Below are 144,179 nucleotides of genomic sequence, written 5' to 3' on the forward strand. Positions count from 1 at the left end.
AACCTTTGCTGGTAGGTCCACTCGGTGCTTCGAGATGCAGTTCGACCCGGTAGCGGAGCCCACATCAGTAAGAGTTAGATTACAGTCAGCCTGGGAGAAGTTAAAAAGGGTTTTTTTCATTTAAAGTAAAGAAGAAGTTATTGAAGACAGTTGCCTGTCCTTCGTGGGCAAGATTAGGAAGTCACCAGTTGCATAAAGGCTGGAAGCATTTGTTTAGCTTTATTGAGGACAAGAGAAGTTTCTGTTTGATTGTTCATTAAAAAAAGACTTTGTTATACTTTACAAGCCATCTAAAGGTCATTTGTGGTGGAAAACCTCTGAAAACTTCTCCTTGGGCCCCCTGGCTTCCCGCTGGACAAAGGTTGCACATCCTGTTCTAAAGGAAATTCTTTACAGGCCCAGTGCACGACAGAACAGATACAGTGAGGTGAAATCTTCTGAATAATGGCAGAGATGGCAAAACAAACACCATAGGGGCGTTAACACTTCCTATGCTACCCTCCCTCCCCCCCTCTCTCTCTCTATATATATACACACACACACGCACACATGCACACACACACACACACACATACATACACACACATCTGAGTGGAGTTACACTTTTAAAATGTACCTGTTCCAACTTACATACAAATTCAACTTAAGAACAAACCGACAGAACCTATCTTGTTCTGCAAATAAATAAATAAATAAATAAAGACATTATTATTGTTGTTCATAACTTGGGGACTGCCTCTGTTAAAGCACTTCCCCTGTGGCTTCATGCCTCATTTCAGCAGTGGCCAAAATATTCAAGTAGAAGGAGAAGAACATTCTTCTTTGGAAGAAGTGCTGAACAGAACAATCTCCCATGTTTTTCACTGATGTGCAGTAATTATGGTTCATGGTTGCTAGGACGCATCTAAAAAAAACCCTTTAGGAGTACCAATTAATCATAATTAACAGAACGTCGGATACATTTCAAGCTTTTGGCCCTCAACTCTTTATTTATGAGCCTTTCAGAACTTGTTCCAGTGCATTAATTTTTCAATTTTTAAGCAAATTACAAACAGAGCCTACCAATTGGAGGGAAAACCAACAATCCATAGTTCATGAATACTCGATGAGGTAGTGGATGCTGCCACAGCTTTCATAGAATCCTAGAGTTGGAAGAGACCTCATGGGCTATCCAGTCCAACCCCCTGCCAAGAAGCAGGAAAATTGCATTCAAAGCACCCCTGACAGATGGCCATCCAGCTTCTGTTTAAAAGCCTCCAAAGAAGGAGCCTCCACCACAGACAGTTCCACTGCTGAACAGCTATCACTGTCAGGAAGTTCTTCCTAATGTTCAGATGGAATCTCGTTTTCTGTAGCTTGAAGCCATTGTTCCACGTCCTAGTCTCCAGGGCAGCAGAAAGCAAGCTTGCTCCCTCCTCTCTATGACTTCCTCTCACATACTTACACATGGCTATCATGTCTCCTCTTAGCCTTCTCTTCTTCAGGCTAAACATGTCCACCTCTTTAAGCCACTCCTCATAGGGCTTACTCTCCAAATCCTTTATCATTTTAGTCGCCTTCCTCTGGACATATTACAGCTTGTCAACATCTCCCTTCAATTGTAGTGCCCAGAACTGGACACCGTATTCCAGATGTGGTCTAAACAAGGCAGAATAGAGGGGTAGCATGACTTCCCTGGATCTAGACACTATACTTCTATTGATGCAGGCCAAAATCCCATTGGCTTTTTTTTTGTTGCCGCATCACATTGTTGGCTCATGTTTAACTTGTTGTCCATGCAGACTCCAAGATCTTTTTCACACATACTGCTTTGTACATGTTTTGTTATAAATGCCTATAAGCTTTGTTCTGGCAAGACTACTGGGTCATACTTTGACTAATCGAAATATAACATATCTTTTTTTTTACATTTTGTTATGTTATTGTTCTGTTTCCTGTCATGCCTAGAACTTCACATACAAGCATAGTGCAGCTACTATTACCAATGTGTTTTTCCCATAAACACAGTTCATCCCAAAACTTCTGTTTCCCAATGGTCTATGCAGCAAGATTGAATGGAGCAATAAGTAAAACAGTTCTACTTATTAGGTATATTTCTATTTCTATTACTATTATTATTATTATTATTATTATTATTATTATTATTATTATTAGAAACACCACAAGATGAGTCCACAGCAGACACTCTGCTGGCCATTGTATTGGATCACACGTTGAACACTTCCCAAGTGTCTAGGACTGTGTGATGTATTGGCGAATAATGCGTGCAGATCCCAGTAAGGTGGCCTTTTGCAGCTGGCAGATGGTAATCTTGTTAGCGCCGATTGTATTTAAGTGCAGGCCAAGGTCTTTAGGCACTGCACCCAGTGTGCCAATCACCACTGGGACCACCTTTTGTGCCACAGTCTTTGCGGTTCGATCTTTAAATCCTCGTATCATGTCACCTTTTCCAATTGTTTCTCTTCAATCCTGCTGTCACCTGGGATTGCAACATTGACAATCCATATTTTGTTTTTTAACACGATCGTTAGGTCAGGAGTGTTGTGCTCCAAAACTTTGTCTGTCTGAATCCAGAAGTCCCAGAGTAGCTTAATGTGTTCATTTTTGTGTAACTTTTTCTGGCTTGTGATCCCACCAGTTCTTCTTCTTCTTCTTATACTGACACAAAACCACAGTATGTCACAGCAAACGAGATCTATATACTGGATTTTGTATCACTAAATCACAAGTGAAACACTTCCCAAGTGTCTAGGACTGTGTGATGTATTTTTGAATGATGCGCACAGATCCAAGTAAGGTGGCCTTTTGCAGTTGACAGATGGTGATTTTGTCAATGTTTGTTGTTTCCAAATGCTGGCTGAGATCTTTTGGCACAGCACCCAGTGTGCCGATGACCACTGGGACCACCTGTACTGGTTATGCCAGAACCTTTGCAGTTCAATTTAGAGGTCCTGATAACGCCTGAGATTTTCCTGTTGTTTTTCCTCAAAGTGACTGTCACTTGGTATGTCGACATCAATAATCCAAACATTTTTCTTTTCCACAATCATGATGTCTGCCGTATTGTGTTCCAAAACTTTGTCAGTCTGGATTTGAAAGTCCCACAGTATTTTTGCATGTTCATTTTCCACTACCTTTGCAGGTTTATGATCCCACCAGTTCTTTACTATTATTATTGTTGTTGTTGTTGTTGTTACTATTATTATTCTGAATAGAGAAGTTTCCAGTTACAAGGGACAGACTATCTTCTAACCTAGTACATGAAGTGAAAAAACTGAAGGCTATCAGAAGACTACCTGGGTTAGAAACACTGGTCAAATATACCAGTAGGTCCTGTTCAATAATTTATTGGCTGATAAATTCATTTACCATCTCTTAATTGGAACTAAAACACAAAAATAGATGGAATTTTTCTGAAACCATTCAGGGTGGGGGTATATTTCCCTTCCAGTTAAAGATAAGATAACTTAAGGATGCCACCGATTCACCTCTCTTTCTCTTTCTCTCTCTTTCACACATACACACTGTGCCAGGTATAAAGAAAGGGATACAATTACTTGATCATTATTGTTACTCATTACCCATTTTTCTCACTCCTTGTTATTCCCCACATTTTACTCTGTGTTTCGGTTTAAAAAACCATGATGGCTGAGCTCTTACCATTACTACCATTACAGCAGTCTGAACAAACTGAAGAAGCTGAAGGCAAACAGCCAAAACGAATCCGTGCACAAATCTAATTCCTAAGGTAGATAGGTAAATAGATGTATGTATGTATGTTTGTTTGTTTGTTTGTTTGTTTGTTTAGAGAAATCATGTGTTTCTTTCTGTTCCAGGTGATTCTAACCTATTATCTCACCTAAATGGATGTATATTTTTGCCAAAGTACATTTTTAGTATTTCACTTATGTGCAAGTCATCTGCTGAAACAGGCAACAGGCCAGCATCCTAAAGAGGAGGTGACTTTCATGCCATTATATGAATAGAAAAATAACGCATGAGCCAGACCACAATTAAAAACAGAAAAGATGTGACAGATAACTGGGTATCTTAAGGCTTCATATATCTGATTCAAAAATCTCACTGCAATCAATATGAAAAAATAGAAAAAGTAAATGACTAAAGTGGACCAATTTACTAAAGATACAAAAGAGGATGAATGTGTTTGAATCCCACATTCAGTGAAGTTAAAAACCAATTATGGCAATAAAAATTGTAACTCTACCCCCACCCCCCCCCACCCCCATGTCCTTTTAAACACTGCCATTTAACATTTGGCAATTGCCCAAGTAACAAATAAGTAGAAAAGGGGAGATACTGAAGTCAATACACAATACTGATAAGAGAATCGCCAGTGTTTTAAAAAGGCAAAATCCAATGTCAGTTGCAGATGTGTGTGTGTGTAATTCTATAAGTTGATGAATTCTGGAACACCGGTACAATTTGTGATACCATTTAACCTCTTGCCCTCAATTTAGAACCTATAAGACATTAAACGAATACCAATAAGTCAATAAACTGGTGTAATCAAACAGGCAAATTTAATGGCGAACCCTTTCTTCCAGTGATACTGCTGATTTGTGTCTTGGAAGCACATGTGATAAAATGGAAACTCTTTCCTTTGCAGGTTGGTGTGGCTCGGAAAGAGTTAATTCAGCCAGACCACTGCAGCACCTGCGGCAGCCTGGCTCATCTGCTCCCTCTTTATATTGGCCCCGAGGTCACTGCTCTTTAAAATTGGTCTGCAAGCACAAGCCAATATCTGTCATCGCTGCAGCTGTATCATACACTGGTCGGTATAAATTACACAATCCCCTGTTAAGAGAGGATTTACCAGATATGCAGAGCTTTAACTAAATATTTGCATCCATTGGTTTTTAAGGGCCCTTCCTTTATTTAACATTTACAAGAAGGTGCAGTTCCTCTGCCTACACTGATTTTTAATCAAAAACTGCGAGTTCTTACAGCCTGCATTAGCTTGTTTCTCCTCCCACTCCACTCCCACTTCAGTCAAACAAGAGCAGGTGGAGAAAAATAATTAAAAGATAAGATTCAAAGCAAGAACTCTAACCGATCACCTTTACTTGTTTCATTTTCCAACTAAAGGTCTTGACCAGTAGAAGTTCACAGTACTGTATTCATCACAGGATTATGTCAGTTGTTTGGGTCATTGCTTGTGTTACGTTTTGTACATTGGCCTAAATACTGAAGATGAAAATACAAAGGCACCCCATTGGTGAATGATAGAAGGATATTTTTTAATCACCACATTTAGATATACCTTGTTTTTAATTGTTGCAAAATGCCTTACGTCCTATACAAGGAGAAATATAAGGACAGAAATTAAATAAATAAAGAATACTTCTAATATTAAATTTAAAAAAAAACATTAAAATTGCTGGAAGAAACCTTAACAGCCTTAGATGTGCAGATGATACCACTTTGATGGCCGAAAACTGAGGAGCCTTCCAATCAAGGTGAAAGAAAAAAGTGCAAAAGCTAGGTTGCAGTTAAACATAAAAAACCAAGATTCTGGCAACTGGACTGATTGATAACTGGCAAATAGAGGGAGAAAACGTGGATGCTGTAACAGACTTTGTATTTCTAGGTACAAAGATTACTGCAGATGCAGACTGCAGCCAGGAAATCAGGAAACACTTACTTCTTGGGAGGAGAGCAATGACCAATCTCGATAAAATATTGAAGAGAAGAGACATCATACTGGCAACGAAGATCTGCATAGTTAAAGCAATGACATTCCCCGTAGTAACTTATGGATGTGAGAGCTGGACCATAAGGAAGACTGTGCAAAGGAAGATAGATGCTTTTGAACTGTGGTGTTGGGAGGAAAATTCTGAGAGTGGCTTGGACCACAAGAAGTTCCAACCAGTACATACTTCAGGAAATAAAGCCTGACTGCTCATTGGAGGGAAGGATACTAGAGGCCAACATGAAGTACTTTGGCCACATCATGGGAAGACAGGAAAGCTTAGAGAAGACCATGAAAATGGAAGGAAAAAGGAAGAGGGGCCAACCAAGGGCAAGATGGATGGATGATATCCTTGAAGTGACTGGCTTGACTCTGAAGGAACTGGGGGTGGTGACAGCCGACAGGGAGCTTTGACATGGGCTCGTCCATGAGGTCATGAAGAGTCGGAAGTGACTGAATGAATAAACAACAGCAGCAAAATGATGTCTCTTCTTTAAAATGGCAAAATCAAGATTTGTTTTTTAGATTTCTACAAAATGTTTTCCAGTTGTGGATTGTTGAATTGGTGGTGTGGAATCACTGGATATGGAGGGCCAACTGTATCCTTACTGCTAGCATATTTGTCATTAAAATTTACTTTATGGAGCGAAAAGGTGAAGTATAAATAAATCAATATTTTTAAATAGAACACTGGAAGTAGGGATAAATGGGAAATGTATGACACACACCCCCAATTTTCCTGTCCTCTCAAATACTCACCAATAATCCAAAGCTTACTGAACCCTTTTTAAAAAGTAACAAGGCTATATTCAGGTGAAGAGTTTCTGAAAATTGTGCTCAGAGCCCCCCAATGTAAAGGGGAAAGAAGATTTTCCCCAATGTAAAGGGGAAAATCTTCTCTAGTGCCAAATTCTGGGGGTCAATTCTGGGGATTTCATCTTTTAAAGAATATAGATAAGTTGGAGCAAATTCAGATAAGGGAATTAAGGATGATAAGAGGCACTGAGAACAAACAACGTGAGGAAAGGTTGAGGGAGCTGGGTATGTTCAGCTTGATGAAGAGAGGTTGAAGAGTTACATGATCATATCCTTTAAATACATGCCACAAGAGAAGCATATAGACAGAACTAAGTCTAAAGATTTTAAGTTACAAGAAGGTAAATTTCATTTGAATGTTAGAAGAAACCTTTTAAAAGTGAGATTGTTTTGGCAATGGAACCAATTCTCTTTATAGTTGGTGAGGTCTCCTTCTGTGGATGGAAGCTGGACAGCCACCTGCTGGGGATTATCTACCTCAGTCCTACACAACATATGGCCTGCAAGCTGAATGCAGCTGCAAAGGGCTTCCCTATGGCCTGCAGAAGGGGCTGGACTTCCCCTTTGCTGGTGGGTCCTTCCCCTGACTGCCTTCCTGGTCAGGAAGGCAGGGAGGGAAAGATTAGGAGTGGCATGCAGAAGGTTTATTAAAATATTGGCCCTTTACAACTGCCAAGTTGTGTAGGTTTGCTGTAGTTGGAGATCCTGTATATATGAGCTGATGATCAATCAATCAATCAATCAATTGACAGTGAAACAATCTAAAGCAGAGTTTATCAAACTGTGCTCCTCCAAGTGTTTTGGACTCCATCTCTCTGGAATCCCAGCCAGCTTACCAGCTGTTAGGAATTGTGGGAGCTGAAGTCACAAACATCTGGAGGATGTTTTGAGAAACTCTGATCTAAAGAATTAACCAATTTTCATTAAAATATAATAAAAAAATCAACAAACTAGCATAGCTTTCACAATACTTCTTGCACAACAACTGCGGCTATCAGCTACATTGGAGTTCTTGGTCAGGTGGACCCAGAGGGTGAGGTAGGGGTCAGGATATTTTCTGTGCAAAGAAAGCCTGTTTCAATCAACTATTTTAACAATATATTACTCCCAACTATTTCTCTCTTACCTGTCAGATCTATACAGGATGAATGGGCCTTAGCATTAATGTGAAAGCAAAATGAATAGGGCATGGAAAATAGTGTGTTTTCATTGTTAGTCTTACCTACAGTGGACCCAACAAAGTCAATGAGACTTAAATTAGTTGTGACTGACACATCCTATATAGTTTAAGAGGATTTGTTGTAGGACCAACACTGAATCATTGAAAGCATATTTTATGCTACAATTATTTCCAAACCCAAAATTGTTACATTCATGTTTATGACAGGATTGAATCCTTCTTCTTTGTTTCAACAGAATTTTCAAAGAAAATTATTCGCAATGGACTTTTTCTTAAATTAACTCTGGACATTAAAAATCCAACTTCCCTCCCCCAATTTTCATTTAAATGTTTCCTTGCTAATTGCTGGAAGGCCTGACTGAGCACGCAGCAGGGGTGGCGGATGCTTGGGAGAAGACATATTTCAGTGCGCACCTGAGGTAGCCCTCAATCAGCATGGCATCCATGTCGCTTCGTTTAATTAGTGGAAACAATTTACTTCTTGGTGCTCCTAGAGTTGTGTTTTATGCTGCCTTGCCCAGCAATTTCAGGGGCTAAGTTTTATTTTCAGCTCAAATTAGAGACTGCTGAAATCTGTCACTCTTTCGTGCCTGCCTGCACAAGGAGGCATTTCTCTCAATGGGAGAGTACTGAAAATAGACTCTGTTGCCTAGAAACCTGATTATCATCTTGTAAAGAGGGAACTTTGGACCCGTTGGTTCGGTAACCCTCAACCACAACTAGAATACTAGCATGTTGCCAAATGCTCTCCTTCAGCCATTTGAAAGATGTGTGTGCTCATCCCAAGGAGTATCAAAGCAAAAAGCACCATTTATAGCCAAAAATACTTCAGGCTCTACAATACAGAACATCACCTAATTGTTCCTGAGAGACTGGAACACACCATTTCCAACCAAAAGCATTTTATTATATACATAGGGAGTCTTAAGAGAAGCATTTCCTTGCCACTGAAAGGATAAGACTGAATGGACAAGATGCAGAGACAGAAAGTTTATGAAGCATACAAACATGGCCTCATGATCTGGCTACTTATTAGGTTGTGTACAAAAAGAAAAACATCATAATGCTAAGGATATGTAAGAAGAGTTAGATCAGATCAAATATATTGTCTAGTCCGATATTCCCATTCACGCCAGTCAGTTTAATCAGAAGAGTGGATTTTAATGAGGACCTCATCCCAAGAGAGCATGGATCCACTTTAAATCTAGTTTCAGCATCCTGTAGAATTCTGGGGCTTGTGGTTTAGGGAGCAGCCATAACACTTTTCGGCCAGACAGGTACTGGGCCTCACTAAACTACAAACCCCAGAATTCTGCAGGAGGCAAAAACCAGATTAAAAGTGGATCTATGGTCTGGTGTGATGAGGCTGCTTAAGGGCAAACTTTGGCACTCTCTAGCTTTCTGGTGGCTCTGTTTTATGCCACATTGCACATTAGGTCTGCTCTGCAGAAATCCCACTGAATTAAAATATATTTTGAAAACAAAAATAAATATTTTTAGCATTATATTTACTTTAAAGTGTGGGTGACAGACTAGAAATGTTGCACTTCAGGCCAGGAAAGCCCTCTGACTTTAAACACCACACAGCTGAGTAAAAATGCAAGCAGTTTATTGAAATTAATTAAAAAGCAGTAGCCGTAAAAACACTCAATAGAAATAGGTAAATCCAATTAGGTAGAAAAGATAAACAGGAACAAATAGTCCAGGAAATAAGTCCATCAGAGTTCATGAAAAACAAATATAGAAACTTCCAAGGTAAAACTCCAAAACTTGAATCATAAAATCAAACAAGGCATTTAACACATGAATCTATCCAAGGCAAGGCTTCCAAGGGCCAGGAAAGACATCTTTCCAACATTGCTTCATCTGACTTTAGATTCTGTACTTGGCATTTTTATCCCCTAATCTACTCTATGTCTCATGTGGCCAGAAATGGATTTTGCTTCAACCATGACTCTGTTATCAATCTCTCTCTCAGTCTGGCAGAGTGCTGGAGAGATTGGTTTGTTTGCCTATGCTGACTGAAAATATGCCTTCTATCTACTGGCTCATTAATTTCTGCAGCTGGCCCAGGTGCTGAGCTTTTCTCAGGCTCAACATCCTGGGAATTCTCTGGTAGCAATTCAGGCCTTCTTCCAGGGACCATACCATCATCCCCAACCCTTCAGGAACATTTTCATCAGAAAAAAAACACTTTGAACAGGAATCCCATTGTCATTCTCTGCATCTAGGGCAACCCCATCATTAGAAACATCATGACCCTCAGAAAGATCATTGTCATTCCCAACATCCTGAGTACCCTGATCATTAGACACAATCACAGGCTGAACTCCAACAAGAAAGATCTCTGCATGTATGTCCCTTCAAATCTTTGGATGTTTGTTTATTTTGAGGTGCTGGTGAGACTGTGTGAATATTCTCAAAGTGTCCCTCTCAATGTATAACAAAATGTAATGAAATCACAATAAAACAGAAGCATCCAAAAAACATTTGTCCTTCCATGAATAGAAGGAGTGGAATAAAGCATGTGACATGAAGAAATATCTCTGTGCTTCTATGTGCCTTAAAGCCATCTGGGGACTTATGGTGACCCCATGGATTTCATAGGGTTATTTTTAGCCAAGGAAAACTCAAAGGTGGTTCTTCCCTCTGAAATATAGCACCTGATACTCACCGGCAGTCTCCCATCCAAGTAATAACCAGGGCTGGTGCTGCTTAGCTTCCAAAATCAGACAGGTGGTCATTTAATTAACATAAATCATGCAAAGAGAAGGATTCAAATATCACTAGCAACTCTTTTCTCTGTGTGTAAAAAAAAAAAAATAACATAGTAACTGATCCTGGCTATGATTTGGTTGATGCATCAGAAACAGAAATTGATGATTAATATTCTAGAATTCAGAAACTACACTAATTGTCCTGTTTTGAGAAGAAGTCCACAGGATCTCAGGTGGCATTGCCAAGGTGTAGTGTAGTGATGGGGGAAGCTCTGCCTTGTTCTATCATGTGTATGCACACACCCACACACTAAACTTCTTGAGGAACATCAAAATACTGAGGGTTGTGCTAGGGCTATTGGTGCCTGTAACTTACTGTCTCCTTCAGTCAATAAGGAAAATCAATGAGTCCAGTGAAGAGAGCAATCAACATACCCAACCTTGCTCTCCCCTAGGGATATGGAGAGAGACAGTACGCCAGCTATTCCAGCAAGAGAAGAGGTAAGCATTGGAAGGCTTTCTCCACAACTCAGAACTCACCGGGAACATTAGGAAGATTTACTGTCTAAAACATTTCTCATGTGAGCATCTCCCAATGCACTCTCTGCACCTATACATTATACCAGACACATGCTCTCTTTCCAGGCACAGCTGCACACAAAACGATTCCCCCCCAGCTTCCTGGCCCTCTGTCCCCGGAGACAGCATTATCAGCACATTACCAGGCAGGAAGGTGAAAACAAGGGAATGGAACGAGTCAGGGGAGGAAAAGAGGAGCACAGAAAGCAAATGAAAAATACACAGCAGCTGGTCAGTGAGACTTGATTTTCAACTCTAATCTCAGCTTGCACAGTCAATGGGGGAGAAATACCACAATTTGCATGACAAGAGCCAAGTGAATTGAATGGTAGCAAATCAATTCTGCAAGAAGAGATAAAGCCCGAATATAGCTAATGTATTAGCAGAAAGGTAGAAATTCAATTCCCATAATGTCAGATGATATTGATTAAAACTGACACTTTTTTTTATTCTCCTGCCACTTGGTCTCCAGGAACAAGTTGGTCTTATAAAGACATAGTTGTCCTACACATACGTAAATACACTGCACTAACAAAAAATTCACCCCTCAGTTCTTGGGTTTAAAAAGATTATGCTAACTAATCACTTTAAAAGAGAGAAGTTTAGACACCAGGGCATCTCTTAATAAGGGGCATATCCCCCAATACACAATGTAGCTGTGAAAGTATTTTGGAATACTTAAATCTGTAGGTTTCTAAAATCAATAAGCATTGTTGGGCATCAAATTCGAGTTCATATTCCCCAAAAATACAACAATCTTGTTTTGCTTCACCAGTTGCAGCAAAGGTTGACTAGCGATGCAAAGGTTTGCCCTATTATTAACTGTTAATACCTCCCTCTTAGTTCTTTTAACCTTCAGCCTATGACTATTTACAAAGCATTGTTAAGTAGTGATATGCATGTAAATAAAAAGTCCAATCCACTCTCTTCTGTCATCCTCCGATATTCCCTTGTGTTTGGCCTCTACTTCAATATTGCATCTGAATTTAATAAGCTTCCCCATCAACGAGCAACTTAATAAGCCAGAAGATATTCTAAAAATGTGCACCTGTTTTCTGTAATTAAAAGCAATCCTTTTCATCTTCCAAATCCAAGCTTCCTCCCATTTAATTATCTCATTAAACCACAAGTCAGGCTTTTCTTAATGGAAGATACATCTGTATCAGATTTGCTGATTCAACAAAGTAGGCCCATTCATGGGTGTAGGGGAACGATTCTATTGACAGGCTGATTAGAATCAGAAAAGTCTGAAGGAAGGAGGTAGACAGATCATGTGTGTACACCATATAGTGAAGTCCACTATACAGAGGCTCCTAAAGCCTTGTCATTCAAAATGAAATCAGCCTAAAAATGGAATTTATTTTTATATTGAACATGTAATATTAACATTATTATACTGTGATGTTATATTATAACATTGACATTGTTAACATGTTTATATTGTAACATTAAAGAAAGCCTGCCATTTTGACAAGCAGTATGTGTGTGTGCATTCAGGGAAGTCTTGCATAACAGTGGATGTAATGGCTGGGCTAAGCAACAATGGGCAGGTTTTGAGATGCATTCAATCCTATCTGTCTGCTAATGGAATGGAAGCTGCTTGTAGAAGCACAATCAATGAGAGACCTCCAAGGCACCCTGTTATTAATAGCCCTGCTAAAGTCTTGCAAACTTGGTCTCATGCATTTTACTTTTCTTCCACAAAAGTGGTCAGCAACCATTCCTTTATGATGGAGAAATCCAGGCACACATCAGAGGCACTAAAAATGTGGAGGCTCAGCTTTTCCTACCTGATCACTTTCTATAGTAAAACACAAGTCTTCCTATGCTTTAAAAATTAGCCTCAGACTCTAGCAAAATTATTTTCCTTCACAAATGTCAATGGGAGTTGTATTAACATAGCCCTACCCCAACATTTTCATATCTTCAGACTGTGGTGGGATTGAAAAAAGCACACACACCCCAAACCAGGTCTTTAATTTGTTGATAGGTGACCAACTATCTATCATGTGCCAACATGCAGAGAAATTTACATATACATCTAAAGTACTTCAATATATACACAGGGAAACAATTGACTCTCCAGTCTTTCCCAGCAACATATGGATAAATCATGGACCGAATATGTGACCTTTTTCACAGAGCTATGAATTTTTCCAGACTAATATTGACTTTCCATGCTTGAACAGGAACAATGGTTTCATGAAAAAAATATTTATCATTTATCTTGAGTTAATAATAGAAGTTGGATATTTTAGGAGTATTACAATGAGATTCCATCAACACAATAATCATTTTTCATTACATATATTTAGTGTGCAGAATTTTTATTTTTTTTAATGTATTGTATATACCCAGCGCATTCAAATTATTGGGGAATCTAAACCTGCAGTGAAAGAAAATAAATACTGCATGCATATTTACTTAGAAATCATCATGGGTGCTTCAGGAAGCCAAAGGCTGCTACTGACCCATGGGCCACCCTTTGTCAACCCCTGCAATAAATGAAACAGGTGGAAAGCACCATGTAGATAATATTCAATGTTCAGTGCAAAAAGTACATATTTACAACATCACTGAAAGATATCTGTTCACAGCTGTATCCAACAAACACTTAACCTGTTGACACATTGCTCATGAACAATTCTGGTCAGATGTTTCATGCTCGTATAATTTCACAGCTGCTCCAGTACTATCCTATTTCTTCCACCTCCTCAACTTTTATTGTATCTGTTGCTCTACTTGTGCTCTTGTTCTTGTCTTTGTTATATTATAATTTCCTCACTATTTTTACAAGGTATGTTTTATCTCGTCTTTAAGTCATCATTACTCTTATGAAAAGCAATGCAAATGTGTGTGTGTTGAAAAATAGAAGCTCTTTATAATGCTCCAAGGAACATATCTCATTTAACAACCCTATGTCTATTTTTTCATGTTCTGGGAGGAAGCCAAAATATTGATTCCTATTTCAAAAACCTTTTCTGTGTCTGTATTTACAAAAGAAACTTATGTCCTTGACACACCACTGGACCCGATCTTCCTCATGAAGAAAAAGTGTGGGATGTACTCTGGTGCATAAAATGTGTGAGGGTTCTATAATACTGAGGATCTCCTATATTCAGCTCAGTAAACTACACCAAGTGAATCAGACATGACATGACTGTTTTTGCAAAGTGCAACTTTATTCTATCAAAGATAAGTCCATGTAAGGTTTTCACACATGATGATTTAATTTTGTTGATATGATGAAGAAGTATGTTGACAAGGAGATGGAATCACTATGTACAACATAATACAGTTGACCCTCCATATCCATAGATTCTGCAACCATAGATTCAACCATTCATGGCTTGAAAATATTCAAAACATTCATTTCTCAAAAAGCAGACCTTGATTTTTGCTATTTTATATAAGGACACTATGGTATTATGCCATGTATAATGGGACTTGAGTGTCCACAGATGTTGATACCAATGGAGAAGAGGAGGGAGACCTGCAACCAAAGCCAGCAAAAACCAAGGGCCCACTGTATCTAAGGGTGCTTCCAGACAACACTAAATCGTGGGTTTTAATGAGGGGCAAAAATTCCCAGGACTTCAGAAGAGGCCCACATACAGACCTGTTGGTTTCAGGATTTCTGCCTCTGTTGTCCAGACTTCGTGTTTTGTTCTGAGATTTAGAGGCTCCCAAGATGGCTGCCGCATGACTTCTGCCAAAAACCAGCAGCTTTTTTTTAAAAAAAACTCAAGATCCGGAAATGTGGGTATGTGGAGAATAACTGCAGCAAATCACTGCAAAAGTTCCATTCTTTATCCTGGCCAGAGAAAATGTGCTCTCCAGACATTTCATGAAGTCTCTGGCACACAAACAGTTTTTGCTTTCTACTCAAGTGTCCTCTTCTTTTTAGGAACCAATCAGGAAAAACATCTAATAATAATAATAATAATAATAATAATAATAATAATAATAATAATAGCAACACTTTATTTGTACCCCCCTACCATCTCCCCAAGGGACTCGGTGCGGCTTACATGAGGCTGAGCCCAAACATAACAATACAAGCAATAAAACCCAAGAACAAACCCAGATAAAAAAGTCCCATGATTTCTGATTGCAGAGACATACAGACACGTGAAGATCCGCATATTCGGCTCAAAACCACGACATTCCTACGTTTTTGCCTTTTGTAGCAATTTTTTCCACGTTTACAGGGAACGGCACCTGGCCACCCTCCTGTTTGCTGCAGAAGCTCCTGGGATAAAGGTACTGTTTGGATGGGCCCTAAGTGTGGACACCTTCAGTGTAGTGGGGACATAATGGTTTCCCTAAATACATTAGAGGCTGAGTTTCTGGATATATCCCCAAAACTTGGTGTTGCTTGTGAGAAAGGGAAGAATCCCCAATTCATCTTTAAAACTAGAAATGTAAGAAGAATTTTCCAAATGAACTGAGCTTCTGAACTCGGTTTCAGAACTGCATTTAAATTTAGCAAAAGTACTATATTGTCCAGGCAGTGTTCCAACTGATCCTACTAAAGTGAGGGGCTGAAATTCCAAGTTATATTTCATTTTTGTACAAACTAGAGAATAGTCAAAAAAGGCTTGGTACTCTTAAATGATTATGATTACCTGTTCCAACTGCTGTGGGTCTTCTCTCACAACTGCTTTCCCCTTAGCATGGATGGGGAAAATCTTTGGGGTTGAACCAAAGGGAGCTAAGAAATCCAAGAGCATATACAAAGCTTGTTTTGGTTTAACTAGGCACTGGGAAATTAATATATCAAGAAGTAAATGCATTGCATAGCTGGGAGAAAAGCAGGTTTTGCTTTACTGATTTCCTCAGATAGTTCCCCAGGGAAATAAACCTTTTCAAAAAGGCACTACAAACAATAGAGTTTCTTGGTAAATATTGCATGGTTTGAGCTAATGTGATTTTTGAGAGGACTATAATCCAATATATATATACCTCTGCAGTTATTATTATTGGTGACCAAAAGCTTTCTCGGCTATTTCCTCCAAAGTTTGGAGCTTTTGTATTTAGTTACAGACTATGACAATTTAACTCAGCAGCCTAGACTATAACAAGATTATAAGGTATCTTTAATAATTATATTTCACACTTTCAGAAGTCTTTCTGATGTGCCGATCTTTGAATTTAATGTCTTCCTCACCCACTCTTCCCTGCTCTATTTTCATTTTACCCTAAAATAATCCTTAATACAAGTCTGTGAATTGAAAGGTTAGGCATCTTAACCTAGAAAATGGAAACATCTTGTCACAATCATAAAGTACTTAGCAAATATTTCCTGCATACCAAATAATGTAATGTTACATTTTCTAGAAATATCACAGTGACATGGAAACAATGGCAGCACATCACATGGATGTTGAACATAGGCAGTTCTTGCTGTCCCTGTTGTGGCCATCTTTTGAGCTCTATGCAAAGACTCTGGAGGATGGCTGGAATTCAAAAATTGGGGAGTTGATGTTTCATACTGAAACATCTTAATTTGAAAAGGAATTAGGTATTGACTTTATCATTTCATTTCATTTGTCTTATAGGTACATGCAATATTGAAATTCAAACTGGATTAAATTTACCTTTAAGGTGCAAGTTATTACATTCCATTCATTTTGTATTAAAGAGTATCCTTCTTCAAATGATTGTGCTTTTCCTGCATGGCAGGAGATTGGATTAGATGGCACATGCGGTCTCTTTCAACTCTATCAATCTGTGATTCTATTGTTCCTATCATCATCATCATTATCATCATCATTATAATTATTGAAAGATTAATTTTTTGTTAGGAATCTGTAGTGAAGAGAAAAGTTTAATTTATTGTAAAAGAGTCTCTAGTTCGCAAAAGCCTACAACATGATAAACATGAATCGAAATACAGGAAGAAGACCTTTTTATAAACCCAGTTACCAGTCTGTCCCCACATTTAGCATCAGAGTAACTTTACAGAGCTTAATACTATTGTCCACAATACAAGGGATGTCTTCACATGTACGTAAATCAATATGCCATCATATATCAACAATGACCATTTGCATTTTATATTGGATAAATAGAACAATCTCTACACCAGAAGAAAAATGCTTTCTTGTCACAACATATGCTATATCTCACTGCATCACAGGACCTCATCACATTAGTAAAAATCCTACAACACTTCCTCCACATATCCAGAAGGGAGCCCACCAGATCCCATCCCATGACATACAACTACTTCTAGCAAGGCTCCATGCCAGCTGCAAAGAGGAAGTATGGTAGGAGGGAAAAACCTGAACACAGGAGACTACCTATGTTCAGATTAGGACTACAGTGAAATGTCAATTAAGAGCATTCCAACTTAAGAGCATTTTCAATTAAGAGCTGTTGCTCAGTCTGGGTTTGCTTTGACATACAAGTGAATTTTGAGTTAAGAGCTAGTGTCAGAGGGAGCACTAGTGCGAGAGTACAGGGCTTTAGGACTTCAAGGAAACTGCCTCTGTGCCTCATGTTCTTGTCTGCATTGGGAGATTGCTGTCTGCTTTGCTCTTGTCCTCTTTGAGAACCTTTGGATTAGTTGATTTTGTGTGGTTTTTATTCCTGGTATGCTTGGGAGAGAGAGCAAGAGAGAGAAGGAGGTTAGAATGAGTGCAATATGAAGAAATGATGCTTCTGCCTTTTCACTTAGTTCTTCTTTGCCACAACTTTATGTTTCTACCATTTTAAAGTTGATCTTTCTTTCTTTTGGTATTGTTCCAGGTGAATGTGCAGGTTTTGCCTTGTTGTTACACTGGCCAACACACACTTTGTCAACTCAAATGTGCTTCTGTTCCACAACCTTGTGCTTCTACCATTTTAAAGTTGATCTTTTTTATTGTTCCACGTGAATGTGCCTTTATATATTATTTCTTATTCTAAAACACATAAAAAATGGGGGAGGGTTTGGAGGACTGGAATGAATTTCAATGCATTTCAATGGAATAATTCACTTTGAGATAAGAGTGTTTTGAGTTAAGAACTCAATCACAGAATAAATTACACTCTTATGTCAAGGTATTATTGTAATATGGACAATGCAAGCACACACTTTCTGGCATGTGATAGTCAAGCGGGTGGTGTGGGTGATGTAGGGTGCTGGGTAACAGATTCACACCGCTGCACCACAATTTGCCCCACTGCCCTATGGGACCCCCAGCTGTCCTACACATCAAGGACCTCAATGTGACGAGGTCCATAGTTACCACCATGTAGTAGTCACACACCCCTTTTGGCCCCCAAATCAGTATTTTTGCTTTCCTCACATAATAGTTGCAGCCGTGATTCATCACCTCAAAGGTTTGACCACTCCCTTTCAGCTAAAGCACTTCACTCACATGAGTCCAAAAGCACTGTCAATCTCTTCACCCCACTGCTTTTTAACTCAGCTGGGTGAAAAAATCATGGCTGGAAGGAGATGGATGGGTGCACAGGCGAGCGAGTTACCATAGTGGACAGGAAGTATGATTATTTTCAATGTGTGATAGTCACACCTCCTTTTTTCAGCTAAAAAAGGGGGATAAAACGTGTGACCATTATACAGTGAAATACGATGTATTAAAATATTTGTTTTCAGCTCATCTGCACACACAAAATGATTCACCCCATCCCTACTCTACGACAATGCTTCAACAGTCCTTCAACCATGCTGATGCACTAGACCAGTGGTTCTCAACCTTTCTAATGCCGTGACCCCTAAATAAAGTTCCTCATGTTGTGGTGACCCCCAACCACATTTTCGTTGCTACTTCACAACAGTAATTTTGCTACTGTTATGAAATGTAATGTAAATGTCTGATATGAAGGGTGTATTTTCATTGTTACAAATTGAACATAATTAAAGCATAGTGATTAATCACAAAAACAATATGTTTGGGGGAGTGTGGGCAACGGATGATGGGATCTGAAGTACCTTCAACTGATGCAGCTCTGACTTCCAGAGACCACTGAGACACCCCTCCCCCCCCCCCCCGAAATACAGGCTTGGACCAAACTTGGCATACAGAACCCTAATGACCAACAGAAAATACTGGAGGGGGTTGGGGGGAACTGATAGTGAATTATGGGAGAGGTAGTTCACCTACATCCAGACAGCACTGTGAACCCAAATTGGATCTGGACAGAACTTGCCACAAATACTCAGTATGCTCAAATCTGAAGACTGGTGGACAGCACAAATACTCAGTATGCTCAAATCTGAAGACTGGTGGAGTCTGGGGAAAATAGACCTTGGCATTTGGGAGTTGTTGGGATGTATAGTTCCCCAGCCATCAAAGAGCATTCTGAAATTCAACCACAATTAAATTGGACCAAACTTGAGCTGTGTGGAAGGGGCCTGGGTTCTCTGAGGCCCCTTCCATACAGCTGCATAAAATACACACTGAAGTGGATTATCTGGCTGTGTGGACACAGATAATCCAGTTCAAAGCAGATAATGTGGGGTTTCATTCAGCTGTGTGGAAGAGGCCTGGGTTATTTGGGTCCCGTTCCATACAGCTGCATAAAATACACATTGAAGTGGATTATCTGGCTGTGTGGACACAGATAATCCAGTTCAAAGCAGATAATGTGGGATTTCATTCATCTGTGTGGAAGGGGCCTGGGTTATTTGGGTCCCCTTCCATACAGCTGCATAAAATACACACTGAAGTGGATTATCTGGTTGTGTGGACATAGATAATCCAGTTCAAAGCAGATAATGTGGGGTTTCATTCAGCTGTGTGGAAGGGGCCTGGGTTATTTGGGTCCCCTTCCATACAGCTGCATAAAATACACATTGAAGTGGATTATCTGGCTGTGTGGACACAGATAATTCAGTTCAAAGCAGATAATGTGGGGTTTCATTCAGCTGTGTGGAAGGGGACTGGGTTATTTGGGTCCCATTCCATACAGCTGCATAAAATACACACTGAAGTGGATTATCTGGCTGTGTGGACATAGATAATCCAGTTCAAAGCAGATAATGTGGGGTTTCATTCAGCTGTGTGGAAGAGGCCTGGGTTATTTGGGTCCCCTTCCATACAGCTGCATAAAATACACATTGAAGTGGATTATCTGGCTGTGTGGACATAGATAATCCAGTTCAAAGCAGATAATGTGGGGTTTCATTCAGCTGTGTGGAAGAGGCCTGGGTTATTTGGGTCCCCTTCCATACAGCTGCATAAAATACACATTGAAGTGGATTATCTGGCTGTGTGGACATAGATAATCCAGTTCAAAGCAGATAATGTGGGATTTCATTCATCTGTGTGGAAGAGGCCTGGGTTATTTGGGTCCCCTTCCATACAGCTGCATAAAATACACATTGAAGTGGATTATCTGGCTGTGTGGACATAGATAATCCAGTTCAAAGCAGATAATGTGGGGTTTCATTCAGCTGTGTGGAAGAGGCCTGGGTTATTTGGGTCCCCTTCCATACAGCTGCATAAAATACACATTGAAGTGGATTATCTGGCTGTGTGGACATAGATAATCCAGTTCAAAGCAGATAATGTGGGATTTCATTCATCTGTGTGGAAGAGGCCTGGGTTATTTGGGTCCCCTTCCATACAGCTGCATAAAATACACATTGAAGTGGATTATCTGGCTGTGTGGGCTCCCCCTTCCCCAACAGCTAAGACGTTTCTTACCCAGGGAGCAACCAGCTGGTCCACTCACTAACCTTGCAGCAACAACAGCAGGCAGAGCCTTCGAGCCAGGGAGGGGGGAGGCGGGGCAAGGCAGCAGGACCCTTTTCCTCTTTCTCCAGTTGCCCATCGAGGAGCAGGGACACTGCTGCAGTTTCTCCGCTTCTTCCTCTTCCATGGCCAGTTGGAGGAGAAGAAACAGCAGCAGAGCCCCTTCTCCTCTTTTTCCTTCTCTTTCTCCTTGATGGCCAGCTGGAGGAGGAGGAGCAAGAAGAGGAGAAACAGCCGCAGCAGCCCCTGTGCGGCCTCCGCGGTTTCTCCTCTTCTTCCTCCTCTTCTTCATGGGGGAACTGACCTTTGTTTTGGTGAGTTGTAGTTCACCCACACCAGAGAAACTGACCTCCCCCCATGATGGTCCTGGGTCAAACTTGGGCAGCAAGAGCCAGCCCATATGGGGAGCCTTCCACTCGACCCCCACCCCTTCTAAGCTCACGGGGAGGGGAGGGCCCAAGAAGGTCTCCAAAAATAGTGTATCTTCTCCCTTGCGCGCCTTTGCCTCTAAGCTCCTCTTCTTGACTCCATGCAGCCTTGTGGGAAGAGGAGGAGGAGCCGACCTCGAGTGCCTGCATGTTTGGCTGGCACAGGGGCCGGCAGCCATTTTGGAGGGGGCGGGGCTAACCGGGGTGCCTTCGCGACCCCCCAAAAATGACCCCCAGGTTGAGAACCGCTGCACTAGACCATTTTTTTCCTTTGCTATATGTTTATTTTCTTATCTGCACTTGTATGCAAAACTTGTCTTCCACCTTTGATGCTTTAACTATTCTTGACAACCCTCATTAAACTGCCACAAAGTACTCCAACGTACTTTCATTTTTATGGCTTTCACACATACACATTTTCTGCCTTTCGACAGAAGTATCTATCTGTGCATCTAATTTTTCGTAGATTGAGCCATGAACATTTATGCGAGAATTTTCTTCTTTCCACTTAGTCTTCAAAGGTGCATTTGCATTCCTTCATTCCTAAAACAGACTACACCTTTGGCATTAACAACAACAAGGGTGTATGTGTATATGTACAAGAATAAGGCTCCCTTTGCCTTGCCCTGCTGCCTTAAAGTTGCTCAAAGAACTTTACTCAGTGGCACAATATCTCTGAACAATTCTCATGCTGTCCTGAATGAGATTATACTAGCTCTGTGTTCATTGTTCTAAAGTTTGGTCCACATATGTAAGTGTTTGCATGTGTACTTTCCTCTGTCACAAAACAAGTCTCACAATTTTCTGATGCTGACTTTTTTTCCAGGCCAGTCTTTTATGCCCTCTACTATGTTTTTTGGTTAATGGCCCTTAAAAGTACAGGTTCTATATGGATTATCAATATAATCAGAATAATAGTAAACCCCAGGGTCTTATTACGTCCCGAATAGATTACTGCAATGCACTCTACGTGGGGTTGCCTTTGAAGACTGTTCGGAAACTTCAATTAGTCCAGCGGGCGGCAGCCAGATTACTCACTGGAGCGTCATACAGGGAGCATACCACCCCTCTGTTATGTCAGCTCCACTGGCTGCCGATCCAGTTCCGAGCACAATTCAAAGTGCTGGTTTTGACCTACAAAACCCTATATGGTTCAGGCCCAGTATATCTGTCCGAACGCATCTCCTTCTACGTCCCGCCTCGGAGTTTAAGATCTTCTGGGGAGGCCCTGCTCTCGGCTCCACCTCTATCACAAGTGAGGCTGCTGGGGATGAGGAGCAGGGCCTTCTCGGTGGTGGCCCCTCACCTGTGGAATTCACTCCCCGGGGAAATTATGTCATAGACATCCCTCATTTCTTTTAGAAGGAAATTAAAAACATGGATATGGGACCTGGCTTTTGGGGAATCTCGCAGAAAGACAAACGACAAGTGATGACTAGAATCGATGGATTTGACAATGTGGAATGAATTTACGGATTCTGAGCTGGCAAACGTTGAGCACTAGATTGGGTTTTTATTGACTATGATGTATAATTGATTGTTTTAATTGTTTTAATTACTGTTTATATATGTTTTATTTTTATCTTATTGTTGGTGTTGGCATTGAATTGTGCCTTTTGTAATCTGCCCTGAGTCCCCCCTTGGGGGTTGAGAAGGACGGGGTAGAAGTGCGAGAAATAAATAAATAAATAATTGGGAGCAGAAGCACTTTTTCCTAACCTAGCCCATACAGTTTCATTAGCAGTACTACACATCAGGCTTATGTCAGGATTCTTGCTCTTTTGGAAGACTAAAGCTGAACCCATCCACAAAAAACATCTCCCAGGGCCAAAAATGACTCTGAGTTATTTTGGGTTTATACTTCCAAGCAGCTGACAAGAAGAGCAGCTGACAAGAAGTGTTGTATCCAGGGCCCCATTAGCTTTACATCTAGAGCCATTTTACCCAAGCTGCTTGAAGGCAATTGCAATGTAGATAGCTCCTCTCAGATAGAGGCAAATAGAAAAAGTGAGATAAAGTCATAGTCAACAGAAAGCAAACAGAAAATGATCATGAGGTGTTTCCCCCCCTGAGCCTAAATTGACTGTTGTTCAACGTATATTCACAGGTCTAAAGTATTAAAATGATTTTACATCTACAAAAATATTACCATTTGTAAAACAATTCTTTTACCTGTTGTTTGATGCCATATGGCATTCAGAAATGTGTCCAAATTTCGCAAAGGGGGGACTCAAAAGTGATGGTGGCATCTTTGATTGCAGTTCAAAGTGTGATCTGTTTTTACTATGGGTTTCAAATGAGCTATGGGTGAATTTTAAAAACGTGAGTGACCTTGGGCACATCTCTTCAACCTCAGAAGAGGGAAATGGCAAACCATCTCCAAATAAATCTCAACAATAAAACCCCATGATAGAGGGTTATAACTGGAAATTACTTGAAGGCACAAAACAGAAATACTCACAACATAACCGATTGTCAATATCTCCTTCAGTAAATAACTCTTCCTCCAGAAAAGTGAAAGAAAATTGCTATATTCAGTCACTTAACTGTGGGCATTCAGAAATCTTTGGCTTTACCTGGAAATCAATTTTTTCACTGGCTACACCTTCGCTGAGTACTGAATATGTTATGCTACCCACAAAATTGCTTCTTTTCCTTGGTCTTCTTTTTCTCCCCCCATTTAGAGGCATTGCTATGGCTTTATTTTTTAAATACATTTTTAATGATTAATCTCTTCCTGCTGTGACTGAGCTTGTATCCTGTCTATCAAAGGTTTCTTGAGCAACATAAAACAGAGTTTTAAAAAGAAAAGAGAAAAAGAAAAACAAACAACCATAAATGAAAGAAAGGGAGAGAATAAAGCATTAAGGGAGTTAAAAGAGCAGTCATGGTGAATCTACAATTTTCTAGTGTATCATTCTGCATCAGCAAAATAATCCGTTTTATGGGACTCTCTCCAAGAAATGGGCCATCTGTTCCTGGCTTCAAACTGTCTGTGGCACCTGCACTGAACCTTTACCTTTATATCCATGTTATCAAAAGTGTCTTTTTGGAAGGCAGAGGGGGAAAATGACAACACATTGCTCTTGAAATGGATAACCCTGCAAACTGCTAAGCTTGAAATGATAGCTGTGATAAAGCATTTGCTCTTTCGGTGTATTTAACTGGCATTAGCTGCCTTCTGACAGTGCCGTTTGGCACAGAGGAAATAAAGGATTACTCACAGCAGAGAATGAATTTTTGGCAATGAGATCACACAGCATTAACTGCTACCTGTATATTTTCAAAGATATATATACACACACAAACAGAAAAGGGCTTTCCTTAGTTTAATTCCTGATAGACACTTTTGAAGTTTGATCCCTGAGGAAAACAACGCACAACCAAAATCCAGTACCATGCCGTCTGCATATTTTATAAGGATTGTCAGTGATCCACAGTGATAAAACTGCAATCTGGATAATTTTGCTATCTTATATGGCTAGTAAAATGAATACTTAATCTTACACTTCAAAAGGCCATATCTATGACAAAGAATTCAAGGCAAATGAATCTGACATCTAAATTTGACTATCCCAGTAGTTCTTCTTTTGTCTCTCTGTTATCAAGCCACAGCACATCCCCACCCCAGCCCCAAAGATTTATAGGTCTCCAGGAGACTCCAAGCAAAATATACATTTTTCTTTATTATTAAAACATTTTCCATGGCTCCAAAGTTGTTAAATGCTAAAGTGCTAGAGACTCTGGAATGGACCTAGCAGCAGCTGTATCCTACAAACTCTGTCAAATCTATCCCTTTAATAAAGTATATTAATGTGGTGATTTTTGTATAACTTGTATCCTAAATTCCTATGTCAATTCCTAAAAGTATAAACTGTATCAAATGAAATGTATCAAAACATATCTAGAAGGTAGCGACTTCTCCATGCCCTCCCTTTGCACACATAATCCCTTGGGAAAGGAAATCACAGCCAGGGTCTCTCTAGCTATTTCCCAAGCCAGATAATTATCGGTTTCATGTGTATATGCAGTTAAATGATCCTCTTTGTCACCAGAGTAAGCTCAGGATGTTTGTTCATTCAGTTTGAGGCTGAGAGTCTGCCATTCATGTGAAAGAGAGGCCTCAGCAAATATTAACTCTCTATAATTCAGATATGCAGATGACACCACTCTGATGGCCGAAAGCAAGGAGGAGCTGAGGAGCCTTCTAATCAAGGTGAAAGAAGAAAGCGCAAAAGCTGGGCTGCAGCTAAACATAAAAAAAAATCAAGATTATGGCAACAAGAATGATTAACAACTGGGAAATAGAGGGAGAAAATGTAGAGGCCGTGACAGACTTTGTATTTCTAGGTACAAAGATTACTGCAGATGCAGACTGTGGCCAGGAAATCAGAAGACGCTTACTTCTTGGGAGGAGAGCAATGTCCAATCTCGATAAAATAGTAAAGAGTAGAGACATCACACTGGCAACAAAGATCCGCATAGTCAAAGCAATGGTATTCCCTGTAGTAACCTACGGATGTGAGAGCTGGACCTTAGGGAAGGCTGAGCGAAGGAAGATCGATGCTTTTGAACTGTGGTGTTGGAGGAAAGTTCTGAGAGTGCCTTGGACTGTGAGAAGATCCAACCAGTCCATCCTCCAGGAAATAAAGCCCGGCTGCTCATTGGAGGGAAGGATACTAGAGACAAAGTTGAAGTACTTTGGCCACATCATGAGGAGACAGCAAAGCTTAGAGAAGACAATTATGCTGGGGAAAGTGAAAGGTAAAAGGAAGAGGGGCCAACCAAGGGCAAGATGGATGGATGGCATCCTTGAAGTGACTGGACTGACCTTGAAGGAGCTGGGGGTGGTGACGGCCAACAGGGAGCTCTGGCGTGGGCTGGTCCATGAGGTCACGAATAGTCGGAGACGACTGAACGAATGAACAACAATAATTCTATAATGCAGTGCTGCAGAATTTAAGAGGCATGAATGGAAGGTGAAAGAGAGAAACGTGCCAAGAGGAAGGCGCGTCAAACCAACCCCGACCGGGACTGCCTTCCACCTGGAAACCAATGCCCTCACTGCGGAAGAAGATGCAGATCAAGAATAGGGCTCCACAGCCACCTACATACTCACAAGAATTCTGATCCTGGAAGACTATCCTACTCGGCCAACGAAGGATCGCCTAAGTAAGTAAGTAAGTAACTCTCTATACAAGCAGCTAAGCTCTTGATTGTCTGGAATCATTACCTTTGTCTTTTGGGTCTTGCGCCCTTTGTGTCACATGGAACTAGACATTTGAATTAATCATCAGCATATCACCACTACCATTTCCGCCTGGGCTGCACCTTTCCAAAGGGCATCTCTGCAATGAATGAACTGGCCAACCACAAGCTGCCTTCCTTCCTGCCATGGGAATCTCCTCCTGCAGGCTGTGATGTCAGAGGAACCCCCAGCCAATCTGGGTGTGGATCCTCTTAGCCTGCCGCTTTCCCGGACAATTAGGGAAAAAATGGGAAGTCTGAATGGCTGTCAGAAATGTTATGTATTCCTCTGTGAGTTCATGCCTATATCTTTTGAAGCATATTCCTTGTACTTGCATCCTTTTTGGCCAAATCATAATAAACCTCTAAGGCTTGCCTTCAACTCGGAGATCCTGTTCTCTTTCCTGGCTGATCTGGTTTAGTGAAGGCTCACCAGGCACAGACCTCTCTAATCATGGTCCTAGCTTAATTCACTACATCTCACTTGTGAAAATTTAGAGTACAAGCTCTTTGAGAATGAGATCCGTCTTTTCAGTTAACCTATATACTCATGAATAAGTTGAAAATTTGAATCAAAAATCATCCCCCCCCCACACACACACACACACACACATTGGTCAATGTGAGTCTCTCCCCCCTCTTTTTTTTCTTATCAAAAAAGGAACATACTCCCCTTCTCTGAATAGAATGGTGAAAGGCAAGAGACTTAGTCCTTCCCAGAAAAACATTAAATAAGCACTGCTCCCTTCCCTATCTCTGCTGTGGCAGTACTTCTGGCTTTTAAAAAAAACTATTGATGATAGGGTGACTTGGAGGTCTCCCATTCATAGGATCACCATAAGTCAAAGTCAACAAATGGCAATTAACAAAAACAACAAAAAAACCAGAGCTACAGTAGTAACAAAAACAAATCATAAACAACTTTAAGAAATTGGAGAGCTAAAGAACCACATGCAAAATAGTATATTAGAAGCATTCCTCAAAAACATAACAAGGAATAGATATTGGAAATACAGACACACACAAAATACAGAGGAATATCTGAAAAAGGCACAACATTTTGACCAGATTTTTTTTTTACTCCAAATGTTTCTATCACACAGATTATGTAGGTGGTCCCAAGAAGATATAATGTGCATCTGGCTGCTCAGTGTGGGAAACAGGATGCTGTACAAGATAGATTGTCAGCCTATCTTCTTATGCTCTTTTGACATCTGTTGAATGAATAGTCCCCAATGACTTCTTTAGGAGAACCAGGCCTTATACACAGCAAAGGGATTAACTTCAAAATTGCTTTTCTCTCTGTTTGAGAAAACAATATGGTTAGAGCTGTCTCATTTTGTGCTTATATTTCTGCTCTACAATCTGGACACTGAACTTTGACATTAGATAGGTAACTGATTTATTTACAGCACAATGTTATGGATGACTACGCAAATGTATACCCCCACCATATTCTGTAGGATTTATTTCCAAACACATATTTCCCCTACAAATAAATCCATATATGATTGCCCTCCTTTCCTTTCAACTGGAATCATATTCTGAATCTACACTAAAATGAAGAAACAGAGATAATAGCAAAGGGGGTCAGTATTGCCTGTCATAAAGTTCAAGCAAGCATACGTCCTTGCCCTCAACTTTTAAACAGGATAAGAAAAGACTTTGATCCCGTTTCAATTATGTGTACAAGAACTAAAATTAACAATAGAAATCCTATTTGTTTGTTTAATCCATCCTTGCACTTTGTCCTGAGGGATCTGGATTACTGTCATGTAAAACAATAAAAAGCAAATAATGCCATCACATAATTCTCCATATTAGCTCTCTACTGACACAACAAATGCAATTTAGGAAGAGTGGGATTGCTAATGCCATGGTAATTCACTTATCAGTCTTTAGGGGTAATGTTGGCATTTTTCTCTCACGTGATATTTTGAAATTCAAATAATGGTTTTGTTCTGTATCCGAATAAAATATGTAGAACTTCTAATAGTAGAGACTGTGGAAGACTCACGGTTAACTGTTATACCTGAATTTAACCTAAAATGGAAATTTTAGATGAGCCCACTTATACCTTTCAACTAACTAGCCAACATTATTACCCCTTTATTTCTACCCTGTTTCCTTCCTCTAAAAAAATGAAATCCAGACTGATAAATATTGAAGAAAACAGAGAATACTGGTGGATCCAGATCAGTATTGTCCATTCTGGGATGATATTATGGAAAGACTGGCTTTCCATCCTTTTTAGGTAGACCTGTGAGAAATTCTGTATTTGAGAATGCACTTCATTTGTGGTCCTTTCCGGAGTTTAAAATATTCTCAAAGGACTTTGATGCTTTTCTATCTGCAATCAACATAAAATGCAAAGATATAAATCTAGTATTAGTCTGATTCACTACAGACCCACTGGCCAGACTCCTCTTGGTGATGTTTACTGGGACAGATTTGCACCTTTTGTAACAGAATTCCTATGCTGTCCATTCTGTTGCCAGAGTCTCTGCAGTCCTTGTGCCACAGCAGTGATCCCCCAGTATAGCACTGGATGAAACCCTTGTGCTGGCAGTACTGAAGACCAATAGGTCAGCAGTTCAAATCCAGGGAGAGCGGGTTGAGCTCCCGCTTCCCATGCAGGGACATGAGAGAAACCTCCCACAAGGATGGTAAAACATCAAACAACCAGGTGTCCCCTGGGCAACGTCCTTGCAGATGGCCAGTTGTCTCACACCAGAAGCGACTTGCAGTTTCTCAAGTTGCTTCTGACATGAAAAAAAGGACAGCAGCCATTTTTCTTTACCATCTATGCTGCTGCCTCCACCTATATTGGTTTAAGGTCACCAGCCAGAACCTGACCATCAAAACTCATTAATTTCCATATGTCTATACTAGTAGGACCAACAGTGAGTTTTGCCTCAGACTGTCTTGCCATTCAAGCTGTTTTGCATCTGACTATCATCAACAATGGATGCTGTGCTAGGAGCCCATGAAGAAACCACTTACACTACAAGCAAAGCTGATAAATACTACCACTGCGTATGTGGCTGAACTCTGCCTCAAGATAAACTTTGATGTTAATTCAGAGGCTTCCACACAGGAGAAACTCAGACAGGCTTGAGAAAATGATAAAACTGGGATGCTTTTTCATATGTCCCATCTCTCAATAATACAGTAAAAAAGAAAAAAAGAAAAATTCCCCTGAATTATTTAGTTGTTGCTGTTTTGCTGCTTTCGCAACTCTCTGTAAGAAATATCTTTAAAAATTGAAAGAAGCTTAACAGAGTTTTGGTAGGAGTGGTAAAATATATTAAGGGTATTACTCAAAGTACAATTACCTATTTTTGAGATGATGAATTGTTTGGCTGAAATAAATTTCTTGCTCTTGTTTTACTACTGTAATAGTTTAACCAAACAATGGTTACTTGTCAACATGTATATAGAATGTCTCAGAGTACATTGTTGTCCTTTCCTATTAGTTAATTCAAACAAAATGAAATTAAGACTAGATAATTTTTTGGCCAAATGTAAGAAGGTCCAGCATCCCCCATAGGGAGGGGAACATCATAAGCACGTTCATCCATTCTGTTGGTTTGCTTACGATAAACAAGTCTCAAGCAGCCGTTTGAAGTTCTCTAAGCAACTCCTTTATTTCAAGCATGCCAACAACTCAAGTCCAATGGAGTCTCCTGTTCTTCTTCCACACTGCTTCTTATATCCACTCCTCCATTCCCCCTCCCTCCCTCCAATTAGTCCACCTGTGTCTCCTTGTTTGCTTTGAATCGGCGTCCTTGCGTCTTGCAGGGGTTTTAAAGGAACAGCTTCTTTCCAACTCTAGGGCGGGACCCTCTGCTGTCTCCTCTTTACACCAAGTTATTAATATCAAGAGATCTAGAAGGTATGTTTAGAATCCAAGATTTTCAATGATAACTGCATTGTAAGAGAAGCAAGCCATGAAGTAAGGTTGGACATGGATTTGTAAGCAAGTATTATTGATCCTCAAAACAATATGTTTTGATTAAAAATATCAAAAGAAATTTTATACAGTCCTTAAGAGTCAAAGAGAAGGAAAATGAAAAAATATCTCACAATTACTTCAAACCTTACACAAAACTCCATACATAGATGCCAATTTATAATCATTATGAAGTGGGAGCATATGTCCCTCTTATTGTCCCTTTAATGGTTCCATGTATAAAGGCATTGTAATGGCATTTCAGAACAATTGACTCCTCTTTGATGTTTAACAACATACTGCATTACACAGTCATATTTAAAAACATGTAATATGCTACAGGTATGTCCAGATGAGGGAAGGAAAGATGGAGATATAGCAGAACAGCATCTGGGAAGAAGAAAGACATACATTATGTAGTTGGCAGCTTTCACTGAGAGCTGGGTTTAGTGGGCAAAATGAAATTGGTATAAAATAAATTTACATTTTTAGAAGGGGCTACAAACACAAGGCTATGCTATAAACACTAAGCAAAGTCATGCATTTTGTGACCCATTACTTTCAGCCCAAGATTTCAGAAAGGCCTTGGGTTTCTTTCAATTCAAAGTGTTGTCTCTTCAGTAATTATAACAACAACAACAACAACAACAACAGTAACAACAACAACAACAATGCTTTATTTATGTTCTGCCCTTCTTCCTGAGGGGACTCAGAGCAGATTACAGCATATAAACAGACACAGGCAAACATTCAATGCCTTGTTACAATGAAATACAATAAGACACAAATACACAGACAAAGGCTTCTCCTTTCATTTCCGGCTCTGGAGGCAGTGCTTATATCTGGCTCTGGGAAAGGTGCTCTTCTCCAATTCCAAGCCAAGGAGCTGCATTATCCGTAGACACCTCCTGGTTGTGTGGTCAACAAGACTGCTTGGAGCATCTTTTTGCTTCCTACCGAAGTGGTATATACTCATATTTGTTTTCTAATTGCTAGGTTGGCAATGATCAAGTATCATTGATCCCTGAGTCATTCTAGTTCATTCTGGCAGAGCTCAATGGGGGTTAGACTCCAGTAACACCTGGAGGGCATCACAAGTATTTGATGTTGCTCACTGTTTTGAGAGCTAGCCCAAGAAACTTAGTTGCCTGAAAGAGTACAACAAAGATACACAGTTTCGGAAAGCAGATGGGTTACTTCAGCAACCCAGGCAGTCTGAAACAGCATACTGTACTTTCACAATGAACTTAGATTGATCCTCTGATGGATAAGCAATTACTAGATGACATTTCTTTTTACCTGTATTGGTAAGGGTATAGAAACCTTGATGATCTTAAAGAAAAATAGGCTAATTCCCTTTTCTGCTATTACCCTTCTCCTTTGGCATCTATCATTAATTTAAGGACCTGGTGGAGGCAGCTTCGTCAGTACCAAAAATCCCTGAATACTGTCCTTAGCCTCCAGATTACTTGTAAAACATAAAAAGAATTCAGACTAATATTAAACATACAAAGAGAAAAGAAGATACAGCCAGTCCTAGAACCCAGGTCTTTTGACTACCAGGGGCATTCTGAGGCATATGCTCCTTATGTCAATATGTATGCAGGCATCCCAATACTTTGCCTTATCGATCCACATGCTCGTTTCTAAATAAGTCCATGCACTGCCACTAAAATGGACAAGAAAAAAAATCTGGCACAGACATTTGGCTCTGTTTTCCTCTTTTGCAACCAACTCCTTAGTCTACAAGGACAGAGATATAAATATAGCCTTCCCCACCTTGGGGCATTTTTCCCCTTTCTTCCACTTGAAGGCCATTACACCAGGATACATAAGGTGTTAGTGACATAAACTGCTCTCCATCTAGTCTCAATACAGTGTTCCAGTCTGTGCTTGTGACTGGTACATTGATCTTTGCCAGCAACACTGCTGTGACTCACATTGTTGGCACTCTTTTATTGGGCTAAAGGGAAAATGTGTTCCACTTCCATGTGTTCTCAAATAATGAAGCCCATCCTTGGACATCAGCCCTAGGCAGTGAGCCAGCCAGATGGATGGTTTGTGTTGCTCTTCTGCTCCATGAACCTGAATAATGAGATTCAGAAAAATAACAAACAATATCTTCTGAACATAGTAGAAAAACCACAATATCAAAACCACATTGGGGTGCAAAATAAACCACAGTGTTTCAAGTTGGGGTAGAACATTTTTGCATTGGGAAAGATTAGTCTGCACTTAAATAAACTAAAGCATTATTCATACTCAGACATACAAAATACCATTCAGGAGTCAAATAAATATTTATGGAAAGGAGCATGAATTTCTGGAATTATTGTGGGAAATACTGGTGTTTTTCCTCTTTCTATAATAGGATAATCAGGTCATCTGAGGAATATAATGGCCAGAGCTAGGAAAAGTTGCTTTTTAAATTGCAGTTCCTGGAATCCCCTTGTTAGTATGGCCACTGGCCAAGCTCTGATTATGCATGCCACCAATGTATACAGTTAGTGGTAATTGCTACAATGACTATTATTCAGTGGCTCTTGCTCTGTTCTCCTTTTGTAGGGTTACCATGCCAAATCTCATCAGGAAGGGATGCAAATTGTGGCCATGATTTTAGAGCTCATGCGTTATGATGCTCACTTAATGACTTTGACTGAGTCATTGTCCTTTACCCCACAGGGTTGTTTAAGACTAAAAAAATGTATACTGGTATATTGTATATTGCCTTGGAATAAGGCAGATGTAATATTAGAAGGATTAACTAGATGACCTTTAGTACTCCGTCTGACACTTGATTCAGTGTTTCTAAAACTGATCTGGAAAGAACATAATCTGAACAGCTTTGGTACAGCCAGGCAACCAGTATGCATGCTTCCTGGTAAAAAAAAGTACCCTACCTGTTGGGGTATTTAAGCCCAACTTTACCAATGCACAACCTATATATGCATAAATAAGCATACCATAAGCCGGTTGTATTGTGGTAGGAGAGTACACATAGTGCTAAGTCATTCTAGGATATTCAAATATATTTCACAAAGCTGGTGAGACTTTTATAGAAATGCAACATTTTTCTTGTACTCAAAAAACAATGTTTTAATTCTGGGAAATATGACTATTTCCATTCTTTCCCTTACTGGCAAATATCACTTGAATGCTGCAATAGTATATGGCATGTATTGGGGAATGGTATGTTGGCATCAATGTATGAACCTATGGTATCTATACAATGGCACTAGTCTTATAAGTTTTTTATTTGCTGCTTGATTGCTATGTCATGAGACCTGAAGACATTTGCATTATCCTAACACAGTAGCAGCTCATGGACCAAGCTTGAAGAGGAGCTCCCTACATTATTTTGGGATGAAGTGCCATCTCCTTATGGCCCATAAGCCAGCACTGCCCAGAAGAAGATATAAATCACGAAATATAAACTTAGCTACCCAAGGGAACTCCTCGTCACCTTGTTGAATGTACTCATCATCTTCAACTCTTCAAACTAAAGACTATTTCCATCCCATTTGTATGGTATGTTTCCTGAAGGAGACATGGGCCTATAAAATGGTAAAGTCAGTGTGGAAGGAAGCTGAGCTAAAAACAAAAGACCAACAGTAGAGCATAGTTGTCAGTTCTGTATGAAAATGTTTCCCCAGACTTTAACCAGTATGGCACACTGGGAGCTGTCCAAGGTACTGACTATCACTTGGAGAAATATGCTTTGACTGTATAATGCTTGATTTGTCTCACCTGCTTGGGCGAATCTGTGTATGAAACCTTCCCAACAGGACTACATGGTTGGCTGCAATTTTTGAGATGCTACAATTGTGCGAATTACAGTATCATATATATAGGCCTCCACATAGTAGCATTCGATCATTCAACAGGTATCACTAGATGATCTGCTAGATTGTAAGTCTGAAGTCGTACCATCATGCTCTCATAAACAGCTGTGTGGGAGGCCACATCTGCCTTTGAGCTTACTGTAGCAGTAAAATCTGGAAACTCCAGGCATAAATCAGGATGAAACATTAAAGTAAGATTAATTATACTTCAACATTAGAAACACAAGCAAAGGAAACACTAACCTTTTTGGATACACAATCTGTCATTAGCCGTACAGCTTGTTAGGCATCTGATATTATCTGTATGCAAATAATGATCGTCTGTGTACTTCTGGTGCATCAGTCAGAAATCTGGCATATGCTCCATTCTGAGTAATTAACAGAAATACTGTTTTTTCAAAAAATTACTTATTAGGTCCATTCATTCAAGATACAACAGATGGGTTGAAAAGTATGAACAATAGGGATTTGGTAGAAATTCGAATTTTACATGCCACAATGCTTGGCACTAACATGAACATGTTTAAATGTTAAAATCCATTTTTCCAATGTCAAATTATTTGGAAGTTTCCACTTTATTTACTGACACTAACTGTCAACATGGACATATGGAAATGATGGAAAGTGATCACACAGGTTCCCATTAAAAATAGAACTTATAGGGGGAGGGGCATTATATGTCATCTGAAGACTGAACATGGACAGCAATATCAGACAAAAAATAATAACACTAAAAGTGAATTACAATGTAGCTTTCAGGAAAGAGGGAGTTTCTCATCTACACTGACAGGTTAAAATTAATCATGTTGTAAAAATGTACCAACAGTGACTACTGGTCACTAAAATTTGATCTCTGAAATGTCAGATCCCCAGAAAAATTGGACAATGAATTAAAATATTATTATTCATTGCAAACAGATGCCTGATTTAAGAAAAAGACAGTGATGCCCAGTAAATATGCAAGACATCCTATGGAAAGCTTATGTTTTCACATGAGAAGTCTATGAATGTACAACCAACAGCAGCAAACTGATTTGGCTTGAAACAAATGTTGTATATCACAGCAATTCTAGTCCTGGGCCTTGGTCCAGCAAGCTCTAGCATTGTTTTCATTTCCTTTCAAGCTTCAATTTTACATAGAGGTCTCCAACCTTTGGAACTTTTGAATTCTTGTCCTGGACAAGAGTGAGCAGGGTTTATGTGATTCTAAATATTTTGTAATTTGTCCCTGTGGTTCTCCATTCCACCTCACTGCAAAAAGCACCCTTCATAGGAAAAAGTCTTTAAAATTATGTAAGAGTTGCAAAGCTAACCTTTTCTTAAAAGATTGGTTTGGGACAACTGGGTATGAATTAATTTGAAATTTTATAAGGGATATTAAAGATAATCAAGTCAGGCCTGTTTAGTACAGAGCATAACTTCTAATGTGGAGCAAGAGACCCACAACTAATCCTGATTTAATTGTTCTGAGTAACAGAGACTACATGACAGTCTCATCAATTGTGCCTTACATAGGTGAATTTCCCTCACCTTTGAAATGTGCTCTACTTCTACTTTCGACTCATCAAAGTGCAAACTTCCAGCCACTAGAGAATTGTCCACTAAGCTAAAGAGCTCTTTCGTATTAAATATCTTCTCCTGCAAGAGAAAGATAACAGACAAAAAAAATCTAAAGAAAGGGATGGGTTTCTGCTAGGAGGACTGAGAATGTGGGAGGTAGTGCTGCTGAACTGCTGACTAAGAGGCATTCTTGGGTTCTGATTGCAAAGGACTCTGATAAGCAAGCACACCACTTTGCTGCTTTAGAGATGTATTAGTTAGTGAAAACCCTCAAGCATTTCTTAGGCTTTTACATTTAAGTGTGTGTATTCACACACACACAAATCACACACATACTGTATACATTTTACGTTTGGGCTTGAACAGGTTTATCCTTTTTCAGTCTTGTTGTAAACTTTCTTTCAGGCAGACACTGAGCCATGTGACAATTGCTTTGTGACGTGCTGAGATCCTAGCTGGGAAGTGTCTATGAATACCAAACACTACAAAGGTGAGGCTGATGATATCAATCTTTCCCACCAAACTGGGATTTCTTTGCAACTGTGTCAGGTGTATGGAAAAGAACTGTCAGCAGGTTTGCAGTGTTCATACCATCCGGGATGTTACTGGAGGTATGGCAACTCCCATCAATCTTGGTATGATATAAATGGGATCTATACACAGCTGGAAGTATCTAGTATGATATAACTAGTTGATGTATTTAATTCTCTTTACTAATAATGAAGATATATTTATAACTGTCTTCAGTCAACCTCCTTTCCTCTGCTTCCATGAATGGTCTGCAAAGAAGCTGTAAACAAGAACTGAAGCTGTATACATGTTCAAGTTGAGGTGGTTACGGAGCCTCACAGAATGGGAAGCCCTGAGAGTTTCTAATTGCACAGAGCAGTATAAACCTTGTTTCGTTGCAGCTTATTTTTCTTCTTCAACAATACAGGGAAGCAAAACATGAAAGGAAAAGGGCTGAAATAAAAATCTTCACTCTCTTCTACTGAAATAGATATTAGAACACTCTAATAGGACTTAAATTACCATTTTTACCCAAGTCTAATGCTCACCTTTTTTGGCTAAATTACATTGCACCTTACATTTGATGCTGTGTTAGAATTACACACCCATGTGAAGGCCCAGGACCTCTCTGGCTGAGCATTTTAAAAGAAGCTCCCTAAACTACAAATCTCAGAATTTTGCATGAGGCAACAACAGGATTTAAAGTGGATTGATGCTCTAGTGTGATAACGTCCATAGTTGAAGTTCTGCTTAGAATCATAGAGATGGAAGAGCTCACAGTGGCCACCAAATCCAAGCACCTGCAATGCAGCAATACACAATTAACGAATTTCTGGCAGATGGCGATCCAACCGCAAGATGGAAAACTCCACCATTCTCAAGATAGGGTATTCCAACTGCTCTTACAATAAGGAATGTCTTCCTAAGTTTAGGTGGAATCCTTACTCCTGTAGTTTGAAGATCTTAATGCTCTTCCTCTAGATCTATGGTTCCCAAAAGTTGGTCCTCCATATGTTTTCAACTTCAGCTCCCACAATTCCTAAGAGCTGGAAAGCTGCCTGGGATTTCTGGGAGTTGAAGAGCAAAACAACTGGAGGACCAAAGGTTGGGAACCATTGCTTTATAGATATTGAGATAGTACTGAAGTGTAAGGGAAAATGTGTTTCATTCAAATGTCTGCAGCTTCTTTGTTCAGTCATTGATTCATTCCATGCATTTTTATCCTACCTTAGTTGGAGTACCCAGCAGCTTCTAACAGAATTTGAACAACTAGTATAAAACACACAATTAAGTACAAATTAAACAAAACATTAAGATACTTGAGAATAACTTATTTCATTACTTTTGAAAGATGTAAAATTAAATACTTACTCCTAAAATTAGATGTAACAAACTACTGAAGGGGATTTGAACTATAACTGTAACTATTTTTTTAAGCAATCCTACATGTGCCTTTCTCCTGTCTTCTGGAAAACACGGATCAGACTGGGTAGATTTATTGTGTGTCAGTCCATCACACAAAGTAGATACTATATTTCATTTTATGCTTTTATCTATTTACAGTTCTTCCCCTTCTACCAAGTTCCCAGAGGGAAGACAGAAATTATAACAACATGGATCAATTTACTATCATTAAATGCTTTGCTAAAGTGATATTTGTTACCAAGCCACTCCCATGCTGAGATATGTATTATCTCTATTACAAAATAAATTATTACTCACATTTCTGTAAAATATTAAGGATCCCATCTACTCGATTTTGAAAGGAAAATTCTATAGTAGCTGTCATCAACCCTAATAAATCTCAGATATACACAATTTTACCACTAAAACTATAGGATTCAAAAACCTTCACCTAGAAATGTATTGCAAAAGTACAGACAGAGTAAGAGACACTGCATGAGAAATGCAAATTCAAATATTCATTTAGCCAAGAAGGTGTAATAGTGTCCTTGGGCAAGTGTGTGTGAGATTAGATGAACATTATAAAGTACTGGATGCACTGAAATGTGTTATAGAAATAATTTTAATCGCTCTTCCATACAGAAAGTTTAATCTTCAGAATTCTCTTTCATGCAAGTAATCTCATTTAAAGTCACTAGATTAGGCAGAAAAAGTTAATAGGTAGGGCTAATTAAGATTTAAAAATGCTTGTGTGGGTCTCAAAATAATAATAAGACAAGGACATCAATAAAAATAAAAGCAGTGATAAAAGCTAATCATGATACACAACAGACCTAAAGGCAAAATACACGCACGCACACACATGCACACACATAGAATAGCAAGAACTAGTGTCATAAATTCTATTGCTAAATTCTATTCTATTTGATTTGTTGTCGATCGACTCTTTTAGGTTTCACACAAATCATTACTTTTGAAAGATGTAAAAGTAAAGTATATTTTGTTTGCCAAAATATACAATCCTGTTCTTTTCTTTTTCCATTTCTGGCTGAATAGCTTAACCACTGGTTCATCCCATCGAATGTGAAGTCTGCCTGTCAAGACCTAGAAGCCTTAAGTAGAGCCAAACACAAGATAAAAAGTTCAAACACAGCTTTATTATACAAAAATAGTCTTTCAAAGCACTTAACTTCAGTGCAGAGAGTCAGAGTAGTAATTTGGCATCAAAAACAAAGCGATACCAGCAACAAAAATATAACCCAGATTATAATGCTGTTTAATCCGGATTAAACACAAAGTTCAGCAATCTGCCTTAAAGTTCACACAGTTCAAAAACACAGTCAAAGAAGATGGAAAACGGAGTCCCAAAATGATGCAATGTTCAAACACAAAGTTAGCAATGTTTTAAAGTCCAAACGCCAAAAGCGATAGTCAAACCGGTCCATGGTCAAGCCGTTGAGTAATGTAAGCACTGCAACGCAGGAATCACAGGAACACAGGAACGCAGGAAGCTGTAGCCCAAGGACCCAAGCTCAAGAGTTGGCAGTAACAAAGATTTATGTCCCATAAAGATACTTTGCCTTCTGCAAAGAGCCATACATTCAGAACCCACTTTTATTCCACCCTTTCCTCATCGCTCTCAGCTGCCTCCAACCCCGCAGCTGAACCCGAGCGCCCATCTCTCCACCTCTGCCAGCGTCTGCCAAGACTTAGATCTTGCCAAGTGCTCCCCGGTTGCCAATCCCCTGTAAACCCCTCAAATTCATCACTGGAGGTGGGTTGGTTACAAATGTCCCTAATCTGTCGAACACGGGTCCAATCCAGCTCATCCTCCTCTCCCATATCACTCCCAGACCCATCACTCCTTTCAAACCCCATGAAATCCTCGTCCTCTATAGGAGTGCTAAGTATTTCCCGGATGCGCTTCCTCTGCAGCTCCTCGTCGGACTCTGGATTGCGAGTAGCCCTCTTTACTCCCCTGCTCTCCTCCCCATCCCCCATTTCACAATCAGAGAAGCCCTCAAATGTCTCAGAATCACTTGGGGCCATAATTATCTCCCTAATGCACTTTCGCTGCTGTTCCTCCTCTAACTCCTGCGCAGACCTCTTCTCCCTTCTACCAGGAGTAGTAGTACCATCACGCTGAACTACAACACTGCCCAAGGGCCACTTGCGGTCTCTTGGTATCCAGTTCATTAGTTGACATGTCCATCGGCTGTCTTTGTGAAATATTCCAAGCTAATATTATTTAATGCTCTAGTGCAGTGGTTCTCAGCCTGTGAGTCTCCAAATGTTTTGGCCTTCAACTTCCAGAAATCCTAACAGTTGGTAAACTGCCTGGGATTTCTGGGATTTGTAGGCCAAAACACCTGGGGACCCACAAGTTGAGAACCACTGCTCTAGTGGAAAGTCACGCTACTACTTATAGTAGAGCAGTATTGGTATTCAACATGGATACCAAAAAATCCATAGATGCTCAAGTTAAATAATGTACAATGCCATAGTAAAGTTATATCTTCTATATAAAATGGCAAAATTAAACTTTGTTTTGTGGATTTTTAAAAATTCAAGTCACACCTGGAGGAATTCATGGATATGGAGGGCCACACTTATAGTATATGTGTTTATGTCATCTGTCAGTTATGGTTATTCCATAAATTTTATAGGGTTTTCCTAGGCAAGAAGTGTTCAGAGGTGGTTGGCCATTGCCTTCTGCTGAAATACAGTGTACATCAACTGCAACTAGTAATTCCTGGCAGTTACCAAGTGTTAATCAAACTTTACCCTGCTTAGTTTCTGTGACCAGACTGATTTTGATGTCCTTACAGTACTTAAGCTCCATTGCCTTCAATTAGCTCTCAAACTGACACTCAAAAATTAATAATTCAAGCAATGGTAATTTTATCTTGCCCTCACAGCATACATTAATATAAACTATTATCAATTATTCTAAAATGAGAATTAATTAATAGTCATTAATATCAAAGGTCATAATGCAAAACAGAGAAGCTGATACAGACCAGCTCTTAAACAACAGTGTTGAAAGAGGGTATTTTCAGACTTTTTGTAAGGTAGTAAGTGTCAATGAAGGTTGTTATAACACAATCCAAGAGAATTGTTACTCAGCAGTCAACTCCAATGATTTCAGTAAGGTTTACTTATGTGGGCTGGGAATTGCAGTCTTAAAATATAGAGTCCATTATTATTCAGTGTGCTCACCCAAAGATGCCCCAAAGAGATATTCCGTTTATGCCATCATTAAATGGGAAGAAGGCAGAAGGGTTGAAAGTGTCCCTGGACTGTAATCACACTCCACTGAGAGTAGCTCCTCAGGAGGTAATTGAAGGTTTCATAATGTTAAAAAGCACTGGTTCTAAATATACATATTATGACAGGTTTTGGGAAATGTCCAGAGATAGGGCAGGAAAGCAGGCGTAAGAACAAGATGAGCGTATGTGTATGAAAACTGCCAGTGGAATCGGCCAACCAAAAGAGCCCTGTGGTAAGGCAAAACCATGGCGATATGCCCAGTCTGTCTTCAGTTAAATAATGCTGGTAATTTAAGTGGACATTGTCATAACTTCCTGATGGTCACTGGGGAGCAAAATAAACAGAGCAGATAGTATAGGCCTTTCGTCAAACCCAATATAGAATCATATGACACTTCTAGTGTTCAGCTGATATTGATAGCGTAGGATATACAATACTAAATTATTGGCTTAGTCCTCCCAATTGAAGACTTGAGACACTGTGAACTTAAATTGCTATCAATTGGGAGGTCTAAGAGTGGACACAGGGCAGATAGAAATCTATATTTGCTAGACGTTCCACATCCAAAAGCATTTATAACAGAATAATAGATCAGTAGAGAAATGATGATCTTGTTTTTTTAGACAGTTATAAGTATTTTTGAAAAATCTTCATACCATTCAAAATATGAGGAAAATCAAAAATATTTAGCAAACACTGTGAAGTCTTTCTGAAGCATTTGGCTTTACACAGACAAATATAATTAGTGTCTTAATGGAAGTTAGTTTTTTGTCGCTGATGAAGTTGAAATTGCTGCTGATGAAGTTGAAATTGTATTACATTTCTTTATTGCCCTTTGTCCCTAATCCTATGTGGCCTAAAAGGAGAACAATCTTCTAGATCCCTCTAGAACAACTCAATTACAACAGAAATAACTTCTAATACAAAATTTTAGCCATCACCACATTTCTTCTCCTATATAATTTTTAACATATTTTGTCTGATGAAGGAGTCAGTGGTGCTCCTTCATTAGGAAAAAGATGAAAATTTGCATGATATATTTTGTGCATTTCAATTGCCCAATATATGTATTGCTCTTTTGCAGAATTTGTTGTATCTTGCTAAAGGGCCAACACGGTTATTTCTGAATATGTTTAACTAGATTTTTTTTAATCTAGTGATAAATTTAAATTATGTGTTTATGTTTGTATGGGTCATTTAAGCTTTCATCTTTGGTATTTTTATCTGTTATTAAGTTTAAAGTTTGGTTGCTTTTATATTGCTTGATGTGGTCTGTTTTGATGTCATTTGTTTGGATGTTTATTTCTTTTTTGAATTGAATATTTGCCATATATGTTGGAAACCACCCTGAGTCCCTTTGGGGTGATAGAGCAGTCTACAAATAAATTATTATTATTTGAAACACAAGATGAGTCCACAGCAAACAAGATGGCTGTTGTATTGGATCACATGTTGGACACTTCCCAAGTGTCTAGGACTGGGTGATATATCGCCAAATAATGCGTGCAGATCCCAGTAAGGTGGCCTTTTGCAGCTGGCAGATGGTAATCTTGTCAGTGCCAATTGTGTTTAAGTGCAAGCCAAGGTCTTTAGGCACTGCACCAGTGTGCCAGTCACCACTGCGACCACCTTTACTGGCTTGTGCCAGAGTTTTTACATTATTATTATTATTATTATTATTATTATTATTATTATTATTATTATTATCCTCTCCCTCAGCAACCATTTGTGATCTCATTTTCACTTCCCCTGTAGCATCCATTAATATCAACTGGCATCAATGGTTCTAAACAAGAATGTTGATTCCATCAAATATTTCCTGTGTTCAGATTACATCCAAGAAGCACAGAGGAGTTTATTATCACTTGTATCAGAGCTATGGAACTTGTAATTATACCATACTTAAGACAGCCTACCAGGAACTCAATACACCTCCTGTTTGTTCAATCTGTCTGCAAAAAGAAGGGATTTAATATCTGGCAAGGCCACAAAGTATACCTGATATGTTTCTTTCAGTCGTGTCTGTACTGAATAAGAGTATTCTCCTCAAGAAGTAGCCATTCAAAGCCATCTCCCTTTACCTTTTAAATAATAGATTACCAAAAATGTGATATTTTTAGAAAGAATAAAGTCAGAATTTAGGGAAGTTACTTTTTTTTACTAAAACCCCAAAAATTCTCCAGCCAGCCTGATCAGGGCCCATATTATCAGGGGGATTCTTATAGCTGTAAAAGAAGTAAATTTTCCACGCTCTATCAAAGTTTATTGCAAAAATAGGATTCTGGCACTAAGGGTTTATCAAAATTGGTTATTTGGGGATAGTTATTCCCTTTTAAGTTCATGCTAAGTTTGTCGTGAAGAGAACATTTCAAATCATATGGGATAGAAATATTTGGAATGGTTAATCTAAGCAGAGTTTTATGTAAGTATCAGGACTCAAATACCAATTGATGGGCCAACTGTGTATGTTTTTCCGTAAATTCTTTTTAAAACCATGTAAGTCTCTCCCTCGCATGTGCACACACACACACACACACACATTACCTTGTGACAAAAAAAAAATCCATAAGTATCACCTATATATGGGGGCAAATGTTTTGAAGTAACTATTAATCTTTGAGACTGCTATCATTTCATCAAGTGGCACTGTGGCACTCTTGGTGAACAATCTCATTTCACAATCATCACTGTGCTCCAAGACAAATATACATCTTTCTCCTAAGCAATTTCTATAAAGATTTCTGATAAATATCACAGCACTGTGGAACCGCGGGAACATCAGCAGCGTATTGATTGTCCCTACATAACATTTGTGATGTAATTTATGCCATTTATCTTGTGTGCAATACCTAATACATTATTCTTGAAGCACTGAACAGCTTCCTATCAAGTACTGTTTTTAGAATAGTTTAAGCAATGATTTCTCCACTTCTCATCACCAGCTGATAATATTGTGCTACTTTGTGAATATCTTATTTTGGTAGCTTTAGATTTCAGAAAAGGAGAAGTTATTATACAGTGGAAGACTTATCATGAGTTTCTGGAAATGGTAAAGGTGGAGATAAATGGGTACTTTCCTAGCCATTCTGCTATTATACTACAGAGCTTGGATATAACTATTTAAAACTGCAAATGTAACATGTAATTAGTTATTTTCCCTAATTATGAAGGTATAGCTTAATGAAGTCTAACTCCTCTCCCTCAGTAATCTAACTAACCTCTGGATCATTTTTATTTTTATGGAACCTATTAAACAGTGGAGAAGTAATATTGCATATCAAAACTGCTAGTTCCTCCTATTGTTAACATTTATCTTTTACTATTTCAGTTTTCACAATCTGCTTAGAGCTCTTAAGTAATAGAAATGATGGGGGGAAATAACTAAATCATTTTAAATGTATTGCAATGAACAACAGTAACTTTTGGTAAAAGTCAATAACTAGATTTATAACTTTTAATAATTTTAATTGTTGCTTTAAAAGTAGCTTTCTAAGCTTTGCTATACTATACATCTGAAGGTATATGATATGTTATTATCCTCATACTGTACCAACAGACAGTTTCTAAGCCTGGTTAGAATAAACAAATAAGCCAATTAATTACTTTAGTCTGATGAAACAGTACATATGGAGAACATCTGTTGCAACATTGAGTTCAGAGCAATCTTCATCATGAAAGATATTTGAGCTAAAGCTCCTTTATTTCTAATTCCAAACTTCTTATTTTCTTTTTGACCCTTTAGAAGTGGAAATGGTTTACCATTTCCACTTCTAAAGGCCCAAATAGAAAATAATCTGCCAAAATAATTGTTTTTCTGGCTTGCCTAAAATTGATTCAAGATGTTAGTTCAAATCTAACTCACCTGTTTCATGTCTCTTTTTTAAAAAAAACAACTTACCACCATCTGTTTTCCAACCATAAACATTCATAATTTACTAAATTATTTATGTCTTTGCTTCAGAAATATCCAGAGATACTCTTGCAATGGTATAAACAAGGAAGCCCAATAATTATTAATCACATGTTCCATTTGCATCATGAAACTGTCACTGATTTGGTTTGTTCTAATATTTACCAAGCTAAAAAATTTATACACAAATATAACAATATCTCCTCCTATTATTTAATACCCTGAAGCTATAGCTGCGGGGGGTGGATACACTTATCATGCCATGACATCTTGAAGCCTATAAGTAAGAGCTGGAATATTTTCTCATGTATCAAGAGATGTCCACCCCTTGGAGATCTATCAGTTCATGTATATAAGAATTCAATCTTAATCAAATTAAAGTTGGATCTCATCTAAACAATCAAACACAGAGAACGTAGAAAATAAAACCAATCTAGTTAAATCTAGTAAGAAAAAAAGACAAAAAAATTACATTCATAAATTGGACAGAGCAAAATAGGGCAGAAAAGGAAGTGTGGATGAAATCTCATTTTTAATGACTTGTTGAGATTGACGAGTACGGTGACAAGTGTGTATAGTCGATAGTGCTTTTTCCTTTATCAGCTCTCTATTGCAGAATGTCTTCTCCATCTTTAGATCTGGATAGTTGCTCCCCAAAGCCAATTCTGAGGGATACTGGAGAAAGGAGAATTTCAAACCTGCTTTACACAAATTAATTGTAGGATGAATATATTGTATACATCCAGTATCACAGCACAAGACGTGCACCTTTCTTGTCGTCCCCCCCCCCCCGCCCCCAAAAGAGACATGTAAGTTGTCTGTGAAAGTCAACTTCTTTCTGGAGAAAATGACCCAAGCAGGTCCTGCGGTATCTTCCTTGGAACCACAAGACTGCTGCCAAAGTGTTTGCCATGTCCCTGGGCTGGAAGGAATCATCACACATATCAGACATGCAATTCTCGACTGCTGTATGTCTTCAGCAAGTACTCTATGTCCTTGAACCTTTAAAATAATTGACGTATCATTAAACAAGAAAAGGTCAGTAGCACTTTCATTTAGCCATAATTTGAGTTTCTGAGATACTACACACCATTATTTGATCCCCTTCCAGTACCTCTTTGCTACACTACAGGAAAAATAACAGTTGAATATTGTGTAGGAAAAAAAATCTGCAATCTTTTTGCATTATCACAAAATATATACAAATCTCGTCTTTATTTTAACAATACAATTTTCTGGTTAGTTCAGCTCTAGAGAAAAGCCTTCTTATACATTTGTGTTTGGATTTTTGAGACTACTAAAATCTAGATTTAAAGATGTGAAGGATCTCTTCCCAGATGACTTCTAAATGAGTACTACTCGAAGTGGTAGTCCCCTGACCAGTGCTGGTCTATAAGCCATCATCTGCTGATCTGTGGACAGTTTTCCAGGAAATAAATACATAGTTGTACTTAATGAACTTGAAGAAATTGTCAGGACCCACTTCAGGTAGCCTGAGTAGCCCAGTTCTAAACCAAACCCTCTTATCTTCCAATGCTCACTTGGACACAAAAGGTACACACAAACAAATATCTTCTTCTGTTCTTTCCATTCATTTAAACTTGCCTGACCTATCTGAAAAATCAGATCCTACCCCATAACAGCCACACATTATAAACTTACATATGCCAAACATTAGCACTCTATTTTTCCCCAAATATGAACACATTTACTACTCTTCTGTCTGTCTTATAGTAAATGACACTAAGTTCCAAATTATCAGAAATATCATAATGCACAAGAGTAAGAGATATTATTTCTCCAATGTATACTTCCCTGCTGAGGAAAGTTTTGTTCTGAAGTATGTTTGATGCAAAGAAACTTGGGCTCCAATCTTCTTCCTTGAAGAACAGCAGAACAAAGCCAAAAGGAGTAATTAAGTGAAATCTTTAGCGATCTTTTGGCTAAGTCAAAGCACCATGTCTACTTCTTTTAATCAACATGTTTAGTATGGTAGCTAAAGGCCATGAAAATGTCCTATAAAATGTACAGAAAGTTCAAGACAGAAGACAATAAATAAAGTTATTATTTTTCAAACAAAAACATTTTAAAAGGGCCATGACAATGCACAAGTTGGGAGGATTTTTCTATAAACTGGTGTGTTAAACTGAAAGCATGCTCAGTTTTTATATGCTTTCTTAATTCTTTCTTAAGCAGAATTTTCTGGAAAAAATTGATACCAAAAGAAAAAAAATTCTAGTCTGTGTTTGTGTTAATCACATTACAGAGAAGAAATATACATGGAGCGAGCAACATTATTTTGCACTGGAAAATTTAAAGTATTTAAATAGAAAAATCAAGCTCCGTCCTCTAAGTGATTTGAGAGTATTAAGATTATCATGACTTTTACCACCAAAAGAGCACACTAGCATAACTCAGAATGGAAGAAGGAATTAATTTGAAAGAACTAATTATTGTACTGCACAAGATGAGATAGAGGGGGGGGGGGGGGTTGGGGAGAGAAAGAAGTTCAGTAGTGTTTTTATTCTCACAGCAAATGAGAAAAAAAGGAAAGAAAGCCACATAGGAATTTTGTGTGTCCTGAATACTAAATTAAATAAATTTTACCAGCATGATTATATTCAGAAGCGTTTAGAAATCACAAATCTTCTAGTTTTAGCTATGTTTAAATTTAACAATAAGTGCTTTATCGTTATGAAATGAAAGGAAATATCTCTTACCCCTTAGTAGTCACACTGGAGCAAGTGTGGAGAAAAAAGAACACACAATGCCATCTAAGTATAACTATTGCCTCGGGCCACTACACATTCCTATGCAATAGCTATTGGTTTTAGCATTACACTACAGCATTTATCTGGAAGAACAGGAATTTTGTCACAATGAAAACCTACAAACAAATATCAAGACAAAAAAATCCAGTTTAACAATGTATTTAAAATTGCTGCTCTGTGATCTAATACTGAGTCAGATAAAATAATTAAGATGCTAAAAATGTGTCACTGAAATGTGTTATGGAAATTACTTTTCTAAATTACAGGTTAACATTTCAAAGAGTTGGTAAGGACCACTTTCTGAATATAGTACAATACACATTTTATTGCATTTTTATACCGCTTTTCCCACCCCTCGGGAGACTCAAAGTGGTTCACAACATAATGGCAAAATTCAATGGCTCACATATATAAAATAAACCACATATCAAATCAACAACATATGGCTGTAGATTAAAACTACAAAACTATAAAAATAACACAGACACAACATTAAACATTTAGACCTTGCATCAATCCCATATTTTATGTTCATGTTGTCTCATTGATACAGCTGTCAAAACCACCTTCTGTTTCTGAGCAGTGCTCTTCAACCAAGCAAAAAATAAATGTGTACTTTCTGTTCAAAGTCCTGGTCATGGTCTGGAGGCTTGAAAAACAATGCCTGGCATCTAGACATGAGAACAAATTGTGTGTTTATAAAAACACAGGCTGCTGAACCAAAGCTGAGTGAGCACAGCATACTACAAGGTCAAAAGAGGAAATGGCTTCAAAATCATTACAAATAGAACAAGCATGCTTTCTTTGTAACAGCAAAAGTGTCCTTTCCCCATTAGGACATAATTCCAAAAAACAAGAAAAACCAAACTAATAAATGCATGGCTAGAAAAGACATCTGGGCTGTTATCACTGAAAGACAAGAGAGATAAATTCACCTCTTTTTTCAAAAGCCACTTTTGTGATGACAAAATATACTAAACGTTCTGGTTTGGTAGTTCCAAATTGGGTTCTGCTGTAACTGCAGTCACACTATATTGGCTCCCATTTAAGGCAATAGAACCTCCATAGGTGACTCATGGGCAGTATAAATCAATGAACCTAATTTGTTTAAATTCCAAGTCTAGTGACTTTTTTTTTACAAATGAATACCCATGTGTAAGATGCAGAGGAATCAAACAGCTAACCACTCCCTCTATATAATAATGTTTGTTGGGTCTACACTCAAGATCCCAGCAGCTGTACATGTATAGAAATGTGAAGGGAGGGAGGCATGCCCCCTGCCCCATCAAAATAGCAGCCTTTTTAAACTCAGGTCCTAATTCATATGGGAATTATATATATTCACTTCAAAGATCTTTAAGAAGTGCCCCTGTGCTAAAACTTTCGATTAAGCTACATATGACAGACTGGGGAAGCAGACATGGCTTGCGTATTTGTTATATATGCTACAATAGTCCAATTGTAGTCCAGTTTTTGTATTCCTAGTTAAAATATATGCCAAAGGTCCCAGTAATTTCCCAGTAGAAACCCTTGTTGAAATTAAAGCATGGTAATTGCTTAGAGAGTCCAAGTAGGGGAAACTTTCCAGAAATGCTGATAACAAGAAAAGGGGAAGGTGATGGGGAGAAACTCTATGGATACACACATTCGCACTTTGTTAGCAGCTTCCAGATTTTATCTCTGGTATACGATTGTTAAAACAGTGTCTTAAATATATTACTGAGTACATAGATACCTCTTAAGTCAGGAATAGCCTTGAAACCCATTTATAGTTGGGTCTATAATCCCTCTTGCAATAGCAAAAAGCCCAGGGTTATTGCAAGTATGATCCAGGATGTATACAATCATTGCCTTGCTCATGACAGGCTATTATTAGCTGCAAAAGAACATTAAGAATGGGAAGCAGGAAGAGAAGCCAAAATATTTTCTCTTTCATTGCTAAGTATATATTTTAGATGATCAGCCTATTTAAATTTTTGACAGCTCATCTTCAGCAGCTTGGAAAACATATATATTATGTTGTATGATATCCATGGGGAAGATAAAATGATGCCAATGGTGTCTCTGGTTTAACAGCGTAAATGCACACTTGAAGAGCAGCAGAGCTGAAGAATAGGTTCCAATTATTTGTTTATAAATATTGTGAAGCTAAACTGATCATGGGATGGCAGGGGAGAGTACAAAATTATATGTTTTGTACAAAAGATTTGTTTTGCCAAGCTAGCTTTGTACCTTAGCAACATTAATCTGCTTCACTGGAATGATCCAACTGGAAGGATGTTAAAGGACGTCAGTTTCTACCCAGCTGCAAATTTAGTCTAGTGCACCTTCCTTTGACAATGATGAAAAACAAATTATTGCTCACGACAAATTTGACAAAAGGTGTTCTTTTAATTATTATAGTGTCCTTTGTACAAGTCCAAGATTGCCACTCTAGATATAATATAAAGTTAATCTGCTTGCACGGGAAGCATTTAAAAAGTCTTCCCTAAAGAAGCATTGTAGGATTGGATGGTTTTTGTGATGAAAGATCTCAGTTTGACTCTCACAGCCCAGCATGAACTTTTAGAACTGGGTAATTAGTTAAAATAAATAAAAATCATTTCGAATTCCGCATTTATTCTAGTAGATCAATGCAATATAAGTCTCCAACAGAATAAAAGGGCATTCTTTGTGTTGTATAGCCTCTGAAGACATTTCTCCAAAGATCACATACTAATTGGGCTTTTTCACAGCCAAGACAATAAATGTGAGAAAGAATTAAGAGAACCATAATTACAACCTGAAAAGCAGAATCCCTGCCAAATCTAAGGCACTGTACTAAGATTCCCTATACACGAAATTGAAAGGTGAAAGGCCAAAGTCCCTTTCAGATGAAAAATGAATGCATCAGGGTGGCGTGTGGGGAGAGAGAATAGGATTGGGGGTGGCAGGTTCTTCCCTGACCTTTATGCATTCATTTGGAGGTCATTAGACCTTATAGGGCTTACTCTCAACAATAGGAAATGCTGGAAAAGCAAAGAGGGGGCCCTATACATGTAAAGTTGTCGGCAAGTAGATTCTGATCTGACCTTTAAATTAATGCAGTTAAAGACTGCCCCTGCCCCGCAATGTCACCCCCATGGTAAGCATTCACATCCATCGTGTGACAAGGATCCAAATAATGCAGTAGCTATACATCTGTCATGGCAACTCTTGTTTCTCTCTCTCTCCTTCTCTCTCTCTAGATACGCTTTTACAAAAACTCCAGTTCCATGCCACTTTGGCCACATGCTCCATGTTGAGAGATTCTGTAGGTATCAGAACATAGAGGGGCTACAATAAAATACTTTCTTGTCTGTATATGGAATTACTTACTAAAAAGTAGTACCTCCCCTGGCAGTGAAATGTTCTCAGGTTGGCCATGAGTTACTCCAATATTCTGGAGACCTCCAAAAGTGACTTTGTATGAACAACAATTGCTTTCTTAAGCCCTTGTGTGTTCAACTCTTTCAGCCCTGGACAGGGCCCTCAGCTTGGTTTTCTAATTCTGACCACTCCATTCCCTGGCAGAACAGTTGACTCAACCCCAGACCCCCTCTGCTATGTCCTTGTGGCTCAACATCAATAGCATTTCTCTGAAATGTAGCTGCCTGGTGCATATGACGCAGTGTGGCCTGGATTACACATTTTGTTCTGTGGATGAAAGCATGATATTGCCACCCTGTTACCTGAACTGAAGGAGCTCATCCCATAGTGATACTATAGGGACACCTCTGATCCAGTTAGACTACAGGACTGCCAATGGTGTATGCCCTTTACCTTGGATAGCGCACAAAGATATTTGATGCACATGTGCTAGCAATATAGCAGTCAGTGCAAATATACTTTATGTAGAAGTCACAGTCTTTTTCAGCATACTATACACTTGGTGGCATAAATTTTACAATCCTTATGCCATTCTTTTGACAATCGGATTTTGAAAACTACAGAAAAGCAATGAGCAATTCAATGGATAAAGAGATAAATTACTTTTTTTTAAAAAACAATTGTAACAAATGTCAAGAATTGATAACTCTTTAAACATTAGAGCCAATAACATGAACAAATTACTTATAAAAAATAATATCTCCAAGCTGTGAAGGCAATACTCTTTATGAGCAAAGAGCTAAACCCTTTCTTAGGTGGTTCTGGTAGCTCATAGCTGTATCAAAAGTAATATACTGAAGGTTCAAGCTTGCCTTCTGTTTCATCTAAATGTCTTTATCTAATTCCTAAATCTTAGTCTTATTGCTCCTTGATCACCTTGCTTTTTTAAAGATCCTGTGTGCTTGCACCCTTGGGACCATCTTAAGATATTGCTCTCAGTGCTGGGTTTTTATTTCTATATCCCGACACCACCAAAAACCAGACATCAATTAATTATTGCAATTTTGAATTTCAGTATTGAATATGTTCCTGTAATACATATTTCATATAATCATTCTCCATAATTTAGCCTTAGAAAATAGCTGTGGGATTTTCATGTTATTTTATTTTAGTTTTTTCCCCTCATACACTTCGGTAAATTAGAAAATATTATTTTGTAACACCACTAAGTCTCTATTGTTAAAAAAAATCCAACAACAATTGCTTGCGTCTTTTCATCTGAGTATTACAGATAACAGTACAAAGTACTATGTTGATAGTAATGTGCTTACAGCTTATTACACTAAATTAATTAAACTCTGAATAAGGCAAAACCTGAAAATTCTGCATGTCTAATTTGTCCACCAAAGCGCCTTGTATAATGAATAGCTTTGTAAGAGCATTATGTTATCACAATGCAGCATATGATTCCAGCGCTGCTCTATTCATTTTCAGAAGGGACGATCAAGAGCTGCATGTTTTTATGGGCAAACCATTAGGCTTGTTATCCCCAGGGGTTATGACGAGTCACATCTGCCTGGAATGAGACAGCTTCGATGATCTCAGGCCACTCTTCATTGAACACTATCAGTTAGTGTGTAATAGAACCACAAATGACTTGTCACTCTTAGAAAGTCAGAAAACCATAAGCCAAAGAGCCACCCCACATGCCCATTAATAATAGAGGGGTTGCCAGAGGTCAAACACTAAAGCCATTAGAAGTATACAGGCAGGAAGCAACCCAAGTTGATAATAGCAGAGCAAGTTTCATGTATGACCCATGAAACCGAATGCCAAATGCACAGAGGCTCACCAGGTTCTTGACAATCCAGTTCCTGTAGTCACAGCAAACAGCAAAAGTATGATGAAACCCATGGGGAATCTGCCACCTGTGGGAGTGGTGAACGATCAAGAACCTGAGCTAATAACTTAGGACAAAGGAGGAAATTAGATTATATGGGGAAAAGCTGCTGCAGGCCATCAAATCTTTCATTTCTAGATTGGTCATTCAGCACAAACATACATTGGATGCCTGTATTTCTACAAGAATAGTTCTGTAATCCCTGGTCCACAAGAATGGGAAAAAACATAGAGTGCTTCAAAGAAGCTCTCTATCATGTACTTGAAGTTAAGACAGATTGTGATATAATCAATTTGGGTAGACTGTTCCTCTGATCACTTCCTGACAAGTGAAACTCTGAATCCAAAGTGGATTGGGGCAATCCTGATGCCCTAATAAAGTGGACTATTTCACATTTTATTAATTCCAAACAGTTCTTCTTTAAAGTTTTTCATGATATAATATTCCGCGTTATTAACCAAGCACACGTTTTAAAAAAGATAAACCAAGTTCAAAGAACGCTTCCTAATAAACTATTAATTACTATGCTGCTGTTGTTTGGTTGTTGTTAATTCACATTTCACCTAATACTGGTGCTCAAGGTGGCTTATGAATATCAGAATGCTTGCAGTTTAAATGACTTACAAAACCATGAGTCAAACACAGAATTAAACCATATAATTAAAATGCTCTGAAACAAATCCATTAAAAGGAAAGACATTTATCAACTTATCATTTATCAAGCAAGTGAAACGGAGACTAGACGTTGGCAAAAAACTCGTAGTGAATCTGACCTAGCACGGGCTAGAGTGTGTTTGAAAGCCTACTCCATGGCAATGGAGACAGCAGAGAAATCATTCCTTGCTGCTACCATTGCATCTGCAAGGAACCGTCCAGCTGAGCTGTTTTGAGTCATACAGCTAGTACATACTGGTCCTCAAGCAGAAATCACAGACCATTCAGCAGCCCACTGTGAAAGATTTCCATGGCACTTTGCAGATAAAGTTGCTCAGATCTGTTCTGACATGGATGATATTACTGATATAGTTCCAATGGATGTAACTTTGGCTCTTGCCTGTCCAATGTTGATGGATATCTTTCTATTAGCCCGAAACGGTTCAAACCCCTAAATGATTCCAGCCCAGCTTACCTGTCCAAACGTATCTCTCCTTATGAACCATCTATGAATTTAAGATTGTCTGGGGAGGCCCTGCTCTCGATCCCACCTTCCTCGCAAGCACGTTTGTTGGGGACAAGAGACAGGGCCTTCTCAGTGGTGGATCCTCAGCTGTGGAACTCCCTCCCTAGGGATACTAGATCAGCCCCTTCCCTCCTGACCTTTAGAAAAAGAGTAAAAAGCTTTTTGAACAAGCATTTGGAAATGCGGCTGAATAAACAATTATGAAATAGAAAGAATGAATATGGAATGGCTAGACGATACTGCTGGATAATGATTTTAACAGGACAACACTGATGATATGTTTTTAATGGTTTTATATGTTTTTTATAATATATGTTGAAAGTTTTAACTGTAATTTTATGAATGTATGGCATCAAATTCTGCCAATTCTGCAAGCTGCCTTTAGTCACTTTAAGGCTGAGAAAGGTGGGCTACAAATACCATAAATAAATTAATAAATTAGTGCAGACTGAGGATGTGGACAAGATCCTTGGGGAGGTGAGAGCTACCACATGTATTCAAGATCCTTGCCCTTCCTGGCTGATCAAACAGGCCAGAGGGGGACTGGCAAAGTGAGTGAAGGGGGTAGTCAATGCCTTCTTAGAACAAGGCAAAGTTCCAGCTTGCCTAAAGGAGCCATATTTAAAAAGTCATCCCTGAACCCCTCTGTAATGGACAACTATCAGCCAGTGTCCAACCTCCCCTTTCTGAGCAGAACTTGGAGCATATGGTAGCCTCTCAACTTCAGTGATTTCTGGATGACACATATAATATAGAACCATTTTATTTCAATCTGGTTTCAGGCCTGGCTATGGAACAGACATATCTTTGGTCACCTTGGTGGATGACATACACAGAACGCTAGACAGGGGGAGTGTGTCCCTGTTGGTTCTTCTGGATCTCTCAGCGGATTTCAATACCATCAACCATGGTATCCTCCTGGGCTGGCTCACAGGGATAGAACTGAGAGGCACTGTCTTACAGTGGCTCCAGTCCTTCCTGGAGGGCCATACCCAGAAGGTGGTGCTGGGGGACTCCAGTTTCAACCCCTGGCTGTGGGGTTCCTCAGGATTCCATTTTGTCCCCCATGCTGTTCAACATATACATGAAACCGCTGGGAGACGAGGTCATACAGAGTTTTAGAGTTCAGTGCCATCTATATGCAGATGACACCCAACTCTTCTACTCCTTTCCATCTAATGCTAAGGAAGCTGGTCTGACCCTAAACCAGTCATCAGTAATGGACTAGATTAGGGCAAACAAATTGAAACTTAATCCAGACAAGATAGAAGTGCTTCTGGTCAGTTGGAAGGCAGATCGGGGAACAGGGATCCAACATGTGCTGGATGGGGTTACACTCCCCTGAAGACACGGGTCCACAGTTTGGGGGTCCTCCTGGACTAAGTGTGGAACCTGGAGACCCAGATAGCTATGGTGGCCTGGAGGGGCTTCGCATATTAAAACTTGTGTGCCAACTGCACCCGTTCCTTGAGAAGCCAGATCTGGCCATGGTGGTACATGCCTTAGTTACATCACTTTTCTACTGAACATTATTTGATGTGGCCAAGAACTCCAGTAACTGGAAAGAGGATTACAGCCCTTTTTCATTTCCACTTTCCAGCCAGGATTAGGTTGTTTGCCAATTAGTGTACATTTCAGCTTATGTGTTGAGAAAAATGAACATCTTCCAAAGACCAAATATCTTCAGCAAAATCAACTTCATTCTCTTCCCAAGAAAAGTCGTTGGACAGAAATAAAAATCATACAATATCTTTTTTGAAAGGTTCCAGTGTTTGGATACACTATATAAAATGTTTTAATTTTCAGAGAAGTCCAGAAAAAAAATATAAGACCAATTTCTAGGAGATGGATGTGGAACATGCAGCTCTTCGAAGCTTTGCTCTGCAACATATAGGTTGCTCATATTGAGTTTACCCTATTATCTAAGGTTTCAGAAATACAACTTAACCCATGTTCAGATGGGATTGTGCTGTGCATTTCTTTGCCACTTCCTACAACGACGAATATCACAGAGCAAATATCAGAACATGGGAGTAAGTCACAAGGGGAAGACAGAGGCTAACTCTCAGGTCTGGCTGCAGGCTTGAGAGAGATGCATCCCAAGTGTCATCTACTGGGACTCCTTGTCCCATCACCTCCTTCCAACATCCTTGCCCCTTGACAAGCTTATTGGTGGTGGCAGGCACAGCATGCCACAATCTGTTGCAGGCTGCTGCAAGCCACCTGCCATTTTGATTACCCACAAAACCTTGATATAGTTTTGTTACAGGCCATTGTGGGAACTCAAACTGGCAGGCAACTCATGGCTAAGTAAGCCAAAACACAGCATGGGAGAGCAAGAGGTTCCAGACCCAAAGACAGAAATCAGTGCCCAAAGGGGCAGGCCTACTTCCATTTACAGCGAGGGACACATCCTTTTTTTATTTCTATTTTTGGTGGCATTCATTTCAGAACTAGTCCCTTGTAGAAGTCCAGATAAGAGGGTCTTTAACCCTTTCTTTTAAATATGCTCTATTAGCAATATCAATGTACTGCAGTTCTAAGATTCTTATGCCTTGTAACCTGTATTTTCAATATTTTGTTCTGAATGTCAATCTTTTCCTTTCCCTAAATTCAAACTACAGAAATTTACTGCCTCTGCTGGGGAAAATACTACAGATTATTGGCAACCAGGCTGAAGGCTTATTTCACTTTTTCATTATTTTCCCTATGACAAGATTTACATCAAACCTTATTCATGAAAGCCAGAATTGATCCTGAAGGAAGATTCTCATGCAGAAGAGAAAGACCTGACAGCCAAGTCACTGACTGGCTTTGTTTGCAGGAAATGAATAAGAAAAAAATGGAGGGAGGGGAGTATCTGAACTAAAGGAAGTTGCAGAGAATAGGTAGTAAAAATTTTAATAGAGAGGTCACACGAACTAAGCGAAAATATATCAATACATGTACTGGGGGTACTGTGAAATTCCTTAGGTGAGGTATTTATTGTGAGGTACACAATACCTTTTTAAAACATATAATACTTATACAGGGGAAAAAACCCTGTCTGTGAAGAGTCGGTAGGCCATATGCTCCCAAGAAAAGCAAGCACACAGCTGTAAGTGTCACTGTAGCTTCAGGAACTACTGCAATTTGAAGTGAAAAGTTAAAAAAAAATCTGAGGACAAAAAAGTGAAATAAAAATAGATGGATAATCAAGCCCAAGGTGCAATTTTTTTTTAAAAAAAAATATATATTACTTACAGTCAGGCATGTAGCTGGGGGGGGGGGGCTCGGGGGGCTTCAGCCCCCCCCCCCCCCAAATTCTCATGGTGGTTCGTGAAAAGGCCTTACTGGTGCATTATTTAAACTGTTATGTTTATTCATATCATGATCTGATCACCATACTCAATATATCCCATATGCATGGGGGTATTGGGGTAATGATACAAAAGGTTTGCTAGGCTAGACCCTCTTTCACTCAGACTCACCCCCCCCCCCCGAAACCCCCCTGAAAAAAATTCAGCCCCCCTTGAAACGAAATCCTGGCTACAGGCCTGCTTACAATATGTCCAAATGGGCATAGTGATGTGTAGCTGAATGCACACTTCAGTGCATATCCTATTGAGAGCAATGCAGGATGTACTACATATTCAGATTCTGCTGTGCATTCAAATGTACATCTGGTTCATACTTGCAAAGGTTCTAACAAGTTAAGCAGTAAACAAAGTCTCCTCACTGGAACTGGGATTTGAAAAGGAGATAATAGAATTTCCTTTCGTTTTCCTTTATTATTCCTCTTCCTTTTTATTTTGTGTCAAAAGCATTGCATAAATAAGTATAAAACTGATAAAATAGAGATAACACAAGTGGCTAAATAATTTTTGACCACAAACAGGCAACAGCGACTTCATTGTCTTTGATTTTAAAACATTCTTCCTCTATGCACGAGGCAGGGCATTGTGGGCAAGCACATAGATGCAGAGTTGTTTGTACTGCTCCACAATCACACAAGGTGGAGGATTCTTCTAGGTAGCGCCATTTTGCCAGGTTGTCTTTTGATCTGCCCACTCCAGTTTTGGGTCTGCTCAGGGACTTCCAAGTTGCCCATTCTTGGTTTGCCCCTGGAGAAAGACCCTCATGGGAGGGGGGCATTCATTTGGGATTTCCTGGTTTAGCTGCCGAGAGGGATACTTTTGCTGTTGTTGGGGGAACATTAAGAGGGGTGGTGGCTCTCATGAAGCCTTTCCTTTATTTGAGTCTACTGGGACGGAGGAAGCTGATAGGCATGCAGTGGATAGCTTTCGCAATGTTCAACCTTCTCTCCCAGTTAGCAGGAACTTCCTGTCGCACTTCACGGAGGGCAATGCCAGCTAGAGTATATCAACAGGTGTAGATTTGAGACATCCTGTGATTGTTCTACATGTTTCGTTCAGTTCTATATTCACCTGCTTCACATAGACAGATTTGTGCCAAACAGGGCAAGAATACTCAGCAACTGAGTAAGACAAGGCCAGGGCTGATGTTTTTGTTAATCTTGGGTCTGCATGCGCTGCCAGTACGTTTCTGCAGGATGTTATTGCGTGTAGCTACTTTGTGCTGGTGCTTGCTGATAATTCTTTTTAATTATGATTTCTTGAGAGTCACAGCTATTAAATGAGAAACACTAGACATTTTCATAGGATTGTGCAAGCCTTCTTTGAGTCATTTTGTTCCTGAAAGTATGCCATCCCCTCCCATCCACCCCCTCCACACACACACACACACACACACACACACACCCTTCTATTTAACCAGTAGGGAATTCTTTAGCTCAAAAAGAGAGAAAGGAAGCTTAAAGCGTAGAAGAGATTTTCTCAGCCTCTGCCCTCCTGATATTCCATGGTTCATAGTTTACAGCCTCTTAATGGGATTCCGAATCTCTGTGAGTGCCAGGATCTTGCCAGAAGCATTAGAGCTTCCATAATAGGAATATAAGATGGAAGTAGATAAGTAAAATCCTGCAAAAGAGGGCAAGGAGGAAAATTTAAGATTTGGAAGGCCCATTATGTTCACCTTAATGAGAAGGGAAGTAAACAAAAAGCGAAATGTCTTTTGAAATATTCACAATTGTTTAAAAGCCACCTTTGTATAACTACCATACTTAATTAATTGGATGGATATTGAATCAACTTCTTTATCTCTGCTATGCTGGGATATCTGGGATAATCTCTTTCCACATTGGCAGCATGATTGGATTCTACATCCCAAATAAAGCATGCTATTAAATTATATGGCACAATAATATAAAGAACTACAAAGATGCATTGGATTTGAATATAGATATATTTGGGGGTTTTTAAGAAGTTTTTCTTGATATTTCATGCTTATGTCTGCATTCATAATACTATTTAATATGGTGAATCTATCAAATGAGACAGCAATTTATATGTCACTGTAACCATTGCCGTAAGTGTTGACTTATGGCATTATTACACCTTCTGGGCTAAATCTTAGGATAAATACAGAAACAACTGTGTGATAAAAGTCCATTACACCTAACTGTCTCCAAGGAATCAAGAAATGTGCAATATGAACTGCAATCTTTTTCAGTTAACATCTGCATTGGGATAATAATGTTATTTTTGAAATATAGTAAAATCTCACTTAACCAGAACTCAAGAAATAATACCGTTAAAAAAACTGTTTTTATAATACAGTAAAATTGTGTTATATTAAGTTTGTCTTTGTCTTAAATTGCTTTTAATTGCTGTATTTCAATATTAATATTAAGTCAATGTTAATTGTTGTTGTTATTAGAGGCTGGGTGGCCATCTGTTGGGAGTAATTTGGTTATGTTTTCCCTGCATGGCAAATGGAGTTGAACCGGATGGCGCCTGGAGTGGTGGTGGTGGTGGTGGTTACTACTAATACTACTACTACTTCTACTAGAGGCTGGGTGGATATCTGTTGGGAGTGCCTTGATTGTGCTTTCCCTGCATGGCAGAAGGGGGTTGAACTGGATGGACCCTGGGGTGTTGTTGCTGTTGTTGTTGTTGTTGTTAGAAGAGGCTGGGAAGCCATCTGCTGGGAATGCTTTGATTGTGCTTTCCTTACATGGCAGAATGAGTTTGGACTGGATAGTCCCTGGGTTCTTCCACTGAAATACCGTGAAGTTTATGTTGGTTAAAATTGTTCTTCATTTTAAATATTGTTTTGTTTTTTCTATCATTCTATCACACTACAAACAGAATATGTTTAACATGTGTAGGAATTTGTTATCTCTTTTTAAAAATTAGTTCATACACACATTCTCCATCCATCTGCCACTGGCCAAGCCCATCTGTCAAATTTTAAAGTGCAATATGGCCCCTGTGTCCAAAACTTTCTTGGGGCTCCACAAGAAACTTTTCTTCAAAAAGGGCTCAACAGTTTTAAAAGTTTGAGGAACCCTGCCCTACACCAAAAATATTTTCTGGTATAAATTTGGTTTAATTTTAGGTTTCAAGTTAAAGTTATTCTTCATTCCCATTGAATGAACAGTAATGAGCTGTTGCTATGAGTTTCTATTGCTATAGAGATATCTTATTAAATGATTTTTTTATGTTTTAACACTTATCATCTCGTATTTTGATACCTTAATTTAGAGTCTGCTTTAGAATTATTCTTTTTTCAAGCACAAGGTAGAAGTATCTTTAATTAATGAATAGAAAGCATACTTTCTTTGATCCCATGCAGAGCTACCAGATATCACAGCCCTGGCGGACATTCCAATAAAGTGCTATGCTCCTCCAGGGGCCCTTCCAGGCAGGTCCAAAATGCGGGACCTGTCTCAGGTTTACCTGAGGCATCCAAATGGCACTTCAGGTAAACCTGAATTAATTTGGAGGTTTGAATTGGGATTTCCAAGTTTACTCCCGATTAATTAAACACCTGGAAAAATCTGGACCTTAATGTAAGGTCTAGATCTTTCCAGATATGTGCCCTATGGGGATTGAGTCCTGGAATCATTTCAGCAATCCCTGGGGGTTAATCCCCACAGCAATCCCAGTTCTTCAGGCTGCTGGAGCCTAAAGAAGAGGGATTATACCTCCACCCCCCCCCCCAGCTCCCCATTTACCCCCCAAAACTTACTTGAGAGGCCCGACTGCATTCTCAGGCCCATCTGTCAAAAGCTCCTGGCACATCAAAATGATACACCAGGAGGTTGGGAGGAGAGAGGAGGGATTTCTCTCACCCCCCCCCCCTCCGCAACCTCTGAACACATCAGTTTGATGCACCAGGAGCTTTTGACAGAAGGACCTGAATATGCAGCCAGGCACCTCCTATAAGCTTTCGGAATACATGGTGTGCTGGGGGGTGGCTCCATGACCACCTGGAGCAACCTCTGGGTCAATCTCTGGACATGCAGCCACCCCACCCCCACTCCCCACCCCTGGGAAAGCCCAAAGTTAGAAGGCATTGTGGAACCTCAATCCCAGGAGGAATTGGGATAAAAAATCTCAGTTTTTCCCAGAATTCAGGCATGCCTGGAAGAACCCTAGGACATCAGGCAGGAGACAATGCTTACTGGTTATGAGAAGTATATAAAGTGGCCTTAAAATTTGAGCACGAATTTCTGCCCTTTCCAGCTGGCTCCAGGATTCTCTGATCACTAGTTAGCATAATTTTAAATAACAGTACACATAAATATAAAGATATAACTAATACATGGATATTTGTATGTGTCTGCCATTTGTGCAAGGCTAACTCACCCATAAGTCAAAAGGCAAGGGAACCAGAATGAGATGGAGCATGTGTGTACCTGGGCACACTATGCATTTGGAGAAATGAGCACCAAGAAACAGAGTACAAGCATCAAATCATGTGAAGGCTCTTGTTTGAGCCTTGGCAATAGTGGTATAGGAACAAGAGAAAGAACAAAGGGCTTGTGATGAGCGTCCAGCCAGCACCAGGAGGAGCACTGGACATGAAAAATAAAATCCTTGCATGCGATGTGTGCTGAAGGTAAGCTCACATAGGATGCAAAACATAGATGGCTTCAGCTACAATGCACTTGCCTGGTCACCCAAAAAAGCCATCTCTTCCCACACCACCACACCAATTCTGTGTTGTCATTTTTTCTAGCCAGCTGGAGTTTGTTGGAATTTCATTTAAGTAATCTTGCCTGGATCACTGACATCATAAAGGACATATGCTCTGTCACTACAAGGGCCCACACAATAAATTGAAGCCATAAAGTCCTAGGAAATTTCATGATAGTGACCTGGAAATTCTAGCTCAATCTCTCCTTTTGTTCACATGCTGAAAAAACACTGCTTCGATGTCTGGAGGAGCACATAATAAATACTGATGTTAGCATAGGGATTTAGAAAGGATACCGGATTGGGGGTTGTTTCATAGTTAGCGCAACTCTCAGGACTGAATGCCTTACACTGTTAAAACTCGAATATATCAGGTTTGTGTTGAGCTTCAGTTAAAATGTAATCAGTCTTAGCAAGGCTCAGTTGCAATTTCATAAATCACACAATTCAAAACATCTGATGGCACTAGCTAACCTAATAACGGTCATATCCCTTCTTCCAAAGATATAATCATCCTTCCACCAGCAATCTGCTTCTGTGACATACACAAAAAAAGACTTACAGACTGCTCCAAACATATGAAAAAATGTCTGTCAAGAATGTGACTGATAAAAACATGTCAGAGTGCTGCATGTAAATATTGGTTCTATTGTGATGCAGTTGCTGGTTATTACCCTTGTTGAATACCATATTATTAAAAACAAGAAGATGCTTCTGAAATTAGAGTCAACAAATGTGAATGTTGGTTTCCAGACAAGAAAGGTCCAGCGCTCCTCTCAATAATTATAGATATAAATTAAATGTTGCCAAAGACTGGCATGTCCATCTTCCATTTGATGAGAGTTTAATATACCACATTATTCTGAGTAATCTTGGGAGCATTTAAAGCCCCACTAAGGACAAAGGCAGCAGGCATTTATCATGTATATATTTATTGAAAAACATATATTTTATCTTCTATAATAAGTTGCCTTTAAAGATGAAATAATTTATTTATAGTTGGCCTTCCATATCTATGGATTCTGTATTCATGGATTCATGGATTCCACCCCCCTCAAAAAAACTGAAACAACCAACCTTGATTTTGCCGTCACCATAGAGTGCCTGCAAATCCATGAGTTTGCATGGAACTCTACAGCCAGCTGGGTACAGCAATGGGGATATGGATGGCAAGGTGATGGCCTGGTGTAGTCTCAGCTTAGCTGGACAATGTAGACCGTGACCCACTGCTGCTGTATGTGGCTGGCCTCAGATTTACTGGTGAGTGAGTACAGCCTATAATTTCTTCTTTCACCTCTACCACACATACAGATCTGCCCCAAAAGTTGGTCTCCACCCAAAACAGAAATATGGATATCATTGGGAGCTGGCAAGAGCAAGGACATGAGCACTGAATTAGCATTACAGAAACATATCCCTATACTGGATAGCATGTATGTAGTTCCACTAAACAGCCTATTAAATAATCTGCATGCAAACCTTGGTGGTTACAGTATTTAATTAACTTATGAGACTTCTGTTTTTTCCAGCTAATTTAAAACTGGTCTGGCCATATTTTTCGCACCTATCTGTCTTTGTAGAACACTATTGGGGTACTTCCAGACAATAACAAAATGCAGATTTTAAAAAATGGGGCAAAAAATCCCAGGACTTGACAGCAGGACGACACACATACCTGTCTCCCAGAAAATGCTCCCCTGCCATCCTCACATTTTCCTTTGAAGTGGATCAAGATGGAGGGCTGATGGGGGATATCAGGAGGAAGGTTTTGGTTTTTTTTAAATTCTCTCCAAAGTGTGCTGGACCTCATATACGCACATGCAAACATCTTAATGTAAACACAGGTCGATTTCTTATTCTCTTTCATCACCCAACTCTAAATTCAAGCCCTGTTTAATATTATAAAGATCAAAAGAAAGCAATGATTTCAGAGAATTCTAATCACTTTCCAATTGTGCTTCCCATGAGCCACCTGTGTGTCCAAGGCTCAATTTTTTGACAGCATGGTCAGCTGACCAGCTGTTTGGGGCCTTTAAAATGTGAACATGTGCTGAAGCAGTCCACACAGGGGGAAGGGAAGGAAAGCATGTGTTTTGCATGACTGCAGGGATATATAGTCATGCAAAGGGAACTGGGTTTTAAGAGGACCTTTTTAACTTGTGCATTTCAGCTATTAACCCAATTCTGCCCACACTTGGTTTGCTTAAATCACCACCCTTTTATCCTGGTTATTTCCAGGTTTTTAGGCATGTGTAGAAGAGCCCTCAGTGCTCAGTTAAGAAAACTGGTTTGTTTAAATTACCTTGCGGACCGCATCTCGGCCTATGAGCCCATGAGGGCCTTGAGATCGTCTGGGGAGGCCCTTCTCTCGATCCCGCCTGCTTCACAGGCACGTCTGGCGGGGACGAGAGAGAGGGCCTTCTCGGTGGTGGCCCCCCGGCTGTGGAACACCCTCCCTGTTGACATCAGACAAGCGCCCTCCCTTATGTCTTTCCGTAAGAGCCTAAAGACATGGCTATTTGAGAAGGCATTTAACTGAGTGCTACATTAACTGGTAACGACAACTGGAACGGAATATGGTTTATGAGATTGGTTATGATTCTACGATATGACGGAGCGGATCATTTAGTGTAATTATATTATTGTGTATTAGTGATATTGCTTTATTGTAAATTGTTTTTTATATGTTGTACACCGCCGTGAGTCGCCCTAGGGCTGAGAACGGCGGTCAACAAATGCAGCAAATAAATAAATAAATAAATAAATCTGAAAACATTTGCAGAACTCTGCTTTAGTGAAAGATATTTCAAGGCTGCCTTTATGAATGTGAATGCAATTGTAGGTAAGCATCCTTTATCATGGGAAAGAGGCGGGCAGTTCTGTATCAAAGATTATACCAAATACATATATCTGTAATTTACTAGACTGAGTGTATTAGATTCAGTCACATATCCAGCAAAGCTAAAGAAAATCTGGACTAATTAAGTTTTTATTCAAGAGTAATATAAAATATTTTCAAGCATCTTAACTAATTCAATAAGATAAGCATGTTTAAATAATTCATTAAGAATACAAGATACATTTTTAAAATGAAAAATTCAGGGAATAAATATTTGATGTGCTCTAATTCAAATATCTTTAACAGTATTGATTACTTCCCATATCCATTAGAGGTTATGTTGATCTAAAATAGCTGGAGACAGTCTGCAATGGGGTTCATTCAAAATGTGTTGGCTCATTTTCACAGCAAATCGGTTAAAATTATAAAATTTTAATTTCTCATTTTTGTGGAAAAAAAATCATATATTTTAAAAAGCCTACATAGCCAATGTTTATTCAGCCTGTTTCTTTGCTCCATCGTTGATTCTTCCTTTCTTTTTTTTCTTTTTTTTTGTTATCCATTTTTAAACTTATCTAGCCAAAACAAATGTCAGGTTCCAGTTAATTAGCAGACAAACCTTGTCACTTTCCTCATCCCAGAGGCCACCACTCTATGGCTCCTTCTCCTCCAAGGAAAAGAATGAACTATTATCAGCATAATATAACTGTGCTATATTTTCTTAGGACCAGGGGAAATAAGTACAAGAGGAATACAAGCCACCTGCCTTAGGCTAATAAAAACTCCCTTCAGGCAACAGAATGAGTAACAAGATAGTAAAAGTGTGTTTCCTGCCTCTTTCCATTTTGTTCTCTGCCCAAATATAGATTGCAAAAGCCTAAGGCAAGCAGAATAGGAAAATAGCATTAAGGCAAAATGAACAGGAAACTACCCCTTCTAAGAACACAAACAGCCTGTGCATACACACAGCACATTGATGCATCTCTGCAGTTTGTTGGAAGTTCAACAGGCCTCTTTTTTTTTGTCATGTCAGGAGTGACTTGAGAAACTGCAAGTCGCTTCTGGTGTGAGAGAATTGGCCGTCTGCAAGGACGTTGCCCATGCCAGGATGATTTGATGTTTTTATCATCCTTGTGGGAGGCTTCTCTCATGTCCCCGCATGAGGAGCTGGAGCTGATAAGAGGGAGCTCATCCACCTCTCCCCGGATTCGAACCTGCGACCTGTCGGTCTTCAGTCCTGCCGGCACAGGGGTTTTACCCACTGCGCCACCGGGGGCTCCTCCAAACAGGCCTCTTAAATTAGTAGGAAACTGCCTATATAAAGATCAACCATTATGATGAGAAAAATTAAGATGGAATATGGAATGATGTAACTTCCCATCTCATAAGACATCACAGCTTCCCAATAAACACTCAAAAACATATCGCTATCTCACTAAACTCAAAGGGACATTTCACAATATATTTTAACAATGGGTACTGTTCCATTATCTGGGTGGACTCCAAAATGGGGCCTAGACAGAGAATTTTATGGGGGGAGAGCTGAAGGAGGGAAGCCTTTCCCCCCATTTTCACTGGTTATCCCCCCCCCCTTTCTCATATCATAAACAATGGTTGTTTTGACGAGAGCAACATGGGTGGGGGAATAACAGGAAAACAGGGGGAAATGGTTTAACTCATTCAGTCACCTCCCCCCCCCAATAAAATGGACTATCCTTCTCTCTCTAGCGCCCCCTCATGGCCTTCGCTTGGATAATGGAACAGTACCAAAATCTGTTTCCCAGGTGAGAGAAAAATGGCAGTTTCTCTCCTTGAGCTAAACCACATTTTCAGATACAAAGATTTTGGGTTATTGTGTTTATATTTTACATCAAAGTGGTAATATAAGGAATCAATATATACGCATACAGGGATGAGGAGACAGACAGACAGAAACAGACAGACAGACAGAGGAGGCTCCACAAAGCACAGTAAGCTAAAATCAATCGAAAGAATTCCAATGTTGCATCACATTAACAAAGTGGCTCCAATTAATTGACGATGGCCTGTCTGGTGTAGTAGTTCCAAATGTATAGGACGAGAGAAGACCCAGGTTTAAATTCCCTCTCAGTTGTGAAAACTCACTTGGAGGAAAAAACTGAAGGCACATACACAACAATAAAAACAACAACAAACAAGAATCATTAGCTCATAGACAGCCTACCCTGGTGTTTTTCATTGATTCTGGTTTTGTGATTTCTCCACAAACACTTTATATATTTTAAAAGACCCATGTGCATGGATGCCTAGAAAATGGAATAGTCACTTTATCCTCTTCCTCTCCAATTTCACAAGATAGAAACCAGGTTACAAGGTTTCCTTGATCTTCTTTTCCTTTAAAACAGCATCATTTATCATAGCACAATACATGTTCTAAACACATTTACAAAATGATTGATGACATATACTTCAAAAACCTTAAAATTACCTGGCTATTATTTTGTAAGATTACACATTTAACAGTGATATTTAAAACATCACAAGGCAAACGCCTTGGGAAAAGAGCAGCCTTCGGAATTTTTTTAAATGTAAAGTTGACATTTCAAGGCAAATTATGTGATCTCATGCAGTGCTGCAGCCATCCTGAATCCATCACAACTGATGGCTGCACAAGGGAAAATATAACCTTTTGTTCATAATTTATCTTCTAAAAGAACACAACGTATGACCCAAGCTACAACTGCCTTTTAGTCTTAACAGATTACATTTCACCAGTGACCTTGAATGTGTAATTCACAATTTTGGATCATTTGAAACAAAATCTAACAGAAGCTAAACATTTAGGAATCTCACTTTATTTACAGTCAGGCATGAATCTATCTCTTCTACTGAAACCAGTGAGATCTGGCTATGTTTATTTTAATCTGGTTAAACAGTGTCCATAATATTTTTTACCTTTTTATTTCACTTTTTAAACTTGTCTAGTGTGGGATTGTTAGCTGCCCCATAGCGAGAAAGATGGGGTATAAATAAAGTCGAGGAGGAGGAGAATCTGCACCATCGCCGTCATCGTCGTCGTCATCATCATCATCATCATCATCATCATCATCAAACCCCTGCTTAATAAAGGCTTTCTTCAAGTCTAATTCCAAGGTTGTTGCAGGAGGAATTCTTCATATTTGGTCTCTGTGTAGTCTGTACTATATGTGTGTTATTTTTTAAAATATTCTGTGGCCTCTTTTTAGCATGGGGAAAGTTATTTTGACTTTGGACCCATTAAGACATAACCTTTATCCCAGGAGCTTCTGCAGCAAACAGAAGGGAGGCCAGACACTGTTCACTGTAAATGCGGAAACAATCACTACATACGGCATAAAATGCAAGATTTTCAGATATTGGAACACAGTTCTGAGCCAAAAATCTACATCTTCAAAGGTCAGCATGTCCCTACACTCAGAAATCATGGGATTTTTTATCTGGGTTTGTTCCCGGGTTTTAGATGTCTGTTCCTGATTGGTGAGTTTCTAAAAAGAAGGCAGCAGTTGAGTAGAATGCAAAAACCTTGTGTGCCAGAAACTAATCAATGTTGTACATCTTTCACAGTAAGAGCAAACAGGAACAGACATGTATAACCCAGGAACACCATCCTGTCTGCACAGGTAGCCCTGCAGTTTATATAACCCAGGAATGGAATATATGCAATGATCTGCATCTTCACATCTTAAGTATTTTTTAAAAAACACCAACATTTCCGGCGGAAGTCCCACAGTGGCCATCTTGGAGGCTGAAAAATCCTGCAACAAAGCAGCAAGTGTAGACAACAGACACAGAAATCCTGGGACCAACATGTCTGTATCTGGATATCTTCTCACGTTCTGGGTTTTTTTGCCCCTGACTAAAGCACTTTGTTTAGTGCTGTCTGGAACCACCTTCTGTCCATTCCTAGCTGGTAGAAGCTGGTCACTTGAATATTTTTAGGGTGATAAAACCACTCTGAATTTCAATCTCAATGTTTTATTTTTTTCATTTTATTTAATTTCATTTATATTCTTCCTTTCTTCAAGACCATTCCAGAATTTCAAAATCACAGTTAGAAAGAACTTAGAACAAAGGTTGAAACACAATTAAGCTAAGTTAAATGAAATTTCTATTTAAAAATAATTAAAACAGTATTTTAAAGATACTTATAATAATGAAAATACAATACCCTTTATTAAAAACTCTAACTGAAGAAATATTAAAAGGCAAATGCCTTCTTAAATAAACAACTCTTATACTGTGTAATGGAAAGGCAGCAGGGAGACCAAACTTCCTGGAGGGCATTAAAAGAACTATATAAGCTTCTAAAGGCTTAAATACCATAAAAGCACCAGATCCCATTTGAACTTGGAACCTAAGCCAGGCCAACCCTGACTATTACTTGGCTGGGAGATGGCAAATGAATATCAGGTGCTCTAAATCACTGCTTCTTAAACTGCGGGTGCCAACTCCAATTGTAGAATATATTTCAAAGGAAGGTAATGGCAAACAACTTCTGTGTATTCCTTCCCTAAGAAAACCTTATGAAATGCATGTGGTTGCCATAAGTCAACAAGAAACATGAAGCACTTGAAACCCAAATTAGTTCTGTCTAATATCTAAGCCCCCACTGCTGAAATATCAAATAAATGAATAGGGTTTAAGACCATGCTTTGTTGGGAAGCATTTTCTGACATTTAACTCACTAAGGCAACATCTATCCCACTAAACCAGCTTACTTATCTGAATCAATCCAATAAACCATTACTCTAACCTTTTCACTCCTAATTTAATCCAGAGGTTTACACTTGCAGTGTTCCTTCTGATTAGACTCACTCTTTGGCACAACTCAGTTACTCATAGCTGATAAAACTGCCTTCATCTCACATATAAAATGGCTACAAAGGTTTTCCTTACCTTATAGCCCATGGTGACCAAGTTTAGCAAATCTGCGAGCCAAATTCTTCCCCTTGGGATACTCTAGGGCAGGGGTTCTCAAACTTTTAAAGTTTCTGACCCCTTTTTAAAGGAAAAGTTTCTTGTGGTGCCCCAAGAACGTTTTGGACACAGGGGCCACATTGCATTTTAAAATTTGACAGATGGGCTGGGCCAGTGGCAGATGGATGGAGAATGCTTGTGGGTACTAATTTTTTAAAAATGAATAAATACCTATGCACACTGCATATAGTGCAAAAAGAACGAAAGAAAGAACAATGCAATATTTAAAATGAAGAACAATGTTAACCAACATAAACTTAACAGTATTTCAGTGGAAAACCCTGGGTGTCATCCAGTCCAATCCCCTTCTGCCATGCAGGAAAATCATAGTCAAAGCACACCCAACAGATGGCCACCCACCCTTTGAAAACAATAATAATATTTTCCCAGGGGGCATCTAGTCCAAACTCCTTCTGCCTTTTAGGAAAAGCACAGTAAAAGTGCCAGTGGGGAGGCCTTGTAGGGTCCGGTGGCAGAAAGGCCCCATAGACTGTGCCAGTAGCAGGGAGGTCTTGTAGGATGCGCTGGTGGCAGTAAAGAGGCCCCGTAGGCTGCAGCAGCAGCAAAGAGGTTTCGTAGGCTGCACCAGCAGCAGCGCAGCTCCACAGGCTGTGTGCTTCCTGGGCAGTGGAGGCAGGAGACTCCACAGAGCAGTTTGAGAACTGCTACTCTAGGGCGACACCACTGGAAAAAAAAGTCCAAACAAGAAAACAAAAACAGAAGTATCCAAAAACCCAGTTCAATTTCTAAAACAAATTAAGCTATATAAAATTTTTTGCTACAACCTATGAAGAGGGTGGGCTGCACCTTCTGGAGGTGTAAGGTGCTTTGGGGGAATGTGGGGTTGCCAAGCAGCCTTTGGGGATGGGTACATAAGTCCCCAGAGCAGCATTTTTCCCAACCCTGCTATGCACCTTCTCAGTTTCTGTGTTCTGTTATTTGCCTTCTTCTGACTAGCCACCACTAGCTGTCAGTCTTGTCTTTTTTGACCTTTCTTGGCACTAAGGTCTGCTCTCACTTCCACTTGCTTTGGCAACTGTTTCATTTAGTGTCATGCTCCTGCAGCATATTCCCCCCTCAGGCTTTTCTGTACCTGATTTCAGGTGACAAAGTCAACTAATTCTGAAAGGTCTGTAGTTGGCTTTTTACACCTTCACAACAAAACTCTCCATCTAATCACATTTTACATTCTGGCAGGTATTCAGACTTTGGTATATTCAGACTTTCAATTCTTTTATTATTGATGAATCACAATGTGTTAACACAGAATATTCCCTCCTTCAGCTACCATTGCCCAACCTATGCACTCTTTTAGCATTGCACTGTGCAATGCAAGAGAAGTGATGACTGCTACCACAACAACTTAATTGAACTACCTTTACTTAGCAACTGTTTCAGCTCTGATGATTTGTGGAAGTATATCAAGTCAAGACATGTCCCTTTAAATCTCAATCAGAGATAAACTACAGATTTTTAAAAAATCTCAACAAGTTCCTATTTAGTTTCCAGGGGACTTGCATTACAAAAACAATACCCTGTATCTTTTCCTTACATTCTGTACGTTTCCTTTAGGATTTACAAAATTCTAGATAGCAATCCAAGAGTTATTTCAAGAAGAGGGCATGTCTAATTCTCTGTGCAACATTGATGTCAAGTTTGGAGATACTTCTTTATCCATTACCACCCAAAGCCCTTATTAACTTACATTTGAAATATGTAGGCACAGTATTCCTGTCTCCTAAGAAGTATAAAATCTATAGCACCATTGCATCTTCTTACACAAGAACTACACAAGAAAAAGCCACACCAGTTTTGCATGTACCAGCATTACCCCTTTAACCAGCCTAAAAACAGACAGGGGAGAGAAACGTTAATTGGTTACCAATAATCCAAAGACTCTTATGTTATTCCTGACTACAAGGAGACTCAGACGTGTCTTATTTCTCAGGTGTTCTTAGAAGTACTACAGCTCAACACACCTATATACATGAACATGTCTAAAGTAATACATGTTGCCTTGAGTTGAAGAAAAGTGGATATAAATTAAGTAATAGTAAAATTAGTAGTTATAGTAGTTGTACAAGTTGAGTATCCCTTATCCAAAGTGCATGAGACCAGAAGAGTTCTGTATTTAATTTTTTTTTCCAGTTTTTGAAATGCCTGTATTTGACTAAGCATACATGATGAGAGATCTTAAAGACCTAAATCTAAACATGCCATTCATTCATGTTTCATAGACATCTTATACACATAATCTGGTGATAATTTTATACGTTCTTTTAAATAATATTGTACATGGAAAAAAATGTGTATACTGAAGCACCAGAAAGCAGTGGTGTTACTATCAGCCAAGTATATGGACAGTTTGGGATTTTGGACTATTTTGGATTTTGGAATTCTAGATAGTTAGTCAGGAACAGAACTGTTCAAAGATTGCAAAAAATAAAAAAGTATCTAGGATGAGACAATATATTCCTGTTAAAAACCATCTACCTTGCAGAAATGCTACTAGTCCTGTAACTCTAGATGAATCAGTGTCTTTAATAATACCTGGATTTCCTCTTATATTTAATAATATCTGAATTTCCTCCTATATTTCAGTGCCCAATACTAATTCCCAGCCTCCTGTTCACGAAACTATGCTTGTTAACTGTTTGCACATTACTGCCTGGGTCTCTCTCCTCTCTAGGTCTCAGCAGATACCAGAACAGAGCAATGCCATTCCTGTCATCTAACTAGCATACCTGTGCTGGAGGGAGTTTAGCCGTTCTGGCTCAGAGGAAATGCTTGGAAGTCAATACTGAGAAGACAAAATGATAAATCCTTCACCGCTGAAGCCTGTTTGAGACTTTCATTTTATAGAACTGTCATACTGGAAATGATAATGAGCACTGCATTCCAGAAGCAAAACCAGGAAAAATATAAAAAAGGGGGGAGTGACAACACATTATAAAGAAGTATGCTGAAGAAGTAAGTCTTAAAACCGACATTAGAACTGTCAAGCAGAAAATAATAATGGCTTCTTTCACTTTCCTTTGCTGTGCTCATTCAATAGAGCCAAGTGTGGAATACTAAAGAAGCCAGAATTGTTCACAGTTCAAAGAGATGAGAACAATGTTTTAGTAGCTGGTGATGAGACACAAACATGCCTATATGCTCACATAATTTCTTCCACAAAGCCTCATAATTTCCAGGTGGCTGCTCCATTTATATAAATTCCAGGAGACATGGAAGGAATAAAGACCTGACTGAAAACCTTAGAATCATTATAAAAATGTCCATGGACTTGTCTGCTACTTTTTGCTTCAGAGTAATTCAAAACAGTTTCATATTATTCTTAGGGATAGTTTATATAATCCTATACATGTAACTGGGGAGTGGAACCAAGCACTCTTTTGTATGCTCATTTAGATGGTTGTGCACATCATGCCACACATCGGTTAGGTCCAAATAAAATAAACGGTAGTTTAATATTATGTGCATGATTAGAAGCAAGAATCTGGTGAGCAAAGTACTACCAGCACCGTTGCAAGAACAAAAAGCAACCACATTTTGGTCTTAAGTAACTACAATTTCTCATGCTTTCTAAAAAGGAGCAACTCACGTCCATGAAAATGATTATGTCTGGGCAAGCCAGGATCATAAAACATTATTTCACTCTAGCTTTAAAATAAATCATAGTTTAAGATAACCCCATAAAATGGGGGACATGAGAGAAACCTCTCCACAGTATTACAACACATCCAGGCGTCCCTTGGGCAACGTCTTTGTAGACGGCTGATTCTCTCATTTCAGAAGCAACCCAATGGAGGACCTTCTTATAGCAACACCAGAGGCATTCCAAGTGGCCAGCTTCTGGTCAAAGGACATTTGATATAATGTCAAGTTTTTAAACTTTGTGTTTTCTCAAATACATCTCAACTGTACCCTTGGTTCGCTCCTGACACAATAAATAAATAACCCCATAAAACAAACAAAACAGGAAATGGTGTTTAACATAGATTAAGGTTACTTTTGGCAGTTTCCAGGGAGGAAAGTCCCAAATAAATGGACATGGAATTGAAATATTATTTAGTTTTACAGCCAAGAAATCTATTACATGGATGGTAAGTACATATAACCCTGTACTTCCCTTGCATTTACATAAACACGGATAAATTGTTGGACAAAGCAGCAAGCACATTTTTGTTAAGCAGGCTGACAGATAATTCAGAATCCTATAGGAATAGGAATTACTTATGCTCTGAGTCATGGAATGCTAAAAGTGCCATTTTCTCCATTCTGCAGGTAAAACAATTAAACTACAACAATGTACAAAGTTTATTGAAATAAGACAGAAATTTACCACCATAACCCATTCTTAACTCTGTTAAAAATGGCTTTCTTAGCCTAAACTTTCAAGCACCTAAAAGAGATTTGCACAGTATAACTCTGAGAGTGTAATATCCAACAACAACAAAGACATACAAATACTGCAATATATTTCTTTTCTGTAATCATATAGGGTTTTTTTTTCCTCTGTGCAAAGATATGGAGAACTGGCTGTTACTGGAGACTTCCTTGTACTGATTCACTCCACAGGTTAGGTCTGGAAGGGGGTATGACCTTTGCAACTGAAAAGAGATAAAACTTCCTTTTTCTCCCCAGTCTCCTGAGAAACCCACTGAGTCTGTCTTGTCCGCAAAAAAATTGAAACAAGACCTGAAGAGTTTGAAAGTGAGTACACATACAGTTCAAAAAGGTTAGATAAGTAATATTCTACATTTGCTGAGATCCTCTAAGTAAAAATAGCCTTTAAAATATAGCACATTTTCTTTGTAAAGAAAAAAAAGACCTAACATTCTCTTTCTACCACATACTCCACATACAGGTAGTTTGATCTGATATTGAATTCATAGCTGATGTTCAGGGGTGTCACTAGGATTGATGTCACTCAGTTAGATAACTCATGGTGTCACCCCAATTGATCTCCTGCTGTACCAAACTATACTACAGCTAAAATAACTGAAAATGTAACTAAAATGGTGACTATAAAGCAGCAACAGAAGCAACAATGCACGTTTATATTGTATGCAAAAGAAACCATGACAATCAATGTATTGGGTCATAACACCTCTGACCAAAGTGCATGGTTATTAGAAGGTTCAAAAAGTAAATAGCACAGAATTATAAAGCAAATGTAAGCTGGGCTTACAAAAATGTTTTCATGGTTATATCTAACTAAAGGCATATCTTAATTTAAAAATTGATAAATTTCCATTGAAACACTGCAAAAATATTGTATAGACCAGTCCCCAGGTATTTTGGCCTACAACTCCCAGAAATCCCAGCCAGTTAACTAGTTGTTAGGATTTCTAGGAGTTGAAGGCTAAACCCTGGGGACCCACAGGTTGAGAACCATTGGTATAGACCATATTTTGGTGTCACCTGGTGAGGTTCACCTACCTATTGCCACTATTCTATAGTAACACTACTGTTGCCTACACAGTAGAGGGCCACATACCACCTATTTCTGGAAGTGTAATGTCTGGTCATTAAAATTTACTAAATTCAAGACAACTGTAGAGTTAAGCCCTGTACCCCTGACCCTGTGAACTGTGGCTATGCAAACTGAAACTGTTAGTCTCTACTACAAGCCACATATGTTATACTACAACTCACAGAACCCTTATTTGACCTATGCCCAGTTCAAGATGGGGAATTCTAACAGTGAATCCTTCTGAAAAATGTATGACCAGACAGGATTACTATACTATGGGGAAAACTAGTTTCTCTTTATTTTTTAGCAGCAACCAAGTGCAAATTAAGTGATTAATTCCCCCCTCCCCATAAAGAATCAGGTTGGTTTGGCAGGACACTGTCTTTTGCTGCACCTGAAGAATACTCAAATAAGTAGGGAATCTATACTAAAAATACTATGTATTCTCCAATGTGATGTAGGTAAAGCTATCACACAAAGCCATAAAATTACAATCTCAAATGGTCTATTAATTCTAGCAGCTAACTCAGATTAAATAGATGCTATCAGAAGCAGTGGAGCCAACTAATCAACTGGAAAGAAATGTGAAAGAAAGGAACAAAGAGAAGCAATATTTGTAATATAAGGCAGTAGTTGATGTAGCTAAAATAGTATTAGGACACTCCCCTTGAATGGCACAAAGCAGCAGCAGCAAAGCAACTATTTATGGCATTGAGGATAGGAAGGGAAAATAAGATTCCAGAGCAGGCAGGCTGCCTTGCTACTTGAATTTCTGCCAAACGGCAGATACAAATCTGAGGTGCATAGTGATTCATTTCATTGCACTGAATGCAAGAAGGGGGGGGGGGTGCCTTCTGTTCAGATCAGTAGTGTTTTGTAAACCCGATGCCAGGCTGTATAAAGAGCAGCAAATATGGGTAGTTTATAACCACTGAACATAATCATATCTACATACACATATACATAAATACAAGCCCCCATTTGTGTGTGTGTGGCTAATATATCCATTTGGATTACACTTCATAAAATGACAGGCGAATCCATTTTCCCCAAACCTCATCCTTTGATTTGGTACTTTAAATTCTGATGGAGGCGCCTTCCTGGCTTACCAAGTAGAACTTCAGAGAATGTAGTTATTCCTCTGAAAAAGTGCTATCAGAACACATTGCAGCAATACATAGTTCATAGAATTTTGAGGAAATTGAGGAGATGCAGCTAAATAAACACACACACACACACACACCCCACAGGCCCAAGGAAGATAACATTAGTGGGAATAGAATGGCAGGGGTAAAAAAAAAAAAAAAACCCTAAGGCAATCCTTTTTTAAAAAAATGCATTACTGGAATGGATTATAGATAATAGATCCTCAGGGAAGTCTAAGAAATTGGAAAGATATTTCACCATTGCCAATTGGCTGCCAATGCCTTATGTATCAATTGGCTAGGTGTTTGAAGCCAAACATTAGCAGCCAAAACCCAAAAATGTCAAATGACAGCAGATGTGTTCCTAAATTCCCTTGGCTCCATGAATCCCATAGACACATGCAATTCCCTTTATAGTCTTTGCCTGGTATAAATATAATTGTGCTGCCATATTCACAGTTAAATATGTTTTGTTCTGTTATGCTGGCAGGACTGCTAACTGAAAGATCAGCGGTTTGAATCTGGGGAGCGGGGTGAGCTCCCTCTGTCAGCTCCAGTTTCTCATGCGGGGACATGAGAGAAGCCTCCCACAGGATGGTAAAACATCTGGGCGTCCCCTGGGTAATGTCCTTGCAGCTGGCCAATTCTCTCACACCAGAAGTGACGTGCAGCTTTCTCAAGTCGCTCCTGACACGAATAAAATAAAATAAAATGTTTATTCCTACCATTATGTGAGATTTTTTTTTGTCGTGTCAGGAGCAAGTCACTTCTGGTGTGAGAGAATTGGCCATCTGCAAGGACGTTGCCCAGGGGACGCCTGGATGATTTGATGTTTTTATTATCCTTGTGGGAAGCTTCTCTCATATCCCTGCATGAGGAGCTGGAGCTGATAAAGGGAGCTCATCCACCTCTCCCCGAATTCGAACCTGCGACCTGACGGTCTTCAGTCCTGCCAGCACAGGGGTTTAACCAACTGCGCCACTGGCGGCTCCTATTATGTGAGACAACACCAGATCAATATTTTTTTTTTCTCGTAGTAAGCTCAGAGGAGTCCAGAATATAATGGAGTAAACTGTGGTAATAGTCAACTAATCATATTAACTAGTGACTACGGAAATATTATGTGAGATAACACCAGATCAATATTTCCGTAGTCACTAGTTAATATGATTAGTTGACTATTACCACAGTTTATTCCATTATATTCTGGACTCCTCTGAGCTTACTACGAGAAATATATATATCTATGTCTGAATCATATAACTTGCTATTTCTTGTAACTGCAAGGGCACTTGATGTGTTTGTCCATTTATAACATACATCCTCTTAGCTTCTCAGCAAAGTTCTCTACCCTCCAGGTACTTTGTTGTAGCCACTAACATCTGTATTTACACATGCACAACTGAAAATATTTCTCTTACAGCAGGCCTACCCAGTCAGTTTTAACTATGAATGTTAAAATCACATTCTATGTTTATTGCTTCATGTATTTTAATATGTGTATGCTTTAATATGTGCTTTTCAGGATGTAATTTAACTATTTTAATACATGCTTTTATTGATGTATTTAACTATGTTTTGCAAGGGTAGGGGAAGCAACAATATGTGTTTCTAAAGCATTTTCATGGACTCGCTTGAAATATGCAAATAACTGACCCTCCTTTCAGGTGAAAGTACAGATGCTCATTCTTCCCTAACTAAAATGTTACTGCTTTCTGATAAACATTAATAGAGGGGTAGCATTTTAATTTAAAATCTTGAAGTGTGGGACCTGATTTGGTATGGAATAGTAACCAGTAATCATTTTATGTTCTCGTTTACTGTAAAATTCAAATGTAAATTCATACTGAGCTTTCTTATTATTCTGATGCTGTATCCTAATCTTTTGAAATGTATAACCGCATATTTTTCTAATTGTGGAAAAACATTATGAAAATATCAGTTAAATTTTGTCAGACTGTAATACGAATTATATAACTGCTCACAAACATTCATTATGTTGTTTCTTCATGTATTGTACATGGGTACAATACTATGACTGAATATGAATACTATGCAGAAAAATGTACTGCTATCATTTTCATGCTACCATTATTTTGTAAAATCAGATACTAGATTACACAATGCAGTAGATTCTTAGTTAACTGGAACTCAAGCAACTGGATATTTCAAACAACCAGCAAAAATGAAGAAATAATTTTAAGTTTTCAAAAAGCTGTCCATGTGTGCAGGTTAACTGTGGCCTCATCTACACTGTCATATAATGACATCTGGAATTGTATTATTTAGACAGTTCAGGTCCAGGCCTTGTTGGCTGCCCACATCCCCAAGTATAAACCTGCCTGGGCCTTGAGATCTTCAGGAGAGGTCCTTCTCTTGGTCGCACCTCCACCTCAAGCTCAGTTGGTGGGAACAACAGAGAAGGTCTTTTCGGTGGCTGCCCCTCGACCCTGGAACTCCCTGCCCAGAGAAGCCAGAATGGCCCCCTTCCTGTTGTATTTCCAGTGGCAGGCTAAAACCTTTTTATTCAGGCAGTCGTTTAAAGAAGAAGATGCTTAAGATCTAGTCATGGGGTGCTGTGGTTTTATATGCTTTTATGCTTTTAACTTGAATTGCTTTTAATATTAATGATGTTTAACACTATTTTAATATTTGTATATTTTAAGTTTTTTGTAATGCTTTTAATTATGAGCCGCTTTGAGTCTTTGTATGGAGAGAAAAAGCAGAATAATAATAATAATAATAATAATAATAATAATAATAAGGTCAGTGTACTGTAGACTAATATAATGCAGGTTAACCGTACTGAACTGCATTATATGTCAGTGTAGAGGGGCCCCAGAGTCTACTGTAGTTTGATTTTTAATCCATAGGTGGGAATAATGTCCTATTGAAATGAATGTTGTTGACCACAAATCTCAAAAATATAATAAAATAATACTGGAAACTTCCCACTATCTGTCTGCAGCAGCAAATACTCATAAGTTAAATAAAATTGCTTTGATCTCATGGAATAGTCTAACTTCTGAATGGGACAGAATTCTAAAAATTAGTATTGTCAATAAATAAACTGTAAAGCAACCTAAGAGCAGATTAGATCATGCACTATTAGCAGGAAGAGTTAGACAGAAGTCTGAATGTTGAATGTTCATCTTTTCAACAATCCACATTTTCTGAAGAGAAACAAAAGAGATTGTGTGATATTGCAAATAAGAGGAGTTTTTGAAGCATTTCCTATGGTTTTTAACTTTGAATTTGTTTTAATGGTTTTTAATGGGAAAAGTTTTAATACTGCTTATATTTAATCCTATTTTAATGTTTGTATATTTGCATATTTTAAATGGTTATGCTGATGCTTTTATATTAAGTCGCTTTGAGTCCCCTTGGGGGAAGATAAAGTGGGGTATAAATAAATATAATGATAATAATAATAATAATAATAATAATAATAACAATAACTATTCCAGTAATTGAATTAATAGCAACCCTTGAAAAAAACTTGACTTTTAATAAATAAAGACAGCCAGTGCAAGTGCCAGGCTCTGGAGGCCATGATTCAAATTCTTGCTTAGCCATGGAAACCCACTGGGTGGCTTTAGGCAAGTCCCACTTCCCCAATCTCAAAAGAAGGTAAAGGCAAAACACCCGTGAAAATTATTACCAACCAAATCCTATGATAGGTTTAGTCTGTGTGTGTGTGTGTGTGTGTGTGTGTGTGTTGAGTTGCTATAAGTCAGAAACAACCTGAAGGCATACAACAGCAACTTAAAAATAAGGCCAATTTTAACAACACAGTTTAAAACTTTGATGATGGTGATAATTAATAATAATAGTAATAATAATAATAATAATAATAATAATAATAATATACTTGATTTATATTCCACTCTATCTCCCCGAGGGGACTCAGAATGGATTAAAGGTACATATATGACAAACATTCAAAGCTGTTATACAATTGACAAGACAGGCAGCACATAAACAGAGGCAAGGCTTCCCTCTTCTCATCTCTGGCATCCGCTGTGCTTGACTTAGCCATGGGGAGGTGCTGTTGTTTCATTTTTTCACACCAAGGAGCCTGTCATCCATGGATGCCTTCCTGGTCAGATTTTGCTGGCATGTTATTCAGGATACATCTTACCTCTCATCCAAAGTGGGAGATTCATCTACTCACATTATTGTTTTCGAACTGCTAGGTAAGCAGAAGCTGGGCTGACAGTGGGAACTCACCCCGACCCACAGCTTTGAACTGCCTATTTTCTGGTCAGCAGGATCTTCTATAGCTGGCGGTTTAACCTGCAGTGCTAGCCGCTGCCCTTTATTTGACAAAACATTGCATTTGTGAGATACTGACATTTAAAAGAAAAGGTTACTAAGAATGCACAACAGAATGATATGGCTGCACTAATTCCCAAACTTGCTGTCATTTATACCTTTTTATTATAGTAGGCCTGCTTGAACTCAGTGGGATTTGTTTCTGAGCAGACATATATCAGATTTCATTGTTAGAAACCTAAAGTCAACAAAAACAAAATCGTACAAAACACAGCTTACTTTCCAGGACTGATGGGTCCAACTTTACACCTTTCTTAACTTGCTTAGCTAAAAATAATAAGCATTAAAGAAAAATGCCGCTGCATGAATATTCTCAAACTGTCAGAATAGCTCAGAGCAAACATCAAACATCTGGCATCACCTGGAACAAGGAAGAGGAGAAATGTCTAACAAACAAAAGTTCTATATATTTCAGGTGTATAGTATGCCTTTAATATGCCATAGAAAATTCCAACTGTGAGCATTAATGTTTTCAAAGAAGCCAATCTGAATGGAAACTTTGCTGGAAAGAGGTTTCATGGAATAAGTGTAAAACGAATAATTTTAAATCTTGTTCATGAAATATTTATCAAGGTATAATTCTGGGTGAGATTGTGTCTAATGCAACAATCCCTTCAGGAAGAACTAAGCAGTTACATCCGTGGGCTGAACCACTGAAGTCTGCTGTGTACTGAAGCGGCAGCTGGTGGAAATCAAAAACAGGAGTAATACTGTATGTGAGATAACTGGCTAGCGGGAAAGCAAGATCCCTTGTGGGGTGCACTTTGCCATATGAATCACTCAAGTGTTCCTGGAATATAAGAGTATGAGAGAACGTAAGAATGTATGGTAAAATATTTTATACCTATCATCCAAGTTGATAATGTTCAGAGTTCTTAAGACTGGAAAAGGCAGTTTTCCTCAACATTGCAGTCTCCAGATATGGGATGATTAGAGGATGATGTGTATTGTGATCCAACATGTTTAGAGGACATGAAGTTAAGGAAGCCTGGAGCTGATGTGCTTGACAATGCTTCAAAAAATCCCATGTCTTCCCAGGCCTAGTTCTGCCACAGAAACTGATGTTTCTGTCCCATATGGTTTTTCCTTCACCTTTCTCATGCAGTTACTCAACTCTATATTTGGCAGTATGCAGTTGTAGTTTTGTTTTATCACGAGCTTCTTAATGCTATAGTCAAGCATTTTTACCATGTTGATGAAGCCCAAGGTTGAAAAAAAACTATCAACTGGCTGGTAGGTCTACATTAGGGTGGTATTTGAGATAGAGCTCCATAGGTGCTCTGCCCTGACATAATACATGGGTTCCAAAGGATTTGCTTGGTTCCAAAATGATGAGTGATTCCATATGAAAACTTCTCTTGATCCCTCCTTCCCCCTGGACTGCAAACAGGAAGAATTATGGTCTGACATTATGGTTGGCTGTATCTATTGAAGTAAAGTATAAGTTTGTGGGTAAAGCCTCCACTAAGATTAGGCTGTGGGGCTCAATGGCCCATAAATTAATCATGTACCATGAATCAGGCCCATCAAGAATTTGTGTAGTTGACCCACTGAGTATATTCAATTTGAATTTGCTTAATAAGTATAAAAGTATATTCAATTTTGAATTTGCTTAATAGGCTCTTACATGTTTTCCCCTTTTCTTGATACTGATATGTTAATTGTACACCTGAACAATCTATAGTATTTTGCTTATTATTTTATTCTTGTTTTCACTATGGACACATTGTTAACACTGTTGTTGTTGTTGTTGTTCACTGCATTCTGGATGTTCACTGTTTTTGTAAAAACATATATATAAGAATGCAAAATTCATAATGATCTGCTTGCCAGTTTTGAGTCCTCCCCGCAACTTAAAAATCTTTCTGGTATCCCTCTGATGAAGAAGCCCTTTGCTGGAGCTAGTTAATTACAAATATTGATATGAGTTATGTGTGAAAGAAGTTAGGAGTGAAAGTTATGTGTTGATAAGTAGATGCAGGCGAAACATCAGGAGAGAATGCTTCTAGAACATGGTCATAGAGCCCAAAAAACCCACAACAACCCAAATTTAACACAGTTTGGAAAGGCTACTTTTTTGGACCCCTAGTTATTGGCATCCCAAGCCTCAAAAAATGATAATGAGACTCTAGAGACCAGAGCTTTCCAAACTGTGTCACAACATGTTAGTGTGTCAGCTGCAGTGTGTAGGTGTGTCACACAAACATTAGGAGACTATGGAAAATAAATCACATATATAAAATATATAAATGAAAAGTTTTCATGAGATATGTTGTGTCCCCATATTTCTTGTTATTAAAGTTTATATGTGTGTCCGGTTTGCTAGAAAAACTGAATGACTATGTCATAAAATGATGCATGTCTAAAAATGGTGTCACCAACATAAAATGCTTGGAAAGCTCTGCTCTAGGCTATTGTTTTTGGAAATTATTGTAAATATATGGCAAGCTGTTGTTATCACAGATTTTTGGTTAGGAGGAGGTAGCTCAATGAGACTATTTGTTTTATTAAGAAATTTCAATCTTGCTGCTTATATGAGATATCTATATACATACAATATCAGGAGAATAATTTGCATTTTCCCTCAATAAAACAAATACATTGTTTTAGACTATGCAAATCCAAGCTGATAAATGTATTTTAATATTTCTTCAATTAAATCCCTCATAAGTAGCAGCAAGCTAGTGAACAGATGAAAAAAATCTTGAAACTGCTGTTCTCTAGTGACACATGAATGGGAAGTAGAAAGCTGCAATTCTTGAATTTGAAGTTGATGGTTTCCCTTGGTACTGGGAACAGCTGGTAAAAGCATCTTTTGGCAAAGGAGCTGAGAATTTAGGTTTTTCCTGGCCAGGGGTGGTGGCGTAAACTTTAAGCCAAAATGATAAGCTTAAGTATTGAAATGTGTTTTCATGAAACTAGGCAGCTTTTATTGTTTTCGTGGTTTCCCTTATACCCTCTTCCTTCTTTCATACCTCCATATTTGTCTCATTGACATGCAACAGGGACCCGTTGTTGTACATACTGGACAGCATGCTCATATTATGATTTGTGGGGTACTAGATACTTAATTTAATAGCCATTTTCTGTTCAGACAATAGGAAAGGCAAACTGGAATGAAACAAGCAAAGAGATAATACATTTCTGGACTAACAGAAATTTCAAAGTATTGCAAAACAAAGAAATTAGCAAATGGCTTGGTGCAGAAAATTAAAGGCGGATATATGGAAGCTGCCTTATATTAGATCAAGAGTGAGCAGTAGTGGAAGACTTGGGGGCTGCATTAGTTGCTTCTCCTAGAGACCTTGGAGTACTGCACTCCCTCCTGCAAAACAAAACCATTTTCCTTTCTATTGTGTTGAGAACATTTTCACCATGTTTTTGACCATCCTGAACATCGAGGGCATTTTTCCTTGAGACTGTTTTTTAAAAAACAACTTGCAAACATCACCCCTCCCCTGGTAGGTCTGGGAGGGATCCAAAAATGATGGAAATCAACCCACAAAGATTGTTTTTAAAAGCAAAGACAAAACGAAAATTGTTTGCAAAATATGATCCTGAAGGTACTCTGAGAACCACAAAAACATTCACGTGGGCTGCACTTTGACAACAGATCTCTAGTCCATCCGACCCAATAATAATATTTTATCCTTACTCAGAGAACTATTGTCAGGTATTTAAGAAAGAAAAAGCACTACATGCAAACTCACCTTGCAGTCTTGGGTTACCCTAAGACAGAGATGCTCAGGCTAAAAATGACCTATTTATGAAATAGTAGCTTGCAGAGGACATGATCAGGATTCAAAATGATCTTAACATATTGGAGAGCTGGGCCAAATCTAACAAAATGAATTTCAACAGCAAGAAATTTAAGGTGTTACATTTCTCAGGCAGAAAAAAAATGAAATGCAAAGATATATAATGACTGATACCTGGCTTAACAACAGAATATATGAAAGGAATATAGGAGTAAGAGTAGACCACAAGTTTAACACATCAGTGCGATATGACAGCTTTCAAAGCCAATATGATTATAGGCTGCATCAATAGGGGCATAGTGTCTAGATCAAGAGAATAAATATTACCACTATATTTGGTTCTGGGTACCATGATTCAGACAAGATGAGAAGCCAGAACATGTCCAGAGAAGGGTGACCAAAAATTATTAAAGGTCTGTAAACCATGTTCTCTGAGGAGAGGCTTATGAAACTGAATTCAGCATGAAAAAAGAAGGTTAAGAGGCCATATTTTAAATATTTGAAGGGATGTCATTTCAGAGATCGGGTCAGCTTGATTTCTGCTGCACTGGCAATGGATTTAAATTGCAGGAAAAATATTCCACGTGAATATTAGGAAGATCTCAATAGTAAGAGCTGTTAGTGGAATTTGTTGCCTAGGAATGTAATGGAGTCTCCTGCTTTTGAGGTTTTTAGACAGAGAGCAGTTGGCCACCTGCAAGATTGCTTTTATTGTGTGTTTCTCCATTTTTTTTTTTTTAACTTTATTTGTACCCCGCTAGCATCTCCCGAAGGACTCGATGCGGCTTACACAGGCCGAAGCCACAAACACAATACAAAGAAAACATATCACAGCAGTAAACAAGCAAATCAAAACAATTAAGCAAAATAAACAGCAAATGACATACATCAAGACACTATTAAAACTGGATCGGCCGGCGCAAAGGGGTACAGGGTTAAAAGTGCTGATATGGCAGGAGGAACGTAGGATTAAAGTGTGATGTGCGGCAACATTTGTTGTACTAAAGTGCTTCCAGGACTTGGGATGGGGATTCCTAGTTTGGGAAGGCACAACGGAACAGCCAAGTTTTTAAATTCCTTTTGAAAACGGCTAGAGTGGGGGCCTGTCTGAGATCTTTAGGGAGGGCGTTCCAAAGTCTGGGGGCCGCCACGGAAAAGGCCCTGTCACGCGTCCCCACCAAGCGCGCTTGCGACGTGGGTGGGATCACGAGCAGGGCCTCTCCGGATGACCGTAACGAGCGTGTGGGTTCGTAGATGGAGATGCGGTCACGCAGGTAGGGTGGTCCCAAACCGTTCAGGGCTTTATAGGTGAGCGCCTGCACCTTGAATTGGGCCCGGAAGATGAATGGCAGCCAGTGGAGCTCCTTAAACAGAGGGGTAGACCTCTCTTGATAATGGGCTCCGGTTAGCATCCTGGCTGCTGCACGTTGGACCAGTTGCAGTTTCCGGGCCGTCTTCAAGGGTAGCCCCACGTAGAGCGCATTGCAGTAATCCATTCTAGAGGTGACCAAGGCGTGGACCACCCCGGCCAGATCAGCCTTCACGAGGTATGGTCGCAGTTGGCGCACAAGTCTCAGTTGCGCAAAGGCCCTCCCGGATACCGCCGACACCTGAGCTTCAAGTGTAAGCGAAGAATCCAAGAGGACGCCCAAACTGCGGACCTGTGGCTTCAGGGGGAGTGTAACCCCGTCCAACACAGGTAACCACCCTATACCCCGATTCGGTTTACGATCGACCAGGAGGACCTCTGTCTTGTCGGGATTGATCTTCAGCTTGTTCTTCCTCATCCAGATCGACACAGCGGCCAGGCACTCACCTAGCACCTGAGAAGCCTCCTTGGAATTAGGTGGAAAGGAGTAGTAGAGTTGTGTGTCATCTGCGTAGAGATGGCACCCAACTCCAAAACCCCGGATGACCTCTCCCAGCGGTTTCATGTAGATGTTGAAAAGCATGGGAGACAAAATAGAGCCTTGCGGGACCCCACAGGTCAAAGGCCAGGGGTCAGAGCAGGCCTCTCCCAGCTTCACCATCTGAGTTCGTCCCTCCAGGAAGGACTGGAGCCACGACAGAACCGTGCCCCCAAGGCCCATCCCGGAGAGACGACCCAGAAGGATACCATGATCGATGGTATCGAAAGCCGCTGAGATGTCCAGGAGAACCAGCAGAGTCACACTCCCCCTGTCTAGCTCTCTGCGGAGGTCATCCACCAAGGCGACCAAGGCTGTCTCGGTGCCATGGCCAGGCCTGAAACCAGACTGTGACTGATCTAGGTAGTTGGTATCGTCTAGGAAACCCTGAAGCTGAGAGGCGACCACCCTCTCCAGCACCTTTCCCAAAAAGGGGAGGTTGGAGATCGGCCTGTAATTATTCAACACCGAGGAGTCAAGGGAAGCTTTTTTGATAAGTGGGCGAACCACGGCCTGCTTCAGGTTAGATGGAAAAATTCCTTGCTCCAACGATGTATTGATAATTGGTACAAACCAGTCAAGCAACCCCCCTCTGGCTGATTTAATGAGCCAGGATGGGCATGGGTCCAGGGATGAGGTGGTCGCTCTCACAGCCCCAAGGATCTCCTCAACGGTTTCAGGAGGAACAAGCCTAAAAGAATCCCATAAAACCGGACAAGCAGGTGCCTCCGTCACCTCTTCTGGCACTGCGATGGAATTGGAGTCGAGCTCGAGGCGTATCTGGGCGACTTTATCTGCAAAATGGTGTGCGAAATCGCGACACCGAGCTGCGGGGTCGTCGGGGAGCTCCTCCACCACTGGAGGGTGGAGGAGCTCACCCACGACCCGAAACAGCTCCGATGATCTATTTGCTGCAGATGCTATACGGGTGGTCGTGAATGACTTCCTGGCCGCCCGTATAGCCGCGGAGTATGCCTTAAGGGAGGCTCTAGCCCGTGTTCGGTCAGACACGTCTCGAGATTTCCTCCATTTGCGCTCTAGCCCCCTTCTCGTATGCTTCATCACGGCCAACTCCTCGGTGAACCAAGGGGATGGCCTGTCACGACGCAACGAGATGGGGCGTTCGGGTGCGATCATATCTAACGCCCTGGCCATCTCCCCGTTGTAGAGAGTTACTAAGGCGTTGATAGAATCGCCAGGCTCCAAGGCAGGAAGAACCCTAAGATTCCTCAGGAATCCATCCGGATCCATCAGTCTCCTAGGGCGGACCATCTTAATTTGTCCTCCACCCCTGGGGGGGTTTAGGGTCGCAGTAAGTCTAAATGTGATCAGATGATGGTCAGACCATGACACTGGAAGGATGTTTTGATCTTCCACTCTGATCAATTCGTCGTCCGCCACAAAGACGAGGTCAAGAGTGTGCCCAGCATGATGCGTGGGGCCAGATATTATCTGTGACAGTCCTATGGCCGTCATGGTGGCCATAAAATCCTGAGCTGCGCCAGATAAAGTGGTCTCGGCGTGGATGTTAAAGTCTCCCAGCACCACAAGGCGCTGGGAGACCAAGGCCGAATTAGAGACCACCTCCGCTAACTCAGCCAGGGAAGCTGCTGGATCTCGGGGTGGGCGATATACCAGCAGGAACCCCACACTGTCACGGCTCCCCACCTTCAGGTGGACACATTCAAACCCAGACGCTTGCGGGACAACGCATCTGGTCACGGCGATGGTTTGCCGGAAGACCACTGCGACCCCTCCTCCCCGCCCCCCTTGTCTGGCCTGTTGATGCACTCCGAAACCTGGAGGGCACAGTTGGGAAAGGTTTACACCTCCCACCTCGTCCAACCAGGTCTCGGTGATGCATGCCAGATCCGCCCTCTCATCCAGGATCAGGTCCTGGATGGCTGCGGTCTTACCATTCACGGATCTGGCATTGATCAACAGGACCTTAAGACCAAGGGGGCTGCCAAGGAGCCTACCACTGCCCACCTTTTCCAGGGTCGCAAGGACTCTGTTGCGCTTCTCCCTGGGATGTTTATGAACCGCAAATCTCCTTCCCCACACGACTGGGATGGCACCCCTTTTCTCTGGAACCTTCCCTCCCCCCGCCCAACCAGAGTCTAGTCAACTCTCAGGGGAGGAAGTTGGGCTGGGAAATAATCTCCCTTGAGCATCTGGTAGGGATGACTCTGATATTGAGGTGGACAGTGAGGTATCAAGGGAGCTAAGTGGGCTAAATAAAGGGAGTGTTCTCGAGCGGAGAAGTGTGACTGGCTGAGTGGAAACGATTGGGGCAGATGGGGTCTTAAAATTATACGAACCAGGAGGGGGGGCCGTGACTGGTGAGCTAGTTGTAGAGTTCGCCTGGGGGCCAGGTGGAGTGTGGGGTTGAACAAGATGGCCCTAGTAGTATCTTCTAACTTTATGATTCTATTATTTATGACTGAAGGACTTGGTACTCTAAAATAACTGGAGGCCTAAGAATCCCTCAACTTGTTGCACATCCTTTTTCACAAGGGCTAATAATACTGAACTTCTATGTACATGCTGGCTAAGCAGTTGAGTCTCTGTGCTGTTGAAATGCTGACTGTGCATGTTAAGAATCTCATTTAGGAGTCGAAGGCACAGCAAAACTTGGTGGGAATGCTGCTCAGGTCATAAAATCACTAAGTCTGATGAACTGGAGGAACTAATATAATGAACCACATAATGGCAAATTTCAGCAACATTAGTGATAACAACCACTCTGAATGGCAAAAATGTGTCTTGAATGTCCTTAGGGCAAAGAGGGCATTGTGTTTACTCTTATTTATCTTATGCATGGCATGGTTTGAAATAGCCTAAAAAGTCACCAGATTCCATCTAATCTTGGAAGCTAAGCAGGATGACCCTTGGTTAATACTTGTATAGGAGACTGTCAGTGAATACCTGGTGCTTTCATATGTATGAACCAGCAAAGCCACTTCTAAGTACTCCTTGCCCAAGGAACTCCTCGGAAATTCATGTGGTTGCTATAAGCAGACAGAAGATATGAAGGCGCGCACACACAAACAGGTTGCTGCAGAACTAGAAAATGATGGGCAGGTCAGTTGTTTTCTGTTTTCAGACATAATGGGAATGTTGCCTGGATAGGGAAAGAGTAATCTAAGACAGAAAATCAGAGGAAAACGGAGAGTATCTGAATTGTTATGTCTTTACACACACACTCCCCTGCTATTTGCCTATTTTGTCAATTGAAGGCACACTGAAATTGAATGGCTAAAAGATTGTGTTTTTCTATTGCTTTTGATATAGGAATATGTCATGAAGTAACGGGAAGTCTTTCACCTGACTTTTAAGATAGCAGTTCTTTGGAGTAATGAAATGCATTAATGTTGTATCTCTTTGGGTCACTTCTAATTCATGGTGAACATATGGTGAAACTGTCACCATCTTTTCTTGACACTATTTGTTCAGAGGGAGTTTTGACATTGCCTTTCTTTGAGCCTGAAAGAGTGAAACTTGCCCAAGATAACCCAGGGGGTTTTCATGGCTGTCTAAGGAATCATAGAATAATAGAGTTGGAAGAGACCACAAGCTCCTTCTAGTCCAACCTCTGATATGAAAGAAAAGCACAATCAAAGTATCCCTGACAGATGGCCATCCAGCTTATGTTTAAGAGTTTCCAAGGAAAGAGCTTCCACTACACTCCAACGCAGAGAGTTCCATTGTTGAACAGCTGATACGGTCAAGAAGTTATTCCTAATGTTCAGGTGGACTGTCTAATTTGAACCCATTGCTCCTAGTCCTAGTTTCAAAACCTTTTCCCTACATATGTTGGTTATTTCTTGAATTCCTCCTTGGTGATTTTCCCCCTTATTCATTTCTTGTGCATGTCTCTTAGCTCAGTTAAAAGTTCTTTGGACATCCATTCTGGTTGTTTTATACTTCTCCTATTTTTTCTCCTTGCTGACACTTTTTGCAATTGTGCCTTCATTATCTCACTTTTAAGAAACTGCCATTCATTATTAACTACCTTCTCTTTTATTATTCCTGTCCATGGAATCACACTCTTAAATTTCTTGATGTCGGCTCTCCTAAAGTCTAGAATGCATGTTTGACTTCTCTCAGTTTTACCCTTCCTTTGTATCTCAAACTCTAGGAGCATATGATCACTCCCACCTAAGGATCCCACCACTTCCACTCCATTGACCAGATCTTCAGTGTTGGTTAGGATCAGATCCAGAATAACTGATCCTCTTGTTGCTTCTTCTACCTTCTGGACAATAAAATTGTCTGCAAGGCCAGTGAGGAATTTTTGTACTCTTAGCAAAGTTTGTTTTCCAACAAATATCAGAGTAGTTGAAATCCTCCATTACTACTATGTCTTTTCTTTCTGCATGTTTGGCCATCTGGTCAAGGAAGGCTTCAACCAGTTCATCCAGGGTCATTTGATAGGAACAAGTGAATTTTCTGATCTCAATGGTTGCTCCCAGACGTCGGAACGCTCTCCCTAGAAAGGCCTTTGCTCTCCTATTTTATGCCATCAGAAACTGATAGGAGTTGACTTTTAATTGTGTGTGGTTCTGTTTATAAAGTATTTATATGGTTTTTGAATGGATTTTAATAATTATAATATTTAATGTATTTCACCTCTCAAATTGTCTAATTATTTTGAGAGAAAGACAACATATAAATGAATAAAATCACAGTTATTTTCATCATCATTCAACACTGAAACCACTATGCACTGCCTCTGAAATAACCCAAATATCCATTTGAAATATATGAAATTGCCCAAAGACAGGAGGCCTAAAAGATATGTCAGTCTATGATACTAAGTATTCTCAGACAAATGCCCAGGGAAGTTAAAGCACAAGTAATGCTAAGTGTTCCTTACTATAGCTTGTCGCTGTCTGTGAAAAAATGTCAAGAAGATTAGAAAAGAGCATACAAAAAGACAGCTATATAACCCAATTTTTTTTAAAAAAAACTTAAATAGTTCCTAAAGGCATTTCAGAGGTCATGCATTCTTGAGAAGTACCTTTAATCTTTTCCAGGGAAACTTGCTTTATGAAAGTTCTTCTAATTACAGACAGGTTGGAAATTGAGAATGTACAAGTTGAGTCTCCTTTTTCTGAATATCTGATATTCAAAAGACCCCAAGAGTCATAATTTTTCACTTCTGACTTTGAAAAAGGGGGCTAGTTACTCATCCAGTCGTCAATGTGTTTTTCTTAAGGAACTGTCATTCCACCACAGTCTGAAATTTGATGGGGGAAGGGAGGGAGAATCATGTTTTGCTGTTGGACCTTATGTAAACCCCCTATAAAAGGCAGGTGTTGGGGAGGAAAACTCCAAATGCACCCAGCTGTCATGGGCTCAGGGAGTGTTGAAAAGCTCCTTTAACCCACCGTCGAAATAAAGAGAGCAGGCACAGAAAATGGATCTAAAGGGCCGTTTCCTGACCTATTTATTTAAAACTTCTGGAACCACTTGTGAATGAAAATTAAAACTTGTGCACCAGCTGCGCCCGTACCTTGGGAAGTCTGACTTGGCCACGGTGGTCCACACTTTGGTTACATCCCGTTTAGATTACTGCAACACTCTCTACGTGGGGTCGCCTCTGAAGACTGCCCGGAAGCTTCAACTAGTCCAACGTGCGGCAGCCAGACTACTAACAGGAGCGGGGTACAGGAAGCATACTACTCCTCTGTTGCGCCAGCTCCACTGGCTGCCAGTTAGCTTCCGAGCACAATTCAAAGTGCTGGTGTTATAAAGCCCTAAACGACTCCAGCCCAGTTTACCTGTCTGAACGTATTCTCCCCTATAAACAATCAAGATTGCTAAGATCATCTGGAGGGGCCCTGCTCTCGGTCCCACTGGCCTCACAAGTGTGTCTGGTGGGGACGAGGGACAGGGCCTTCTCGGTGGTGGCCCCTCGACTCTGGAACTCCCTTCCACCGGAGATCAGAACTGTCCCTTATATCTTGACATTCAGAAAACAGGTGAAAACTTGGCTCTGGAAACTGGCATTCAAAGAATGAGTCAAGATTGTATGATATGGGTGGATGTCGATGAACAATGATTTTATGACGACAACTGACCATTGTAATTATATGACTGTATTTTGCTTTTTAATGTCTTACTGTAATTTGGAATACCATGTTTTTAATGATTATTTGTAATATTGATGTTGGAAACCGGCCTGAGTCCCTCGATGGAGGTGAGAAGACCGGTATACAAAACTGCTAAATAAAATAATAATAAATAAATACCGTTAAGGAGAATTAACACAGAGAGCCCCCACGGCCCTCACTGTCTCCCTGCCGGGCTCCTTTAAGGGCCCCCGTCTCCTCGCCACCCGGCAGCAGCTACATTTGAGTGGGGAGTCGCCTGGCACCAGCAACCTCTGTGCAGGAAGCCCCCATTGCCTCGCTGCCTGGCCCCTTTAAGGGTCCCTGCCCCCTCACTGCCCAGCAGCAGCTACATCTGTGCGGGAAGTCACATTGTGCATTGTGTTCGTTTTTAATCAAACTGGTATATCTTACTAGAACACAGCAGAAGATGGACGACAGTAAAATAAAAATTAGAAAATGGCCTAAATAGAAACTTCACTAAACATCAACTGACAACTTAGCAGCAGTTATGTACACGCTATATTCAGCAAAAATCAGAAATCGGTGCTTTAATGGCATTGCCATAAAATTATCAAGGTTCCAGACTACACATAGTTATCAAAGATGAGTCCCACTACAATTAACATGCATAATAATTGCATTTTAAGAATTTGTGTTAATGGTCATTTTAATTAGGCTAACAATCCTAGCTACCAGTATGAGTAATTACAGCTTATTAAAAAAAACTTGATAATTGCTGCCATGATTTTAAAAGTTTCAATATTAAATAATAGTTAAATTATAGATTTTACCTTGGATTATAATTATGTTAAGATTCAATAGAGCTTGCTGTGTGCATAATGCCCTTTGGTTTAAATGTTGTTGGGGTTTTTTATTTTATTGTTGCTCTTATGATAATTAAAATTTTATCTTTCAAAAGTGACACATATATAGATGTAAACAAGAGCTAAATAACACTGATTACAATGCCTCTTTTGCCCACAAATTCAACATTGATGCTTTTACATATATGGGCCTCATCTTAAAATGATTTTGTGAGATGTGTACAAGTTTCTTTCAGAAATGTGTGCAACATCTTTCTATGACTGGCAAGGGCAGGCACTTAAGGATTTGTCCTACATTGGCACTGTGTCACCAGTAAACCAGTCATTTTCAACAATAAAGTGTTTGAAATATGGAATAAAAAATTAAGATGTTCTGGTTAACCCAGTGGTTCCCAATCTTTTTTGCCCAGGGACTACTTTGACCAGTGACCACTTGACCAGGGTCCACTCTCCAACATTAATACTGAAAGGGTTGCAATCAGTTTTTGGTCAACTTTAGATTTGGTTTGGGATGCTGATTCAGAAAGTTGCATTGATTAGACCACATCAGCTCTCATTTCTGATACAGAACATATGCCATGGTCAGCAATAGGGAAGGTGTGGCAGGTGGAGTGAAATGAAATGAAATTAAATAAATCCTCACAGCCCACTGGTGGTCCACATCCCACAGGTTAAGAAAGACTGGACTAACCTAAGCATTTTTACAATTACAAACCCATCAGAGTCAAGAAAACAATTATAATTCCCAATCAAATACATGAAAATGAGAGAAATGGGACACCAGTTGCATATTTTCAAAATATTTTAAAACTGAAATAGTGGAATCCCTCAACTAGGACTTGGAGAATTATTGAGGAAGATGAAGGGTAAGCCCCCACTGTTACAAATAAGCTTTCTTATCACTGTGCCAGTATCACAGCAAACAGCAAGGCTAAATTTTCTATTGCCTTAGCAAATACACCATGCTCACATGGCATATCAAAAAAATTCATAGCTTTAACACCTTGTTGTCATGTGTCTGTGGCAGAACTGATAAGACATATACAGCCTTATTCTGACGCACAACAAAGTAGGAAAACAACCAAACAATTGCTTTGTTGGAGTAGCATATTTCACAGGCAATAACTTGTGGACACATTTTTGGACAGGAACATAACATTTAGCTTTTTTCGAAGCATAATCCTGGTACAAGACAAAAACCTCATATGCTAAGAGAGTTGCTTACTAAGTTTTCTAAAGTGACTAACAATGATGGGAAAAATAAAAGGCAACCAGTAATAACAAAACTGACAGAAAATGCCTTGGATTCTCTACTGCATCGTAATCTAACCAAGATAAAGAGAGAAGGTGGAATGCTGTCACTTAACATTAATGAGTTTTCCTTTTAGATTAAAGGAAATATGTTCATGATGTTACAGCCTGGAGTAAGACTAGCCGCAACACCTTTGTTCTAAACTCATTATGTGAATACATGTTTTTGTTATTCCCAGTTAAGTTTGATGCATTAAAAGTCTGATTTACACTTCAGCTATCTGGGAATACAAAAAGGCTGTGGTTCTAAAAAAAAAAAAAGGAGGGTGCTGTGCTGGGATTACCTATAAAATAAAGTAATAGAGACATCCAAGGCAAATTCAAGGCAATTAAATTCTTACAGAAATTCCATAAGACGCCTCCTTTCCACAGTTCATTATCTGAGATTATTTTCCCCCATACACACTCCATCAACCAGGCACACCCATCAGAAATCTCATCTTAATTCTTCTCATTAATCTAATCTCCTCACTAACACATATTTACAAATGGTGGGCGGGGTTTTTTTTAAGTGTTTCATCTTTCAACACCACAAAGTTAGAACAGATCTTGGTAGACTAAAAAAACAGAACCTATTGTAGTAATCAGATGATAAATTAAATGTGTTACCTACTAAAATGGGACACAGAACTGTGAACAGATGCTATCAATGAACATCAATTAAGGGAGAGGGTGGAGACATATTGCCAAAGGGCAGGCAATACTGGGAAGAAGGCAGTCGTAGGCAACAGAGAACAGGCATGCTGCTGGCAAATGGCTAAGTATTGCTCAGTATTTATTTATTTATTTAAAACATTTATATTCCACCCTTCTCACCCCAAAGGGGACTCAGGATGGAGCACAACATACAAACAGTGAACATTCCATGCCAGGACATAAAATAACTATAAATATATACAAACATTAAAATCAGTCATATCTACAGCAACATTTAAAAGACATCTACTTTAACATCAGCTGTTTAAAACCATCTCAAGACACCATGATGGCTCGAGTCAGCGGAGTAGGTTCCCTATTATTGCATCACTGCACTGCCCCAAAGGCTTGGTCCCACAGCCAGGTCTTTACAATCTTTCTGAAGGACAGAAGAGAGAGGGCTGATCTAATCTCACCAGGAAGGGAGTTCAAAAGCCGGGGGAGCAATCACTGAGGAGACCCTTTCTCTCGTCCCTGCTAAACGTGCCTGTGACAGTGGCAAGACTGAGACGAGGGCCTTCCCGGAAGATCTTAGTCTTCACGGTGGTTCGTAAAGGGAAATGTGTTCAGACAGGTAAACAGGGCTGGGGTTGTTTAGGGATTTAAAGGTCAAAGCCAGCACTTTGAATTGTGCCCAGTAGCAAACAGGCAGCCAGTGCAGCTGACGTAACATGAGAGTTGTATGCTCCCTGTATGCTGCCCCAGTTATTAACCTGGATGCCTCTCATTAAACTATTTGAAGGACAAGAGAACTCAAGAACATCTGGTGGACAAAGAAGGCTGAAGAAATCCAACACCTGGCAGATACTCATGATGCTCAGGGATTCTTCAAAGCCACAAAGGTCATCTATGGACCAAGAAACCATGGCATACAGCCTCTACGCTCATCAGATGGAACCAAACTCCTGAAGGACCAAAACTCAATTGCACTACGTTGGAAAGAACACTACCAAAGCCTCCTGAACTGCAGCTCCAATGTGGCCGAAGAGGTCCTCTCACAAATCCCGCAACAACAAACCAGGGATGAGCTTGCAGCACTGCCTAGTCTGGAAGAAGTCAGCAATGCCATCAGCCAACAAAAGAATAACAAAGCCAGCGGACCGGATGGGATCCCTGCTGAAATCTTTAAAGAGGGAGGACCCGAGCTGACACACCAACTCCACCAGCTCATAGAAAAAGTGTGGGTGACCGAGAAAATCCCAGCAGACTTCAAGGATGCCACCATCATCACCCTCTTCAAAAAAGGGAAAAGAACAGACTGCGGAAACTATCGAGGTATCTCCCTTCTAACCTCCGCTGGGAAAATCCTCGCAAGAATCCTTGCAAACCGCCTTCTGCCCCTCTCAGAAGACACCCTCCCAGAATCCCAGAACGGCTTCCGCCCCTCCAGAGGAACCGTGGACATGATCTTCACTGCACGACAGCTCCAAGAAAAATGCAGAGAACAAAATCAACCTCTGTACATGGCATTTATCAACCTTGCAAAGGCATTCGACACAGTGAACCGCAGTGCTCTCTGGACCATCCTCCAAAAAATCGGGTGCCCAAGAAAATTTGTAAACATCCTGCGGCTCCTCCATGATGACATGATGGCAACAGTCTTGGACAGCAATGGCTCCCAAAGTGACCCATTTAAGGTGGAATCAGGTGTCAAACAGGGATGTGTTATTGCCCCAACTTTATTCTCCATCTTCATTGCTATGATACTTCACCTTGTTGATGGGAAGCTTCCCACCGGAGTGGAAATCATCTATCGGACAGATGGCAAGCTATTCAACCTCAGCAGACTGAAAGCCAAAACCAAGGTCACAACAACATCTGTTATAGAACTCCAGTATGCTGATGACAACGTCGTCTGTGCGCATTCAGAAGATCTACAGGCCACTCTAAACACCTTTGCAGAAGCATACGAGAAGCTCGGCTTGTCATTGAACATTGAAAAAACCAAGGTGCTTTTCCAGCAGTCACCAGCCATCCCCTCTCCAATGCCAGTGATACAGCTTAATGGTGTAACATTAGAAAATGTTGATCATTTCCGCTACCTTGGCAGCCACCTCTCCACCAAAGTCAACATCGACGCCGAAATACAACACCGCCTGAGCTCTGCAAGCGCAGCATTTTTCCGAATGAAGCAGAGAGTGTTTGAGGACCGGGACATCCGTAGGGATACCAAGGTGCTTGTTTATAAAGCTATTGTCCTCCCAACCCTGCTCTATGCCTGTGAGACGTGGACTGTCTACAGATGTCACATGCAACTCCTGGAACGATTCCATCAGCGCTGCCTCCGGAAAATCCTGCAAATCTCTTGGGAAGACAAGCAGACAAACGTCAGCGTGCTGGAAGAAGCAAAGACCACCAGCATTGAAGCGATGGTCCTCCGCCACCAACTCCGCTGGACCGGTCATGTTGTCCGGATGCCCGACCACCGTCTCCCAAAGCAGCTGCTCTACTCCAAACTCAAGAACGGAAAACGGAATGTTGGAGGACAGGAAAAGAGATTTAAAGATGGGCTCAAAGCCAACCTTAAAAACTCTGGCATAGACAGTGAGAACTGGGAAGCCCTGGCCCTTGACCGCTCCAGCTGGAGGTCAGCTGTGACCAGCAGTGCTGCAGAATTTGAGGAGGCATGAGTGGAGGGTGAAAAAGAGAAACGTGCCAAGAGGAAGGCGCATCAAGCCAACCCCGGCCAAGACCGCCTTCCACCTGGAAACCAATGCCCTCACTGCGGAAGAAGATGCAGAGCAAGAATAGGGCTCCACAGCCACATACGGACCCACAAGAATATTGGAATACAATCATCCTCGGAAAGCGAGGGATCACCTAAGTAAAGTGAAGCTTCTGAACAGTCTTCAAAGGCAGCCCCATGTAGAGTATGTTACAGTAATCTATCCTGGATGTAACTATGGTTACTAATAATATCATCAACTGTGCTACTTTGGTTATGATGTCATTGGATATGAAACAACCAGTGTGAAATAGTGCAGTTGAAAAGACATGGCAAACCACCCAATTAGCAACCTACAACAAAAGGAAAGAGACTTGCAATATTAATATATGGTCACCATTTGTTAAAATAAAAATAAAAAGCTGTCATTTCTCTCTGATGTTTATACCTTGAACTATAGCTTAGAACAGTTATTAGACTTTAACTCCAGCAAAAAGTTCAGGTCAAAATCTCTGTTGTGAAGCTGACTAGGTGGCCTTGGCTCACCTGGTTTCCCAGTGTAAACAACGTTCTAAAAATAATTTTATATATACCACCCTGTGTTCTCTGAAAGAAAGTCAAGAGCCAAGTATAATAATAAACCTCCCTAAGGGAGGAAACGTACAACAGTGAACTTTCCCAGACAGAATAAAGATTGTGAAACAGCAGGGAGTAGAACAGGTTAGCCTTGCTTCACTAATCACCAACATTTCACTTTACTCCATTTGGGGTTAGGTGAGTATAAACTGGCATTCAGCCTCCTTACTTAGTCACCAACAGATGGCAAGAATTGCTGGAGTGGAAAGTGCATGTTCTCTGCTTTTATCTGACTCGAAACAGTCTCCCATTTAGAGAATTGGTGGTCTGTATAGAAAAGCACCAGATCCTGTATGCTCTTAGAACAAAGCAGGGTCAGACTGGTTAGTACTTATATGAGAAACTCTTAGAATTCCAGTTACTTCAGAGGAAGACAATAACCAATCTCTCAGGATACCTTGATTGAGAAAACCCTATGGAATGTATGGGATCACTGGAATTTAGCAGATGTACTGAAGGCACATATGTCCTGAAGGAACATACAACAATTACAACAACAATGGATAGAATATTGTGATAAATGGAAGTTGGGAAAGTTTTTTTAAAAAAAACTTCCAGAATCCCTCTGCCAACATTGTCATTGATCATGCTGGCTGTGGGATTCTGAAAGTTAGAGCCCCTAAAATAAATACATTTTATCTCTTCATACTTCTTTCATACCAGATAGCTTGCAGTAATAAAAAGGAATTTAAAAGTACAATCCTAGGAAAAAGGCCATATCTCTTTCATAACTTATTATTTGCCCTCATTTCTTTAATCATCAAAATGTCAGAAATATCCCATGAAGAAAATTAGCTTTTTAATGGATATGAAATACAGCAAGCAGAAATATTAAGACTGCTCCAAGAGAAGCACATCTAAGATAGCTTAAGAGTAATATAGTCTGGATGTTAACAGAGCTGAAAGTATATACGACACTTTACATTAAGGGTTGAAAACATGAAGACCTTCAGATCGATGACTTCCAAAACCCTCAATCAACCTCACCAATCATAAGGGATATCTGGACTTGCAGCCCAACAACATCTGAAGCATGATATGATTCCCATCATGGTCTAAATCAGGGATCCTCAAACATTTTAAACAGAGGATCAGGTCACAGTCCCTCAAAGTGTTGGAGGGCCGGATTATAATGTGAAAAAAAACAATGAATGAATTCCTATGCACACTGCACATATCTTATTTGTAGTGCAAAAAACACTTAAAACAATACAATAATTAAAGTGAAGAACAATGTTAACAAATATAAACTTATTAGTATTTCAATGGGTGTGTGCCTACTTTTGGCTGATGAGATAGGATTGTTGTTGTTGTTGTTGTTGTTGCATGTTTCAGACTTAGGTTGACCCTGAGTGAGGGCTGGGTAAATGACCTTGGAGGGCCATATCCAGCCCTCAGGCCTTAGTTTGAGGACCTCTGATCTAAATCTATTAGCAGTTTCAACTAGAGGCAAATCACTGACTTGAAGATAAGTTATATAAGTTTCATTGACTGAATGGATTTAATGCTAGATAGGACTAGCAACTAGTTTTAAGCAAAGTGTCTCCTCACCTTTTTCTAGATAGTTTATTAGAGGCAATGAAGAGGAAAATATCGGAGACGTGTTCCTAAATCATTAGCAACTCTTTATCCTACCCTCCCATGAAGAAAGAGATTTTGGTGTTAAAGGGTAGCTCAATAGTCTAATACAGTATTAACAAAATACTTTAGCTTTATATTGTTCATTTTCTGTGCTCATGTGGATCCAGATTGGATCCAGGTTACGCTGCACAAGAAAAGTCAAACTATTATATTGTGCTAGTGAAACTGGTAGATACTTACTTTAACTGATTTAAGAGGGAAAGACAAGGAAGGAGTAAATTTAGCCATAGGTCTAAAGAAAAGAAGGTTGCTCAGTCTAAAAGAATTAGAAAAGTAACAAGGGAGAACTGAAAGAGAATATATCTATTCTTCCAGACTGGGTTAAAGAAGAAATAATTCTAAGCATTTCTGGCCTATTTTCATTCAAGAAATCCAGAATGGATTACTGAACAGTAAGAAAAAGGAACACAGAAAGATTTGCATGTATTCATCCAGGACAAGAGAGTGAAGATCTGGTTCACAGAGTTACTCCATGCTATAATGATAAATATTTCTACAAATAATTTTACACAAGAATATCATTTCAACAAGTCAAAACAATATGTGCATGCTTCTACTCATTTCAGTGTAATTGTAAACATGCTGTGCTGATGATGAACTGTCTAGAGTGCTTAAATGGAATTGAAATTGTAGTATCAATGGCAGGACAAATAGGAGTCACACTTTTTGTGTCAATGAATATGGAATTCACAAAAACAAAAACCTCAGCATAAAATAAAAAATCACTCCTGCCCTTAAATTTCTAAATAGGTAGGGGAAACATCTTAGAGAACAGTTGATTTACTTCTTCATAAACAGCCATTTTAGATTTTATCATTATGCAACAAGCAAAATATATGACATTTAGTGTTTTCTAAGGTAAAATCCAGACAGAAGGCAGAGGACTACATGATGTGCTCTAATTTGAAAAAAACAAACTAGCAAAATCTGCATAGGTTATCAAGGAAATAAATCTCACCATCCATCTCCATTTCTTTTCTGTTCATGATCCCAGAAAAGTGACATCTGAACAACTGGATATCACAGCCCAACAACAAAAAATATTAGTGTATTGGTTTTTAGGCCTGTTTCTGGGCTTATCTGAAAAGCTTATTCAGAAAGTTGCATTGAATAGACCATATCAGATCTAGTTTCTTAGATTTATTTATTTATCACATTTATCTCCTGCCCTTCTTGAAGGGGACTCAGAAAGGCAACAATTCAATGCCATATAAAACAAGTTAATTAAAATAAGCGATTACATAAAAAACATGGAGTTAAAACATCTTAGCAGCAACATTTAAAAGACATGCAAAATCATAATCCATAGCCATTCCAATTGTCAATTGCACATATTCCATATTAATTTCTAGCACTGCATTTCCTTTCCTACCAAAGGCTTGGTCTCACAGCCATGTCTTCACTTTCTTTCTGAAGATCAGGAGGGAGGACGCTGATCGTATTTCATTGGGGAGGGAGTTTCAGAGCTGAGGGGCCACCACTGAGAAGGCACTGTCTCTCCTCCACACCAACCACACCTGTGAAGGAAGAGGGACCAAGAGCAGGGCCTCCCTGGAAAATCTTAACTTCCGAGATGGTTCACAGGGGAGATGCATTCAGAAAAGTAAGCTGGGCCAGCATCATTTAAGGCTTTATAGGCTAAAGCCAGCACTTTGAATATTGTTCAGTAGCAGACTAGCAGCCAGTGGAGCCAATGTAACAGGGGGTTGTATGCTTCCTGTATGCCACTCTGGTAAGCTACCTGGCTGACGCCTGTTGGACCATTTGAGGTTTCCAAACAGTGGACGACTGTGGCCAAGTCTGACTTCCCAAGGTACAATATGGTTATCATGATTTTCTATGGGTAAGCAGATGGCAATTGGTAGACAGGATCTGTAAGTCAAAAACTAGAGCTGATGGGGGAAAACTGGTGTCATTTTTTGAATCAGCAGGTCAAACAGACCTGGAAATATGGCTAACATTTGAAGCCCCAAAATGCATGCTGGCCAATGTTATATATTTAGCTGAATAAGTTGTGCAAACCGAGACCATCAAAAAACCCCAAAAATCAGAAATGTAAAGCAACGAAGCTAGATCCTCTACCCCTTTATCCTAGAACCAAGAAGGAGTCTGTGACACACAACTACCTTTGTCTCACATTCACACTATTAGATAACTGGTTGCCTTCAGGTCCAATTGTGAAATAGACATATAATCTGCACCTTGCATCTCCCTGAGCAATTATATTCTTCAAAAACAATCACAAACTGAATTAATTCAAAATTAGAAAAAGGAATGAATTATCACAGTATTTTTTTAAATATATATTTAAAAAACCCTCCAGAAAGAAAAACTCAGCAGCCATGGGAGCATTTTTAGCCAAGCAGATTAAAATGTTTATGAAGATTTCTCACAACACTTATGAGTAATAACAGCTTATCACCAAAAAACTGATTAATTGTAGTCATGTTTTTAAAAGTTTCAAAATGAAAATACAGTTATGGAGAAAAGCTACAGAAAGTAGATATATGTGCATTGTGGGAATGCTTGGTTTTCAAGAGCATTGCTTTCAGCTGGCCATTCTGGCTGGACAATTTATAGTCCTTAAAAACAAACTTTCCCAACTTCTTCTATTTTCCAAATGCCCCTCCCCCCTCCATCAGAGCTCCTGTGGTACCTATGTCCACTAGCCGGCTGTTGACTACCTCATAGATCCTTCACGCCTTCAGGAAAACAAGAAACAAGTAAAAACAAAGAGGTCATCTCAGAAAAAAGACTGATACCTCTTCAAGTGAGGAACCAGAATTCTCAACTCCATCACCTAATCAACAACTTAAAGTTGCTTGGGAGTTCCTGGCAGAAAGCCTGCCTGAAAGCCATTGCCTAAATGCACAGGGTCAAAACTGTATTCTGTTCTGTTAGATCTTTGTTAAGAGCCACTTTGTTATATAGTACAACGTGAGTTCTGTTGTGCTTAGTCACTATAGATGGAGCTCTCCCAGGTTCTGAAGAACTCAACAGTCCTTTGCTCACTTAACCTGGATTTCTATTGTCTGTGATCAGATGTAAGATGCTGGACAGTTCCTTCTAATAGCTTCAAGTTCAACAATAATCCGTTTTTTCTTTCTTAACTGTGGCTGAAGGCAACCAAAACAGTGCATGTCCATGAGCTGATTTATTTACATCCCTATGTAACAAAGCAAGTTCTGTTTTGATGCAGGAGTTCCCAGTGCTGAGGAATAAAATCACTTTCCAAACTATATGTATATGTATCTTCAGCAGTGGAATTACTTTGGCAAAACAGTACTAAGTACAGTTCTCTTGTCAGAAAAGCATAGTCATAATTTTTTATCCTAACCTCCCCAGGATCTTTTTGCTGGAGTGCTGGTAAATGTAGCAGAATACTTCAACAGCTGGTAAAATAAGCAAGAGATAATTTGAACTTTTAATTGTAGAGGCCATAAGAGTTCCATAGTTTTCAGATAAACCTGAGGGAAAATACAAATATTCTCTGCCTGAGCTTGCAAGTATATTTTAGAATTTGCAGATCATTTTGCATATTATATTTCCATTTCCCCACATATGTATAATGTTACCAGAGTGAAGCAATGTTTTTAGACTGCAGTTCTTAAATATGAAAGTTATGCCTTGTGGAATATGAGCTACAGGGACAACAATTATGGTGCCGCTAAGAAGAAGACAGTTTAATACCCAAACACAGTTTCAACCATTCATACATAATACAGTAATTTCATTTCTAATTTTCTTATACAACACATAAAAATAATGTGCATTAAAATAAATTAAGGTTATTTCTTAACTGGATATTCTTCTCTTCATTCCTAAAAATTAGTATTAGAAGTAATGGAAAAATGGGCACTGTACATTACCAAACATTAAACAATGAGAAAGGTCACAGAGACAACTACTCATCAGTATGGATTCTGGGCAATAGGCCAGCTAAAAGAAACAATGAATCGATGGATATTAAATTATCATCAGTGATTATGAATAGTTTCTTGGCTAGCCAAGTTTAACAACTAGAATATATGACATGTTATTGCTTCCACTTCATACAAGCTTTCATTTATTTCAAAAGGGCAAGAGAGGGTACTCTAATGGCTTAAAAGTTCTCACTTCTGACCTATGAAATCTCCTACAATTGAAATAAATGATTAGATCCAGAAGCCTCGGAGCTGGTGAGAAAAACTGGTCTTGCTCTGACAGGCTAGGACCTGGCAGCCAGGTCTGAATAGGGCCCCTTCCACACAGCTGTATAAAATCCACATTGAACTGGATTATATGGCAGTGTGGACTCAGATAATGTAATTCGAAGCTGATATTGTGGATTGTCTGGCTTGATATTCTGGGTTATATGGCTGTGTAGACGGGCCCTAGGATGGTACAACATCACTAAAAAAAATCTCTATAGGGATAGCAAAAAAAGCCAATCTAGAGGAGCAATAGCTCACTTGTTGAGTATATGTTGTGTGTGAATAATATACTAAGTGTAATCTTTGGCAACTTCAGAGAGGGCTAAGAAATACTATCTCCCATTATAGATTACTAAACTAAATGAAGCAACAATCTAATTCTATCTAAAGACAATTTCTTATATTCTTAAAGCTTAGTGGAATGTGACCCTCAAGAACTTTCCTTAAATTGAATTTGGGTCCCAGGCTGGAAACAAATCCCCAAATGATTATTCTTGCTTGGGTCTGAATTGCACAAAAAGGTGGTGAAATGAGTCTAGATGAGTTGTGGAACTGGCAGCTGGAAAAGAGAGAGATTCAGAATTTTCCTCAGGGAGAATGCTGCTGTTTGTTGTTGTGGCTGTGTGAATTCAAGTTGTTTCTGACTTCTGACCTTGGCCAGGTTTGTTTGGTCTTCCTCTGAGACTGAAAGAGTGAAACTTTTCCAATGTTATCCATGTTATTCTGTAGTCAAGTGGGGATTTGAATCCTGATCTCCCCCCCCCATGCTAATTCAACACTCAAACCACTACACTGTGCTAATTAATGGGATATAAAATAAATTCCAATACTGCAAGTCCTACCTTCCAAGTAATAGACACAAGCTGAGTGCAGACATTTATTTATTGTATCAGAAGTGAACTGGGTACAGTTGTAATGTATTTAAAAACACAAAGTTTTAAAACTTGGCATTATACTAAATGTCCTTTGACCAGTAGCTGGCCACTTGGAGTGCCTACATGATGGTCCTCCATTGTGCATGTGGCAAGGCTCAGACAGCATTGTAATAGGTAGTCTGTGGTTTGCTCTTCTCCACACTCGCAAACAGACATTGAGAACAACTATTTGTAGTCAACAAGATAAGGTTACCAAACAAAGAAAGCTCTTTTTTATATTATGGGGCCTTTAAAGTGGGACATTTCACTTCAGAAAGCCTGTATGAGGGCTTGAAAACCTTTTTCAGCCCAAGATTTGAATTCTAATTTAGGAAAGGTATTTGGGGCAGGGCATGTTTTAGTGGTTGGTGGCACAAAAGGCACAAGGTGGGGGTCAAACCAAAGTAGTCTGGGGATGTAATTCTCATCAAGTTGGACATGTTGTCACCCTTCATAAAAAAACTAAATTCTAGGAAAGTCTACTCAAAAGTAAAGCATAATCAAGGGCTTTTGAGCACATGAAACACAGCTAATTTCCATCCAACAGCTTTGCAACCGTGGTCAGGTCCATGTAATGTTTCATATGCAATCAATTTTAAGATTTTAAATGATCTATATAAATAAAAATGTAATGTTCGTTTGTGGGATTAACAGAACTCAAAAACCACTGGATGAATTGACACCAAATTTGAACACAATACACATATCAGGCCAATGAGTGACCATCACTCATGAAAACACTGAAAAACACAGCGGAAGAGACAAAAAGCCAAAAAATAAAAATTACATTACAACGCATGCAAAAAACCACATCTATACACATATACACAAATATATATATACCCACACACACAAAACACATACACACAGATTGGGCCACAGCAACATGTGACAGGGGACAGCTAGTATATTAATAAATTTTAAAACAAAAGATAAATTAATGTTTTGCAGGAAATATTTTACGAACAAACTGAATAGCATTTAAAAACTCACACACCATCAAAATATACACTAAAGGCTTTTCTTCTTTTAAAACAGAACGAAGTAGACTAGCCTCATCCATGACAATAATGGAGAAAGTGTTTCTAGATTAGTAATCTTAATTGGTGACAAAAGGTTTCATTAAACTGCACTGTAGGAATTGATTTGCAATGGGTAATTTAAATGGGCTATAATCTTACAGAAAGAGATTAGTCACCCCAGACTCGAAGAAGAATATAGCCTGAACATGTAGGCATTTGATACATGTGCAAAGGGGACTGGAGCAATATGCAAGCTTTTTGAAAGAAATAATTGCATCCTGTTGTAACCTCCAAGGACATTAAACAGCAGCATGTATGCTACCTCTTGTAAACAGGCATATCCATGTTCAATTGCTACCTTTGATTCATCACAGCTTTCCCCTGCCTAGTTCTGAGGGAAAAACCTCAGAGTGATAAACAACTGCTGACACAAATAGAGAAGATAGTTGAAGTATTATTTTAATTGGATCTTATGTCAGGTTTTCTGAAGGCTTCTCATATAGCCCTGGATCCTAGATAGGTTTATCCTAGCAAGTGCTACTCTTCATTTTAAATCTAAAAACATTATTATATGATATATTATAGTATACATTTTTCAAAGGATATGGACAAAATCATGGTTCTGAGCCGAGCTGCAGTCTGCTATTGATAATTCATATGAATCCCTAGCTTTAAAAAAAAATGACTGCCTCTTGCCTGATGAAAAAAGGGAGGGGAAGGAGAGAGGAAGAGAGTGGCAGAGAGAGAGAGACAGACAGGCAGACTTTTGAGTATTTTGATCAAATAGCAGGTAGTTCTGCTTCCCCTGAAAGTCTCAGTGACTGCACCGTCTGATCTAACACTTTTTTCCTGGTAGGAGGTCGGCTCCCTAAGAAGTTGGAGTAGTTGCATGGGGATACACAGGCCTCTCCAGGATTATTCTGCCCCTCAAGTAGATTAATGGAATGAAAACATGCTGCTCCATTAGTCACTATGAGGTGATGACTTATGAGTCTTTCCTTTATTAGTTGTGGAAATTGATATATACAAATGGAGTGATGCAACCTTATATCCAAGCTTTCTGTGTTTCTCTGGAATAAACAAGCACATCTGGCCATCTTTTCATCTTTGGCACATTTCTACCTTTCAGTGCCATTACAGGCAAGATATTTTAGAAATGATTAAGCAGTACACATTGGTGCATTATTAGTATTACAAGTTATTCTAGCAAAATTCAGATTAAACAAAGTAACATCATTAACAGTGTTAGGGAGAGGAGCAAACACTTTTCCTCTCCTTACCTACCACCATGTGGGAATGATGGGGAAAGCAGTTGCACAGATAAACTTTCACTTCCAAAGAATTAGATATATGCCATATATCCACCACTACTGTAATGGGCATGTACTGAATCCAAGCAGCACACCGGAAACTACAGTTAATACACCGGAGATTTGCCTGCCTGAAAGGTGACTGGCTTGGCTGTATCCTGGTGAGAGCTTCCAACTATGCTCCTACTTCCTTGATGACCTTCTCAACAAGGAGAATGAATGGATGGATGAATGGATCCCAATTGAAGAGGGGACTCTCTTAAACCAAAGTCCATTCTATTAGCCACATGCAGCTTCCAGATCACTTCTGTGGCCCATGGAGGCCCCTAGAGGTCAATGGCTTTTCCTGGGAAGTCTTTGCCCAAAGGTATCTTCAGATGCCCTCTGGGAAGTAGACTATAAGTGTTTTAAAAGCATTCAAAAGGGGCTTTCCTGGGCCTAAAATGTCAATGGCAGCCTAAAAATAGTAGTAGTAGTCCAACACTAAAAGCCACTATCCCATGCTGGCTCATAAAACCCTATGCATTGATTTGGAGGCACCTAATAACAACAAACTAGTGGTGCAATATTTAAGGACATAATGTTTAGGTCCTGTAACTGTCTACTTTTCCTTAGAATTGCTTTATTATGCTTTGGTTTTCAAAACAGTGTATTTATTTAGAACTGTGAGGAAATAGGATAGGATAAAATTCTAACTAAGTAAATATTAAACGTATAATAATACTCCCAAATAAATATAGATATACTCAGAGGATACATCAGTGATGTATCAACCCTGAAGATGTCCTCTAGTGTTATAAAATCAAAGAACGGTTCCCAGACTTATTGGTAAGTATTTAGATCCTTGTCTTGAGATATTTATAAAAATCACTCTCAGACCAGTTCTGAGCCAAGAAAACAGCATTCAACACATTTCAAACTAGTATTCTCAAATAGTCATGTCACTTGGAAAATTATAAATATGGAAGAGTTACAGATACAACGCTGCCAATGGTGTTATAAAATTTAAAGAAACAGACAAAATAGTTGCATTTTTACCCATCTGTTTAATTCTTCATGGTGGAAATATAAGAATTCATGGCTTCCTGAATGCATGCACACTCTTCATTAAAGCTCAGGCTGGCAGCCTTATCATCACAGAGCAGGTTTATTCAGCCAGTTTATTCAGTTGAATCTGGAGCACAAGTAAAGACTTGCAACATAGGTTTTTCACACTGTGCCTCTGCATGATTTTTTTTCTTAAAAACATAATTCTTAGAAATGTTAAACACTCTAAGAACCTATTATTCTCTGATACTTCAGAAGAGTTTTTGTCTATGCTCAATACATCCCCTGTTTTAATGGTAAATGCCGAAACATTCTAAGCTTTACAAATCACAGCTTGTAGCTATTATAATCAGAACAACCTCAGCTGACAAAAGACTAGTTTAACATTCAGGTATTAAGCCTAGGCTCCAAAACAATGCCATTTCAATGCTATCATTCCAGCTATTGTTGGGACCAAGTTATGGTTTCATACATATGCATATATCCACAGGAGCCTTGTGGAACAAGCTGCCATCATACCAATAGGATGAACCTTGCTCTTATGATGATGTAATTATACAGTAGTAAACCATCAATAACTGCTACATTTCTAGGTTTCAAGAAAAAAAAAGCTTCGAAGATACCTACACCGCAAGACCGTAGCTAACACAGAAGCTGAAATCCACTGTATTCAATTATTCCTATGTTCATTCTCAATTTGTATTTGTAAATATCAACATGACATTTGGTGGCACAATGGGTTAAACCCTTGTGCTGGCATGACTGCTGACTGAAAGGTCGGTGGTTCGAATCCAGGGAGCAGGGTGAGCGCCCATCTGTCAGCTCCAGCTTCTCATGTAGGGACATAAGAGAAGCCTCCCACAGGATGGTAAAACATCATTTCAGGTGTCCAATTCTCTCACACCAGAAGTGACTTGCAGCTTCTCAAGCTGCTCCTGACAAAAAAACAACCATGAAATAAATCCAGAATTTCTAATATTCTGGATTTGGTATTACTGTCATCCTTTGTTTCCTTGGATCATGTGGTCCAGGGACCTGGGATGGCAGTCCTCCCCCACCCACCCTCAGGTGTCACAGTGGTCTCTGGTCACAAAATGGGTCATAGCTGTCCATTGTCATGTGTAAAGAGCATTCTGTGGAAAGGGGGAGTCATCCCAGTTGAATTACATGTGACAGCAGAAAGGTAGGACCTGCTACACAGAGGGTGGGGGGCTGATGTTCAGCACCCCTAGCAATAGGGGCTTCTCCCACTTCTGCAATGGATGGGAAAGTGCCTATCTGGATCATACCCAGGACCAAACCAGTGTTCAGCATGCCAGGTCAGCCTCTGGTTATGGGTCAGTGTACATCCAGCCTCAGATGCACATAAGTTAGGTAAGATCCTTAGTGACTTGCAGAAAAGAAAGATATGTTTTATAATATGAGTTTCCTTGAGGACAAGGGAACTAAGCTTATTAAATTATTTGCTTATATGAAAGAGTCACACACATGCTAAGAATGGAAAATACCTGTACAGGAAGTCAAAAAGGTCTACTTTTCTATTATACAGATACAGTAGATTAGAGTCTGCAAAAAAGCCAAACTATAAACATTAAGTCTTAATTAAGAAAAAAACATAAAATAAAGCTAATTCAATTTTTAAAGAAAAAAGAAACCAAAACTTTAAAAATTAAATAAATATCAATCAGAAATGTGTGCCCTCTGATCACCATTCTCTTTCATCCGTTACTTCCAACAAATCCATGAAAAAAGATGAGCTAGGCAGGGTGCCTGAACAATTGAGTGACTTTTCCTTGACCTCACAGTATGATTATCAAAACAGGTATAGGGCAACACTGGTTTCACACAGGCTTCAGGGAACAGTCACAATGACAATCTATGTTCGGGAAAATGAGTGAAATGTTCTACTGTTATACATCCTAAGAGTTCAATACTGTCATCTGTTAAGTAGTGCTGTTTAAAATGTTCCCATACCCAAATATTATCTATTGATGGCAATGGTAATGACTTGTGCCCTACAAATGCTATGGAAAACTAACTCCAGATAGATAGATAGATAGATAGATAGATAGATAGATAGATATTGGAAAAGATTAGTCACAATTGTTAGTCACAATAACCCAATGAAAGTGATTTTGTTCATTGGAATAGCTATGTCCTCCAGTGTGAGTCTATGGCCAATGTCATCTAGTCATACTGGAGGACCTTGTGATTTCCAGAAAGAACACATCTCAAAAAATCTCTAGGACCTACAATGAGATTATGTGGTTAGCTGCTAGCAAAAGTTGACCACATGATCATGTTGGAAGACTTAGAAATTCCTAAAGAGGTGTCTGTCAGGTGAAAAAAGATAGCAATTTCTTTATTTGCAGTTATTCACTTTCATTTGAGTATTCTGCCCTTAACTAAAGTGAATGTGGAAGGCTCATACTACCTTTAAAATGTAAATGGAATTTGATATCACTGTCTCAAAGGAAAAGAAAATTACAACAATTAAGAATTAATAGGAGTAAGCTAGGATCTAACAGAACTATGTGTGAAGCTGTATATATAACAGAAGCATCACCCCAACCCATTGATATATATAGTACCCTACAATTAAAAACCCTTAAAGCTTGCAGGCCTTATAGAGTAGCACTGCATGTGCATAGTACTTATGCTGAAATATGTAATCACCAGTTTCTCCACAAAGGTAGAACTACAGTATGAGGCTCAATGAACACTCCATTACTGAGTCATGTAATTTGTCTATGTCATCATATCATAGGCAATCGCTTGTGGCCAATGTGATTTTCTTCAAAGGGCAAAGTCTTGGCAGTGGGTAAGTAAGAGAGGCAGACTATGTTCAGGGCACCTTTTGTAGCCCCCACGGGGTGAGCAGAGTGGATTCTAAAGGACTACTCAGATGTTGATGCAGCTGCCAAACTGCTCAACTGCCTTGGACCTTGACTGAACCCATATCAACCACCCATGTGCTGGTTCGTAGCTAGGGGCTTCCAGTTTTCACAGTCCTGCCCCCATTGCCACTTGTCATGGGACTTTTGTTGTTTTTGGTTTGTCTTGGAAGATGCCTGTGTGTGAATTCATCTTATGTGTGGAAATCAGTGCACATCCAATCAACACACAGTCTTCACAGAGTGAGGTTCTGAGCCAGTGGCATGGTTAACCCGATGGCTGGTGTCCTCTGATCTGTTGCAGCCTTCATCACAAGCCCCGAACCATGACAAGGTGACAATCCAGGGAAAGGAGCGTGCACACAGAGCAGCTCAAATTAAAGGACTGTCCTGGTGGGGCCTCAATATCTTGAAGATGAGAAGCTACATAGTTTATGGATGCTACCAATTGGACTACAACTCCCAAAAATCCCAGAATGTGTTATCATTCTGTCTGCATACTGCACATCTATTTCTGCATGGAGAAGCTGAGGAATCAATAGAAGGGGCGTTCTGGAAATTACAAACCAAAAAGGCAAAATTTCTAAGCTCATTTGTCTCCCCTCCACTTCCGAACTGTTTTGTTTTTTTTAGCAAATGCTAATGCAAATGACTTCTGTGTTATCATCATGCATATCAGAAAACACTGTATATGCAAAGAATAAAAGAGCCAAAAGAGCACCAGAACCAATTAAGTGTTGAAGAAAAGCATCTGCACAACGGGAGACAATAAAATTATCAAACTGGATTTCAAATGTATATGAATATTATTATTCCAATACCATCTTAAAAGAAGCAAGAAGTTCAGGCTCATCTTGGCTTGGCTTCACTGTAATGTTATTTCTGAAACTGTCCTAATAAAAAGTTAATTAGAAAAATCATAGGCAGCTTCACATAAATGCAGAACACCTCATATTTTAATTTCAGAGCTTTCACATTTTAGTTGAAATCCACTTTGATCAAAAAAGGAAAACCACCATGGGAAAAAATTCCAAAATTCTGTGCATTATACAGCTTATCAATCAAATTCTCTGCCTTAGGCAGAATCTTACAAAATCATACACCAGTGCTAAAGCTGACAAAGAGATGATGTTATGACCATTATTATTTTTAGCTATGCAAACTAAATAAGAATAATCATCTTATGCTCCAGGGTGTAAGAGAAGAAAGGAAGTTATTCCTTTCCCCATATTCAGCACTGTGATTGACTTGGCATATTAATATGTGTGGTTAGAGGGGAAAGGGTGAGGTATGCTCCCTCCCGCATCTCTCTAAAGCACTGATATTGATCACTGCCACAGGCAGGACACCAAACCAGATGGACCGTTAGTCTCATCTGTTCTGTCAAATCTTATAACACAGTGCAAATTTCTAGCAGGGGTGGGATGGGGCATGACAAGATCATGGTGCCATGATCAGAGGAGCGTAAAACAAGCATTTTCCATTAGTATCTTCCAGTGGTCTTTTCCCGTGCCCCTCCCCACCAACTCTTCCACCACCTACATATCAGACACAAGAAAAGCTCGATATTATGTTAAAGGAATGTCCACTGGTTTCCATTAGCCCACTGAAACGAAACCCTGATAATAAATAATAAAGGGAAATGATGAGCAATTCTGATAATCAATGGTTGGGGATCTTTCTGTCTGGATAGACAAAAGAAAAAGAAAAGAAAGAAAAGTTGGACCCTACTGAGTCCTGTAGTCATAATTTCAATCCCACATGGTCATTTACATCTCAGTGAACCAGTAAATAGAACACATGGAATTTGATTTCAGGCCAGTAGTAGCTATCAAAGTGACATTGACCATCTGGTAAGATGTCCAACTGACAAGCCAACTGGGAGAAGTCCAGAGAAAAAAAATCAGAACTTTCAAAACCAACTCTAATGCTGCAATTCTGGGGGACATTCCCCACTACCTAAAGAATGGCCTACTGAAGACAAGTCTTCAGTACAGTGACATCATTACTGCTCTCCAGCAATATGAGAAATAGCATTAACCACAATTTCCCTTTTTGGATAATTTTTTTTTCTTCATGTCAGGAGCTACTTGAGAAACTGCAAATCGCTTCTGGTGTGAAAGAACTGGCCATCTGCAAGGTCGTTGCTAGAGGACACCCAGACATTTGATGTTTTATCATCCTTGGGGGAGGCTTCTCTCATGTCCCCATATGGGGAACTGGAGCTGACAGAGGGAGCTCACCCCACTCTCCCCAGATTCGAACTGCTGATCTGTCGGTCAGTTATCCTGCCAGCACAAGGATTTAACCCATTGGGCCACCGGGGACTCCATTTTAGACTGTGATTTCAAAACACAGGAGACCTCTTCCAGCCAAACTGGCTCTTCAGAAAGCCAGTGTCATCAAATAATACACATTTTCTTAACATTGAGGGAACATGCACAGAGTTCAAACTATTGAAGAAAAAGAACTAGAAAATAGGGATGCGTAAAAGCGGAGGTGAGAATTGAGGAATGTATAATGTGTCTTAACAGTCAAGGTTGCTGAATGGGCAAGTGCCTGTTCATCATGCATTTACAGCAGCTATCCAACACTCTAACCAAACATGGCTGTTAGTACTTCTGGGACCACTTGTGTTCATGAAACAGGCTTTAGGTACTGGAAATGTACATCTAGCCTCTGACACAAGTCAGAACTCAATGGAAAAATGTGCAAAAAGCACACCACATTTAAAAAAAATCAATGGTGTACATTTGGAAAGAAAAGCTCCCATACACAGCATTTATCAGATCATGAAAATATTTTAAAATATTTTAAAGGACTTCAATTCATGAAGCATTCATTTCCCATCATTTCTAAACCATTCATGTAATGAAAAGTTAGGAAAAGAGATGAAGAGGACAGGAGAATCTGGCAAGATACTATTGAAGCAAAACACCATGTTATTTTTAAGTGGCGAGTACATCTCACTGAAACTAATAGTCTAACATGATGCATCAAGACTTTACGCCTGATTTGTGATTAAATATACAACAGCAGTTTTCCCCAAACTGTAAATTAGTCAATTGCCATTTATTGGTAACAAAAAGAAACATATTTTAAAAAGTTGTATACCCCAGCATTAATTTCAACACAATGCATGTACATAAAAATCTGAATGAGAAAATAAGGAAGGAAACAAATCAGTCTGAGAAATCAATATGTGTTACAGAAAATTTGCTTCTCCCAACTACAAGAATGAAATAGATTCTCACGGAAGTAAGCAATACCATTTGCCCCTACAGTATTTTAATGGAGTTCATGGTGACTTTGTTAAAGTTTCTCAGAAAGAACAATGCTTAATTCACTAACACTTATCAAAATTATTAACCTACAGACTCCCCAAAATCAAAAACTCCCCAAAATCACATAATGCTATCAGTATTTTGTACATAGTATATTTGTTATAGATACCATCTAAGAATACCAATATTTTCTTTATTTGTATGAATATTTCTATTGATTTCAAGAGAACTGCTACATAATTCTTTTTTAAAAAAACACTTCAGAATTAAAAGTCATCCTGGATTAGTCATGTAATTTACATAAAGGCCATTAAAATCAGGTGACTCTAAACATGATTAGTGTCAATCCCATTTTAGTTTTTTCCACAAACTAATAAATCAATGAATGAAAACCTCCATTGCAACTGCTATGACTTGCGGAAGGCATGAGCAAACCCCAATTTTCTATCGCTTTCTATAGGTCAGTCTACAACTGGCTGGCTAGGCAAGATCAAGCTGGATGTCAAGTTAAAAACGCTAATTAAATTCAACATCCACAAAATGTGGTTATGAAAAAAAGCAGATTAAGGTCTATGCTGTTAATGTATTCAAGAGATCATGTTCTTAATTCTGTTCTTATTTTATACAGGTAAAATACGTTATAGAAAAGACAACATGTGTGCGGTTGTTTTTCTCACTCTGTTAGCGAAATCTTCACAAGCCTTCTAGAACCAGCTTATTTTCTTACAAGGGGAAAACATGAGTACTTCATAATTTTATGTCATTTCTTTCTTATTTATCCATGTATAAGAGTCCAATGTATTGCAAGTGAACAAATCTGTCCCAACCATTAATTATTAATGTTAGATAGCAACCAGATAGATACACAACAATCCCTGATCAACATTTCCCAGGGAGTCAACAAGGTGATCAGTAAAAGGCTTAAAGACCAAATTATTTTTCCCCTGTAAACCTAAATCTGATTCACTGAACTTTTCTACTCACATCCTTTTTCCCTTCTCAAGAGAAAAAAGTTAGCTGGAAAGGGAACATAATACTCTACTAAGCATTGTTTTGCAAACATTAGTAAGAGAGAGATCACCCAAGCATGAAGAGTCATTAAAATGGATCTTACATATATCATTATAAATTTAATAATCTCCATGACGGCTCGAGTTCAAGTTAAAATGAATGTCAGCTAAGCATGACCAATTGATGTTATCCCAGCTGCCACTGAGCCTCACTTGGGGTTATATTATACTTTCAGAGGCCCCATTTTACATGTGCGTTGAACACCAAGAGCCCAGAGCAGATGGGAGATGGGAGGCTTCTGTAGTTATCAGAGTTTCAGTCAAAATTGTATATTAAAATTGATAAAGCAGTTCAACAGAATCTGGGCATCAACACTGTCAAAGGCACCAAATGTTTCTCTCAAATAGCATCAGGCCTCGTATACAGGAGGTTTAAAATATATTAAAGGACTCTTAGAAATTAAGTCGATAAGGGGGATTTTCTTTCAGTGTCTATTGATGGTTATTTCCACCTCAGAATGGGCCTCTGAAAATAGAAGAGGAAGAGCCTTGTCAGCTCCAACTGATATAGTTAACATGGTACATTAAAAAGCACAGAAGTAATTATTGGGGAAGGTTCCCTAGGAAAACAGTTGCTTCCAAAAAAAGAAGGCACTCAAACTGCTTTTATTAGCAGAGAAAAATTAAATTTACTCCTTAGAAGACTCGGAAAAGAAAATTGAACACAGAAGCCTTTACAAATCAGCTAGTATTGCTGAAATAGACAAATAAAGTTGACGATAGTTTTTGCAAGTCTTGTGTATTAAAAATTTGTTCAAACCTCATTGAAACCAAGTTTTCCAACAAAACTAGAATATGTTGTATGGTTTTCTACCAAATAATCTTCATGGTATTTTGCACCAACACATCATGTTTTACACTTTTCTTGACTTTTGTAGAAAAAAACAGTAATCACTACTATGCATGGAAAACAACATATTCTGAAATATAAAGCCATACACCAACACATCACGTTATATGAACCAGATCATTTGAAACTTCCATCCAAATCTCGCTAGCCAACAGAAGATATAAAATGCATTTTAACAATCGCTTGCTATTTTTAATGCATGAAACACTGGGAAATATATTTCAAGATACATTTAGCAAATCCCCAAAAAATCCAATGTCACTCAGACTACAATCCTATGTACACATATCTGGGAGTAAGCCCTACTGAATACAATGGGGCTTATTTCTAAATAAACATGCATAAAATTGTACTCTTCATCTAAATAAAGAGCCCATGCAACCTTTCAAATATGTTTCAAAGACTCTATCAAAGCAAAGACTCTATCAAAGCAAATAGCAACTGAGTCTAACTCTTTCTGCTTCAATGTCATCATATAGCAGCACATGCCAAAAATCACTAAGCCTTGTTTTTGACTCTACTTTTCCTTCTCTCAGTCTTCCACAGATCTCTAATGTCTTCCAGTTCTTTGCTCCTCCCTCACTACAAAGTGCCCAGCCAATTAAACAAGATCCATGTTCAGTCCGGGAAAGCTCACCCACTACCAGCTACCACACTGAAAATCTGCAAATGGATACAAAAATTGTAAGTGGCATCTGAACTCCCTGAATCATGTTCGGCAATTTAAGCACAAAATGCCACTGGTGAAGTCTTGTCACTTACTCTTTTTTGATCTTCCAGTCCATGTGTCACAGCTTTTTTCTTCTGATGCTGGCTAGACTCTGATCCGGATTCCATTTCCCAGTAAGAAGTATTCCTTGTGTCTCCTGAAGTTTTCTTCTCAAAATCCACAGGATGAATAAGAAAATATCAATGTGATTTTTAAAGAAAAAATGCACAAACTTCAAATCTCTTCCTTGTTTTCTATAATCCTTTCAGAACGCTGGTGTGCCATCTCTGCTAATTATCTCAACATAAAAGCATTGCAAGCACCTTTAATCTCTACTTCGGCTCAGATGTAGAATTCCATTGATGTGCTTCATAGAGGGATGGCAGAGATGAATTCATACCTAGTAGTCTAGGCCACATCATTGTTCCACCATCCTCCACATTGCTCCACCAGCATCCTCCTCATTGCATTCTTGGCACAGGTAATTTATATATCAATAAAGGTGTAAAAGTACATTCAGTGCACTGTGTTGATATTATCGGCATCCCTCTACTAGGCCGCCTTTCTCCCATAAATCATTGTAAACACTTCACAATGATAATTGCTTTTTGTAAAGCTATGAAGTGTAAATTACATAAAATCATCCATACATCTGCGTCATTGTCAACATCATCTTCTTTTTCCACACAAAGAAAGGCCTAAAAGAGAGGAAAACATATTTTATTAAATTGACAAATCAAAATCATACTAACAGCTAAGATGTGCAATATAACACTTCTCCTCAAACAAGTCAAAAACATTCTATATGCATAGTTACTTCATAATTTGTTTTTACTACCAATGTTTTTAAAGTTAATTATAATTGTCATTCTGACTATGGAACATTTAAAACAGTATATCTTTGCTAATTGAGTTGTATTAGTACTTGTAGACCACCTGAAAATTGATGTCCTCATTGCAAAAGAACATGGAGGTCAAGAATAGGTCTCTACAGCAGTTGTTCTCAACCTATGGGTCCCCTGGTGTTTTGTCCTACTACTCCCAGAAATCCCAGCCAGTTTACTAGCTGTTAGGATTTTAGGGAGTTGAAGGCCAAAACATCTGGGGACTCACAGGTTGAGAACTACTGCTCCACAGTCACCTATGGACCCACCACCAAGACTTGGAAGGCAATCATACTTGGACACGAGGGATCGCCAATGATTAGTGCTGACCTCAATAAAGAATAGAATTCAAAAGGTTCTGGACTGCAATTTCTGTCATCCACAACCACTGACAATACTGGCTAGTTAATGGATGTGGTAGTCCAACAGAATTTTGGGAACCACACTCAGAAGAGTTAGAAAATATAACAGAGATTTACAGTATAGGGTTCAGTGCTTTATTACAAAGCCAGTTAAGATTCACTGCTTTTTAGAGGATCAAGACTTAACAAAGTCTTTCAGATGAACTATTCATCTACTCAGTAATCCAGACTAGAAAGTTTTTTTCTACAAGAATGTTTAACTTAATGAAGTGTAACTTGCCCAATCTCAGTTCAAGAGGATGACTGAAACATAGCATCATATAACATCAACAGGCAAGGGGGTTGTCTGCACTAATGAAAAATAAATGTTTGGCGGCGCCTTTTCTTGGTAAACGCTGACCCTTAAGAAATCCGATAAAAGACAAACATATCCTATACATCATAGTGAGAACACCATAACCAGCCATATATTTCCCTTTGGCAAAGTGACCTTGCTGCAAGGAGATGGTTCGAATTTCCAATCTTTCACATGATTTTTGCCATATAGCCATAGCTGCTCCCCATTTTTAATTATTATTTTTCATAATGCATGTGAATATACATAGATTATGTCATGTATGGGTGCACTGATACTCATAAACTCTTATGCAAGTGTGCACACACATACTCACATTCTTTTTTTAAAAAAACAAATGCAACCTGGAAAAGAACCACTTCCTGACAAGAGCTATATATATACTCCCACCAACCAGTGGCGCCCACTATAAACTCTCTCCTCCACCTCCAACCATTGAAGCTGCCTGGAAAGCCAGCCTGATGTCAAAAGATCTGGATTTTCTGAAAAACTACAGTGTAAAAAGGAAGTTAAAAAGCCAGATTAAAACCCAAAGAACCACATTGCACAATGCCATGTGTCAGAATTGCCATGCTCTAGAGTGAGTATGATTGTTTTAGTCCATGAAGACAAGTCCCATAAGAGGATACCTTCTAGGCTTTACTGGGCAGCCTTATCCAGAAAAAAATTGCATGCCTCATTTTAAAAAAATTGGCAATAAATACGGCACACCTTTTCTACACTTGGTTTCTTATTTTCATGATTAGTTTTAGAATCATACTAATCTCATCACCTGAATATCTTTCATTGCTAGATTTGATACATCCCTGGAGAAGCTGCTGGTGAAGAATTTACTTGGCAAGGAGATCATGTCAAGAAACGGCAGGATTTGGGACTAAAAAATAAAATAGGGGAACATTTTGAGCATATGATTTCAATTTTATTTAAGAGAACTATAGGCTGCAAGATAAATAAACCAACCATGTCTCTAAGAACTGACAGAATCAAGCCCTGAAGCCAGAACTGTAAAGTGTAACCTTTTCCCTTTTCTTGTGCAACTCCCAGGAGCCTTGAACTGAAGAATTCTCACCTTAAAAATGGCTCTGCTATGTAGCAGGATAAAGCAAAGACACCACACTTAACAAGGTTTCATTAGCCATCCCTTGTACACTGTCTTGGTCTTATTGTAATGCCAGGGTGGGCCCCTGGCATCCACTGCAGTTTGATTTCAGTAACCCAAGGATACTAACATCTGTGGATACTCAAGTCTCATTATATACGATGTTGTAGCAAACAGTGTACCTTATATAAAATGACGACATCAAGTTTTGCTTTTTTGTTTTTTGTTAAATAATTTCAAGCCATTTGTGATTGAATCCATGGGTGCAAAATCCATAGATACAGAGGGACAACTCTACTTCAATTTCACAAACTGAGGTTACTCTTGAATTATTCTGGAGCTTGGAAAGAGAATATTCCCCACTATTTTTGAGACTAATCCCCACTCAGCCATGTCGAAACTATTGACTCTTCCAAGCTCTGCTATGGCGTGATCTTGAGATAGTCAGTATTTTGCTGTGAGGAAGAGAGGGGGAGGAGAGAGAGAGAGATCACATTTTCTGTATAATCACATAGTCGTAAATGTTCTAAACTGGGCAGGTCCTGATCTTTAAAAAGCAAAACTGACAGGGCAGAACTCGAGACCTTCATGAGACCTAAGGGGCAACCTATCCTCAAAGAAATCCATGATCTAAAAACTACCTTTCAAACAACCTCCTATTCTTACTCCAAACTAATTGTGGAGGGAGAATTTGTTGAGCCCTGCAGTATAATGCCATGTGTTACCAGGAAAGACCAGATAACTTGAAAATGCAAATTCTAAATTAAGTTGTAATATTTAGTTGACTGTAATTTGGTGTTTAGTCAGTTCTTTTTGTTGAACATGAAAAGTGTGAAATTGACTGCCATAAACAATTACATAAAAGAAAACACAGGTAATACAGGAAATAAAGACAGTAGAACAACATCTTTTCCAGGGAGGTATATCACAGAATCAGCTTGAGGGCCTAGCAGACTCTAGAGAAAACATTTTCCTCCCAAGAGTAGGAAAATAAAGCTGTGGATATGGGTTCTGTAGTTGAGGAGTCTTACTGTGATTGCAATACATAACAATACAGCACTTTGCCGACAAGTTGTCCTTACATAAGGACAATGGTAAAAGCAGGACAATGTCTCCAATAGAGTCACAGGGTACTGATAATCAAGAAATGAGGAAAGTGAAAAATCATGGATGCCTTGCATTTGGAAAGAAACATCCCCATCTTTTGAGGTATACTGTTTTGTGGTGGGAGCCCTCACTGAGCAACAATATGCCATGATGTAGTGGGAGTCCCTGTTGCCATCTGGATAATGTTAGTGGTGTCCCATTGACATGACACAATTATCTAACACAGTCGTGCACTGTATCAGCAATGTAGCTCTGTCAATGTGAAATTATGTAAAGCAGCCTGTGTGGCAGGATCTCAGTCCCTGCAATAAGGGGTCTTACAGAGCTTACACGGTGATCATGTCTATACTTAAAGGATATGTTCCTACGGCTAACAAAACACAAATGGGACTGGGGTACAGCTTGCTGATAAGATACTGTCATTTCATTGCATGAACAGAGATAAGATACAATGGAGAGCTAGTCTCCATGGCCATTAACTGTGTGATTTTAATTGTTGTTTTAATTGGATGGTTTTAATGTTTTGTTTACCCATTGATGTATGTATACATGTGGCATTGAATTGATGCCTTTGTAAGGCCACCTTGAGTGCCCTTCCAGGTTGAGAAAGGCAAGATACAAGTATGGCAAATAAATAATAAATTTTAAAAGCAAAATAACAGACAATTCTTTTTGATTTAATTAAATCTTTGAAGCTTCCTTTTCATAATTATAATTATATACTAATACACCTTGGCATTAGTATAAGGGGTAGAAAACTATAACTGAGGACCACATCCAGCTCCCAAGGATATGTATTAGGCTCCAAAACCACTGGCTGACCCTTGGTACCCTTCAATCCCCCAAGTCCTATGTACACACAAAAAAATTGGGTAAAATTGCCTCCTTAACTGCAAGACACTACTCTTGAAGGAGCACAAAACTTTGCTGCAGTAATATGTGTTTACATGCTTTTTAAGTAACTGTGTGCATAGAACTATGATACCCCACTGATCCAGCAATCACTTAAATATGGATATTAAAGCATATTTTACTTCCGTATCACATGTTTGCTGCAGAAAACACAAAAATAATGTCAATGAGCCTCACATTAATACTCAGAGATGTCTGAGAATCATCATTATAGCAAAATGACAATTTACTCCCTCATTCCAAAAGCATTATTATTACAGGCACAAGTTACTCTTTGCAGATTTTCTACAAACTGATGCAATTGGGAAAAAAACTTTTCTTGCCCTTCAGTGATTTCACCATGATGTGGCACATGAGGCTGCATCAGTCACATCATGTTATGCTGTGCAGAGATAGCATGACATAACCAGTGCAAGTAAGGACAGCGTGAACAATCCTTTGAAGCAGAAAAAGTGCAATCTCTCTCTCCTTCTCCCTCTCTCACAGTCCCTTTGTATTACAATTTTCAGTTTTCTGACCACCTCTACACTCTCTCAAATTAATCTCAGGGCATGCATGAGTGGAAATGGGCATTACAGACAGGCCTTAGGGGCAATACTTGTAGCACTGTGTGCCAGGAAATATGCATACAGTTTAAAAACTTTTTTAAAAACTTTATTTTTATAGGGGGGGGGGTGGACTAAATGAATAAAACAACTTCTAATATTTAAAATGCACACAATGTCTTGTCTTTTAAAGAAAGACAAAATTATTTTTACTTTAGAGAATTCTTTTCCTAATGGTGTAAATTAGGCATGGGCAAACTTGGGCCCTCCGGGTGTTTTGGACTTCAACTCCCAATATTCCTTATAGCCAATTGTTACAAATTGTGGGAGTTGAAGTCCAAAACACCTAGAGGGTTGAAGTTTGCCCATGCTTGGTGTAAATAGTATGTTGGCCATTAATAAGACTGATGAAAAAGGAAACAAAAAAAATATTATTATTTATTTATTTCAAGCACTTGTACCCCGTTCTTCTCACCCCCGAAGGGGGACTCAGGGCGGCTTCACAACAGGCAACCGTTAGATGCCAGATACAAAATATAAGTTAAACAGTTATAGTTAAAACATCAATTAGAAACAACTATAAATATTCATTTAAAAGTTCTGCCTGTTCAAAATCATAGTCCAAGGTCAGTCCATTGCCGGTCACATAAAATCAAACGAATTCTAGCTGCTGTCTCTATTGCTCAAATTTTTGATCCCACAGCCAAGTTTTTTTACGAAAGTATAGGAGGGAGGGGACAGGCCTGATTTTATTGGGGAGGGAGTTTCACAGTCGAGGGACCATCAATGAGAAGGCCCTGTCTCTTGTCCCCACCAGTCATGCTTGCAAAGGTGGTGGGACCGAGAGCAGGGCCTCCCCGGATGATCTTAACCTCCTTGATGGTTCATAGAGGGAGATACGTTCAGACAGGGAAACTTGGTCGGAACTGTTTAGGGCTTTATATGCTAAAGCCAGCACTTTGAATTGTGCTCAGAAGCAGACTGGCAGCCAGTGGAGCTGACATAAGATGGGATTGTATGCTCCCTGTATGCTCCTCTGGTGAGCAAGCTGGCTGCAATCAGAAGGGCAAGTTGAAGCTTCTGAGGAGTCTTCAAAGGCAACCCCATGGAGTTGCAGTAATCTATAACTATAAAACAAAACAAAAAAGTAATTCTTTCGGGCCACAACACTTTGCTGTCTCCATCACAAAGTAATTTAATGTCACATCATCTCTAAACCATCTCATGAAGCCCCACTAGAATATAATTATTATATTTATGATGCTTGCTATTTATGATAGATCGTGATGTTTTCTTTATTTTTGGCTAAATGAGTAACTGAAAAAGAGTAATTGAACTGGGAGAGAGTAGTTTGCTCAAGACTGAGTGCAAAACTTAGTAGTCAAATAGAAATTTGAAACCACATTTCCTCAGTGAAGTACAACACTCTCTATATTAGCTCCAATTAGATAAGCAGACCCTCTTGTTTAAAATGTGATGTTGGAAAACAAAATCATTTAAATGTTTACTTGACTCATCTTCAAATCAAACAAGACTGACTTGTGTGTGAACCTTTCCAGTTACCAAACAACTCTTAAACTTTGACTATAGCTGCATCACCTTATTTCAAAGTTGAAATGTAGTCAGGAATATTGCAAATGCAGGCACTAAATATAAGGTGCATACCTGATTTCCACCCATCACCAAGTAACTTAGATCACAATTGTATGTCGCCCTTTTAGAAAGCAATGAAAGCTAGTGAAAAGCAGCAGTATGCCATGGATCAAATATGTTTTCCTGTTTTTCTAGCACTGTTCTTAAACTGCTGTTTAGCAGTTCCCATGTGTGCGTGGGACAATTAATTTCCTCCAGGTTAGCCCAGGTTTTGAAGGAGTTGTTTAAAGTGCTGAATAAGTTCAACGCCTTGGATAACTTAGAATTTCAGATAGATTATGGAGATGATTCACCAATTCATTGACCTTGGATATCCCCAGCCATCAAACTCTAGACACATGGATACTGTCTGTACATCTTAAACACATAAACAGAAAACTACAGGGCAAGAACTGAAGTGATACCTGCCATAAGGATGAAATTTTTTTGCAGCCTGAAGTGGAGCAAGCTGTATAGCCCTTCTTTTGCTTTGCCTGAATCTACTACAAGTATCCCAAAGATATCTGGACTCTCCCAATTAGCACACATTCCCTGGAAGTGGCATGGAAAGCCCTCTAAACCAGGCATGGGCAAACTTCAGCCTTCCAGGTGTTTTGGACTCCAACTCCCACGATTCTGAATAGCCTACCACTGCTGCATATTTTGGCACCTGGACGGAAAATCACCCAAGCACCTATTTCCCACAGCAGTAAAAATACAATAGGGTAAAGGTAAAGATTTCCCCTTGACATTAAGTCTAGTCGAGTCTGACTCTGAGGGGTGGAAAAATACAATACTAATCAATTAAACTACTAATAATTAGTTGCCTTGCCATGAAACCCAAGGCAGCCACTTCATTTTGACTAATGGGGCTGGTTCTTTGCAACAAAGATTGTCTGCTACATCCATACACAATGATGCTTTTCCTGCACAAAGTGGGTCCGCATTTTATGGACCTTGGCTAGAACCCTGTCAGTCAAACAATAAAGCCTTCTCCTGAAGTTTGAGGCATACAAATAAGACAGTGTGGGCCAATTAGGAATAAACTTCCAATCTTTTTTTCGTAGAAATCTAATGTTCAAATGGACATCCAGGGAGTGGAAATGTATATATACGGTATGTTTTTCCATCATAAGTGATGTTCCACTGAAGAAAATATGCAATTTAAGATTCTAATGCATACATGTATACACTAGCATATATTATATTTAATATATGATATACATGGTGGTGCAATGGGTTAAACCCTTGTGCCGGCAGGACTGAAGACTGACAAGTTGAAGGTTTGACTCTGGGGAGAGTGCGGATGAGCTCCCTCTGTCAGCTCCAGTTCCCCATATGGGGACATGAGAGAAGCTTCCCACAAGGATGGTAAAACATCAAAATATCCAGCCGTCTCTTGGGCAACATTCTTGCAGACAGCCAATTCTCTCACACCAGAAGCGACTTGCAGTTTCTCAACTCACTCCTGACATGAAAAAAATTATATACATAAAACCTAGTTAATTGAGACATACATTGGCATGTTTGGGGATGGGTTTTTAGAACAGGAGTGGAGTAGTTTCAGTCTTGAGTAATCTCCTTCTTTTGTCTCTCTACCCACACCTCACTATTGTGTTTCTGTTGGGTAAAGCAAGTGCACACACAGGCCAATTTAGATTAAATATAACTATTTAGGTGATCCTGAATATGCACTTTCAATTAGATATGCAAGAATACAAGAAGCATCTTGAAGGAACAGACCAAATTTGCCTAACACAGCAGTCTGTACAGGAACCCCAGCAGGTGGCCCACCAGAAACTCCCCTGTAAATCAATCTTCTGCTTAATAGCAGTCACTTACAGAGCAAGAGCTGCTCCTCCTTAACCCCAGATTCTGCATCCCTGGCTTGAATATTTGTTAAAAATCCACAAAGCCATTTTACAGAAGGGAAAATGTTTTATTACACTTTTGTATACAGCGGGATGTGAGCATCCCTTAATTTGGGTATCTGTAGGAGGATCGGAGGTCCTAGAGCAGGCATGGGCAAACTCCAGGCCTCCAGGTGCTTTGGACTTCAACTCTCACAATTCCTAAAAGCCTCAGGCCCCTTCCTTTCCCCCCTCAGCCTCTTAAGAGAAGGAGATGCTTAAGTGGCTCGGGGGGGGGGGGAGGAAGGGGCTTGAGACTGTTAGAAATTGTGAGAGCTGAAGTCCAAGACATCTGGAGGCCTGGGATTTGCCCGTGCCTGCCCTAGAGCCAAACTCCAGGATATTCTCAGGGGCCGGTTGTTCTTTGCAGCATACATCCAGGAAATGTATCAAGGCCTCTGCTTTTAAGAAAAGAAATGCCATTATAGGAGTGGGGCTCTCATCCATTCCCTAGATATTCCCTTGACAGATGCCCAAGTAGTCACCAAAGTGGGAAGAAGGTACCAGAAACAGCCCACGGGGCAGAAAGGAAGAAGACGAGAGAGAAAGGAGACCTGGCTCATCTCCTGGCAGAAGGGGAAGAAGCTCCTACAGAATCCCAGTACCGGGCAGACCTTTCACCTCCTGCATTCACCAAGAAAGAGAGGGAGGCAGAGTTCAGGGAGAACAGAAGCAGCAGAAGAGAGAGAAGTGGCAGCTAAGAGACCTCAGCAGAGCACAGCACCGACAAACACCTCGCCTCATCCTAATCCTAGAGCTAAGAAACCATTGCCATAGTTAGTCTCATACCATGGCAAGCCACTGGTAGTACATTCATTTTGACTTGTATCAACCCTAAGGCAAACCTGTCAAGGGATTTTCAGAGGTGGGGAGGGTGTGACTCGCCTAGAATTCCATACATACACATACAAGGGGGTTTCTATGGCAAACCTTGAATGGTAGTCCCATCCGCCTAAGCTTTGAAGACAACTTGATGAGAGCAGAAGACCAAGGCCTTGCCACTGTTAGGAAAGAAGGTGCTGGGAGAGCAATAATAATGATATCTGGGTTGATGCGATTTTTTCCAGGCTGTCTGGCCTGGAAAAAGGTGAACCCTTTTGTTCATTCTCTCCTGATGTTTTGCCTGAATTCTATCTCCAATACATTGAGCATCTTGGAAAGGCTCTTTAATGCTAAAACTGGAGCAGATTCACCATCACACTCACTTGGCAGCCAACAGCCACCATTTCTGAGAACAAAATTCTAAACTCACAGGTAGTAAGTCATTCCTACTAGTTCACATATTTTCAGTGATGTGATTAGGAACACACTCTATATAAGGTTGCTGTGAGTTTTCCAAGCTGTTTGGCCCTGTTCCAGAAGCTTTTTCTCCTGACGTTTCACTCACATCTACAGCAGGCATCCTCAGAGATTGTGAGGCCTGTTGGAAACTAGGCAAGGAAGATTTATAGATCTGTGGAATTTTGAGGGTGGGGGAAGGAACTCTTGTCTGATTGAGGAACTTGTGAATGTTGCAATTGGCCACCTTGATTAGCATTGAATGTCCTTGCAGCTGCAATGCCTGGCAAATGCTATCATAAGGTGACATGAGGAAAGCCAAAACCATTCTCATTGTTATTATCATATCATGGGAAGCCACTGCTAATATTAGATGCCTACAAGTCGTTTCCGATTGACGGTCATCCCAAGGCAAAGCTATAACAGGCCTTTCCTGGGCTGAGAGTGTGCGACTCACCCAGTCATCTAGTGGGTAAAGCCATCACTTTGAACTGGCAGCAGTTTGAGGACTGGAGTAGGCCCAGCAAACACTGAGTCCTACTCGACTCCTCAAACCGCTGCCAATATGATGGAGCCTGCATGACATGATGGGGGCCTGTCCTAGCTTTTGCGTTGGGCTTGATGCTGGAGGGAGGGGAGTGATGGCATGGCCATGGGAGTTGGCAATGGAGACTCGATGGCCCAGGCTGCCAAGCAGCAGCGCAAAAGGGAACCTTCTCTTTCTCTCCCTCTCCCTCAACCCGGCCTCAGTTCCCCATCAAAACCTTCCCTTCTTTCTCTCTTCTAGCAAAGGTTACCTTTCCACGCACGCACACACGCAAAGAGAGAGGGAAACTTCCCAAGAGGTCGCCTGCCCCCTTCCAAAACCAGAGGAAAACGGGGAGGTTTCTGGAGTGGCCCCTTTTGCACCTGACATGTTATCCTTTCGCGCAAAAATACCCCATTCGCTACTGCCACGCGCAGGACGCCTCTGAGGAAGTGGGTGAGAACCCACGGAACGCACATTGCAAGGGAGTGACAAGCCTCTTCCCTTCGACAGCTTGTATCTTGGAAAACACCCGGAAACTTTGGCATTCTTCTGCACGGATGAACGCGGAGGAGCCGCTTCTCACCCCCCCCCCCCCGCCCGCCTTTACCTGTCCCTTTCCTGGGCGTGCGCCCCTCAGCCAGAGATGAATCCGCCAGCCCCGCTTCGCCTCGCTGTGCTCCCCTCCGCCGCCGCCTCCCTTGCTGCTCCTGCTGCTGCTGCTGCTCCACCTTCAGCGCCCCAGGAGTCTCCATAACCCGCGGGTCGAGGAGGGACGCGGCGGGTCCTCCTTCCAGCCCAGCTTGGTCCCGGGGATTTGAGCGCGCGCGCGCGTGCGCCCTCCCTCTCTCCCTTCCTCTGCCTCGCGCTTGCTCGCTCGCGCGCTCGCTCTCTCGCCTTGCTCTCGGTGGGGCTGAGGAGGGGGCGGCTCCCCGCTCTTCCCCGTTGCCTTAGCAACCATCCAGCCAACCAGCCCAACCCTCTGGGCCCGCACGCGCCGGCGCGGCCGACCAATGGGGACGGCAGAAGAGCCACTTTCAAGTCGGGACGGGAGACTTCGGCGCGCGGAGAGGGCCCGAGGATGGACAAAGTGCAAATGACGGAAAGCGGTCGGCCGTGGGGATCAGTCAGTGGGTTACAGTCTTTAATCCTCATTGCAATTGGCCAAACAGGCTGGGGCTTCTGGAAGTTGGATTCCGAAACATCTGATGGACCCAAGCTTGGGTACCATTAGGGATGCATCTAAACTACAGAACTGATGCAGTTTGGCGCCACTTTAATTACCAATGATCATTGCTGTGGAGTCGTGGCAGTGATCGTCTCAATGTTTCTTTAGATTGCTGCGAGTTTTCCGGGCTGTCTGCTCATGTTCCAGAAGCATTCTCTCCTGACGTTTCGCCCACATCTATGGCAGGCATCCTCAGAGGTTGTGAGGCCTGTTGGAAACTAGTGAGGTTTGCATATCTGTGGAATGGGAGAACGAACTCTTGTCTGCTTAAATCATAGAGTCATAGTTAGAAGAGACCTCGTGGGCCATCTAGCCCAACCCCCTCTCAAGAAGCAGGAAATTTGCATTCAAAGCACCCCGACAGATGGCCATCCAGCCTCTGTTTAAAGGCCTCCACCACACTCCGAGGCAGAGAGTTCCACTGCTGTCAGGAAGTTCTTCCTCATATTCGGATGGAATCTCCTTTCCTGTAGTTTGAAGCCATTGTTCCATGTCCTAGTCTCCAGGGCAGCAGAAAACAAGCCTCCTCCCTATGACTTCCTCTCGCATATTTATACATTGCCATCATGTCTCCTCTCCGTCTTCTCTTCTGCAGGCTAAACATGCCCAGCTCTTTAAGCCGCTCCTCATAGGGCTTGTCTCCAGGCTCTTGATCATTTTAGTTGCTCTCCTCTGGACACTTTCCAGTTTGTCAACCTTTCCCTTCAATTGTGGCACCCAGAACTGGACACAGTATTCCAGGTGTGGTTGGACCAAGGCAGAGTAACAGAGTACCATGACTTCCCTGGATCTAAGCGCTATCCTTGAGGCAAGTGTGAATGTTGCAGACGGCCACCTTGATTAATTTAATGGCCTTGCAGCTGCTTCAAAGCCCGGGGGAATCCTTTGTTGGGAGGTGATTTGTTTTGTCATGTCAGGAGTGAATTGAGAAACTGGAAGTCGCTTCTGGTGTGAGAGAATTGGCTGTCTGCAAGGACATCACCCAGGGGATACCCAGATTTTTTTGATGTGTTACCATCCTTGTGGGAGGCTACTCTCATGTCCCCGCATGAGGAGCTTGAGCTGATAGAGGGAGCTCAACCACACTCCCCCAGATTCAAACCTGTGACCGGTCAGTCTTCAGTCCTGCTGGCACAGGGATTTAACCCACTATGCCACTGAGGTGGAATGATTAACTGGCCCTGATTGTTTCTTGTCTGGATTTCCCCAGTTTTTTAGCATTGTTTAGCATTTACTGTTTTGATTTTAGAGGGGTTTTTTTAATACTGTCAGCCAGATTTTGTTCATTTTCATGGTTTCCTCCTTTCAGTTGAAATTGTCCACATGCTTATGGATTTCAGTGGCTTCTTTGTGTAGTCTGACATGGTGGTTGTTAGAGTGGTCCGGCATTTCTGTGTTTCTTTATTGTGCTGGCGCCTCATCATACAACAAGCCTTAGGATTCCATAGCATTGAGCCATGGCAGAGAAAGTGGTGCCACACTGCATTCATGCTAGTGTAGATGCACCCTGGGATTAAAACCTTCGTGAACCCTGCACAGTCGGATCCCTCAATGGGATCTCCTTGCGGGGACGAGGAAAGAAGTGCCAGAGGGGAACCGAGTCCAGCCCAGGAAGGAGGTTGGGTTGCATTTGCCCCAATTGGGAGGGGAAATGAAAGCCTCTTGTGGGCCTCCCTGAGTTCAAAAAGAAGCCCTGAGCAGAAGGTTCAGCAGACCAGAAAGATCATCTCCCTTCCCTGTTTCCCAGGTATTTTTGGATGTCTGCTTCAGAATGCCTGACTGTTGCCCAAGCTGGCTGAAACTTCTGGGCCTTGGTTCAGAAACCCTTGGAGAATCAGAGTTTGGGAACCAAGGCAGAATAGGAAGGGACCAGGATGCTTGTTCCAATTTGGATTTGCAATGAAAGCTTGAGCTGAGGGATTTGGAGCAGGGATCCCTCCCAGCGAGCCACACAGAGCTACACCGCCCCTTTGTGGGCTCGAGTGGCGCAGCAACCATGATTGGCCCCTGTGAGGAGGAAAGGAAAGCCATCTCCTTGGGGCTGGTTTGCTCAAGGGTCATTCAGCAATCACTGGTTCAGCTGCTGGGACCTGGCACCCTTTAACACAGGCATGGGCAAACTTGGGCCCTCCCTCCAGGTGTTTTGGACTTCAACTCCCACCATCCCTAACAGCCTCAGGCCCTTTCCTTTTCCCCCTCAGCTGCATAAGCTGAGGGGGAAATTACATTATATTATACATTGTTTTAAAAACCGCAGAAAACAAAACTATCAGTTTAGCACTTCAGAAGGAAAACTATTACTTGACATTATAGCTCAAGACATTTGGCTGCCAATGTGGAATATGAAATGGAAGGTGCAAAGGGCAATTAATGATTGTTTTAATGTATAAGTTTATTTTACTATGTATATTGAATTGCTGCCTACGTATGTAAGCTGCCTTGACTCCCCTATGGGTGAGAAGGGCAGGGTATAAATATGGTAAATAAATAAATAAATTTTCCATTATCTCATGATGAACTTCCCGTATCAAAAGCAATAGAACAATGCAGTCTTCTAGCCACTCAACTTAAATGTCTCTTCAGCTGGACAAGTAATGGGCAAAATGGGCAAATAATGGAGAGAGGTGTGTGTGTAAGGAATCAGATTGCTGATTCTCTCGCTCCTCCTCTCTTCCATCTTCCCTCTTTCTAGAAAAAAACAATTATACTTTCAAAATGTACACATTTGTCATGGTTTTGATTACACTTTATCTAGCAAGCATTTTCATTATGTCTGAGTACAAAAAACAACCAACCTGTTTATCCTTTTCTAGTTCTCTTAAACTGCCCAGTAAGCACAGCAACCTGTGCCATGTATATGTGTGCATGTGGCTTTAAATTGTCTATCAATTTATGGTGAATCTATGAATTTCAAGATTTTTTAAGGAAAGGAATACTAAGAGGTACTTTTGCCAGTTTTTTCCTCTTAAATATCCGCTACAGCATCCTATGTACCCTCTAGTAAAGGTAAAGATAAAGGTTTTCCCTGACATTAAGTCTAGTCGTGTCTGACTCTGGGCGGTGGTGCTCATCTCCATTTCTAAGCCTAAGAGCCTGTGTTGTCTGTAAACACATCCAAGGTCATGTGGCCAGCATGACTGCATGGAGTCCATTACCTTCCCATAGAAGCTGTACCTATTGATCTACTCATATTTGCATGTTTTCAAACTGCTAGGTTTGCGGAAGCTGGGGCTAACAGCAGAAGCTCACCCCACTCCCCAGATTTCAACCACCAATCTTTTAGTCAGCAAGTTTAGCAGCTCAGTGGTTTAATCCACTGCACCACCCTGATGTACCCTCTGTAAATTCCGGGATCCCATAGGCTGGACCTACAGCAGTTAGGGTTTCCAGTTGTCCTTTATTATAAGTGATGCCTCTTATTTGATTTACAAACTTGCCCCTTACTGGACTGTCAAGTGTCTTTTATTATAAGAGATTCTGCCCATTGCTTGTATGCAGACTGAACAAAATGCCTAAAATTCCTATACTTGGGGATGTAGGTTCTGTCATAAAGACAGAAATGTATGCATTGTGTCATTTATATATGTGGGCAGTATATTAACTTTACATGGAAATACAGGGATAAATTAAGTGAAATCAATATTTTCAATTGATATTTTGGTAGAACACAATCTTTTAAATATCTAATTCCTGATTACCAATTGTGCATGTCATTGAATCTTAGAGTTGGAAAAGACTACAAGGTCAGTCTAGTCCAAATGTCTGTTATGCAGAAATACATGAACGTTTACTGTTCGTATTTCTTCTTTTGAAAACCTGGCAACACAAATGACAAAGTGGAATAAAAGCACTGTAACAGTGTAATGTGAAAAGGCACTTAGTGTGGCTATTGTTCACTTAAATTGAAACAGGACTTCCCTTTGAAGAAAACATTGAACTGTGCAACTTTCAAAAGGACTTGTCCTAACATTCAGTATGAGGAGGCTGCTGATTTTTGCTGATAGGGAAATTGTCTGGAATTTATTCTGTTACTGCAATTTTGTTCTCAGAACAAAGAGCTTCTGGGATGTTCTGTCTCAGCTGCTCAAATGACTTGCCTGGCCTTTTGCACCTTGCATTTCATATTCCACATTGGCAATGTCTTGAGCTATAATATCAAGTAATAGTTTTCCTTTTGAATTGTTAAACTGATAATTTTGTTTTCTGTATTTTTAAAACACCTGGTAAAACCCTGATCTCGAAAATCCTTCCGGCTAGAGCCCATTAAGCAGCCATGGAAGCTGGTGACCCTGCTCCATGTTTAGGGACATTGAATCGACTCTGCAATTTAGTCTGAACTTTAAAGAACCAGTCCAAGATTCTGAACTTGCTTGTGTTAGTAGGGTTCAGCACCTTGGATAGCTTCTTCAAAGTTCTTCAGACTGACTTGGAGTGGATTCACTGACACCATCATATGGAAGCCAGAGCCACTATTAACAAGTAGTTCAGACTGTGTGTTTGTGACATGCCTTGGATGTAAACATGGGCATTAAAGTGGGACCACAACATTATAGTTATGAAATGTGAATGGGCCTCTGCATTTTTATGGTATGGTTCACCAGAGCAACACTGTTTGACATGATAGCTATCTTTAAACACCTGAAAGGGTGTCATGTTAGAAGAAGGGACAAGTTTGTTTGTTGCTGCTCCAGAGGGTAAATGGATTAAAATCATAAGAAAAGAGATTTCACCTATACTTACAATGTAAATGTCCATACCGGAAAAACCAACAGAAGTGCACTTATGGAGTCTCAGCCTTCTTGGATGCTCAGTCAGGCAAATTTAATTCTAAATCGACAATTGCTAGAATCCACATATTTCAAGCTCCCAGAGCCAGCTAAAAATTGTCATACGATGCCAATCAAATGGTTAATTATACATATCAGTTGCATTAGTATGCCTCTTCTGCATAATTTTCAACAGGTGCATCACTCAGTTTCCTATATTTTTACCTGATTTTTTTTTCTACGAGAGAAGCTGAGCTCATTACATTATACCCATATCTGTTTTCCAAAAACTGAATCTGTGCTGGTGATGAGATCAACTTTGCACCTTTCTTCATTACATTACCAACTGATTTCAAGTGGCTCCAGTGCAGGACCAAATGTAACTACATACACAAGGTGGTGATAGCAGAAATGCAGCATTGTGCCAAACTTTTTTTAGAATGCCTTTGCTGCTCAAGTGAATGTATATGGTTTATTTGCATATTGTTCCTGGTAGAGGAGATTCTGAACCATTCTTGCCAAGAAAACATTGTGATGGGTTCACCTTAACATCGCATAGGTTGGAAATGACTTGAAGGCACGAAACAGCCTTGGATAATTAAAAGGCCAAACAAATTGCTGAAATCACAATGAATGGTAGAGAATGCCTTTGAATGTGTAGAATTTTATAGATCAGTGATTTTCAACTTTTAATTATCCAAATGTTCAGAATTTCAACTCCCAGAACTGGATATTAAAGTCCAAAACATCTGGATACCCAAAGACTGAGAAGCCCTGTTCTATATGCTTCAGGACTTCAACAACAAAAAATCAACCATGTTAAAAAAATTCCTCAGGCCAAATGCCCACTACTACTGAATTGCCTCTGCAATGCACAGTTGTATTAAAAATAAAGCCAAATTATATCCTCCATGGCAAGGGTGGAATTCATACAACTTGGGGAGAGCTCCCAGCATTACTCAGGTTTGCTGGGTAGGGTTTTCAGACTTGCAACATCTGAAAGATCACTGGCTGAACATTTCTAAGCATTGTACTCAACAGTGTATGCAGATTTGTGCACTCATGAATGTTTCTCAGTGCCAAAAATACAAACCTCAAATACAACCTCACTGCTCATAAATCAACAGTGTTTTTTTGACTCTTATACGTGGATTTCAAAAACCTTTGTAAGGTTTCTTGAGTAAATATGAATTATAGAAACAATTTGCAGTGTTTGTAGAAGTGCCTGTTAAAGATGCTAAACATGATTTCTGACATACAGGCCAATTCTTTATTGGGACTACAGCATTCAAAATGATCACCTTTTGTTTTAACATGCAAAGAGCCATTTGTCTTGTTTACTTATCAAGGTCTATTTCTGGCTGCAAACACAAAGAGGATTTGAAACAGGTATAATCATGAATATGTTAGGAAGTTACCTGAAGCAAGATCTGAAATAATGTGATTTAAGAGTTTAGCTGTATAGTTAGGTCTGAAATTTTTTTAATGGATTTGGGAATAAGTAACAGTCTCTGGGTGGAACCCAGTACTTGAAAATAATTTTAATTTATTTTGGTGAGACATAAATTATGGATGCCTTCAGGACTCATACACAAAGGCTGGATAGCCATCTGTTGGGAGTGTTTTGAATGTGTATCGCTGCCCAGCAGAGGGTTGGAGTGAATGGCTCTTGCAGTTCTCTTCCAGCTCTTTAGTCCCAAGGCATATTAAGATCTGTGCCAGTTAGTGGCTTCCATGTCAGGAGTGTGAGGAAGCTGATCTGGATTGTAGTCCAAAACTTAAAATAACTATACAAGGTACTGAATTATATCTTCAATAAATTGAGCATCTTGGAAAGGCTCTTTAATATTTGGGCTAAAACTGGAACAGATTCACCACCACACTCACTTGGCAGCCACCAGCCATCATTGCAAAATCCTAAACTCGCAGGTAGTAAGTCATTCCCACTAGTTCACATATTTTCAGTGGTGTGATTAGGAACACACTGTACATACTTCAGACTATAATTTACATGCTAATTCCAGTTCAGAAAACAAGAGCCGTCAAAAGTTTAGAAGCTTTGTTCAGAAAATAAACTTGATCAGCACGCATGCATGTTGTTAGGACTTTTGTAATTATACAATAGATTTAGATGCATGCAATTCAACTGTTTATATGCAATTCAACTGTTTATATAGGCCATATTCCTATCTGTTAACAAATAAAAACAGTCATCTTTCCCAGGAGTGCTCTTTCCCTTTGTATTCTTTCTCTCATCAGAACAACCTTGGCAGTTTCCAGCCATTTGTTTTCCTCCCTATACATCTGGACATAAATATACAATAATAATGTCCAGTCTGCGGAGATAATGTGGCATACCTCATCACCAGATGTACAATGCATGGTGAAAAGGCGTGGCAGGATCTGTGATCCTAACCTAGACTGGCCATGCCTAAAAATGTCATCATGTGTAATTCTGCACCAAAAAAACGGAGATTGCATAGGACATTGCAATGCTATGAGCATTGCTCTGCTGTTGTTCCAGAAGTAACAACTGTTGTTCAGTCAGTCATCACAGCATCGTATGGCATGGTTAGCAAAGTTAGCACACATTCAGAGAGAAACAAAGGGCAATTCAACATTGTAAAGCCTAGAAATGTTGGACAACTTTGTACACATCAGTTGTGATGGGAAGAAATAGCTTTAGGACTGTAACCAAACAACAGAGAGATATCTGGAATTTTTCTATATCATACTTATTATCTCAGCCAAGAAATACTTCCCTCACAGTAAAACAATATTTGGATGACTTGTTCACATCTTTTCTTATAATGCTACAAGTATTGGATTTTCACAGCACAGAATTTCGAGACACTGTTATGGATAGAATCTTTTATAATAGAAAATTAGAATTAATGGTGATCCTGGAGGGTTTAATCAAGTCTTTAAGGAATCTCAATTATTCAGAATTGAAGTAATTATTCAGTAAAAATTAATTTATGAAATACAATCTCTCTTTTTTGTTATAAAATAAAAGCTCATAATGGTTCTAGGGCTTCACAGTCCTCAACTCAAATAACAGAGAAATATCAGCTAATAAAACAATTCTAACAGCTACAAAGCTTGATAATATAATTAACATTTTGGTACTGCTATTGTATCATTCACCCAATTTAAAGGAATGACGTTTTTCTCTCATTGCAATCTTTACTCATCCTGTTACATTCTTCTGGAGTAATTTACAGAAATCACATTTCACATTTCAATAAAAGACACTTCGTTTTAATGAACTGAAATCTCATTCCCATTGTACAATTTTTCTCCTTTGATACCATTTTAAATGCAATGGCTGCATCCTATAGAATCCTAGGGCATACAGTTTTGCGAGGTATTTAGAATTCTATGCCAGAAAACTCTAGACCTTTATCAGAGTAGGATTCTACAGAACAAATTGAAATTGAATCCAGACAAGACAGAGGTACTCCTGGTCAGTCGCAAGGCCGAACAGGGTATAGGGTTACAGCCTGTGCTGGATGGGGTCACACTCCCCTTGAAGGCGCAGGTTCGCAGCTTGGGTGTGATCCTGGATTCATCGCTGAGCCTGGAACCCCAGGTTTCAGCGGTGACCAGGGGAGCATTTGCACAGCTTAGGCTCGTGCGCCAGCTGCGCCCGTACCTTGGGAAGTCTGACTTGGCCACGGTAGTCCACGCTCTGGTTACATCCCGTTTAGACTACTGCAACACTCTCTATGTGGGGTTGCCTTTGAAGACGGCCCGGAAGCTCCAACTGGTCCAACGTGCGGCAGCCATGATACTAACAGGAGTGGGGCGCAGGGAGCATACAACCCCCCTGCTGTACCAGCTCCACTGGCTGCCGATCTGCTACTCGGCTCAATTCAAGGTGCTGGCATTGGCCTATAAAGCCCTAAACGGTTCCGGCCCAAGATACCTAACTGACCACCTCTCGGCCTATGAGCCCACGAGGACTTTGAGATCTTCCGGGGAGGCCCTGCTCTCGATCCCGCCTGCGTCACAGGCACGGCTGGCAGGGACGAGAGATAGGGCCTTCTCGGTGGTGGCTCCTCGGCTGTGGAACACCCTTCCCGTGGACATCAGGCTAGCTCCCTCCCTGTTGATATTCCGCAGGAAGTTAAAGACCTGGCTGTTTAAGAAGGCATTTGAATAGAAGTGCTATGACTGGTAAATTGACCATAGGAATGGAACAACGGCAATGATATCGGATTGTGAGCTTGACGATGAGACGACTCGGAATGGCTTTTGTAGTAATGTTGATGTTTTGATGAGATGTTTTTGATAATGATGAACTGTGGATTATTTTACACTATGTTTTGTATTTTGCACCTGTTCTTCTATGTTGTACACCGCAATGAGTCGCCCTTGGGCTGAGAATTGCGGTATATAAGCGAAATAAATAAATAAATAAATAATGTAGCCAGTTTAGTAAAAATGGTGTCAGACTAATATAATTGTGTAGTGAGGTGGCCTGTTTCATTTGAGAAAGAGGACCCTCTGTCTTTCTTCTCACATGGCCACCATGGTGGACTTTAAAACCTATGTGGACCAGTAATCTGCAAAGCAGCCAAAGAGTTTGCCAATATTTATTATGAAACCATGGACAAAAGGAGGCAGGTTTGAACCTCTGTTATCTGATTTCTGCTTCCACAAGAACCGCAGATTTGGAGGCCCAGAATATCAAGCCTTCCAGAAGGTCAAATCAGACACAGACCGGTGGAAGGAAAAAAAATCAGAGGTTTATTTTCAGTGGCCAGAGAGGATGTCAATGGAGAAAGCACTCAAAAGAACTGACATACTGCAATTGCAAACACAGAGCATTTTTATTTCAATTGACGGGTACTCAAAAAAACTTGCACTTACTCTTGATTGGCCCAGAAACTGTCTAGCCAGGATCCATGCCTGAGAGGCTTGGATCAGAACTCTATCCCACATCATCACTGGTTGGCTCTTCATGGTGGTGGGAAATTCAATAAACTGTCATGGGATCATTTGAAGTGTCAGACCATTTATCAATCTGCCTCCAAGAGAGGCGCAATTGGAAAGGAACTCGGTGTGGCATTGGTCGATGGGCTCTTGGTAAGCTTAATGGGTTGGCTCTGGTAAAAACAATAGGGTTAGTCCAAAGTACACAATGGGTGCTTGAAGAAGACAACCATCTCAATGGGTTGAGGCTAGTTTGGGGTATGGGAGAGGGATCATTCCCACAAATAGCCCCGATCTTATCAAGGGAAGCAAGAAATGGACCCGGGAACTCTGATGTCAATTCATTGTGTACTCCCCTAATGTAGCTCAATTCATTGTGAAGGGATTGTGGAAATTGAAAGAAGGGGTATGGGTATGTTCGGACAGCATCACAGAGACAATTCATAACATGCGCTCACTTTATGTCCCAATGGAGTTGCATCTCATATTTCAAATTTTTCTTTTATAAATTTCATAATTTGGGGTTTGATTTCTCAATATCTCAATATCTCAATATTTCTCAATATTTCTCAATATCTCAATATTTCTCAATATCTCAATATCTCAATATTTCCGTAAAATTACTACAGAAGATGCCATAATTCTTACTAAAGCAGAAACTGCCCTTTTCCCATGCAGAGTTGGATATGTGAAGTGAGATAAAATTAGCATATAAATCAAAACCAAATTAATATGATGTTAACATGAATTAGATGGCTAGGGTTCAGGATATATTTCCTTCCCCACTTAACAAAGATGAAACCAATGATTTTAAAATGTTGTAATTAAGAAACAAACTCACTTAAGAATTCAGTGCAACCTACCAGCCAAAGAATTTTAATCATTTAACTTTGGACATTTGCAGCTTTGATCTTTATACTTGGCAAGCCAGCATTTCCCAAGTGGTTTACAGTGATTTTTCAGGTCAATCAGAGTTCCTCCTGCCTGACGCGAAATGTGTTATAGAGTCTGGGTGAAAATGTTCTTTCGCTAATCCATGATAGAGTCAATGCCTGAACATTATAGACTAAAACAGTGTGACAAGAATACAGATAACTAAATATGTGGACTGCTTTAGTCAGACTCCAAACACTTGGGCAGAAAATTTCATTAACACCTATGAAAATTGTATTAGATCAAAATTTTACGATTGCCAGGTTCGGGTAGAATGAGACTGATGGATAATATTTAAGATCAACTGAGCATTCCTTTGTATTGCTTGGCCATCAATGAAAGGCCTGACTACAAAGTTCCATTGCTGAGAGGAAAGAGCACAAATGCTCTGATTTCTAAAACTTGGGAAAGTTTATTCATTTATTTAGAGGGGAATACATTTTCCACAATCGCTTGTGTATCATAGCTACTGCCCATGTTGGCTGAGGGTATACTAGGAGTGTTAATGCATTCTGGGACTATATGATCATAGGGAAAGGGTTTTTGATGCTGTGCAGTATTTTCTATACTGTGAACCTTCAGTATCTGCTGGGGACACACACAAAATCCAAAGATGCTCTTGTCACAGTATATACAATGGTGTAGTAAAATGGTGCCCCATATATAAAGTGACAGAATCAAGCTTTGCTTTTTTATTTTCCTCTTTCTCCTTCTTCTTTATGAATATTTTCAAGCTGTGGGTGGTTGAATCCATGGATACAGAATCCATGGATATGGAGGGCCAACTGTATTTCTTTTTAATGAGCCAGCTTTTAATTGCTTTCAGTTGTATTGATAGCTTAATTATACATTTTACTTACTGTATGATGTGTATATTTGGCTGTGTCTATTTAGACTTTTGAAAGTCACTGTGAGACAGAGGGCTGGGGGCAGAAACAAAGAGAAAACTTTCTTTTTATATATGGTTTTTACTACTATTGCTTGTTGAAGAAGCCAATGGAGCCCTAAAAGCTTGCATGATGTCTTTAGTGATATATTTTTTTTCAATCGGCCCAGTAATAATATTACTGCTATGCGGGATTTGGAACACACCTAATTCACACCTAATTTTCAAAGTTTAGAAAACTAACTATTCCCATTACTTTTCCCAAGATCTGATAATTTTTCATGTTTGGGGAATTATCTTATTTATTTATTTACTCTATTTATACCCTCCTTTCTCTACCCCGAAGGGGACTCAAGGCAACTTACATATAGGCCTTAGAACACATACAATGCCTTAGAACACATACAATTCCAATAAACATTAAAATTAAAATTAAGATTAATGCAATTCAGTTCAATTCTAGCCAAGCTAACATAGCCTTCTCAATGAAACTATTAAAACGTGAGCTAGATAATGCTACTGTTATGTGATTTGGGAAATAGTCAACTGGCTGAACTCAAAGGGTGCTTACCAATAGCTAGTCATCAGCTGAAGAGAAGTGACCAGTAGGGTGCCACAGTGTTCCTTCTTGGACCCAGGGCTGATCAACATCTTTATCAATGACATGGATGGTGGAAGAGAAGGCATGCTTATCAAATTTGTGCATGAGACCATATTGGGAGGGATCATTCAATAATACCCCAGAAGACAGGATCATAATCCAAAATAAATTGGACCTTGTCCAGAACTAACATACCATAATTAATTTCAACAGAGAGAAATATAAGATTAGGACATTAAAACATCTGGATTAAAATAAACAAGCAAAAACTACACCAATAAATGCCACAACCTCCCAACACCTTTTCTCTGTCTAGATGAGCTCTTAAAGAATAATTCTAAATTAATTTAAAGTATTATTTTAAATTATTGTATGTTACTGAAATGAGATGTTGCATTGTACATTTTTTTCTTTTTGTCGCATTATTTTTTTTAAAAAAACCCCTCAGCATATGCAATTAAATGTGTAAAATAAATTAGCAGTTGCCTTGTGCTGCCTCTGAAGAAAAAAAAGGCATTCTAAAAGAAGCAGCGGTATACAAATATTGCATATCAATTATTATGGCGAATTGCTGCTGTTACTGTTACATGTTTCAAGAGCAAGGCAAATTGCCATATATCTAAACCTATGGAAATAAAGAAGAAAACAGGTGTGAGTCAAGCTTGTCTCTTTTCCCCTTTTTACTGTTAATGTTTTTCTTTGAAGTTCCATTTGTCACAGATAAAACTCTCCTCTCTATGCATGTCCGTACTTCTGTGTGAAATTTAGAGCCCAAACAGAAAGTGTTCCTGTATCTCTGAGATGCCATGCCTACGATGCCCATGTAATGAGGTCTCTCCTGATGTGCAGTTTTTGTTCAATCACAGAGTCCAAATGTGTGTAAAGTGCATGTAATTCCTTTGCTTTGAGCTATACCCCTCCTCTTTGCAAATCTAACTCTGCAAAATTATATTTTAATCAATTATTCATAGCTGAATCTTAGCGCTAGTTGCATAGACACTATTGTAAACGCCCACCAAGTAAGATGGAGTAAGCTCTGTCACAAGCTTCTCCATGTCTGTTGAAAAGCTGTGCTGCTATTCATATCTGGGACCTCACAAACATTCAAGGTTAATAACCAATAAGGAAAGCCATTTATATATTCTGCCATGCAATAACAACAGCATAGGTAAAGGTTTTCCCCTGACATTAAGTCCAGTCGTGTCTGACTTTGGTGGTTGGTGCTCATCCCCATTTCTAACCCAAAGAGCTGGCGTTGTCCGTAATAATAATATAATTATAAACTTTATTTATATAGTTACGAGATGTTAATGTGTTGTCTATTGATGTGTAATTACTACGGTGTTAATATTACGGTGTTAATTGTTTTTAAATAGTGTATGTTGTTAGTATTGAATTTTTGCTCTTGTTGTTAACCGCGTTGAGTCGCCTACGGGCTGAGAAACTGCGGTATACAAATAAAGTAAATAATAAATAAAATAAATAAATTATTTATATCCCGCCATCATCTCCCCCAACGGGGACTCAGAGCGGCTTACATGAGGCCAAGCCCAAACAACAAATTACAATGAAATAAAATACAATAAAATAAAAACCAAAATGCAAACAACAACATAGTAAAATACAAAAATAATAAGCAATATACACAAAACAAGAATGCAATGAACAATCATAATAACAATGAGTGGGCCGCATGTATAATAAAATGATTAAAAACTCAGGGTGAGATAAAAGGAGCAGATTATTTGCAAGGGAGAACTCATAAAGAAGTGGGGTAGTGAACAGGCCTTCATACAAGGGGGAAGTGTACTCCTAAGACAAAAACGTTGGGAGGAGCAACAACATATGATAGTGTGGCTACTCTCCAAAAGTGCAACAGGAGAGCCAGGTCTTGAGATTCTTTTTAAAGATTTCTAAGGCAGGGGCTTTCCTAATCTCTCTGGGCAATGAGTTCTAGAGTTGGGGGGCCACAGAGGAGAAGGCTCTCTCCCTTGTACCCACAAGATGAGCCTGTGAAACTAACTGCATGGAGCGCTGTTACCTTCCCGCCAGAGTGGTACCTATTGATCTACTCACATATGCATGTTTTTGAACTGCTAGGTTGGCAGACGCTGGGGCTGAAAGCAGGAGCTCAGCCGCTCCCTGGATTTGAACCTAAAACCTTTTGGTCAAGAAGTTTAGTAGCTCAGCAGTTTAACCCACTGTACCGCCGGGGACTCCAACAACAGCATAGTTTCATTTTATTTAATCTTGAAGATTGAGATCATATGAAGAGGCCATGCTCTCAGTCCTGCCTTCTTTGCAGGTGCAGTTGGTGGGGATGAGAGATAGGGCCTTTTCAGTGGTAGCCCCTTGGTTATGGAACTCCCTCCCCAGTGATATTAGATCAGACCCTTTCCTCCTTTCAGAAAAAAAGGTGAAAACATGGCTTTGTGACTAAGATTTTGGCAATTAATACAGTGCAATAGATGACTTGGATTTATGTGTAACGATCATTGGAA

General features: G+C 39.7%; 1 long non-coding RNA gene across 1 annotated transcript; it reads right to left on the bottom strand.

The window, feature by feature from the left end:
- Window positions 1–32,116: 32,116 nt before the first annotated feature.
- On the bottom strand, window positions 32,117–117,834 carry LOC137095813 (uncharacterized). The gene is made up of 3 exons (XR_010908952.1): window positions 117,770–117,834; window positions 34,422–34,546; window positions 32,117–32,421 (listed from the first exon to the last, which is right to left on the bottom strand). It is a non-coding gene; the product is annotated as an uncharacterized lncRNA (long non-coding RNA).
- Between the last annotated feature and the right edge of the window lie 26,345 nt (window positions 117,835–144,179).

This window comes from Anolis sagrei, chromosome 1 (genome assembly GCF_037176765.1).
Source record: "Anolis sagrei isolate rAnoSag1 chromosome 1, rAnoSag1.mat, whole genome shotgun sequence".
NCBI lineage: Eukaryota > Metazoa > Chordata > Lepidosauria > Squamata > Dactyloidae > Anolis > Anolis sagrei.